We start from the raw sequence: 125,904 nt of genomic DNA, 5'->3' as shown, positions 1-125,904 counted from the left end.
AATGAAAGTCGACACAGTCTTGAAAGGTGAGTGCATCGCATAAATGCGTTTCGAAGCAGATATCGCCCTGAATGCCTCTTCACATTGTACGCTGCACGCAGCCCGAAATATACCGAAGATTCATTGCACCACGTACGTGTTCACGAAGCTCAATGAGCTTGTTGTGGCTTTCCGGAGATTTAACGTAATTTAATTTAACATAAATAACCACTGAGCAACCGGAATACACAGTACACACTGCAAGTGTGCTTGCTTACCTCGCACACGTACGAGCTCCTTGTTGGTTCCCATTCTGCTCTCTTTACTTGCGCGAGCCAAACCTCTTTCCGCTTTTTTGATGCTGGGAAGCGATACAAACGCGCACCTTTGCGAGAGTGATTGACACACTTGGGCACACAGCACCCTGTCATTTTGCTGCACGACGTATCATGCGAGCAACGCGCATTGCAGATGTCCACGCACGCTGGTCTTCGTCCACCAACCGAATGTATTTGCTCAATCAAATAGGAACTGCTCAAACAAGAGCGAACGCTGGTTCGCGACCTAGCTCTTGAGCCGACACATTAATACAAATAATAATAATAATAATCAACGACCTCATACCAACAATACGGAGATGAACTGAGCCCCAGCAGTGGTTCTCAAAGAAATAGAGAAAAGAAAGACGGAGCACTTTCATGCGTAAAGTGCAATGCCAGAGGACTGTGACCCGAACGTGGCACACGCAGAAAAAATGGGACGGAAAACTGGTATTACCCGAGGAAATGACTTGTGGAACGACCGATTTCAGCAATAATACAGGCAGTTCTGACACGCTTGTTGCACGCTGGATTTAAAATTCCGGAGGGATGAGTAGCAATATTTGTTCCCAAAACATACAATGACGCTAAGATACAGAAGAAATGCAATCACTTGCGTGTACATGTGCCGCATGGCCGCTCGAACGCGCAAAATGCACAGCAGGCAATGGGCAGCGCGTAGCAAGTTGGGAGTCAAAATGCGCGATCCGCGCGAGGGTGAGGAGGAAAGGCGGCGTTGGCACGGTTAAAGGGTGTCTCCTCCTCGAAAAGCGGAGAAGCCGCAGCAACCCATGGAGGCTCCCTACCTTTTTCCCTCAGAACCCGCGCACCCGTAGCTCTGTCCCTGTTGAGACGTGTCGTGTGAAAGAAGGAAGGCGGCTCTCCGTTTCCGTTGCAGACTGTGCTTTATCATCGTTGAAGATTTGAAGATATGCCCATTTTGCGCTACAAACACGGAATAAACAAATTCCCCGTGTTTAACATTGTATATATTTGATGTTCACAAGTCCTCCAAGCCCGAAGGACATACACATTTTTAAAGGATAACAAATATAGTTCAACGACGATGTTCATTCCGTTTTCTCGCCGACTAAGTTGTTTTTTTCCTCGCCGCGTCGTGAAAACCGGAATTTCTCGCTCACTCATTGACGTCTACCAGCAAATGCAACTGATGAACAGCTTGGTCACAACGATAGCGGTTCAACTTTCCAGTCCAAAGGAAGGATCAAAGTTGTGAGTCTAGCTAATATCTAGGAATGGACAACTGCTCACCTCTTTGTAACACACCCCAAGCCCAAGCTGAGACTTTCATTTCCTCGTGAAGGCTTCCTTCCAGTTTTTAGCTCTTTAGCAACTTGCACAGCCATCTTATCCCCCCCCCCCCCCATGAACATGAACTCCAAAACGGCCTTTCTCAGATTCAGCGACGCGGGGCATTTTCACCTCCCGTATAAGTAAGCTATAAATGAGCTATGAAATCATCCTGCAACGTTAACCGAATAGGCTTGTCTCCGTCCATCACTGAAGTATTCATAATATGCTTTGAAAAAAAGAAAGAAAAAGCTTCAGTATGCATATGAGAAACAATAAAATATGACAATCGTCGTTTGTTCTAAGCGTGTACAACTTTATTTTCATTTGTATATGAGAGCTACACGAATCAAGCTCTTCATCAGACGCACTCAGATTTTGCAAATTTAGTTCATTTCCAATAACGGGATATATTGATGGAAATAATTGCGCTGGTATGCATGCAAATTCAAGTTTTTTTTTTCTTTAATTTACATATTTTTTAATAAAAAAGCTCCGCGTGCAGCATATATGGCGTTTTTGCAGTTTAGTTCTACGGCCAGACGGACATCCTTCGAAGAAAGTGTGCAACTGCAGGATGATTAATTACTAAACTCCATTAATTAGCTTATTAATTAGGAGATTTCGGGCAAAAGGGAGATGGCAGATCGTCTAGTTGTAAACCATTACACGTTTAACAAATCTTGAAACACGCACATGCGTTAAAATATCCATCCCCCGAATTTTCACATGCAAATGAGCCGAAACCCAAACCGCGGCCACCGAGGACGCGGGGAGTGCCGCTTTCCGGCTCAGATAGACCTCCGTCGGTGAGGGTGATGCACTCCTCAGGCATGCTTTTATGGTTTCGGCTCATTTGCATATCAAAATTCGGGGGATGGATATTTTAACGCACGTGCGTGAAACGAGGAGAGTCTGTGAAGCTGCCATCTCGCTTTTGTCCCAAGTTCCCTAATTAGAGAGTTGATAAAGTTATAAAAACTGTTAAATTTCTGAATATAAAATGCAGTTGGCTGCACGTTCGAACAGCACTGAGACAAACGTTCTCCCCGTTCTTTGGTGAACACTTCTTTGCTGCTGCAAACCGAACCGCCACGTCCGAATCATTATCTTTCCACTCAAGACCTAAGCTGGACCACAACTGAATACTAGGGCTGTGCGAGTACTCGAAATTTCGAGTTCGAGTTCGAGTCGAGTCGATCTCGTACTCGACTCGACAAATGATGACTCGACAACTTTCGAGTACTTGATATCGTTTCGAGCTCGCGTTAGATCCACATTAAAATCCATCACATGTAAGACATAACCTGTCACAACGATTCCACCGTTTGGGAACACGCATTGTGCGCAGCCGTGATTGCTGTCACAGTTCCGCCATCTTGTTTTCAGTATTAGCTATCGATTTATGAAGTTGGCCCTGCACCAAGGAGGCAGTGTGGAGATGTTATCTTGGTTGCGGCATGGCGCTCCCCCGGCAGACCTCTTTCACAAATGCGCAATACTCCCATTTTAAGCATATTCTGATTCGATTTCGTTTATTACAACGCAAATAACGACTCTGAATGCGTTAGACAATCAGATTTTTGTCCTACATGTGTGGGCATATATAACTTGCACTATTGCTGTTCCAAAACTAACCGGGAGGAATGGAAGAGTGATGAAATAGCAATATGTGGTACAACAGGAAAGTTAAGCCTGAAACTAATGTTTTCAGCGGAAATTACGATGTTAATTTCCGTTTTACTCCTTCAATGAACTCTGTTACTCAGTTACATGGACAACATTCAGTGTTCATGTTATTTTTCACAACTCATGAACTTCTTGATCCAGAGGGTTGATATTTTCAGATACTATTTCTGACAGAAGTTGCCACATTCTGTATATTTTAGAACTTGTAGATTGATATTTTTGTTCAAGATACAGGCGTATATTCATAAGGGTTTCTGCTGTTCGCACCAATCTTTTGGTATCCCAAAATCAATTTTGGAAATACATGGATAGCTTGGTTTATGAAACTTACATCATTAGATAGGGCATTGATTTGGCTACATTTTCCCATATAGCAACATATTTTGAAGTGATTCTGTCACCCACAAAAAATACATTTGTAAAACCACCCACAAATGGCTATTTTTGTGGCGGTAAGGAAAGTGTTAAACCGCACGGTTGTAGAAAGACCAGTTTTCAAACCCATAACTTGTAAATGTTTTATGGTTGTAATATTCATTTAGCAATGTTGTCCTTAGGTGGCACATTTGTTTTTTAAAGCTCTTATAATCTTCATTCCTTTCATTTTTTGTTCTCAACTGTAGCACAAAAGAACATTTTTAAGGGGAAGTTGGCCAAAAAGCGGCGCTAAAGCATCTTAAAATTTTCTACCTTCCTGCTTCTACACATTACCTGTCATTTACTGGAACGCCAACTACTCGAACTCGACTCGATACTCGAAACAGTGATTTGGTATTACTCGAACTCGACTCGAACTCGAAAATTTTGCTACTCGCAATACCCCAAATTCTGTTTGACATCCTGAGCATAACCTTTGTTGTTACCACTAATCAGCATATGCAGTATTGCATTGTATAAATGCATCGCAGTATTACCACATAGGAATCACAATTGACTTTATGCAAGAACAATGTTTTCACAATTATATGCACTGATGACACAACTTGCCTAGATGGCACCCGCATTCAAAAACTATCCTATTCTTGCTCGAGACACAATGAATGCAAAATGTGTAGCCAAACAGTTTATTGCACACTTCTTTCCTTGAATATGTAGAATAAAAAAACAAAAAAAAATATATATATATTGCACAACTTCCACTTCCCCAAACAAACAGACACTCACTCTTTGGCATCTAAGTAATACATCTTGAAATGTCCAAGCAGTTTCTCTATCTTTAACTGTTCCTTCATCTGGAGCTCACTTAGCATAGTCGGATCTGTCCCACACAGCCCCACATAGAATTTGTTGAAATGGCGAACCTCGTGTCGAGCGTCCAGCAACTTGCTGGCCCTAGCCGAGTAGTTGTTGCGAATATTCTGGGTGTCCGTCATGTATTTGTAATGCAGCAACTCTTCCTGATGCTGCTGCCAGTACCTCATGTCCCAGGGTGCTGAAGTTGTTCGGTTATGTCCTCCGTAATTAAGGAACATCAGTTGACTGTTCACCTGTTCACGGACACGCTGTATGTTGAGTTCAAGCCAGTGCTGCGCCGCATTGTAGTCCTTGTTTGTCTTCCGTTCCAATTCCTTCAGCTTGAGGTCAAATATATCTGTGTCCAAACGCTTCCGCTTAGCAGCTGGGTTTTCAACGCTGCTACTGGGTGCCTTTCGCTTCTGCCTGCGTGTACGGCCCTTTGTAGGCTGATGCTGCAACTTGCGTTGCTTGTGTTTGTACTGGCTGAGGTTTCGATGTGGGTCGGGAATTCTGGCGTTGTGCCAAACATTCCGCACTGCTTCGTAACGTTCTTCGTCTGTTGACAGCTGCCGAAAATTTTCCCAGCCAGGGTTGGCGTTGTCGTAGTTCTCCTCCGGGTCATCGCTGAAGAATGGAGGACGTGGAGGAACAGACTGCAGTATTTCTGCTGCTCTTTCTGAGGGCTGTGAAGGAGGTTCTGCGGATTCAACTTTCACAGGTATGAGCCCTTCAATTTCCTGGAGGGTATCGGTTAATAAGCACTCTGTTTTCACTGGGGTGTCTCTCTTACTGGCAGCATTCTGATTGGTGTCGAGTGGCAGTTTATCCCTCGTGGCAGTCACCTCCCCGCTCTGGCTGTCGCTTGTCACAGTATTTCTCATTGAGTTAATCTTGTGTCGAAGATCCGTAGATTTTACTGCCTGCTCCACCAGAGTTTCACATAAACATTCTGGCTCAGCTTTCAGTTCCGGCTCTTTCTGGCATTCCTGCATTTGTCTCAAATGATATTCGGGTGGTTTAACAGTGCTCACATCATCAACAGCATCACCTTCAACAACACGAACATCATCCGATTCTAAGGTGACAAGTAATATGTCACCTTCTCCGTCTTGGGTCTTTGGTGGTTTTTCGCTGTTGTTCTTTGCTTGACTTCGTCCTTTCTCCACTTTTACCTTTCGCGTCGTTCTTTCCTGCTCTTTGGAATGGAACAACCAATGCGATGTAGAGTCCTTCTGAGTAGGTTTATGGCGCAAGGGGATTTTACTTCCAGTGCTTTGCTTTTCCTTTCCCACAGGTTCACGATGTCCGACTTTCAACACTGCATCAGATTTTTGTAATATACTCTCGGTGCTTGAATGCATGACTTTGAAACTGGGTTTTTCAGTCCTTCTATCTTGTGGCCAAGCGCCACCAACATCCCTAGTCTCCTCTTCCAAGGCAGATTGAATGGCTTCCGTGCTTGGCTTTCCTTGACTAGCTCGTAAAACATTTGATATCGCATTTTTATTTGGCAATTCAGCGCCCACACCGGTTGACGTATTCACTTTCATGTCCTCACCCTTATCCTCTTTGGTTAGAATGTTTACAACTGACTTGGTTGACCGTGGCTTAACACAAGGTGCAGAAACGCCCACAGAACACTCCTCCGATAAATTGTTGGCATATCTTTCTTCACCGGGCTTCCCAAAAGTGACGTATCGCCTGCCCTTGCCTGGTGGCGGGATACTTCCTGCTACGCCGTTGTCGTACGCCCAGTCAATGTGGATGTTGGAGGTACAATCCCTGTTATTTTCAGGTAGAAAACTCTCGCCTTTAACTAAGTTGTGTGATGACCCACCCGCAGTGGACACGCTGTTGCTGCATGTCAGATCTGTCCCATCCGGTTTCTGTTTAGCTGGTGCAGCACTGGCTACTGCTGGTTTTATTACTGTGTGGGGCTCTTTCCTTTCCGTAGTTGGCATTCTGGAAACGACGCTGTTGCCTGCTGCCCGGTCGACACTGCTGCCCCCCATGTTCAATTCACCAAAAGATTCCTCACAATGTTTAGACACTACTGCAGGAGTTGCCAGAGCAATAGGAGGGATCAGGTTGGGCCCGTCACTGGTGGTCACTTCCGATGCAACACCCTTATCTTCCAGTGGCTCACACGGCCTAGTTAGGTCGCCAGACACAGAATCCGGAATAGCTGCATTGCCCACATCATGTGATACACGGTGCTCGTCTGGAGTTGGAGCTCTGAAGGTATTACAATCTTTTATAAGTGAACAGTCATGTACAGCATCCTCAGCACTGCCAACAGCTGCCGCAGCTGTGTTCGCCTCACCTACCGTACAGGAAGTTTTCGTTCTTTGAGCATGTTTGACCTCCACAACGGAGACATCTCTCGCAACGTTGTCACTCTGCTCTCCCTCCAATACAATGGGTTCCAAACTCGTCGGCAACGAGCGCAAACTGTTGAGCTGACGGACGGGGCTCACCACTGCTATAGGAAGCCTGATGCACAGCCCAGTATCCTGTGCCTGCATAGTATCACCTGTGGCTGCAGCACCAGCACCGTGAGCACACAGCACGGTAGAAGTGTCAGAAGACTGGATTGATTCAATCCCATTGCATGTAACGTTGTCGACCTCTGTGTCTGCATGCCTGTCAGCACTGCAATTGTGATGACCCACTCTGGTCAAATTCTCCCCCGCATTAGGCTGAGCACTTTCACTATCATCGGTACAGTCAACCTCATCCACCACCATGAAGGTATGGTCATCAGCAATGCTCTGAACACACACAACCTCAGGTAAAACACAGTTCTCAACAACCGTGGTGTTTGTCAGCTGTGTAGTCGAGGTTGTTGGACAGGGTGTCTGGCTGTGTCGGACGATGATACTAGCAGAATCAGCAAAGGAAACTCTGTGGTCAGGTCCTGTGGTCACAGTAGGCACAAATGCTTCTGTGTTGATATGAGGTAACTCATTTTCTCTTACAGTGCTTATGCTATTGCCATATTCAGTGGCCGCAGCAGGTCGCAGAGGCACAGCACACCTTTGTGCATTTCCTACCTCAATGTCCCTATGAACGGTTAAACCAAGTTGTTGTGTACCCTTGCTGCAACTCCCTGCAATACTTCCAGCAGGCACAATGTTGTCATCTTCGTCCGCGTGCCCCGCCTCAGTGTTCTCTTCGACAGCATTGTGACCGGTGCTCTCAGAACATTCTCTCACAAAGGACAGTCTGCGTGCTCTTCGTGTCTGTGTAGGAACGTTGGAGGCTGTAGGAAGGACAATTTCATCCTCAGCCTTGGCGAGCCCTATTTTCAATGTTGTATCATCGTACGCTGTCCCTGAATTGTCTGATGAGATTGTGAGTGCGGTGCTGTTGAGAAAATCATCAATCGTCTTCAGGAATGACTCGTTGTCCTCATCAGACTCATCAAAACATTCTATGCAGTGCCCATCAAGCGGAGTGCTGCAGACCTGGAAAGCTCCCCCGTGGCGCTGTGGGGTGCCAAAGAAATTGCTGATGTCTCCAACTTGCATGGTGGAATCCATTTATTCAGCCTTGTACCATCAGCATCTTGTATCTGCAACAACAAAATGTTGAGCTTTCAAGCTGGTTGGAGGGGTTGTGTGCAGCAAAAACAGAGACAGAGAAAATGATAAGATCTCTGAAATAGGAACGAAGAATATGCCAAAGCAGTATAAGAATAATTGGCAATTCGTGGATTTATGACATGACAAAAGCAATACCCCGAACCACACACCAGACAGCTAGAAGCACACATGCACGTTTGGTCTGTATTGGCGTATGAACAGACCCATAGGGCTGCGTTCACGAGGGCCAACTTTCTGAACCAACACACGCGTGCATGTTACAATCAATTTAGATGTGGTGCCGTCTCTGTATTCACACAAACCAACTCAGCAGCTTTCACAAACAACACTACGTCAGTTTATGTTACCAAGAGAGCGGCATTTCCTTAGAAAACTCCTACTGGTATATTGTTGTTAGATATTTTTTTAAGAAATAACATTTATTTTTCAGCTATACCTACACAGTTCATAACCAATGCGACTTATCAATAAGAGGTAGTACAGTATCAACAAAATTGCATCACGATTGGGAGTGGACATTTAATAGTTTGGTCTATGTGATCCGGTCACGTGGCAATGCTGCTCAGTAATAATATTGGCTAGCCTATTAGCTAAGCCTAGAGGATTGCCTATCTTTCGGCCTTTCGAGGAGAGGAGGCCTTCCTGCATCATATGCCAATGATATGCATTGTAGCGCAATTTTTCCTTGTAGTTAGAGAAAAGCTTTTGCAAGAGGGATTGGTATACTTCCACATATTTTGCTGTCCAACGAAAGCTTACATTATTTATTTTCTGGTGCATTAGTAAGTGTGGAGTGTCATGTACTGTTGATCTCGACCGAAACTCATGAATCCTGTCAAAGCAACCTCACACCACATGGCTACCCTAAACCGGGAACTAGAATGTGAAACAAATCAGACGCACTGGCACAATGTAATGAACCACATGTATGAAAGTGTCCCAACCCATTTAAGTGTACTTAGTGCACAGGGTTGGTAAGTAACAGACTAAAAGTATCCGAGCACCTGTTATCTAGATGCTCTCTTGTTCCTTGAGGATATATTTGCATGTACATACTCTATATCTCTAACTAGTTACCTGTTTCGGTAACTTGCATCCTCTTTTCGTGTATTACTATCGCAGTGCAATCACGTTAATTCGAGATCTCGTGTTTCGGACTGAAGCTTGGGTCCTGGTAGAGCCATGTGTTGAAACTTAATTTGATTTAGGTTAAAAGATACTTCTCTGTTGTCTGAGAACGTGTGTCGATGAAGTGAAATAAAGGGGTACAAGCAGGGAATGTTGGTTTCGTGTTGGAACAGCAACTACATGTCAAGCGTGTAGTCTCTACTTAAGGCGTCCTCCAGTTAATAAGATATTGACATGTCATGTGTATTTCAATGAGGGAAAACTCAAGGTAATTCAAACATATGAATGTGCACAACAGTCTATAGAAACAAAATTGGCAACAACTCCTGGCTGTGTACCCGCTCGGAAGCTGCTGCAGGCGTGCTGTTGGCGCATCAGGGACATTTTTACTCATTAAATTACCATTTATAAGTCCATCTCTCACGAAGGCGATACTTATGTCGAGGGGAAAGTGGAGCAAGGAACCAAGTTACTGTAATGGTGTGCGCAAATGTGACTGGCATAAAACGACGCTGCTTACTCGCCGCCAGCAAAGCAATTAAGCTTTCCCGTTTAGGGACCTTGCCAAGGGATCAACACCAGTCAAGAAAAGGAAGCAATTTGATATTTTCTCGAGCTGGGTTGGCGATACTAGTTTTCACAGGGCTCACATATCACAAACACTGATAAAGTCACAGCTAAAGAAATGAACGCAAGCACATATAGGGGTTACTTTCTGCCCTGAGCTGTTTTTTGATGCTTGTCTATAGATAAACATTCTGGAAATAATAGGGGTTTACGTCAGGAGACAACTGAGACCGCGAGTGACATCACAGGTCTGTGGATTGCTTTTGCCCACCTGAGGGTTCTTTAACGTGCGATGAAAGCTCGCCATACGGCACCCCAGATTTAATGTCCCTCACGGAAGACTGCGTGTTTATGCAACTTGTACGTTGCCAGCAAGTGGCTGGCGTCCTCGGCCGGGTTAAAACCCGCAATCTCGAGATCAGAAGGCGAACACGACTGAACCATTGAGGCCATATATAAATATTCTGGAAATAATCAGTCTCTTATATTTCGCCCACTGACAGCGAATGGGCAGCAAAGCCTAGCGAGCCATGACACATCCGAGACGCAGCTAGCATTACAAACACATTGAGACCTAATTTAGAGTTTCTCGTTCTGGTCCAAACTGCAGTCTATTGAAAATACGGCAGCAGCTGAAATTCATCGGTGCTTAAAGGGCAAGGACTTTTGTAAAAGACTGCCGGCGTATTCTGAATGTCATTCTTTAAAACGCTGTTTGTTTGTTGGTCATTTTGGTCTGCAAAAATACAGTCATTCACCAGTAAAGTGCATGTAGAATATTAAGAAAATTGTTATTAATTCATATACAGTCGTGCCTCGTTAATATGGACACTTTTGTCCCCAACCAAAACCATCCTTAAAGAGAACCTCCCGTATCATCGAAAAAAAAAAAAAAAAAAAAAAAGGAAACAACAAAAACAATGAAGATTTATTTTTAAAAAATTCCAAATTGGTGCTTACTTGCAGGTATACTTGGTTGCACACTGATTTATGCTTGGAAAAATGCCAGCAAAACCTATGAGCCTGCAACAACAGCAGCTCATCACCATTGTCCTCAATGAATTGGAGAGCCGTTTGTAGTCGCGCTCGAGCCATAGCAGATGTGACAGCTGGCTTGGCGTTGCTCAAGACATCGACACCAAAGCTTGACAACTTGGCGCCGAGCGACTGCACTGTGTTTAACTAAAGGCACCACAACTCCTTTCATGAGTGCCAATCGCCCGTGGACGTGTTCGGAAGAGTCGTGACGTCATACAGGATTTTCCAGGCCCTTCACGTCCACAAATAACCCCTTTCCTCGTTATGTTCTTGGGGGGACAGCTGCGAGGGAGAGGGCATGGTTCCTCTTCTGCGACGGAATGTGCTACTTTAGAAAGTTCTCCCGCAGAACGTGGGGAGAGGCTGGCCTTCCACGCTCCATACCAATGTCATACATAATAACGAGACGAAAATACATGGACTGCATATTATGGTTTGTGCCTTGTTGGATCGTCCATTATCGGGCAAGCGAGTTTCCATATTAACGAGACGAAAATGCATCGAAAAAGTTTGGTCCTCACAAAAATCCTCCCTAATTCGAGTTGTCCCTATTCGGAAGGAAACTAACAGGCAAAAATGGGAGAAGTCTAGCACTCGCAAGTGAATAAAATAAGTATTTAAAGACATTGAAACATTTATTTTACTGAAAAACAAGCTCCGAAAGCTTGTTTTTCAGTAAAATAAATGTTTCAATCTCTTTAAATACTTATTTTGTCCATATTAACGAGGCATGACTGTACAAGAAAGAAAGACTCTCGATAACATGTTTCATCTTTGGGGATCCTGCTACGCTTCTGCCTGAACCAATCCCACTTTTCGTTCCCGGGGCAGATTTACCATCAGATTGAAGGTTGTCCGATGGGCAGCCCGGTGTCCGTGACCATGGCTAATCTCGTCACGGAATATGTTGAAGAATCTGCCTTACAACGATTTACCCACAACATCAAGTTCTACCAACGGTATGTCGACGACACTTTCGTGATCCTAAATCGCAACCTCCTCGACGAATTCCATTCGACCCTGAACAGCATTGAACCGTCCATTCAGTTCACTTACGAACTCGAACGGGAGAAGCGGCTTCCCTTGCTGGACGTGGCCGTACGCAGGCTCACCACCGGCCTGATTCAAACAACTTCCGTCTACCACAAGCCCTGTGATACTGGTAACTTCCTAAATTTCGAATCCTACCATCCGATTGAACACAAACGCAGTGTAGTGAGAACCCTGCTTCAACGCTGTGAAGATTTCGCCTCTTGCCCGGAACAACGTACGTCCGAGGAGATGACAATCACGGAGTCACTCATGAAACGAGGATACCCGCTACGTTTCTCTGAGAACACACAAAAACGCATACACGAACCAAGGACCCGAAGGAAAGACGATTTCCGACACGGCATCGTCACCATCCCATACGTCAAAGGTGTGTCAGAGTCCATTCGGCGAGCCCTCCTCCCGTTAAAAATCAGTCAAGCCCTGCCTGAAACTTCGTTCACTGATTTCTAAGCCAAAAGACAATGTTCCCCCTGAGTCCCAGACGGGGGTTGTGTATAAAGTACAGGGTCTCGGTTGCGAGGTGCCCTACATTGGAGGGACGGGCCGCAAGCGCAGTGCAAGACTAAAAGAGCATGAACGTGATGTTCGCAACTCAACAAACGCGACGCGATTTAAGACAGAGCTCACCGACCATTGTTGGAAAACAGATCACTCTTTTGACTACGCGAATGCTGCGACCTTAGCGAGGGAACAAAGGTGGGGTCCCAGGAAACTGCTCGAGTCGTGGCACGTGCGAGGAGAACCTTCAGTGTGTAATACCAATCGCGGCGCCCCCTCCCCCAAGTGTTCGCCGACCTGGTTAAGTGATCCTCTGGTTGCGGTCGCCTCTCATTCTGCTTTCACTGATGATGTCCCCCGCGTGGGAGACAAAACGTCCGCATTAAATTGTTATTTGTTGCGTCAAGCCAGTGTGCAACTTTGTTGTTTTCTCATTAAGGTGGAAGAGAGTAACTGCAAAAGTACCGAGTGCTTTTTCAGAAGGTGTATTTCTCTTCCATGAGGCATCTGTAACTGTAACTTAGGAGCTTTTGTACTCACTTACCTGTGGCTATCTAGCTGAGGGAGAGCAGGCAAGTCACACAGAATGGTGCCACCCAAATGTTAATACGTGGCTGGTGGCCGGAGCCGAAGAAGCCAAGCCTGTCAAGAAGCTACGTTGCAAGGAGTGGATCGGCATGTGATATGAATAGTAGTGAAATATCAGTGCACAATACTAGAAGAGATTTGCCTGTGTCCACTGCTTTTACCTTTGGCACAGTTCAATAGCTTATAATCCAGTAAAATTCTGTGTCTTAGCCAGTGTCTAATCCACTATAGACACAGCGGAGCACAATATCTTGATGTAGCTCACCATCAAATAGAGTGAATAAAATGTTGCAGAAACGACTTTGCTAGTGCTCTACGATATGCAAAGCATTGTGTATGAAGACACACGAAATCACGTACATGAAGAGGCCAGATAGCCACATTGCAACTCAGTATGAATACAAGGACGTAATTGCGCAGACACCACTGAAACTTTGACTTGTTGCCGTCTTGTCTTTGCATTGTTGCCGGCCTTGTTACAGTCATGTTTCGGTATTGGGTTGAGGATACGAGTTTCTCTCATTGGCCAGAACAGTGGATTGAAGCAACACACAGACCTGGTCTTGTCCCGTCGTCGTGCGCAGTTTTTTCGTTCGAGGAGGTCCTCTTCTGTGGGTGGCGGCCATTTGCAAGGCCCCATCTCATCTGACACGAGTGCCTTAAGATCGGGTTTCATAAATGGTTTATGATGCAATCATCGATGTCAGTGTCACTGCGGCGCGCCTCTTAGAAATCTGTTTTGATTTGGTGTGGGTGCGAATGTGAACAAGCACGTACTACTGCTCTGTGTACGTACACACACGTATAGCTCCTTGCGCCGCAGGCAATCGGGTGCGATTGTGAAGGAGTGTGTATTGCCACTCCGTTCACATGCGGTGCCTCTATACCTCCTAGTTTAGTTAGGGGGCCGAAACACGTACCACTTTTTCAGTGTTAGTAGCTAAAGAATGCTTCGCGTTAAAAAACAGAAGATGAGTTCATGAATTAGGCTATCCTGAAATTGCAGATGTTATCATTGAAAATGGAGATCTTATGGCCTTCCAGAAGGAATGTGGTGTAAGCAGTCAAAGCTTCCTTGTACATGTGGTCGTGTTCAACTTAAGAAGGGAAAGAAATGTAGTCCGTCAGCTCTCAAAATATTACTGCTCCGCAGATGGGATGGCTGAACACAGAGAGGTCACGCTCTCTCCTGCGCCAGATAATGTAATCCATTGTACTCACTCTGCTTCCGTACTGGGAGACAAAACTGGCCACACAATACAACGTGAGCCCTTCCTGTCACTTCCCTACTGATGGCAAACGGTGACACTGCAGTATTTCTCCTGGCACGCTATTTCGCCCTAGATTTCTCTTCCTTTTTAAGCTGAGCACGATTATAATTAAGCAGCACAAAAACAACGCGAGGACACAGTGCCCGCGTTGAATGCAATAAGGCAAAAATGGGATATATTTCAGATAATAGGGATTCTTGAGGGAGCTTCTTCACTGAGAACTCTCATTTTTTGGAAATCGCTTCATGGACCCTTTGACGGTATAAATCTATGAGAAACAAGTCAATTTTGCTGAAGAATTTGAAATTCTAATTTCCATGCTGTGTGACACTTGATTCCTTGTTGCATCATTTTACAAACGAATTGTCAAAATTTTATTTTTATGTTTATTCCGTCATTATACGAAAGGTTACACGTAATCGGGCGGCCAAAAAGCTGCAAAAAGCCGCTTCACTAGGGTACAAATTGCTTCAGTCAATCACATTTTATGCCACATTTTCCAAGATGTTGTGGACATTACATTTCTGGAAGTGGTGCTGGAAGTGCTCGGTTTTATAGACATAAAACTGATATCCACTAGTGATTTAGCTGCGTACCACCTTTCGTCTGACAACAAGATCAAAGTTCGCATTGGCATAGATGGCTGCTTGTCGTGTCCATCTATCTTAATTTACGATCTGCGTATTGGGAAGCTCTTGTTTTGCTCATGTTCTCTGTGAAGTTGCTTCCACCTCAGCGTTGCGATCGGCTCTTTCTCGAAAACTCAAACTGGCGAAAGACCACATAGGCAGGTAAAAGAAGGGGAAATTCAAGGACAACAGGTTTACAGGACCGACGAAAAAGAAGGGGTGAAAGAGAGCCACGTCAAAGCTCCCACACATTGAGCCGGACAGAGTAAAGAAACTAGGCAAATCTTGCTTGGGGCTCCAGCAGACAACCTGATTGCGGGTAACAGAACATGGAGATTAATGTGTTTCCTGGCATTACTGTGTACACTGAAGTAGTCAGATTGTGCTTCCAACGACCTCGCACTTTCCGAGGAAATTTAAAGTGGCATTCGCTCGCAGCTGTTACTCACACGCAGTCACTGCAGTTGTGCGAAGAGATTTCGAACACCTCAGAAAACAGGAAAAGTTGCTGAAAGTAACGCCACCGCTCGTGCATGTTCTGCGACGTCTTGGCAACGGCAGGAACGCGGTGAAGCGATTCTGCGTTATAATGAATATGCCCCTGTCGGTATTCCGTCGTCGCCTGCAAGAGTCTTTGAAAGTGGTTGCCGAGCACTGCATGAGAAAGTAAAACTGCTGAACTCGAACACTGATACTGTGGTGGACTGGGGTGTTTGCGTAGATGGGACATGGCAGAAGCGGGGCCATTCCTCGTTCATTGGAGCAGTGGCCGCTCTGTCTATTGACAGGCAGAAAGTCCTGGACATTGAGGTTATGTCGTCATATTGCAAGAAATGTCGGCAAATGGAGATGGCCTCAAAGAGCAGCTTGCAGTATTCTCTGCTATGGGACCATGCTTGCACTTGTAACTACAAAGGTTACACTCCAAATATGGCGCGTACCAAATTTTTGAGCGAGTTCCTGACAAGCACGGATCATTTATTTATTTATTTAACATACCTCAAAGGCCCAGGAGGGCATTACATAAGGGGGGGGGGGCACAAGATACGCAACACATAACTGCACTCAATGGTACAGAGTTACGAATAACAGAGAAGAAATAATCTGTGATAAGAAAGGGGAGATAGGCAAGAGGATATGTAAAGGTAGCTAACAAAATACAAATCATATATGCACTCGATACACCGAACTACAAACAATGGGAAAAGAAAATCTGACATGCAAAGAAAAACTACTAAAATGCTACTGAATCGCGTCCCGCCCACATATAATGAATAAACACACTTAGTGAAAATAATCAGTTATAGCGGATCTAAACTGATCAGCGTTGGTTATTTTAACAATAGATGTAGGCAGCTTGTTCCATTCTGAAATCGCATGAGGTATGCTTGACTTTAAAAACGCGGCGGCGGACGGCCTGGTGGACAAGAAGCATTAGAAACCAAATGTTGAATGTGTGTTTTCCAGCTGAGGTCACTAGTGAAGTATACCCCGAGATACTTGAACAGCTCACCTACTGGGAGGCACGAGTCCCCTATGTAATAGGAATGAGTATTTTGTGTTGGTGATCGAGAGAAGGCAAGTTGCATGCATTTGGACCTGTTTAGCTGCATTGACCTAGTGCTACACCACTATTGTAGAGCCCGAAGCTCTGACTGAAGCGCTATGCTGTTGTCATGCGTGGAAATTTTTCTATAAATGACACAGTCATCAGCATATAGTCTTACTGAGGAAGATAGCTGCATTGGGAGGTCGTTGACATAAATTAAAAATAAAAGAGGCCCGAGGACGCTGCCCTGGGGTACCCCAGAGCAGACTTTGGATTGATCAGACCATGATCCATTCACTGCAGTAAACTGAACTCTGTTAGTGAGGAATTGTTCAATCCATTTTAGAACTTTGGGATCAATACTTCACAGTGAAAGTTTGTGGAGCAAAAGCTTGTGAGATACGCGATCAAAAGCTTTTGGAGAAATCGATAAATATGGAATCTGTACTCTTGTTATCATGAAAAGCCAAAAGCAGGTCGTGTGACAAACCCAACAGCTGACTCTCACAAGAATAGCCTTTGCGAAACCAGTGTTGAAATTTGTAGAAATAACCATGGTCTTCCAGATGTGAGCTAAGCTTGGAGTATATGATGTGTTCCAGTATCTTACAACAAATGCATGTGATGGAGATTGGGCGGTAATTGGAACACACGTGATGGTCGCCACTCTTAAAGATAGGAACTACATTTCCTACTCTCCAGGCTGAAGGCAGGAGTCCCGTGGACAAAGACAGAGAGAAAATTTCGGATAAGAGGAAACTACTAATAAACTTCGTGCTTCGTAATATTTTGGTATTCATGTTGTCGACTCCACATGATGATGACAATCTTGGCCTGTCGATGATTTTTACTAAGCCCGCAGGACTGATTTCAATAGGTTCCATCTCAACAAAAGACGTTAGCAGCTCGTTAGCTGCTAGGTCGTCAGCCATTGAATCCCCGCTACAAGTGACTAGTTGTATTTTATTACCATTAGCACTGGGCGATATAGTCCTCCAAAATTTCTGGGGATCGCGGCGTAACAGCGAAGGAAGCGTTTTCCTGGAGTATTTTTCCTTTGCTATTTTTAAGTTTCTCCTGTACGCTTACGAGGACGACTTATAGTGTTCCAAGGCAGTTGCAGTATTCTGTAGCTTCACTTTTTTAAACAGCCTTTTAGTCCTGTTTGATAGGTGTTTAAGATTTTTGTCGTACCAGGGACTCGTGGACTCACACCTAACATGAGAACTTTAGGTATATACAACTCCGCAAGTTCGCATATTTTCTTTTGGAATAAATTCCAGTTAGCGTTTACGGCCCGTTGGTCAAAATGTAACATATAAGCATCGTAGAAAGCTTCTAATTCACGGTTTATAGAGACTCAAAGTCAGCTCTGCCACAGTCTGCAATAATTTTGGATTCCCTAGATGAGCGGTTGGAGCAGGTTAAGAAGGACCCATAAATGGCCTTATGGTCGCTGAGGCCATCGGCCACGCATATATTACTTGCGAAATCAGCGTTATTAATAAGGATAAGATCGAGCACAGAACAGGAACTCCCACATACCCGAGTTGGATCTTGGACAGGCTGCGCGAGGTTAAATGTGTGGCACAGATTAACGAAATCCCGTGTTTGGGAATCGTGTCCTGTTTCAGCGAGGGAAGTGTCCCAGTCAATGTCAGGATAATTGAAATCACCACAAATAATAAATATTGCATTTGGAAACCTGGTGTATATAAGTGTGCCAAAGTATCAAACAATGCGGGCACAAAGGTGGGCGATGGCCCAAGAGGGCGGTAACAAACACAGAGAACAACTGTGACATAACCGAACAGTAACCGCATAAAGAGTATCTCGTGATCATCGCATTTAAGCAGACGGAAGCAGAAGACTGAATGGTGTTATTCACAGCTATTAAAATACCGCCTCCTCTTCCGCTGACTCTATCACGTCTGAACACGCTCATATTTAATTCCACTGGGAATAGCTCATGATCCTCTACATCGGGCCTATATTATGCAACACAGAGTACTATGGAGACGGCGTTAGGGCCCATTCATACGATGTAACTTTTTGCTGCGACTCGGTTCCCGCTACAGTTGCGCGCATCCAAATTTGCACCAAACAGGTCCCTTTCATAAGGCGAGCAACTTGGAATGTCGTAGTGGTCACTGAGCTCCCGAGATCGTGCGTAAAAACATCACTATCATCATTTTAGTCAAATCGTACTGCGACTTCCAGTCGTTTCGACCTCAATCCGTTGCGACTTCCATAATTTTGCATAATTTCTGCAGGTCAGTGATAATTTCATCCTCCTGCATACTGACGCTGCAGTAACTGACACACTGAAGTCTTCCTGATCAGTCGCGCTTGCACGGAGGAGTCGTGTGATTGACGGGTTGCAGCTAGTGTTGCAGGAGAAATCGCTCGTGAAGCGCTCGGCTGTGCAACTCCTGCAATAGGAGTTGCACAACCACAGCGTCACGTTCACACAGTGCAACTTGGTGGCTAAAGTTGCATCATGTGAATCGACCCTTATTCAAAAAGCTACACGAAGGTAAAAGGCCTGTACCATCAAAGACGATAACTAAGATGGAAGGCATGGAGCATGTCCAGAAGCGGGTTGGATGTCGTCTTTGAGAGCTAAAAAAGGCAGTTCCAGGGCTTGCAGGCAAGGGGAGGCTCACAGATGCCTTCACTGGTGCGAGAATGAAGAATGCATTGAACTACCTCAGTGGTGCCTTCGTGATCATTGGTAAATTGCCTTGTCACTGAAGGAAACAAGTGCTGCATTAAAATTTCTGTACATATTGTCTTCCCCTTAGTTCAATGCATGCACAATCTATGTACAAAGCTTGGGACGGAGGTTTCATGTTGATCACAGTTTTCTGAAAATGTCAAATTGTAGCAGTGAAGCCTACCCCAAGAAGATATGTTCCAACATAAACACCACCGTAATGTAATTTTCCACGAATTGTTTTCCTGCAGCTTTTAGCCACTTGTATAAAAAAAAAAAAGAAAAGGGCATCAGTTCACATATATGAATTATGTGAAATTTGAAAGCTTTCGTAGACGTACCATACCATACCATAAAAGAGCAAACATGACCCCTTGTGACAACATGCATACAGAAAATGACCCATCAACTCACGCACAAAAAAAGAGAATGAGATGCATAAAAAAGATGCATGCACGAAAAAAAGATGCACCAGGAAAGTTGTGAGTACCAGTGGCTTTGGGCTGCTTGAGCAAGCTCAGTTTCTTCGATACCCACTAACAAGGTTCAACTGGACATACATGGGAAGTGTTCTGCGTTACGCAGCTTACTAAAATACAGTACAATGTTTATTTCGGCAGAATTGCAAAATGCAACCCAGTGAGAGACAGCTGGGATAAGAGAGGGTTGGGGTAAGCCCCAACTTAATGGCAAGTCTGAAGCACGTTGGAACACAGGGCATAGACACCCCGTTGAGTATAAAAAACATAGGAAGGAATAGGAAAACAACAAGAGGGATAACCCCACATTAAAAAGCAGTACACAGTAGAGCCCTGCACGGGCCGACTTTTCCGGGCGCATCGAAAAATGGCCCGGCCCGACCCGGGCCTTCATATTTTTATGCGGCCCGGCCCGGTGACCCGGCGAGTAGATCCCGGCCTAGTATTTCCAACCGCGACGTATGCGTATCTGGCGATTATCAACCAAACTTATAAGTAAATTTATAAGGAGAGAAGACAAACATACAAGTGATGGCGGTTTAAAACCGTAACCGCACGAGACCAAATTAAATCCAGAACGCACACGGGCATGGGCGTTATCGATACACTGTCAAGATTTTGCGGAGGTAGAGCATGCTGTCGACAAACTGCTTCTCCCAGTCCATACCCCTCTCACCAAGCTTTGCCAAAGTGATTGTGAAATATGTGAGGAGTGAGGAGCAATGTAAAGTGGCTTGTAGAATGTTCTAGAGGGTCGAATCATATGCATAATGCAGTATCCTTTGCTTGTCTTTGCAAAATATGCACAGGAATGACGCAAGCGCATGATGATATGAAGTAATGCATCTCCATTGTGTGGAATTAGCTGCGTGGCCCGGCCGGGCCTGACTCTCGGGAACATATTTGTCGGCCCGGGCCCAGCCCGGCCCGCGGTGGTGGCATATTTTGTCGGGCCGGGAGCACACAGCCAACAACAAGCCCGGCCCGGGTCGGGGGCCCGGGCCCGTGCAGGGCTCTAGTACACAGTATATGGAATTCCCCTCATTTCCGATAACGAGCACACAGGTCAGTCGGGCGGGTGAAAATGTGGAAACATGGTCTAGTACTCAGCCCGTGCCTGGTCACGTGACAGTTCTTACCCGAATGTGGGTGGTCAGAAGCTAGCGGTTTTAGACGCTTGGATCATGCTAGGGGCATCACGGTTGCTTATCGTTCTGTCGTCTGCTATCCCACGTGAACTTCCGACATGCGGGACATGGTGCGGGCTCTGGATGGCTATGGATATGGATGGGGCAGTCTGCTACTCATCTCTATCGAGGCCGAGCAAAAATAGGGCTAGCTGGCAAATTCCTGGTGCTCTGAAAGCACCATGCAAACATGCGAGATTGCTGCACTTTGACCAAGTGAACATCACAACTCAGGATCTGGAACAAAAAAAAAAAAGCCACGACTGACCACCCGAATTCACCAAGCGTATCTTCTGGATGAACGATGATGTTTACCTACCCCCAACGTTCTTCATGTGCTACAATGTCAGGGTTATCTATGCTGATATTAGCGACGTCACGAACCTGGCAAGGTTCGAGTTCGCAAAAGTTCGGAACTTTTGAACTTTTCTCAGAAAAATTCTCGAAAGTTCGACTTCACTGCGCATGCGCTGGCGTAACCTGCCCTGAAACATAAACACTCTAACGTACGCTACTCAAGGCTTAATTAGGCTTAATCACATCAGACAATATGTCTTCCTGTATGGTATGTTCGATAAATCAGTTAGCTTTCCTTCGATTTGTACTTTTCTAGCAACAGAAACTTACCTATGCTTACCTATATATGTATAATAATATGTTGTAGCATGTAGTGCTGTCTTATGTAACGATGAATGTAATTTTTACGTGTAATAATGTTTCCCCACACGTTCATTTTATGCATCACTGATTATTTATAAGGACCGATTTACAGGGCCTGCCCTCTCGGTCCTTTATTTGCTTATATGTACGTTTTTGATGTTTTCAATAAACTATTGAACTACTGAACCTGCGCCTACCACGGTAACATCTAGCATTCCTACATACACCTTTGCAGAGTAGACAGACAGTCTGTAAGAAAAACAAAGCACGCAAGGACAACGGCGCAAAACTGTTAGCAGTTAAATCGTAAATGTACAAACTACGTTTACCACGAAGCCAGAACACTAGTGGGCTCTGGTCTGGGGACGACTTTCGTCTCTTACCTGTCATCCAAGGCCCCACGAAAAAAATCAGCTAAATTCAGTTGCAAACTTTTGCGAACCTTTGCGAAACTGACAAGAAATTCGAAGGTTCGTCGAACCTTGCAAACCACCAGGTTCGCAGTCGAACTGCGGGTTCGCAAAGAGTTTGTGACATCACTAGCTGACATTATCTCCAGTTCACCACCTGTGATCGCAAAGTTCATTTATCTGTTGACTTTATGATGTTTCTTTTGTGTTCTTTAATTCTTGCCTTCATCTGTTCTTCCTAGAGTCACTAAATAAGCTTCGCTTCGGAGTATTGACACCGAGGTCCGAGGGAGAGTAGTAGCATCATCTTGTTTCCGCACAACACTGGTATTATCCCCAGTTGAAGATCAAAGATGGCTAACATAATGCTCGTTGTACAATATAGAAGCGTGTATGATTGTTGTGCAATAATCCATGTATTGTCCACCAGAGCGACCTGCGGATGTCAAGGGCAGCTCAAGGACATCAACCTTAATGAGCTGCTTGCAAGAGAAAGGAACATTTCACCCTTGCACAATACAGTCAAACCTCGCTTTACGAACACCCTTTGTTTCTCAGAAAATCGATCGTAAATCGAGGTATACGTAAATCGAGGTCTGAGGTGTGCAGTGCACAAATACCTCACCAAACCACGGGAAATTGATTTGAAGAAGTTTTATTTTTGAAAATACTGCGTAATTGTGCTTTGCACCATACTTTCTGCAGGGTCTATCCTGTTTAGAAGAGATGACAGAAGTCTGACACTTGACTCATCCACCCGGTCCTCAAAGTACCGTATCGCGCGCGGATGAGACTGCTTCCAATGGCAAATATCACCCTTGTCCCCGGCTGTCAGGACTGAACGCCTTCTCTTGGAACGGCAAGATGTTTCCATCTCGGAGACCTGGTCCAAACTCACAACCGTTCGGCTGTAAACGCCGGAATTATACTTTCAGGAAATGGTGAATCATGTTTGTGGAACGTGGTGGCGTTGGGACATTGTATGTTGGACCTTGACAGCATGTACTGAGGAACTTTCATTATCCTCCGGTCCATTGGCCTGTCCTCTGTACGTTCATAATGCCCGTTCGTATATCGAGGTCAGAATGGCTTGGCTACTTTGGGTCCGTTCCCTAATAATCCGTTCATAGTTCGGATATCGAGGGTTCGTAAAACGAGGTCAAAATACACGGAAAAAGTTTGGTTCCCTGTGGAGCCGTTCGTAAGTTGAGGGAATTCGTATATCGAGGGTTCAGAAAACGAGGTCTGACTGTAGATGGCATCGTGTGCTAAGTGCACCACGTTCTGAAGTGCGCTTGGCTGGCCAGGCGCGTTAACAAGATGGCACATGCGCGCTCTTGGAACCCTGTGTCAACACTCTAGAGCAAAGCTTATTTAGTTACTCTAGTTGTTCCTGTGCTCCTTCCATAGTAACACCAATGGTGGAATGGTAGCAGACAATCTAGGACTTAATGTTAGCCCCTGGGGATGTGTCTTAGACTTTGTCAACATACAGATAAAGCAGAACTTAAGGACAAGACTGGAACCCTGTGGGCTCATTGCAGCTCAAACGTCCAAGGTCGGTGGCTCGACCATCTGGGATTCGACGAAATGTTTTTGTGGTGTTCCAATTCACGTGCACAAGACAAATGCAAAACATATTGGCCCCAAAGCTACCCGCCTCTCCCGCAAGGTGGCTCCAAACTTCAGCGAAATTTGCGAAACCTCGCTCCATTTGTGCGGCTCTTGCGGATCAGGAAAAATTTTAACGGGATGCGCTTGGAGAAGGGTATTTCTATATGCGAGTGGCTTTCTAGCGATTTTGAACCGAAAACAGCAAACAACAACGACTGCCAATGTTATACAAAACCTGCAATATTGATGATTTTTTATGACAGGTTACATATCACAAATGGATTTTTTTTTCATTTAATCCCCACGATGTAGACATTACCTCAAAAAATTTTCAAGCCCCTAAGTGTAGCCTTTTTCTAAATAAAAATCCGAAAGTTCAGTTTTTTTTTTTCTCACAAAAATGCATTTTGCAAATCCACTGAAATAAACATTGTATAGTAGTCATTCCTTCGAGGATGCTGAGGAGCTGCGCAAAGCAGAACACCTCCCATGTATGCGCAACTGAACATTGTATGATCACAGTTTTTTCGAACTGTTATACTAATGAACGGCACATGATATGCACCAAAGAGACCTCTCAGTTACGCCCACTGGAAGAGGCTTACTGGCTCATGACTGACTGGCAAGAAAGACTGCTACGCAGATTACACTGTTGCCATTGTTATAGGAACTATCTGCTGTTCACGTTACATAGGCACAATGCTGTTATAATTTGAAATGTAAAAGCATTGTGTAGGCTAGCAAGTGAGATCAGCACTTGGGTGTAGAAGACAGGTGCATTCTTGGCTCGCACAGCTCTAAAGCATCTTTTGGCATGTACTATACGTTGCCGGTAAAAGCGGCAATAAATGTTCTCCTTGATACAAATTTCTTTAATTCCTTGGTAAGACACAAGACACATTTTTATGGATTGTGCAACATACGCACTTTTTCTACCGGTGATCCCTTCGGTGAGGGAGCAAAGAAGGACTTTGAATCACACCTCAGGATGTTCAAGACACCTTCTCAATGCGAACCAGATTTACGAGGAAAGGATGGATACAGCTAGCAGTATTCACGTCATCAGAAAATAACCCAGCTAGAAGAGGCAAGGACTGTTATTCACGCTGTGGGGCACGACACCCTATGAACTGTAGATTTAAGGTGGACTCACGCCATCTAGTTAACGTTCGCTTCCGGAGAGTGTTTGCTGCACCGTCCCAAAATTGTTTTCTTCGTCTTGCTTTTCTCTAGTAATATAATCGTCGCCAGCGTGCAGAACATGATTACGACAAACGACAGAGCCATTATTTTCATTTGCAGGGATCTGGAAAACTGCAGTAAGCTTGTCGAATTTGTTGACTGCAATCAATTCCCAGACTGCTACTCTAGGGAATGACATCATTTTGCCCCAAATATGAAGGGTGGGTGGGTTGAGAGGAGCGATTTTGTTGCATCTCCCATAGACTCCCATGTATTGAAAAATTGACAAACTTTAATTCCTCAAAAATCAGTGAATCACATCAGGCCTTCAAAAATGTGTCATTCCCTAGATAGACTCGAGCAGAACACGCCTGTACTTGTTTAGTGTGGAGATTTTGCGAGGTTTACGGGAACCCTGCGAACAAAAAATCCCCATAGACTTTCTTAAGTGAGTCCGCCTGGAGAACTACAGACATATAAAGTATACACAGCCATTTATAGGGAGAGTTTGGCCACTCTTTCACCTTTTGCCGCCTCATGGGAGGAGCTTATTTTGATGTCAGAGTCATCGTTGTGCCGCCCAAAAAGCCTGAATCCGAGCGGAATCCGCTTGTCAGACATTTAGTCTGCGCCATATTGATGCTGTCCGCCAGCTGGCAGACACCTTCGTGGTCGCGCTGAATGTAATCTACAGGAATAACCGGTTTATGACCCACTGTGGCCAGTGATAAGGGGGGCTTTGTTACAGAACTGAAAGAGTTCAAGGACGAAAGGCTTTCGAAGCAAGAAGTACGCACATGCCTTCTTTCCTTGGATTGTAAACAACGGTCAGCATCAATATGGCGTCGGCGACCGATTCACGACTGGATAACAATAGAGCACGACGAGGGAGGACGCGCTTTAAAGGAGATCGAAAGCAGCGGTTTGTAAGCTTATTAAAATGCACCATGCGAAGTAATTCTATCAACAGGTGCATAAATATCGCAGAATTCGATTTTGAAAATCGCGACCGTGCGCAACAGTGGCAATACCCGGAACGAGCCGTCAAGCTATATGCCGTCGCCAGCACATCGTGGCATCAGGAGTTGAACATTCGTTGCCTGAGTTACACACCAACATAGCCAAGCAGTGTCATAAAGACCACCACAATTTATGGTCAACTTACCAATCATCGAGCTAAGCGAGAATTGGCCGATGCAGACTACAAATGTGGACGACGCAGACACGCAAGTTTGAGTTCATCCATGTTCGGCACCATTTGTTTTGTCACCATATACGTAGTGCATCAGTTTTATCCACCATATAGTGACCGACAACGCCGGTTAAGTTTGCGTCCGCCGACATATCAGCGTGCACTGAAACAACACGTCGCGCGCGGAAAACTGCCAACAGTAAACTGTGACTAACCCAGCCATAATATTGCAAGCCAACCAACAAGCCGCCCTGCTAAGCCAAATGGCTGCTAAATGTGTCTTTCGTTCACTAAGACGACTTCGACACATATAGAAAACCCCTGAATTTGAGTGGTTAAATAGTGATGTTATGTTCTTAATCGCGACATATCACCTTATGAAGAAGCATTTCCCCTGGTTTTCCTTGTTTCCAGAATATGAATTTCGAGAACGTGGGGTTTCACGACCAGAAATATTGAGCTCCTCCATTATTCATCCCTTCATCCATTCATCCCCAGAAAGCAGGGGGAACGAAAACGGAAAGAAAGAAAAGGAAATCAGTCAGCACTGACCCGGATAGGAGCGCGGTCGCCGCTTTCAACTTTTATTATGTCACCAATGACGTCTTTTTCATTCTCCTCCTCGTTTGACCCGGAGGACCGAGTCGAGTGGGAACACGCGCGGCGACGTTCAAGTGTCTTTTTTTCGACGAAAAACGTCGCGCACAGAGAAAATTTTCCTGTTAATCATCAAGTTAAGTTACCTGCTTCCACAACGCATTCAGAACGAAAATTTTTTTAGATGGCTTTCAGAGCTCCTTTAAGTTAGGCTCCTCCTAATGGCCAAACTCTCACTATAAATGACTCTGAAAGTATACAAAAGGCAAGGCCATCTTGCAGAAACATGTTGACACAATGTACTGTAGTTACTCACATATCACACATATCTCACATATCACACGCTATCGCATAATTTGTGCACCCCTAGTTTAACAGTAAAAATGACAAAAAAACAAAAAATCGCACAATTTGCACTCCCACGTTTTTGCACGACGATAACTGGCACGTGCGTCTCAGCGACTGTGGTGATAGCCTTACACAACGCAGTTATGGCAGCGTTTTTGTTTGATTTGCGCACACTTTCGCATGATGGTCCACTAATGGGATGTGGACGATGTTGTCACTAACGCTGGAAAGAAACGCTGGACAAACACGCTATGACAGCCCAGCTAAAAAAAGGGAATTGGTCCATTTGGAATTTGTAATAGGTACAAATGGGACCCAACAGGTACCATATCAAAACCCGTTGGATCGTTCAGTTCCAACTGGATTGTCCAGTTGGTAGTTGAGCACCAATAGAAGGTCCATTTGGTTTCATGCACTCCAACTCCAACTGGACACTCATGTAGACATTATGAATAGAATTGGTCGTTCTGATAGGGAATTCCAGTTCCGAAGCTATAGATTTTTCGGTATAAGTAGCAGAAAATGCGTAAATTAGGTTTCATAGCCATAGCTGGATAGAATATAACATGATAATAGCAAAGAAAATTTTTGGTTCTACATTGAACGAGCAAAGCTTTCATTGTCTTCGCTTCAGTTTGAAACTTTGATGTTCTCATCGTCGTGTCTCATGCTGCTCAGCATCATCACCCAAGAATCTGTTTGAGCAAGTTTCCGTTGACTCAGATTGCATCGATTGTGCAGCTCCATGAATGAAGTGTTTCGACTGGTTTTCCAAACTGTGTGACAATGTGCACATAACTGTATCTGTGTTGTGAGCCGCTGTGTTATGCGTAGAATCTTCTCTTCGCACCCGTGCACCAGCTTAGTTACGAGAAAGGACAAGCGGCTCGTGTAAGACAGCAGTGAATTTGAACTCTCAAATCCGAACTGAGGCAGGTGATAGTAATTCAACAGATATGTGCCGTAATTTCACGCATATAAGCCGCACTGCAGATAAGCCGCAGGACCCGTCTTTAGGAACGCGTTGAAAATTTTCCGACAGATAGGCCGCACTTGCAGATAAGCTGTGGGCAATACGACGCGACTGACGTGTGCGACAAAGGAGTCCATAGAGAAGGCCATAAACCCTGTGGTCCATACTCCGGGGTTGGCACGGTGTACAACAAAGGAGGTCAGTTCTAGTGTTCTATCATGATCGAGTTGTGCCCTTGTTATGTGTTTTTCATGGATCGACGGGTCAGTGGCCTTCCAGAAGACACGAATCACTGTCAAACACCTTCGTCAGAGTTGCTTGGGGGAAGGCACCGGGGAGGTCAGTCTACGTGGCCCTGCGATGGACGCGCCCCTGTTACGCGTTGTTCGTGCACTGGTTGGGTGGTGCTGTTCCAGAGTCATGTTCATTAAAACCGGCGGATGGAAAAAATAGCGAGGCAAAATAGTCATCAGATAAGCCGCAGAGCGCCCGTGAGAAAAAAATAAATAAAAATTGCGCATAAGCCGCGCCTAACGCGCGTGAAATTACGGTATGTTTATCTGAACCCTCTTATGTTATGTTTTGTGCCAGATAGCTCCTAGCTTTTTAATAAAAAGCTGTTGTATTGTTTTCATTTGAAAAGAACCATTGTACTGTACTTTGTTCCGAGACATTCCAGTCAACAACACTAGTCCGAACATACAATAAACAACAAGTTGTTGCCTCATGCGTATGTTTGTGTGTGACATTCTCTGATGAAACCGTAGCTGTAGCCCACCATGGCACACCCAGCAGGGCTACTTCTTTCCAATTGGAGACCCTACTGAGTATGTACACCAGGACAATTTGATATAACCATTTGAATTGAGGTGGTTAACTAGTATGGGACCAATTGGTAAGCCTAATAAGCTTGTCAATTATTGGTAATCGGGGAACCAATTTGTTCCAAATGGCTTCAGTCCAATGGGCAACAAAAACATAACTGGAATTCCAACTGATCTGAATGGGAAAACGTCCAATCGGGCCAATTCCTTTTTTTTTTTTCGACTGGGAAACCTCATAGCACAACATAGCGTGTTTTCGGTCGTCAAGTGTTAGAAGCGGCGTCTCAATGCATTTCACTGGTATATGAGCAACAGTGAGCCAGCATTTTACCTCCCGACTGTTAGCGGTTGAGCAGTATTTGGGTGCTTCTTTCGTGCTTGTGCAATGCAGTAATAATGTCAATGTCCAGCAGAGCAGAAGTACTCACAAAGTGAAAAAGAGGGTCTTGCATTAATTTTTGCCAGCATGTAAAAATTCCGTAAGTATTTATATGGACAGGAACTTCAAACTGATCACTATCCTATAATATCGCTGCTGGGTCCAAAGCATCACTTGACAGGGATCGCTACAGCAAGGATCTGATGGAGGAGACTGTTACTAGAAGAGTACCACTTCACGATTGGCTACAGAAAAGGAAAGTTTATTGGGACACAATTTCACATCTACCCTTACACGACAGTAGGGGAAGAAAGTAATTTGTTTTCTGAACCTGTCCCAGTTAGCAATCACAAAGTTTAAAAGAGAAACTGAGGAAGATCCAATAGTGCAGAAAGTCATCAAGATGATCACACAGGGATGAGCCAGCAAATTAACTGAGGAAGCTCTGCAGCCGTGGTGGATCAAGAAGGCAGCATTAACAAACGACTAATTCTGCTTTTGGGGGTGCAAGCATAGTACCCCCAAGAGCATGCAAGAGAGAGTATTAAACTTTCTTCACGAACAACATACCAGAGTATCACGAATGAAATGGCTAGAGTATACTAAGGGGGGAATGACTATGAAAGGACTATATTAAGGGGCGAGAAGTGTTGTGTAGGCAACCTGCTGTGTGATACTCAGATTGTCATCGGTAAGAAGTGCTGAAGCACATGGATGTTGAGTTTGCAGGTGTTTTGGGAATAAACCAGCGTTCTTTTGTGGACATCGTTCCACATGGTTTCCATTGTAGGCCTACATCAGCAACGTACTGATTACAACAAATGTAATAGCAATGCTGGGAAGTTTCAGAACATCAATTGTCTCGTGTTCGATCAGAACATTCCATTTACTTCAAAAATAGTTTCTGAAATTACCCAGGTCCACAATGACACAGAGAGTGCAATTACAAAACACACTGTGCACACATACTACAGCTTTGCATAACAACACCAAGGTCCTTCTGACGTTGCATGTGTTGCCACCAGGTACATTGCTGCAGATTTTACGAAAACCTTTCACGCATTCCTCCCAGAAGCTTGAGTGACTGACACGGCGTTACTTCATGAGGCACACTATATCCGTTTTTTCCTATCTCTCTCTCTCGTTCTCCGCGTGACATTCCCTCAATCTTCCGCCACACTCATATCACCACATTACATCACATCAAGCAAATTCTCTGATAGACTCACTAAGGGGGGGCTTCCAGAGTGTGTCTGGATAAAACAGGTCTATCTTGCCCTATAGGGCCATATATAGGAGCTACAACCAAAAGCTCTTGCTGTTGCTCATACAACCCCCAGGAGCCGAAAAAGGAGAGAGTGGGTGCATTCCACGCCTAGTGATCCAGCAATGCTGCTCGACCATCGCAGATTGTCACAAAAAAAGACGAAGTTCACTCTGATGGTAGACATATGGCAAATCCCAAATATCAGCCTCAAACACCATTGCATCTCGTCGCTTGAAGGTTCTGAGGTTTGCACTGCAAGTGAAAACCATAGTCGGGCCGTCGTCGACGACATCTGGGCTCCAAGAGATCGGGATGATGTTGGATGCGTTCTCACATGAACCACGCCTGAAGAAAGAAGTCAGCATTTTGGAATTTTGGAAGAAACAGGAGTCCAGAAGACCCGAGCTCTTCAAATTGGCTAGTGTCGCACTGGCCGTTCCCACAACAAAGTGAGCGTTGAACGCGCCTTCTCTGGCCTGAAATACGTGCTGTCAGCACAACAGGGACTCATGTCGCCCGACGTCCTACGATTTCGTTTCAAGAACAAAGTGGAAGCTAACTAAGTTAAATTAATAAATGCCTGAGAGCAGAAGGGCCGCGCGCTAGAGGAGCACTGTGGTGCGCTTAAGTCTCCGTTGTTTTCATCCCTCTTCTCACTTCTCAATGGCACCTTGAAGCTGTGTTGCTGTCCGCTAAGACTCAGTCAATAAGCTAGTCGCCATGGAACAATCATAAACTGCCCTCATTGTAAGTTATGTTACATAAAGGTTTTGTCCTCTTATTTCCAAGTGTGACTAAAACATCATATTTCAGAACTTCAGTTGTGGAGGTCATACGCGTTCGCGAAGACACTGCAGTAATACTTTGAATATTTTGTGCCACATATGGTTTTTATGATCTGACAACTTTCGAAGCTCTCTTTCACACAAACGCGTTACGCTGGCAAGAGCGTCACAGGAAGAAAAGCGCTTGGTAAAGTGTGTTAGCTCGCGTTAGAACCATGGAAACACTCCGTTCTCAGCAGGGGTTCTATATTCGTTGATGCCTCGGAAAGGTTTTAAAAAAGGTGAGGTTTTGGAAGGATGTAGGGCCGTGAGAGGTGAACATACTCCTTTTGAAGCTCTTCTCTTCAGTGCTCACCCCGACAACACGTATCGTTTTGGGGACGTCCCAAACAGATCCCAACGTCGTTGGCTCGATTGAGGGATCCGTGGGGATGCCTTCAGAACTTATACTTGCTACGTCGAGCAACGAGGTCCGAGAAACGTCCCCATGGGAGCATGTCAGAGACCTCTGTACGAGTGGAGGGGGAACTGATTCACGGCAATGAGAGGAGGAGGGCGAGACTGCTGACTGCGCGGTTCAATTTTCAACGGTCTTCTTGCGATCGCATGTGCTCCAGCGAGGCCTTGTCAATGTTGCTGCCAACTTATGTCAATGAATTGTAAGTATACTTTTGATGTGTTATTCGGAATCGAGAGTGAAGCTTGCTGTTAGTTTTAAAACATGCAAAGCGTTGTAATGCTCAAACGCGTTTTTCTTCGTTTAACTTCGGTTTAGGAACATCGTGAGCTACTCCTCGATCAAAGTGTGTTCATCATGAAACGCAGCAAATGAACATCAAGGCGAACACGTCATCGTCATGTGAGCCAAGCTGTAGCGGGAAGCTTTTGCGTGATAAACTGAAGGAGCATCATATGACTGTCGCAACGATGGTGACGCCGGCAGTGAAACGCGTTCGATGTTTGTGGGCCAGTCAAGCGAACCGCTTTCGATGTTGGTGAACACTCCTAGTGATCATGAGCCACGTCCCGTGTTGGTATATCAATGTCTTGGCGACCACGGGAGCAGTGATGTGGATGAGGCTCGTGACATTGACGGTGCGAACTTGACTGAATCGCGGCCTTCCCACCCGGAGGAAGCACTTCCAAAACTGACTGTAATTTTCGTACCTGAAGCATCATGTGTGCTTCAATATGTGGCTACCTACACTTTTTACGTTTTACAAGTCAGTATTTTTTCACCTTTCACCTTTTTTTTTCACCTTTCATGTGTTGTACAGCTCGAAGCAGAGTTAACTGGAACGCCGCTTCGACCAGCGGAGCAAGGGGGGAGCCACCCTGGCGGCGTCTAGTAGAAATAAAGGGCGAGGAGGTTTTGACATTTCCATTCTTATCGGAGGGGTGTTCGCTGTGGCGTGCCGAAGAGTGCGCAATCAGGTCGGCGTTATCAACGCTGTGCTCGTTGGTTTTGGACGACCCTGTCTGAGGGATTGCGAAGAATCGATGATATACCGATGGCGCGCGCCGGGTTAGCACGTGCGAACCAGTCGTCTCTCACCTCTCCTAAACTTCCAAAATTAAAATTAAGGTGAAGTGACCCAGATGAGGAAAATTTTCAGAAAAAGGATTGATGTGGGAGGGAAAAAAAAATCAAAATGCGATTTACGAAAGGTGGGAGAGGCAAATTTGGGGAACGTGCATTCGATGTAGGGACGAACCTCTGCTGACGGACATTGAAGTGAGGACAAAGGTCATGGTGAATTTGTCTAGCTCTGATCATCATTCACTTCACCAATAATAGAAAACCTTCACGGTGACTCCCTGCACTGTGTGCCAGCATGCACACAAATATTTGTGTGTACTAATTGGCTGTTCTTCCGAGAAGCTCCCGAGGAACGCGAGATGCTACACCATGAAAGCATTGTTTTATTATTATTTAAAAACTCATTACGATGGTTTCGCGATTACCATTGTTGATTATTTCAAGTCTTTTCGCATCCTCTATTCTGAGCACAGTAAATTTTCCGAAAGAGAAGTTGTTATTCATTTCATTCGATCACACAATGAGCGTTTCGGATGACGCGTGGCCATGCGCAAACCTGTTTCCAGGCGCGTGCCATGACATCGATTCTCCGCATTATCTCAGACACAGTCGCCCGCCAAAACACAAACAGGCGCAGCGTTGATAACGCCAGCTTGATTGGGCACTGCTCGGCACACCACAGCGAACACCCCTCCGACTGGAATGGAAATGTCGAAACGCCCTCACCCTTTATTTCCGCTAAAGGCCGCCAGGGTGGCTCCCCTCTTGCTCCACAGGTCGAAGCGGCGTTCCAGTTAACTCTGCTTCGAGCTGTACATGCAGATAAGTGCACAGTGCTTGGAACTTTGATACATTTGAGATTATCTCATTGTCTTATTGGAACCTGCCATCGCCTAAGTACCATCATTTATTTACACTCACACACTGTTGCGAGAAGAACGATACCTGGTCGCCGCATCTCATCAACATGCTCACGCGAAGTCAGTCTTTTTCATTGGAGTTTGTCTTAGTGTTTGAATGCCAGGGTATTATGAAAGGTCGTATTTTCTGTTTGTTTTTACAGATTGTTTTGTGGGTACCTTGTAGTGTGTTGCAGTCTTTAGTGCCATGATGTTTTTATGGTCATTTTTCATTTTTATTCAACACGGATATCACAAAGTTCATGTGACATAGAGAAAGGAACACTCTCTAGCCAGTTCTTTCATAAGGTGATATGCACAGCGATTAATTTTTAGGTGATTAGGTTATGTTTTAAGCTTTCTCTTTTTGCTGTGCTGCATGTTTGATAAACATTTTGGAGCATCTCCCTTCCAGCAGTGCAATCTGTTATTGTAAGGCTGAGTTGAGTAAGGTAAGTTGAGACTTGACTGAGAAAGTACTTGTACAACAAGACAAGACAAAAGTACAACAACAGGAAGGCCACAACAAAGCTGATCTGTGATATACAGTTTATTACTGTGGATTGCTCTTGATGCTGTGATATTGTGATTTACTGTTATGCCAAGTGCTTCAATTCCGCATGCAAATGATGGATGTAGAATTACACTTGCGAGTCTCAATAGTAAGAATAAACTAGTTCTTTTCTGAACTCCCTGCTTCAAATTTTCAATCGTCGTTGTGCAAGCGCATTTAGTATTGAGTGCGCATTTTTTTGTAACGGGGCCAAGCAACGCAGAAAAATAGAGGGGGTAGGAGAGGAGGAGCGCCCTTCGGGCACATCCCATTTGTGTACCATGCTAATCCCAAAGGAAGCCCCATGGGACCTGCCAGATACGTCCCAGAGGCATATCCGGGTGTGCCATTGTTACGTGACAGGGATCATTTGGGGCTGTATTTCGGATGTTATAGGGATATCGTCGTCTTCCCCAAGTGACGTCTTAGAGATGTTTCTCGGACCTGCTTGTGTTGTCGGGGCATGCATCTCTTACAATGACGTTGCATTACCATTGATTGTTGAAATGCAGTAAGGTTTATCAATGGTGAGAAATGTCTGCTGAAACAATTAATGGCTAAGGATATGCCATACATATACTATGTGGTGACACGTTTCAACCCTATAACCCTAGGTGCGTGCGGCTTTAGTAACTGAGAAGGTGCATGTCTAGTTTAGCGGCGCCACTCGATTTCAAACTTCTAATCTACATACCTGGATGGGATTTTGCGTGGTGCATCGTAATCCAAAAAAATCAAGCGGCGGTCGGTTCCACAAATTCCTCAAGAGATCAGTTTCCCCGGGAAAGTTTCGGCAGCGGCGACCATGTCATCTCCATGCGCCCATTGTTTACGTATGACAGCTTACGCACACCTCGCACTCTTCCCAGCATGCATTTCGCCTGTTCCCTCTCGCTCGTTGCCAAGAATGCACAATGAAAGCACTAGATCTCGACGGGTATAATTTGTGGTACTCCTACGCATCAGCCATAGAGCTTGGTTTTCCTCACTAAACGAAGTGTAGTTCCCCTCTAAGTAGGCCCAAGGCACGCACTAACCCCCTACCTCCCAGTCCTTGCTTTGTCATGACAGGTCCGTTTCTGTACACCGCTCATGAAGCCACGGCTGCTTCGCGGTGCTACATGCTGACACGCACTCAAACATTAACTAACAAGAATAATAATAACAGTAAAAAAAAAAAAAAAAAAAAACATTCAAGTAAACTTTAATCGTGCATCTAGTAATACGGCATTGAACTCAACCATGAAACAGAAGCCATACAATGATTGTCTGTGGCAGCTGATTTCACCTCTTCTAGCGAGGCGCCCAAAGGCCAGAAATTCGTAACACCGAACCGGTCCGTGAACCGAAACTGGTTCGAAACCGGTATCAAAAGAAACGGTTTGAGCCCTTATGATTGTCATCTGGAGCCGAACCGGAACTGAAGCCTTACGGTTGAACCCGAACCCGAACCGATAACACTTCCGGTTCGACACTCTGATGAAGACGAGCAAATTCTACTGCACAGGAAAACACTATATAAGAAATTGCGAAGAGGATGAGGAATCACCCGACCCCACCTGCCCCCATTCGCGGTTCAGCAGCTCTCAAGCTCGTCGATAGCTGCTCGGACGTGTTGGATTAAACACTGGATTAAACATTGGAATTTGTATATGAGGTAAGACTCGCATTGTTTACGCGCTCATTTACAAATTCCAATCAATCATAAACGAAGATCCCGGTGTATATACTTTCAACAGTAAGGAATCTGGTCGCCTAGATAGGACATACTTTTTTTTTTCTCTTTTTTTCTTTTCAGCTATGGCCTCAGTACAGCTCACCCTGAGCTGGCTCCCCAAGATGACACCACCACCCCGACTTGACCTTGCGGAATGTTCCAGAATATGACTCACGGACAACTGCCACGTGGCATACTTGCACCGATTATGACGTCACTTACCAAACCTACTTAAGCAATATGCAACCCTTGCACCTCTTTTGTCCTGATGAAGACAGTGCCACCGTCGAAATGTCGACAGTTCTTTCATAATCTATGTGTTAAATTACCCATTAAATAAATTAGTTTTTGTTAACTTTCCTGTAATCTGTCGTCCACGTCTTATTATTTTACTTTTATTCAACTTTGTAGCCATCTGATATATTAACCTCTTTGACTTATTTTATGTATATTTGTTTCTAGTGAGAATGAAGTCAACGTTGCAACAACCTGACAGCAGGAGAAAGATGAAAGAAGAAAGTAGAAAGAAAGATGAAAGTCACTGAAAATGTTAGCCAGCTGTAGGACTCAAACCCACATCTTCTGGATTGCCGGTCCAGGGCTCTACCAATTGAGCTAAGCTAACACACCTTCTCAGCGACTTCCAGGGTGCGTCATCTGAAGGGACAAACCAGTCACTCTCTCTCACTCATCCTCCTTTCACTCTTACATTTTTGCTCACTCATACACACATTCGTACGACAGGGATCGACGCCTCCCTAACCCATGTATGTGCGAAATCTGACCTGTGCCAATGAACTTGTCCGCATGAGTCACACCTAGGCAATCGTGGGGGCTAATCCCCTTTGCAAAGGACATTTTGTGGTGTTTGCAACTCTATCCCACGAGCTCACGATGAACCTACTAAAACCTGTTTGTGTCCTGGACTTGAAGAAATTTTGTCACAAGGAAGTTCACTCCGTATTTTACAGCGTGCTGCAAAATATGGGGCTTTGCGGCATGCTCATCAGCTGGCTGACGAAAATCCTCAATCGGTGAACTTTCGAGCATTGAATGGGTGGCTGGAATGCTTCAAGAAAGGGCACAAGGTGTGACAAGTGTAGATCAGGAAGTGCCAGAGAATGCCGATCTGTTGTGCAACGATTTCTTTGCTTTCCATAGCTCTGCCATTGACGGCATTCCTACAACTGTTATTGAAAACAGGGACGAGGCTCCGCTTGGGTTTGACATCAGCAGGACATTCGACCTCAAAGGAGCAAAGCAAGTGACGCGCAAGACAACTGGAAAAGAGAAGCTAAGATATATGGTCGTTCTGAGTGCTATGGCAGACGGAGCAAAGCTGAAGCTCAGGACCGTATTCGAAGGATTGAAAAAAATGTGCCCAAGTTCGACTTTCTTAAGGAGGTAGTAGTTACTGTCACTCTATGAGGAAGCATGACATCAAAATCGACGTACGTGCATAAACCGAAGGTCTGGGGGTCCCACCCCGAGAGCCTTTTTCAAGCCGAAGACCGTTCTTGAGATGGACAGTGTTTATCAATGATCCCTGGTAGGCTGACACCACTCCTGCAGGCCAGCAGACATGTCACGGAACATGCCCTTTAAAGCGTCTATGAAGGAACTGTGGCTTGAATGGCCCCGAAACGGTGAGATCGAATTCACACGGACGGGAAAACGACGGAGAGCTTCGTACCTGATGGCTGCACTGGGGATGAAAGAAGCCTGGGACAACGTAGTTGAAGATGTAGTGAAACAGCCCTTTGTGAAGTGTGGGCCATCCAGATGAAGCTAGCCTGCACAGCAATCTGTGAGCAACAATGGCACGGTCTTTGCCCAGCGTGAAAAAGGATGATTCCTCAGGGCACACGGACACAGAAGGTGACTCTGAGGACGAAGTAGAGCAACCATGACCTAAGTCATCTGAAAACAAAGTTTTATGCAGTCATGTCTCGCTTATCCGGAGTTCAGATATGCAGAAAACTCATTATCCACACTTCATCACCGGAAACGATCCTGTTACCATTGGATTTTGCCTCGGCTATCCAGAATTAGTTGTCCATGTCCGGACAGCAAGTACGGAGAACAATCTTCCAGGACCTAGGTCATTCTGAGTCCCTTAACCAGAAAAGTGTCAATGTTCTCTGTCACTGGCATGCACCGTGTTCGCATAATTCCGGAAAACTGTCACATCTCACGAAGGCATTCTGTACTGTTTGACTCCCCTCTCTTCTGAGGTCACTCCATTTTGGTGTGTGCGGTCACACGGTATCGATGGAGGACAGTAAGCGGAAGAGGTGCCCTGTATCCACTGGGCACGAGAAATCCATGTGTGAACGCCAATGTCCAGGCCGTCTGAAAGCATCGCCTGTCTTTTGGCCTATGCCAAAGGCATTTGCAAAAAGGACAAAAATATGTGCATGGGACAAGCTTTCCGAGACATTACCCTTCTTTGAACAGCAAGGTGACGCAGGTGGTACCATGGCTGTGAGCAAAATTCTGTCACACGCGTGCATACTAATTTCAAGCAGCTCACTTCGCGTGAATTTTTGAAGTAATGATCTCTTTTCCCTGCTACAAACAATACAGCGCAACAACGAGGACAAGAAGGATCACACAAACACAGATGCTGCTTCTTGTCCTCGTTGTTGTTGCGCTGTATCGTTTTTAGTATGTACCAACTCAGCCAACTCTCCGCATTAACTGACTTTTTTCCCAGTTTTCTTTTCGCGAGCTATAAAGAGGTCTCCCAAATTTTTTGGGTTTCCTCGGAAGTTCATTTGGTCCGGTTATCGGGAAACTCGTTATCCGAACGAAAAGGGACGACTCCCGAGGTGTCCGAATAATTGAAACATGACTGTGTGCGAGGAGCACTAAAAAAAAAAAAAAAAGAGAGAGAAAGACCAAACTTCTCAAACAGTGCGCTCTGCAGAATAGAAAGGGCGCTCGCACACTGTGCACGGCTACCGGTGCTCCTATGCAACGGACTGCTGTTCATTTGAACTCCCTGCGACCGTTAGCTGTCGAGTAATAGTCAGTGGACTACACACACCCCAAAGTCGTTGGTCGCGTTTCTGACTCTTTAGGAATGGAAGAGCTTGAAGAGGAGCGTCCGTGTGTGAAATTCTGTTTCAAGCTTAGCAAGAACTTCACGGAGATCATGAGAGAACTGATGTTCTGAGGCTGGAACACGAGGACAAATACATACAAAGCCTCAAGAGCCTAAGAAACTAACGATGAAAGATGGAAGTGACTGAAAAGGTTAGCCAGCTGTAGGACACAAACCCACATCTTCTGGATTGCCGCTTGCGTCGATCCTGTCATATGATTGTGTGTATAAGTGAGAAAAATGTAAGAGTGAAAGGAGGATGAGTGAGAGAGAGTGGTTGATTTGTCCCTTCAGATGACGCGTCCTTGGAAGTCGCTCGGGAGGTGTGTTAGCTTAGCTCAATTGGTAGAGCCCCGGAACGGTAATCCAGAAGAATGTGGGTTCGAGTCCTACAGCTGCCTAACCTTTTCAGTGACTTCCATCTTGCATCGTTAATTTCTTAGGCAAATTGAGGCTTTGTACGTATTTGTCCTTGTGTTCCAGCCTCAGAACATCAGTTCTCTCATGTTCAACAGTAGCCACTTGCGTCGATCCTGTCGTATGATTGTGTGTATGAGTGAGAAAAATGCAAGAGGGAAAGGAGGATGAGTGGGAGAGAGTGGTTGACTTGTCCCTTCAGATGACATGCCCTTGGAAGTCACTGAGGAGGTGTGTTAGCTTAGCTCAATTGGTAGAGCCCTGGTCCGGTAATCCAGGAGATGTGGGTTAGAGTCCTACAGCTGGCTAATCTTTTCACAGACTTCCATCATTCACGGAGATGTTTCCGTGCCTGACGGACTCATAATTCGGGAGACTGCCACAGGGGAGGGAGGGCTATGGCATTATTTTTTGCATTCGAAATAGCATTGCCACTGTATCGTGATTTCTGTACGCCCTAAGTAGCTGCTATTGGGTGGAGCTGCAATGCACTGTCATTGCTTCCATCAACTGCAATTTCAAAGACGCATCTCTCAGCTCTCCAACATCGCATTTGGCGTGGCCACAACAATTTCACCGACTATGGCAGTGGTCTTTGTCCGTCCACATCTGTAGCGCTTCGCCTCATCACATTTTGGGGACATCTTCCGGAACAGCAGTCACACGTGGTCACTTACCGCTCCGCGGCAGGTGGTGCTCAACCAGAAGGCCTGTGGAAAGGCACTTCGGGGCACTTCTGTTTGGAGAGAGCCATACGAGGAGAGAAAGCTCCTGTAGAAGACCCGAGTGACCACAGGACAACAGCACGTCTTCTCGAGAAACATGGAGACGGTGAAACACGCAATCTGCTGCAACCTCCTGCCACGAATGGTGATGCCACGAAACGCATGTTACGGGCTAATTCTTCAGGAATACGTTTGAGAGGAGAAAACCCCAAGGGCCCAATTTTCGGGGACACTGGGGGTTGCATCCGTACAACCGGGAGAACAAACGAAATTCTGAAGTCTCCGGGTAATCCTGGAGAGTTAGCAGGTTTGAGTTTCAGTTGAGTTTCATGAGCGGAACGCAGTGCCACGATTGGTTTAAACACTTCCAGGAAGGCAGGACATCGGTCACTGAGGCCTGGACGACCTCCACTTCCACGGATGACGAGTGTGCAGAAAATTAAATCCGTGATTCGGGGAAATCGCCTGTTAATGGCGCGAGAGGTCGCTGATAAAGTGGGCATCAGTGTCTGGTCGTGTCATCAAGTTTTGTCAGAAAATCCTCAAATGCGACGGGTCAGTGCAAAACTCATCCCACGCTCGCTAACAGACAATGAAAAGCTTTCTTATATCGATGGTAACGGGAGACGAGACGTGGGCTATGATACAGAAACTAAGGTGCAACCATCGCAGTGGACGGGGAAAGGGTCTCCTCAGCCGAAGAAAGTGCGGATGGGTCGGTCAAAGGTCAAGGTGATGTTGATTGCTTTCTCTCACTGCAATGACATTGTTCATCACAAATTCGTGCAACACGGTCAAATGGTTACCAAGGAGCTTCACAAAGAAGTTTCAGTATGTCTGCGAGATGCTGTGCACAGGAAGAGGCCATTACTGTGGAAGGAACAAACATGGCTCTTGCACCACGACAACGCGCCGGCACATTCCTCACTCTTGGTCCGTAATTATTTGGCCGAACACAGCGTATCAGTCACACCCCACCCTCCCTATTCGCCTGACTTGGCACCAGCAGACATTTCCTCTTCCCCAAACTGAAGACAACGCTGAAAGGACGCCGCTTTCAGACGATACAGGAAGCTCAAGAGATTGTGACCAGGAATCTACATACCATAGCAGAAAGCGCCATTCTTGTCCGTGAAGGCGAAAAAAATCAGACCTGAAGGAAGCAGAAACCCTGACACAGAATGCAAGGTGTGCAAGGTCGAGCAAGGTGTGCAAGGTCGAGAGCTATACAGACAGCAGTAAAACATTACAGTAATGATGTAGCGGATGAGACAATTACAACAATCACTTCACAAGCCTCGTAACACCCACATGGATACTTCAATGGAAAGCAAAAATGGGAAAAGTCTAGCACTCGCAAGTGAATAAGATTAGTATTTAAAAAGACTGAAACATTCTAATAATTTATTTTACTAAGAAACAAGCTTTCAGACGGAGTTCGTCCATCAGGTGCAATACAAAACAGGTTGACGAACATTCTCCAATTATTATGTCAATGAAAGAACGCAGCCCATGACATCCAAATATGGAATTCTTTTGCTTCTAGGGAGCCTCTTTAACACGAAACAATGACATTCAAAGAGCATAATCCGTGGCAGTCTCTCTTTATCCTTGGAACTGTGTCACATCATGTTCTAACGTATAGCAACACTGAATTCTAGGCACTGAAGCTGGGGAGATTTCGCTCTCCTAGCCAAAGACGGACCACACTGAGACAAGCTGCAACTCGCAAGGGAACCAGTTGCAGGAACATCACAATGACCTCACGGAGCAATACAGCACTGAAAACGTAGTGCACGTGAGAAATAGAATATTGAGGGCTTTTGGCACGGTTTGAACCGGCTATCTTGGATTTGACAAGCGAGAATATGTTTAGTATTGACCTCCCCTCTCGATATTAAAAGAAAATTACAGTGTAAGCTTCCCACATTCTAAATGGCTGATGATGCGAGACAGCAAAGTGACGTGTCGCTTTTGTCACCAACACACCGCAGGGCTGGACATGAGGGTGAAAGAGTGCAGCGAATATTCAGTCGGCTTGGAGTCTTTTAAAAACGTTCACCTTCAGCAACGTATCACAATGCATACCAAAAAAGTGTGCCTCGTATACCTGTTTATTGCCCCTAATACTTGGTAGAGATATTTATACTGAGGTTCTGTCGTGGCCACTGTTAACCAATCTCCCGTTTCCGTGGCCTCGCTCCGAATAACACTTACTACCGGAGGACAGTGGAAACAGCAGTGGACCGGTCGACCGTCACTTTGGGGGTGGTTGGTTGCAGGTATGGTACCGTTCATTGACAACGCCGGTAAGCACAACGGCCCAAACACAGTGAAAGAGGCCCAGGAAATCATTCATGCATGACTCAGATAAGCAGTCTTCTTTCACTGAGATTGAGCCATTTTTCTTTTTTTGCATACGTGTAGTCAACAAATGATACTATGCCAGCACCCGGCCCTCCCCAAAATGACAATAGACCGGTCCAATGCTGCTCTCACTGCTCCCCAATAGCCGAGCACTTATCGGAGCGAGGCCATGGAAACGGGAGATTGGTTAACAGTGGCCCCGACAGTACATCAGAGAATGGTGACAAAGAAGGTGGTGAGGAGGAAGTAAAAATTATTGTTAGAGAGGATCGAGGGTGAGAGGACTGAGGGTGCCAAAAAAAGAATAATACAAAAGGCAGTGTACAGCAGGACCGTTACCAGAGACAAAAAAACGTCGAGAGATCTCAGGCGAGCGAATTCGGTTACCGTGTCGAAGCTGACAAGCCCAGTTGAATGAGCACCTGATTTGTTTTGAAGACTTTGTCAAGAAAATGTGCTTCGCTCAGCCTATTGTGTTCTGCCTGTCTCCAAACAGGCCAAGATGGATTTTCAGACTGGCATCAAGGTCTACGCAGTTTCCCCATTGTTACTAACAACGACAGACTAATAGTGTGTGTTGGTTTTGGTGAAACAACAGCTGGGCGAACGCTAGTGCAAACGACAACCAACAGTGCGAGCAGCGAGTCTCTTACCCTTGGAGAGAATGGGTGCATTAAGTAGGTGCACCCCTTTTGGCGGACTCAAATAGGGAGTATATAAGACACGTGGCCACTGAACAGTTGAAGTAACTTTGGAGTACCTCACTGCTCGCCTGCTGATGCCACTTCCTGTTGTCTGCTCATATGGTGCACGGACGGAGGACCCACAGGCTTAGTTTAAACCTATAACAACATTCGAGGATACGACAGCGGTAGCAAAGACTTTTTCCTTGTAACAGCATACAAAATGGAAAAGATGGGACTTGTAATACCCTCGCTACACAGGCAAGAAAAATGACATTAAGTGGGTACTGAGTCAAGTATTACTGTCATTCGTGCAGCGTTCGTGGCATTGGCCAATGGCATTGTCGGAATGACATTTTCCGCGTAATGAGATCGCCGCAACTCTTGCGCACCCTTGCTCCCATTGTCTGACCACAAGGGCAATTTAGGACTTCCACAGAGCTGCTCTGTACTGCGCAATTATTTCATAAATTACACGAAAACAAGCGTGATATTCAGAAAAATCACTTGCAAAATTGCTTCTTTGCATATTTGCTTTTGGCATAGACCTCCATTCTGACAGGCAAAACGACAACGGCTATTGATTATGAAATAAAGCAAGTTTTCTCCTTTTGTGGGCTATCACGGGTACTTCCAATCTCTTTGAATGCTCTGCAAGTATCGCATCTCTTATGTGGCTAATGTGAAACCCGCATTGACATCATAGCCTTTAGTGTCATTCCAACCTGACGTGTAGCACGACTATCGCATTCGGGACCCGATTGACGTTATATGCTATGTCATTTTTTTCTGTCCGTGTCCCACGGGTATTACGGACACCATAGGAGCTGTTTAATGTGAAGATGTCTGCATTACAGCAATGAATTTCCCACAAATAACCCCCGACATCTGCGTGGAAATTGTCCACTACTAAAAAAGTGTGACAACAGTTACTAAGTATATGCAGGGTCTTCGTTTTCAGGTTAAACCAGATTTTTCACGATAGTTCCCCCCAAACAAATTTTACGGAACTCGGGTAAAACCCGATATCTACCAGAAATCCTTGAGGTCCTTTAACTTGTCATTCTTGGTAAACCGTCGGAAAAGTGAATCACAATATCAGCAGAGAGAGCTATTTATGACTATTTATGACATTTATCCTCCTTTTATATTCCCCTCCTGCAGAAGTCAAAGAAGAGCTTTTGTGAGCTCGGACAAACGTTTGAATACCGTGTCATTCACTACCCCAGTTCTGAGGGGAAATATAAAGATTCTTGTTGTTTTGTCCCAGTGTCACAGCAGTGGCTTCTTTCGTATGCCTTTCGCTTCACCCGAAAATTACCCGGTGACATATCAAACAGAGATCATAGCGCCTGATTTCTCCCCGAATTCTCCTGTGTAAATAGCACCCGATTTTTCCCTCCCGAATTTAAAAAGTCACAAAACCCAAAAACGAAGAACCCTAAGTATACATCACGGAAAATCTGAAGCACCCAGACGCTTGTCGTCCGCTTCCATGCGCCCAAATGGAACGGGACTGTGAAAAGCGGCTCACATTCCCATGTGCGCGAGTGGTGCTTGCGTCGCGTTAAGCGAGTGGAGTTTGAAACACTCAGGCCACGGAACACCTACTGAACACATTCAATGAGGTCACCTTTCTTCGGAAAGATTTTGGGGGCAGCCTCAGTAGGGTCAGCTGAAGCTGAATGCTGTATCTGTGCTGTCCGTTCGTGTTGTAAGCCCAAGAAATACCCTGACCTCCCGTTGCTGAGAAACAGTCTGCAACACGCTCTAGCATAGTCAGGAGACATGTCACCTTTTTTGGTACATACTGCAATATGAGATAAACAATTTTGCAGCATATTTTCACACCCATTGAGTACATTAAGTAAACGCTCCTCACAGACTCACAAAGCACCAACCCCCTTAGAGTCCCTTTAAAGGTGTACAGAGGGCCATCCCAAAAATTTTCAGATTAAGACATCCGATGAAAGTGTGTGTGTCATTTTACCGAATCGGGCGAAAAGTTCTGATGTGCGCAATTTGTTTCCCAGAAAAAAAAACTCACATAAACGTAGCTATATGCGTTCACCCTTAACTCGCCACTCCGGGTATAACAAGGAGAAGGTACGATGCCATGTCACCGATGACGTTACAGCGGGAACTCGTTCTGGTTCGCCCGTCAGTGGAACCCAACGCCCAGTCCCTTTGCTGCCGTAAACCAGTTTTGCCAGTTCTCCCGGAGAATTGGGGATAGAAGGAGCTAGCGAATAATGACCGAGCAAGGAGTAACGCTTTTTCGGAACCCCGAACAGGTGAATAGCAGACAACATTTTTCTGGACCAATCAGCGCGAGGTCCCAGGCAGATCACAGGCTGGTACTGCTTTCCACCGCCGTTGCACATGGCTGCTTCTTGCCGCAACTTCTGCGATAATTGTGACTCTGTGGTGCGAATTACTTCGCACGGTGCATCTTACTGGCCTACTCATCAGTTTTAGAGGAAGAAAACACGGTGTTAAAAACAACTTCTGCGCTACTTAAGACTCCCGTGATGTTTCACGTCCGCTTTCATCAAATTACAGCTGGTATAAACTTTTTCCCGTGGCCCCGTTGACCTCGCTGTGACGACGGTCTACTGTAACTATATTTTACATTTGTCCACCACAACTACCGGGAGATTGCAAGAATAATCTGGACCTTACCTACCAGATCCTCTAGATATCAAAGGCATCGGATGTTGTCATTCTATTATCTAGTGTCAACTACATACATGCTTTGCACCCCCTTGGAATCCCTTTGCCCTCCCCTGGAAAAAGTTCTCGGAATGCCCGTGCCTTACTTCTGAAATATGTGCGATTTGTCCTGTGGCCACAGATGTCTGCACAGTGCACTGAGATATAGCCACATGCAAGCAACAGCGGTGTGACATGCACATTACTTGTGCTTTCAGCAGCACGGCACGATGAAATCTCACCTTGCGCACTCGTACCTAATGTCGGGATGTAGCCTTTGGATTGTTCATAAAAATCTTGAGAAGTACCGTTTTGGCAGACGCCAGGACATAGGCACGACCTTGATGCAAGGGGAAGTGCTGCATTGCAAGAGAAAAGGTCAAACATGCAGCAGCATTGGGTGTGACACAAACCGTTGTTTGTACAGTGCTGGACAAAAGTTCATGGAACATGCACTGGCGGATTCCTTCCTCAGAGTGACACGCTAGCAGCGAATGGTACCACACGGACTTTCAAACAGGCGACTGGGTTGCCCAGGCACATGTCTGCAGGTCTGCCCCCATTCGCTGCTAGGGCGTCACTCTGAGGAAGGAATCCGCCAATGCGTGTTCCGTGAACTTCTGCCCAGCACTGTACAGGCGTTGCCATGCTTAACCGTAGCGTGGGAGTGCATGGCCTGCTTGCATCGATGCTGTGCTGGAGACTCCAGGGCCATGGTACATGAGCACCTCCTCTCGACAGGATGAGGTCCGGGGAATCTGAGTAGTAGCCTAGTAGGGTGTACCACCTGCTGTGCAGTGTCACCTAGTGCTCTCGCCCAACAGGCACAACACCGTGTGTGTGCGTTATCTAAATGCAGGGCACATTATGAGGAGGATTACTTTGAGGTGTATCGAAGCACTGTAGGCTCACCCATGTTTCCTCTGAGCATTGTGTTCACTATGACATGTGTTATCACACAAATTTTCATTTGTTTGTTTCATGGTGCTGAGGAAAGATTCGGCAATGTGTTTGTGTTTGATGCAAATACTCCAGAGACACACTGATATTTTTACTGGTATACCAATTTCCTTATTGCTGAAGTGCCTGCAGTGTAGATGACCAAAGAGGTGAGAGTCCCCGTCGAGTGGACGAACTCGTGTACCAGGGCCCCGTAGTCTCCACCCCAGCGCCGACGCAAGGCGGTGCTGGTATGTAAGCACGCTCGCATACTATGGCTAAACGTGGCAAAATCCCATGGAATGGTACTTCTGGTTGTGCATTTGGGTGAGCAAAAACGAGAGTGAAATCCTCTCCCCCAGTGTAAATCTCCCATACAACACCTCTCAAAGTATTTTTCTGGCTATGCCACTGTTCTGCATCAACATTAGTGCATGCATGGTATGCCATGAATGAAGCATTCTCATTCGGTGTCACAGGTGATAGGTCTCTGAGAACATGGTGCAAAATGCAGTATTAAACTTTGTGTTGGTACCATATGGTCGTCGACCTGCTTCAAAAATTTGCCAGCTTTCTACACTCGTGTCAGCTGATGATCATTACTCACATTTATCATTGTTCCGCATATTTTGCGCGGAAGTGTTTATGGCACCTTAATTATCGGGGAACGCGAGCTAGCGAATGCAAAGGCTTGTCGTGCTGTTGAGGTTGTGCTTTGATTTGCACAACGCACAAACCGGAAAGAAGCTTGACGTTCCGAGTCACATCGCGGCGTCAAGCACTACAGGCCGATAGCGGTCAATTCAAACATCAACACATAAAGTATGTCATACTGTCAGGAAACCAAAAAACAATTTTACATATACTACACCTTTGACTAAAACAAGGGCGGTTTTCTAGTACTGTACCTAATTATGAAAATTGACAGGTGAGCCTGCACACGGCATGGCATGCCTTCGGACAGGGTCACACGAACATCTAAGTGCATAATGTATCGGCTTTGAAAGATTTAAACAAAACGAAAAAGAGCACCCCATAGATATTCAAACAGAGGAGGAGGAAGTCAAGAACATATTTTCTGAACTCTTTACATCAACGCCTCTCACACTTAACTGAAATCGAACTTGCGTGGTTGCGCTTCTACCAAAAGTACCGCGGCTACGGTATGAAATGTTCCACCTGGCTTCACAACTTGCCACTTACGTTTAGATTGCTGATGCGTTGCAAGCGAATGGGACACGAGCACAAATAGGCATAAAGTGGTAAGGCAGCTAAGGTGCTAACAACAAGTTGGATGCCGCTTTTCAATCCATGAAGTTCGAACACATCACAGAAACGACAGAAGGCAGAAGGACGACGTAGTGTGAGAGAGAGGGAAATCTCACGTCGGAAGATGAAAGGATGAAAGGTGTCACTCTAGGTGGCACCAGTGTCATCTGCTTCTCGCTCAGGTCCCCCAAGGTCGCCATTTTCCCATGTATTTGTTCCTATCCCGATGCGTGCAATGCCGGAGGCCGCCCTTAGATACCCCATTGTTACCAGACGTTGGCTTGCGTGGATTGTAGCGCGCTAAAGATCCAGTTCAAGCACAGTCCAAGCCAGGCCAAGTCACCGAAGGAGAAATGGACGACTGCAGCGCCTGCGGCGCCTGGTACGACAGGTACGCTATGTGATGCACGCAGCCGTGCACTAGATCCTTCCGATCGCTGAACACGTTTAAAAACGGGGCCAAAAAGTGAAACACGACAGAGAAAGTTGTTATACGCGTCTTATTTGGACATATAAAGACTAGATTCATTCGCAGAAACAACAAAAACATTTTGCCGCTAAACTTAGCGGGCTGAAGTGATCCGGAACGGCAACAGCGGGGTATCTAGTGGCGGCCTTCTTCGTTGCACGCTTTTCCGAGGTGAGTTTGGGGGACCTGTTCTCGCTGTTCTCGCCGCTGCTGCTCTGCTATGTTTGCCCTTTCTTTTCCTTTCTTCCTTCTTTCGGCGATGAGCACCCAGCGACTTTGTCTGCGGCGTGGCGATGTTCACCTCCTGTAGAATGGGTACGGCAAAAAGCGCGATGAGACAGTTAAACGAAACCACGTGGGCCGTGACCTGTACGCGTCTTCTTCCTTTCTCTTTTTTCTGTTTTCCACTTTCCTCTAGCTCCATTGAACGCACAAAACGGAGCACCTGTTGAACCTAGAATAGACAATAGGAATGAAACATGATGTTGTTCTATCAAGATTACGTTCATTCGTACAGGGTGGGTGCTCTAAACGGTCAGTCACATACATTTTCGTGCGTGACGTGATGCTTCCTTGATCAATACCTCGTTGACGCACAGACTTCCGCTGCCTCATAGTAATACATTTATGCGAGAAAAACCTACGAAAAAATTGTGGTAACGAAGCACTGTGTAGCAAAATAAATACGACCACGCAAACTTTAGCCTCAATCCATCGGTACTAGCGCATAGGTAATGCGCGAAGACGAAAGTTTGAGTGGTCGTATTTATTTTTTAGTGATGCATGGCAACCATGATTTTTTCATACATTTCTTTGGCACAAATTATTTACTGTGTGGTGGCGGAACTCTGCCTCTCAAGTACATATAGCGTCACAGGCGAACATAAATATGGCTGACCCTTCATCCTTCGGTGCTCGCCTTTGGAATAGTCTTCCGATTTCCATACGCTCGTTAGGTAGCTTCCAATTATTTAAACGCCATTGTAAAATGTATTTTCGCGACACATAGTACATCCGTCACGGGTCCTGACAATGAGACTAGTCCGGTCTACTGTTCACATTTCCTTGTGTTAATCCTTAGCTGACACTGACATGTTTTCTTTTTTTTCTTTTTTTCCCATTTTTTCTTTTTTTTTTCTTCTTATAACAGCATTGTAATATGTATAATAATATGTTAATAGCATGTAGTGCTGTCTTATGTAACGATGAATGTAATTTTTACGTGTAATAATGTTTCCCCACACGTTCATTTTATGCATCACTGATTATTTATAAGGACCGATTTACAGGGCCTGCCCTCTCGGTCCTTTATTTGCTTATATGTACGTTTTTGATGTTTTCAATAAACTATTGAACTATTGAACTATTGACCCACCCTGTACATGGGTCATTCCACACCAGATGTCCTGAGGGCGTCGCTCCGACCACCTTAGATCTTCATGAAAAAATTAAAATAATAATGAGTGGACTCTCCAGAAATTCTGAAGTCCAATTACTAACGGTCTCGAGTATACAGTCCCCTCAAGTTCCGCTAAATGACGCCAACCCTATTTTACGTATGATTTTTTTTCTGAGCTTCTAACGAAACTCACAAGCCACTGTAAACTGTGAACTCTGGGCAAAGAACAGGTCCATACAACCGTGGCATTCAAATTCACATTTCTTATAATTACGATAGTTTTTCTGATACGCGAATATGACGAAACAACGTGATATTACTTTGGAGTGCTGAGAGTCTCCCTTTAGCCTGACCGTCACAAAAAAAAAAAAAACAATCACATGGTAGTCAATGCATGTGCCAGGGTAAAAAAAAAAGTGCGGTGAATAGACCTCTACCTGTTTGTAAACAAATGACGTCATAATGTTCGACAGCGCCACGAGTTTGGTAGAGTTGAACAACGTTCAAAGCTAGTGGCGAACAAGGTCGCACCAGAAAGTCACGGTCTTGAGGGGATTACAATGGTCCCTGAAGAGGACGCGACCTTCGGTCCAACTTTTCTTTCATTGGGGGGCAGGATACAGTGAGGGATACAGTGCTGGGCACGATGGCGAAAGCGGTGGTGGTACCAGCAGAGACGAGCCCCCGTCTGGGTGGCATCGGGAGGTGTTGGGGCAGCGGGCGAAGGAGGGCGGCGCAATGAGGGTCTCGAAGCAGAACGGCGACGAAGCCTTGGGCGATGGGAAGTAGTAAGGGACTGCAAGGCGTCCGTAAGTTGCTCCAGGCGTTGTTCGAGCCGATCTAATCGCGAGGCTTGGGACGTCGTAGTCGCAGCAAGAGTAGGTGGCTGTTGCTGAGGTGCGGAGTAGTCGGCAATTCGGTCTGCCAACGAAGCCAGCCTGTCCAACGTTAGGTCCTCAGAGCCAGCCAAAACCATTCGCATTGCCTGGGGGAGCCTCTGGAGAAACAGCTCACGCAAAAGAGTCTTCGCTTCAGTTGAGTCGTTGCGGGTACTGAGGTTCAGATGCGCTTCAGTTGAAGAGTCACCGAGAAGTTGTCTCATCCGGTGCAACATTTGCGAAGGCTTCCTGTCGCCCAAGTCCTCCTCGTTAAGCAGCTGTTGGAGTCGCGCGCGTTCAGACACCTCCATTCGCTCCAAGATGGCGGCCTTCAGAACGTCATAGGCGCGTTCAACAAGAACCGTAGCGAGCATGTCATCCAACTCCGCCGCGATTTCCGGAGGGAGGCCAGCAAGGATGTGAAAATATTTTGACTGCTGAGATTGGATATGCCGCAGATGAAACTGGGCCTCCACTTGCCGGAACCAGGAACGAGGGTTTTGTCGCCAAAAGGGAGGGAGGCGGAGGGGCGTAGCAGCCGTCGAGATCACAGGATCCTCTGCGCGCAAGGCACGGTCCCCAGCCGATGGGTCAGTCATGGGAGATGGGGACTGCCCCAGTGGGTGGATCCATTAGCTCAGAAGCGCGTAGGTCCAAACGCGGGTCACCAGAAATGTGGCAAAGGTGCCACGGAAGAAAGAGCCGACAACCAGCTAGTTCTGTGTCAGAACTGAAAGTGATTTTAATTCCAAGCGCTCGCGCTCAGGTCAGCTGAGCGCTCATCGTCGCTCACTCTAGCGAGCTGGGCGCTCGTCGTCTTTAGGCGGCGAAGATGCTACAAACACATCCAGGCGGATAGAGCAGAGAGGTATGCTTGGAGCACCTCGTACAGCGCATAGAGAGAGGTGGAAGAGGCCAAGAAGGCAATATCATCCGCATAAGTCATGATAAGAATGTCTGGCTTCAGAGGCAGGGAGCTCATCAAGATGTTAAACAGCAAAGGGGACAAGACAGATCCCTGAGGGAGACTCCTGAGCTGAGTGTGCGACCAACGCCTCCTTGCGCGTTGGTGCGACGAAGATGTAAAACGGCCATTACAGCAGAAAAACGAACGTCCGGAGAGGAACTTGCTAACCCACAAGATGACATACGGGGGGATGTTGAGGGAAGCCATGCACTGAAGGAGGATGCATTGCTCCACGCTATCGTAGGCCTTGGCAATATCTAGGGCTACCAGAGCGGACAATTCCCCCTTCTCATGTGCAAAGCAAATCTGGCTTTCAAGGTTCGCGTGGGCCATCCAAATTGAACAGCGGTGGCGAAACCCAATCTGGCTGCCATTAAGAGAAGCAGTATTCTCCAATAAAGAAGAAAGACGGCGATGCAGAATGCGCTCGATGGTCTTGCAGAGGACTGAGGTCAGGGCAATTGGACGGATCTTCTTCTTCTTCTTCTTCATCCTCGGGGAAATGGCCGTTATCCACTAAGGGCGATTGGCCAGTACCGGATGAGGATCATAGGCGTGGATTTTCCTGAACGCTAGCTATATATGTGAGGAGGAGGAGGAGGAGGTTGAGGCTTGTCGGACTAACGATAGGTATGGGATTCGCGGAGGATAGCCGTGAAGTTAAGCGCAAGAGAAAAGGTGAGGCGAATTTTCTTAACGATGACCACCTTGGCCACCTTCCAGTCTTCTTCTTCTTCCAGCTCAGATCAATGGCCGTTAGCCACTAAGGGCGATTAGCCAGGGCTAGTCGTGACGTAACACGCGGAGCGCGCTCAGACCAACACCCTAACGAATCCTACCTAAAACGAACTGATCCTACTGTCTACCCTAGCGCGGAGGGCACGATGGGAAGCAGAGTGAGCGGCAGCCAGTATCACACAAAACTATAAGCGATCAGATAGAGTGAGAAAAGCAGCCACATTAGACGCTACGGCCCAGCTCCACCTCCCCAAATGAGAAGCCCCAAATGATAGAATGGAGGTCAGGCGGAGAGGGGCACCTGCTCTGGCCAGAGGGCGAACCAGGTAGTCTTGACGAAGGCGATCGAAGCGGTGGCAGTAGAGAAGGAAGTGCTCCACAGTCTCGTCCTGACCACCGTGCGAGCACGCCGGCTAATTGGAGACTCCAGTTCGGTGTAGATAAAAGTCGAGAGGGAGGGCAAGGCACTGGAGGCGTGTAAGGAGCACCTCGATGTGGCGAGAAGCGCAGCAGTGGGGCTGCCATGAGTAGGAGAGGTGGGCGTATCGGGGGGGGGGGGGGGGAACAAGGCGGAACCCAGTGAGCTGCAAGAACCTCCGATACCTGGCTTTAGCAACGTCAGCCAGAGGGGGGAGAACAGTGAGCATCGGGCCAGAGAGTGACGCCTTGGCTAGGCTGTCTGCCGCCTCGTTGAGCGAGAGACCACGGTGCCCCGGTATCCAGGTGAGCACAATCTCTGAGACGTGAGACGGAGCAAGGGAGGCGAAGAGCTGCTGCTGCGGGCTTGACGGGTTAGAGAGAGAAGAGATAACGGACAAACAGTCAGACAGGACTAGGACAGAAGGGACCAGGGACCATCCTTACCGCAAGGGCAATGGCGAGAAACTCACTTTCGAAGGCTGGGGTGTACTTAGGCAGGCGGACAGGTATTTTGGCGTCAAAGCGAGGGCAGACTATGCCTACGCCAGCCCGCTCCTCCGAAACGGACGCATCGGTTGCAACCGCTAGGTGGTGAGGAAAACGGTTGATATGGCCGGAGAGGAGGGCTTCCAACCTGGCCGGATTGGCGGAGGTGACGACGGGTTGGAAGGCGTCAGCGGAGAGCACCAAAGGGCTCGGCCGGGGGGAACCATGTGAGGAGATATCAGTCAGCGATACCCCTAACGGCGTCAGTAAGCGCTGGGTGAACACTAGCTGCGGGGTGTCTGACTTGCGCCACCGCCTAGTCAGCCACTGTGGCATGTCCCTGAGGGCCGCCTTCCAGTCGTCTGCGAACCATGACTGCTCGAGCGACACTTTATTGTCCTCTTCCTCTCCTGCCCACCACACAAGTTACAAAGAAAAAAAAGAACTTAATTACAGTAACGAGTTACCTTGAACTCTAAGTCTACACTGCGTTGCCGAAAGGGGGCAAGGTACAGACATGCAAATTTGACATCACTTTAAAGCAGGGTGTCGAACCGAACCCGAACCCGAACCGAAAACCGTACCCGAACCGTTATTTTTGCCGGAACCGAACCCGAACCCGAACCGAAATTTTCATGACACTGTTGAACCCGAACCGGAGCAGAACCGTAAAAAATAATAGCGGTAACCGGTTCGCAACAAAACGGTTCGGACATAAAAGAAGTCAGCATAAGAGTTCCTCTCTATCCCCGAACGAAGACACATTGGTATCATCATCACGCGCCTATATCATAAATTTCAGAAATGTTCACCTAGCAGTCAGACGACGACGTATAGTAAGTATACTTTCAGCGTCTTTTTAACATGTTGAAGCGCAGTTGTCCTTGTGAGTGCCGCGGCTAGCGCTCCACGCACGCGGTGCGGCGTCTACTCTTCAGAGACCAGGTGCCACGCGGACGAATGAAACACGAATGGAGTAGGCCAGTTATATAGCTCTACAGGACGAATATGTGATCAAATAAGCGCCCAAGATTTCCCTTTACACGTGAGCTGCACAAATTAAACAAGTCAGAAACATGAGAACTGGAGAAGGAGCGTACGCAGAACGGTGCCTGTTTGATTGGTCGTGCTTTGAAAAGTAAATGTAGTTCTGCTTATTGGTAGCGCAGTTGTGTCGTCGTGACACATTGCCGTTGTGTTGTGGATTAACAAGTACACTGCTGTGAGCTCGGACAGAGTAAGGCTTGCAGGCTTATTTTCGACATGCTTCAGTACGGTTTCAGATCGATTCACGCTATGAAGGCAGTGTGCCGGCAAGTACTGTCGTCTATGTTACGCTGTCCATCTCATTAGGCTTCCTTTAAGTGTATCTTGCTGGCACTGTGCGTGTGAAAAAAGATATTTTGGGAACAGAAAGTAGCAGGACTACACCGCTTCAACAGCGTGAACTCTAGTTGCAATAAGTGTTCATCCATTTCTCATTTCTCTCACTAAAGGGCTAGCTCACCGCTAGAGACGTCAATGCAGACAACAGCAGTATACTATTAGCCACGCATTTCCTGATAAAAGCAGTTTTATGGAACATATATAACAGAAGCGTTGAACCGGTTCGCGAACCGGTTCGGGGCTGCGAACCGGTTTGCGAACCGGTTCGATTTCTGGCCTGGCCGAACCGGAACTGAACCGGAACGAAATCAAAACAACGCGAACCCGAACCCGAACCGAACCCGTATTTTTTGCGGTTCGACACCCTGCTTTAAAGAGCACCCGCCCACCTCCATCCGTTTTTTCGTCCACATGTGGCAAGACTGGATCCCGACGGCCATTCGCACTGCCTTCTATTCTTCCTTCTTTGAGGCCCGGTGTATTCCTAGAGAACTTGCTTCTAATATAAAACGCGTAATTCTCTCGATTTTTTTTTTTTTTGGCTTAAGATGGTTACCATAGCACCGCATACTCGGCACAGTACACGCGATCCATACTGTGTGCTTAGTGTTCATGCCGGAAACGCAAGCCACCGACTCCAAACGTCGCTGAACTTCACGTGAACGGCATTGAGATTCGACGATGGGAAAAACGAGACAGAAAGACTCCAAATAGATTGATAGGATGGGATTTGAGGTAAGTCTGCATCCTGAGCTCTGTCAGTCGAGGCCGGAGACGTCGGCAACAGAGGCAACAGCAGACGCCTTCTGCTGTGACTGATCCCGTTAGGCATGGTTCTCCGGGTCGAGATGTACATCGTGTACTCCGCACTCCACGTTTGTTGCGTGCTATCCCGACTTATGCTGAAAGGGAACCTTCCGTTTTGCGGACACATGTAGGTAATAGCCTGGGCTATAGTATAACTAGAAAATACGATGGAAATCGGAGGTGGGGTTTTCGTGAAACCATAGTCCAAACGAAAAACTCAATTTTGAGAACAAAGCTGTACTCTACAGTCTACACTGCCTTGCCGAAAGGGGGCAATGTACAGACATGTAAATTTGACATCAATTTAAAGAGCACGCTTCGACCTGCGCACCGGTACCTCATATATATCAGTGGATTGTAGAGGAGGAATACTGCGCAAAAACAAATACGACAAAAATGTTTTTTTTTTGCAACTTTGGCGATTTTTAATTGAAGGTCAAAATAGAATTGACCCATGCTGTTTACGCACTGTGAAAGCCATTGTATCTGACATTTTGCGCAAAAAATCTATAGTTTGGGACTGTCCGATGGTGAAGAATAAAATGTTAAAGTCGCTCCGTCAGAAAGCTCCGCCGCCGAAACAATTTCTTTGGGATTTCTTTTTCTTTTTTTTTTCTGGCGGGCCACAACACGTAGACCCAAAATATTTATTGCTCCTGTGTGTATGCGTCTGGCGGTCCAACATATATATTTCCAAAGGAAATCGGTGATGGTGTCCTGACCACACTGCCTGAGTTGAGATCGAATCACGCGGCTATGCCTGATTATTATTATTATTATTATTATTATTATTATTATTATTATTATTATTATTATTATTATTATTATTATTATTATTATTATTATTATTATTATTATTATTATTATTATTATTATTATTATTATTATTATTATTATTATTATTATTATTATTATTATTATTATTATTATTATTATTATTTCAAAGATTGTACGCACTTGCAAATGTACGATATTTTAGTTGGCAAGTTTACAAAATGTTATGATATATCGAAAAGGCGAGTAAGATTCCACAAGCGGAAGGTTGAAAATGCGTGGCTTGATAATAATATTCTTGCTCTAATTAAGCAAAAGGAAATTTTGTGGCATAGGTGTCGTAGGTTTCCCTCAGATCAAGACTTAAAAAATAAATTCAAGGCCATGCGTAATAGGATAACCGCTCTCATTCGATCAGCGAGGAGCGCTTACTACAACAATAAATTCAGTAGTGCGAAGAACAATTCGAAAGAGACGTGGAGTTTAGTAAACCAGTTGCGGGGTGTGCACGCGGAACGTAATCTAGATGAATTTTTGCTGAATAGCTTTGGTAGTGTGGACAACCTTGCTGACAAGTTTAGCGATCATTTTAGGAGTGTCCCAAGGCAGCAGGGTTGTTCTACTTCCTTTGGCTATGAGTTGCCAGTATTTTCCAATAGGGATTCGTGTGGGTTTCCCGAGTTGAATATGGGTGGTCTGTTGTTTATTGTAAACAGCCTCTCTAATACAAGAAGCCCTGGTTGCGATGGCATTCGCTCGATTGACATCAAAAGAAATATTCATGTTATTAAACATATTCTGCTTTCTATTTTAAATGGTATTTTTTCTACGGGTCACATACCTGTTTTACTAAAGCGAGCCGTGATTAGGCCTGTCTTTAAGAAAGGCAAGCGTGACGATGTTAAGAATTATCGTCCAATATCTATTGTCCCGGTTCTTGCACTAATAATGGAAAATTTGTATTCTCGATAATGAATAACTTTGCTGCCCGTTTTAAGCTTTTTTCCGACAACCAGTTCGGTTTCATTGAAGGTCGTGGTACAATAATGCTCTTGGAGAACTTTAGCGATGTACTTTATGGTGCTTTAGAAAAGAGGCAGTTCGCTGTTGGATTATCGTTGGATCTCTCTAGGGCCTTTGACACCATATCCCATGATATTCTTTTGCGTCTTCTCTATGCTTACGGGTTCAGAGGTCGTATATACCCTTGGTTGGTCAATTTTTTAAGTAATCGAACTCAGGTGGTTTTTGTGGGTGGCGCATTTAGTAACGTTGTAGCAGTAGACATTGGTGTTCCACAAGGTTCTGTGTTAGCTCCCTTATTATTTAATTTCTACGTGAATGATTTATTTCGTGTTTTGAAGTTCTGTAGAGTATTTCAGTATGCTGATGACACTTTATTGGTAGCGGTACACGTATCTCAACGTGAGGCCATTCGGTTGCTACAGATTGATGCCACTAATGTTTCTAACTGGTTCTCTAAAAGTGCTATACAGTTGAATATTGACAAAACCCAGCTCATCTGCTTTCGCAATCCTTCTAAGGCCTTTGATGACACATGCTCTATTGTTTTACCTGGCTCACAACCATTGACGTATTCACATACAATCAAGTACCTTGGCTTGTATTTTGATTCGGACATGACATGGAATTCTCAGTTGTCGTATGTTTGTAAGCGTCTGCGGCAAACGTCCTGCGTACTTTTTTCTCTTAGGTATGTAACGCCTTCGAGAGTTCGTAGGTCAGTGCTAGATGCTCTTGGTTACAGTATATTACGATATGGTATAACATTGTTCGCATTGTAGTGAAACTTGGAAAATTAAGGTTAATAACATTCTTAGAAGCTGTCTCAAAAGTGTTGCTTACAAAAATTGCTGCATGGGGAATTCTGGGGACCTTTTTTGTGATCTGTCTTTTGCATCTTTTGATAATCTTTTTAAATCCACCATTGTACTAAATCACTTTTGGGAATCTTCCTTCAAAATACCTGTCACGGCGAACCGTTCAATGAGAACAAAATCATTTAATTTTGTTGTACCATTCTCTTTCACTAGGTATGGGCTGTGTCGCAGAGTATGTTATGTCCCTCGCGTTTTTAATGGTCTTCCTTGTCAGTTTTTAACGATCCAGTCTAAGTCAGATTTGAAAAGGTCACTGCGTCAATTATATTATTGTGCCTAATTAGTGTACTATGTAGTTGTGTTTGGTTTGCTTCTTCTAGCTAAGTTGTGTTAGTTGTCTTGCTGTTGACTGCCTCCAGGCCCAGCGTCACAAGCCCTTCGGCTTAGGCGGGCCTGCTTTGTATCTTGATTTGATTGAAAAGGAATAAAATTATTATTATTATTATATTATTATTATTATTATTATTATTATTATTATCACATTTTTCTTCAATATATAAACGCGGTAATGCACAGCCAATTGCGAATTCGAGCTCCGTGTCTAACGCATCTTATCACCTTCTTTGTATAGCAGTGTCCCACGAGGAGGTCATCGCAGCTATTCGGAAGCTAAAACCAACTTTGACCCCGTCCTCCTTCATGTATTCAACCTGTCTCTACGAGACTCTGTGTTCCCCACCTGTTGGAAAACTTTGGTTGTCGTACCAGTCCACAAGTCCGGCGATCCTTTAAATGTGTCAAACTATCGTCCTGTCAGTCTACTGTGCGCGTTTTCTAAGGTGTTTGAGCAGATAATCTATGATTGCACGTTTTCTTTTCTCAAGTCGCAGATATGTGAGCAACAACATGGTTTTATGCCAGGCATATCCACTGTCACCAATCTTGTATCGTTTATGTCCGTTGTGGCTTCTTGTGTCTCAGCACGAGGACAAATAGATTCAATTTATTTCGACATTTCAAAAGCGTTTGACATGATGGACCATACGTTTTTACTTCACAAACTTCATATGACTGGTCTCGGAAACGCCCTCATTGCTTTCTTCCTTTCGTTTCTGAATAACAGACGCTGTGTCGCAAAGGTGCACGTTGCCTTTTCTTCTCCTTACTTTCCCCCTTCAGGTGTTCCTCAAGGCTCAATTTTGGGGCCGCTCCTTTTCAATGTCTTTAATAATGACTTAGCTGGGCATATTCGTCATTCTCATGTTCTTACGCCGATGATGTGAAGATATTTAAAGTTATCCACGACCCAAATGACGTTCATAAGCTACAAACTGACGTTTCTGCTGTGGTTGAATGGTGCTCTAAAAATGGGATGACTATTAATCCATTGAAGACGAAACATGTGACTTACTAAAAAAAAAAAAAAAACTAACATAATATGCAATACATACATGTGTTCCGATGCCATCACGCGTGTCGATGTACTGAAGGATTTGGGGGTCGTTTTCGACTCCCAGTTGCGTTTTCATGATCATGTCTCTTACGTACGCTCTTCAGCTCTCAAAATTCTTGGCTTGCTCACATATACATGCAAAATCTTTTCCACACACTCTGTATTTCTTCACCTGTATCGTTCCTAAATTCTACCGCGACTGGAATACGCGTCTCCAGTGTGGAACTCTCTTTCCTGCACTGACTCGTCACGGAATGAATCTGTCCAGAAGAAATTTCTACACATTGTACATAGCGCATTTGTAAGAAAAAGCCCTCGCTTTATAATGTATGTCTATAGTGAGACCGTTTTCATGATATTATGCTCTGTTATAACTTATAAGATCTTAACTTATAACTTATAAGATCTCGATACACCATCTTTATTACATCAGCTTCATATCGCCGTACCTGTCAATGTAACCCGACACACGAATATATTGTACTTATCCCACTATATGCCTGCAAATCCGATCGTATACGTATTCAACAAATGACAAACGCAATTCACCCCTCTGTTGATATCTTTAACTCCCATTCAAACGTTTTTAAAACTCTCCTTCTTCTTCTTCTTCTTCTACCAATGAGATAATGGCCGTGAGCCACTAAGGGAGATTGGCCAGGACAGAAGGGTCGTGAGATGTTTGTTTATGTCTGTTGTGTCTCCTCTTGCGTTCACTAAGTAACACGTGAAGTTTTTTTTCTTTTTTTCCTTTTAGTGCTATGTCCTGTATATCTCTAAGTCTGTACTGTACGTATCAGTGTGAATATCTTCCTGTTATGTTCCTCTTCCTGAATATGTTATATTATGTTTCGCCTAATCTGTATGTATATATATATATATATATATAGTTGAAATAAATGGGAGACAGAAGACGAAAGTAGGGGAAGTAACAAAAAAGGGGTTTATTAAAACTTAAAAATCATAAAAGTTAGGGAGGATGTCTACGTTACGGCGGAAGCTCCGCCTTCTTCGGGACAAAAGAGCTAAATTTAGCTCTTTTGTCCCGAAGAAGGCGGAGCTTCCGCCGTAACGTAGACATCCTCCCTAACTTTTATGATTTTTAAGTTTTAATAAACCCCTTTTTTGTTACTTCCCCTACTTTCGTCTTCTGTCTCCCATTTATTTCAACTATAATTACGTAGCCGTCCGATCCAACTCCAACTTTTCAAGATATATATATATATATATATATATATATATAGGTATTCAATAAAGATCAGAAGTGGAGACGGTGCTTCTACAGGACAAGGAATAAAAGGGGAACTTTATTAAAAACTAAGAGGGAGTATTCGACGTTTCGACAGCAGCGCTGTCTTCAACAGGAATGGGATCTTATGGTGACGCAAGACAATTGCAAAGAATGAGAGGGGAATATGTACAAGGGGAGAGGGCAGCACACGTGCTTTGTCAAACAAAGGTAAAAGGGTACAATGAATCACAGGCAGTCATATTCTTCGCCGGAAGGCAATGATTTCATGGGGTGACCAACCGGGGAGTCTGAAAGAGATACAAAAGAGTGTATGTATTTTGAGAGAATCAGGAATTTAGGTTGCGAACTGTTGAGAGGACGCCGGGGTCCTCGTTAATCTGGCTTTTAAATTTGTAGATCAGGAACGATTCTCTTTGTTCTCTAAGGCGTTGGGATGGAAAACCCGATTGCAGAACGAAAATGGCTATGTCGTTAATTGAGTGGCCGGGTTTACTAAAATGTCGAGACACTGGCAGATTAGGTTTCTTTGATACGTCGGACCTGTGGTTGTTGAATCGGATTCTGAAGGATGTAGCTGTTTGACCGATATATTGGGCCTTGCACTCATTGCATTGAAGGAGATAAAGGACGTTAGAAGAGTTACAGTTAAATGGACCATTAATTTTTGTGCGATAGCTGGAATTTGTGCTTTCTACTCTGGTAGTAGTTTGCATTAATTTACAGATCTGGCATCTGCGTCCGTTGCATGGTTGACAACCGTTATGTTCCGACGGCTTGTTTAACTTGGCGTTCACAAGTCTGTCTTGGATGTTCCTTGCTCGACGATAAGTAACGCGGGGTGGTTCCGGGAACACTTGACTCATACGGTCAGATTGGGTGAGGCGTCCTCTCAACAGTTCGCAACCTAAATTCCTGATTCTCTCAAAATACATACACTCTTTTGTATCTCTTTCAGACTCCCCGGTTGGTCACCCCATGAAATCATTGCCCTCCGGCGAAGAATATGACTGCCTGTGATTCATTGTACCCTTTTACCTTTGTTTGACAAAGCACGTGTGCTGCCCTCTCCCCTTGTACATATTCCCCTCTCATTCTTTGCAATTGTCTTGCGTCACCATAAGATCCCATTCCTGTTGAAGACAGCGCTGCTGTCGAAACGTCGAATACTCCCTCTTAGTTTTTAATAAAGTTCCCCTTTTATTCCTTGTCCTGTAGAAGCACCGTCTCCACTTCTGATCTTTATTGAATACCTTTATTTTTCGTGGTCAACCGCATTCGTTTATTTCAACTTATATATATATATATATATATATATATATGAATGTATAACTGAGTACAGATGGACGCGAAAACAAATAGACTACAAGTAATGAAGAGACTTGGGAGGCCGTATAAGGGTTAAAAACACTTGCTACTTTTATTACATTACTAATTAAGGGGGCGCTAGGAATATATTTACAGTTAGGGGTCGACGTTTCGGCAGTCAGCGCTGCCTTCAACAGAACTAAACTTGGAAATAGGTGACAAGGGCTTATATACAAGGGAAAGGGGGAAAATGAGAGGGGAACAGTGCACGTGGAGCGGAGTTGGTGATGTTGCAGGAGCATTGTTGCTAATGGTCCATTGAGCACTTGCAGGAGCGTTGGCTGTCTTCCAGGAGAGTTCTCCTTGGTCGTCTGATAAACCTGAAATGATAACAGAGAGACGGCAGAAAGAACGAAAGAGGGTCGGGGGACTTGATCTAGGAGCTAAGGCTGCGAACTGTAGACAATACGCCGGGGTCTTCGTTTATCGTGGACTGGAATTTGTGGATTAGGAATGATTCACGCTGTTGCCTGCTACGGTCTGAGGGGAAACCAGATTGTAAGATGTACACGTGGATGTCCTTGAATGAGTGGCCGGTTTGATTGAAATGACGCGACACAGGGAGATTTGATTTCTTTGTAATATCGGACTTGTGATTATTAAAACGAATTCGGAATGATGTTGTAGTTTGGCCGATATATTGTGCTTTGCATGCGTTGCATTCCAATAGATATACTACGTTGGATGAGTTGCAGTCAGAAGTAGTTTTGATTTTTACTTGGAAGTTGCTGTTTGTGCTTTGTACCCTGTCTGCAGTCTGCATTACAATACAAATTTGGCATCTTCGTCCGTTGCATGGGTGGCAGCCTTCGGTTGTAGGAGGTGGCTTATTGACTTTTGCGTTGACTAAGTGGTCTTGAAGATTCCTTGCACGACGATATGCTATGCGAGGCGGTTCTGGGAATATTTCTCCAAGGCGCTCCGACTGTGTTAAAATTGGGTGATGACGTTTCAGTATGTTTTTAAGGTTAGGGATCGCGCCATTGAAGGTGACTGTAAGATTAACCCGCTTGGGGCGTTCGGGGCGTGTTGAGTTTTTTAGAAGTTCACTGCGATTAGTACGGCGGGCTCTACATATCGCGTCCTTCACGAGATCTCGTGAAGGACGCGATATGTAGAGCCCGCCGTATTTTAGAGCCCGCCGTAGAGCCCGTGTAGAGTGTTTTTAACCCTTATACGGCCTCCCAAGTCTCTTCATTACTTGTAGTCTATATATATATATATATATATATGTGTGTGTGTGTGTGTGTCTGTGTGTGTGTGTTTGTAAATACTGCATTGTCTGCGTGCGCCAACACCAAGGCTTCGGCTGTTCTTGGGCACATTATTAAATATATTACTATTATTTAACTTCTTAACAGAAATTTGAATTTTAAACGTTCTGTAGTTTTAGATAGACAGCTTTAGACATCTGCCTCATTAGTTATATTTAATTTTAGCTAGTCACATCGCTACTCATGCTTTGGCGCATTATGACCTTTGTTGCCGATGCTTCAAAGAAACAAAAAACAAACTGGAATCGTCATCATTATTATTATGATTAAGCTCAGCTATGGCGGGCTAGAAGGTGCTCGCCAGGTCACCGTAGTTCAGTTGTGGTGAACTTCTTCTTCTTCTTCTCCCCAGGAAGATGGCCGCGATCCGCAAGGGAGAACTAAAAGTGGACTGTGGTGAACTTCTTCTTCTTCTCCCCAAGAAGATGGCCGCGATCCGCAAGGGAGATTGGCCAGGGCTAATTCAGTATGATATGAGTGTGACAGTGACACTAAGGGCTAGAACCGGTTGGAGCCGGCAACGAATGAAATGAGATTATCTGCGATGACAGGATTCCATTTTCCGGTATGGGACGCACCGAACGAGAGTAATGCGCATAATGAGAGGGGCACGCTGAACCTTAGCAGTGGAAGGGTGAGGGACTGTAGGCGAAGGCGGCGGTAGGTACTACAGTCGAGAACAAAATGTTGGAGGGTTTCGTCGTGACCGCATGCAGGACACCCTGGGGAACTGGGGACTGTGGTGAACTAAAAGTCCGTCTAGTTCTTCTTCTTCTTCTTCTTCCACCACTAGGAACAGTGGCCACCAGCCACACAGGGCGATTGGCCAGGGTTTGGTGCGGAGTAATCTCTAGAGGCTCATGAGACCCACGGTGACATGTTAGTAGAAGGAAGCCATAGCAGAGGGGAGGGAGGAAGCGGGAGGTACAAGAGTTCACTATAGTCCAGCTCAGAAAACGCTCTTCTTCTTCCTCAGTCACTGGCCGTTATTTCAGGTACTTTTGCTTGGACGAAGAAGAAGGAGATACTGCGCATGCGAGCGTTCTCAAAGCACTAAAAAGGCACGAGTAGAACCAGAAGAGATATTTCGAGACGTGCTGCCTCATTCCGGTATTCAATCCCAGTTGAAACCATCGCAGCTCAAGGTAAGGATTTCTCTTGTCTTTTGTGTGAGCTTATAGCCTTTTTTTGTTCTGTAAGACATATTGGACATATCGATTATTGGACAGGTGCCGTAATTATTTCGTGCAGCGTTTGTTGAAGGTAGAGGACCTTCCATTCTCTTGGGTCCCATTCCATTAGCTCTTCCTGTACGACTCAATTCGTCGACATATCTCAAGTATGTTTACCGCAAAAAGCGCTCTGTGACAACCACTGCTGGTTGAGGGAAGTCCGCCTTTCCCTGGCATTAGCATGTATCCAAATTATCACAAAAGACCGTACAGCCCCTTCCACTTACAGAGCAGAAAGAATGGAGTTCTGTTAGGCGGCTTGGTTCTGAAGTACATGCTTCTCAAGTTCCATGAGCTGCAAACGAGGTCTACGGACTTGTACAACCCTTGTAAACTGACCTGGAATCCACTGGTCGTATGACCCCTCTTGTTCTCAATCTGATTCGGTACGATCGATCCTGTTCGGCTGGTCCTAAAGGGGTTTGTTCGTTACTGAGCACGTTCTGCACGCGCGCACCCAGGAACGGAATGAGCTTGTCGTTCGCTTGTCTGTTCCAGCACTCTTTCCACTGCGAGCATAGGGGCTTTCCAAGTAAGGAGATTGTGATTGGTCACCTTTACCGCAGATGTGCATGTGTGGGAAGAGCTAAAATAGTCCTGTTGGGGCCATGGGGACTGTCCCTGTTGGCCTGTGTGTGCGGTCTCGCGTACCGTTGTTTGCTCCGTTGGTTTCTCCATTACAGAGAACAATTTGCAGTTTTGTTCTATCGCGCACGACGTGCTATGCGATGAAGTTAGAAGCATAGAACTGACTAGCATACTGAATACTGCACTGGGAACGGGAGGGTCCCATTCCCAGTGCTAACGTTTGTTTTTCCCGTTCTGCTTGTGTATTTTATGCTCTTGATAATGTCGTTAATTGAGCCTCGCTCTTTCCTCGTTGTCATTCAGAATGACTGCATTTTATTGTCCGCTGCTGAACTCCACCACCATAACACGCTGAAGGTCAACCATTGTACATAATACAATGACACTGAAAGCGCGGGTCGTACGCCCTTTTGTATCAAATGCCACAACTGGGGCAAGGTTCGTCTGCCCACCCTTTGAAGGCGAGCTGACGTATCTCTTTTCGTATCTCTTGCAGCAATGGCCACGTATGTGACCGTCATCCTAACGCTGGCGGTTCTCTTCGTGAATGTGAACGGTAAGTGCAACTTGGTAGCCTTCACGCAGCAATGGTCCCAGGGATGTTACCCGAGATATTTCTTCCTCCGAGTGAGGGAGGGGGGGCGGGGCGGGAGACGGTGCTGTGCAATCCTGTGATGGCCCACCCTGGTTTTCTAGATGCACCTCGCGTTATGTTTTAGGATGTTCCAAGCTTTTGTTGAAAAATAAATGCGTTACTCTATATTCATCAGTATTTGACAGCCGTCACTTGGCAAGGCGTGCTCTACGAATGCGTTAAATGCTGGCTCTGCCTTTATCGAGACAAACTGGAAACAGCCACACCTGATCGGGGTCATTACAGCGGTAACCGATGGGTAGTTTCATTTCAAATCGAATAACGTGTGAAAGTCGAAATTCGCCCAGAAATCTCGCTACGTGCGATCCTCGTGACCGACTTTGACGGGGTCTAGCACCGCTAATTTTATCTCTAGGAACTGGAGGTTTTTTGTGATTATAGGCTACACCATTGACACTATCGACTTCCTTCGAATCTTCGATTTCCTTGATTATTTTTGAAAAGGTGGCGTCAAGTCTCTACTTTAGACGCCAAGTGAGACAATATTTTATTTTTGCCTGAGAGACGCGCAGCGATTTTTTTTGTCAGGAAGGGTACACGAGGCTGCGTCCTTGCGCGCCCCACCCACGAGCACGCGACTTTCAACCTCTTCTTTGCTACAGGTGTCCCGCTGACGGAGAAATCAATGACCACACTGCGTGAGCTTGTTGTAGTGTCCCCAGACCATCACTTTACGTTTACCCAATGGCCTTCCAGTTCCGTCAGGCTCATTCAAACCGTGGGAGAGTACATGAGTTGCCTGTGCGCCCTTCGCGAGAAGCCCCAGTTCGACGAACATTCCGACGAAGCAGTGAGAAGAAACGAAGCGCTTCGTAGAGATCTTTATCCAACATCTTGGCTTTTGTCCCTGCAGGTGGTGGCTGTCACCATTAAATTAGCATCATGCGGTAGCCGGCACATGTCCTTTCACATGATATGGGTTCAAGCGCATGGATGCCAGGACTAGTGAAGACCACACCGAGGGTTTAAGGTACCTACGGGTACCGGAAACGAGGGATTTTAGTTGTGCGTTCTGTCGGAAATTTTGATTCCCACGGTGACAGACACATCGGTGAGGGCGAACGTGTTATACTTGAGAGCAGCAACTGCCATCAAAAAGAGAAAAGGTACTTTACCATCAGCGCGACGTACCGGCATAATTCAGCCCCTGTGGAATAAATCGTGAAAAATATTCCAGCTTTTTAGAAATAAGATCGAACATGCAAAATTTTCACATACCACTCGTGGTTTTGCGATACTAGGCGGACAAAGAATGCCCTTGAACCCAGTCACTTTATATCATGTGAAAGGTCATGTCTAAAGCTATCGGATGATGCTAATCCAATGGTGGCAGCCACCACCCGCAGGGGTCTCGCAATGGGCACATTTTACGTTTTTCGAAACTTTCGGTTTTTGTTTTTTACCAATGAAAAGGAAGTGCCTTTCACACTGCCTGAGGGACTGGCGGCAACCTGAAACAAGATCTCTACGAAGCGCTTCGTTTCTTCTGGGCTTCTCGTCAAGGGCGCACAGGCAACTCATGTACTCTCCCACGTTTTGAATGAGCCTGACGGAACTGAGAGCCATTGGGTAAACGTAAAAGGATGCTCCGGGGACACTACAAGAAGCTCACGCAGTGTGGTCATTGATTTCTCCGTCAACGGGACACATGTAGCAAAGAGGTTGAAGGTGGCGTGCTCGTGGGTGGGGCGCGCAAGGCCGCAGCTTCGTGCACCCTGCCTGACAAAAGAAAATCGCTGCGCGTCTCTCAGGCAAAAATTTTTGAGAAAATTGGGATGCAACATTGGCAATTTTCGCCTACCATGTGTCATTCTCAAGCTAATAACACAGAAACAACTGGGCTGAGAAAGCATGCTATACAGCACGAAAGCTTTTTCAACGTCCTATCGAATGGCACTAAGCTCGATGCCCTCAGGCGTTCCGTCATGAAGAAAATTGGTAACAAAGTTTGGACTTTTTGAACGTTTACGCCAAGTTTGGCAACAGAAAATCTGTGGCTCTCTGTGGAGTTCTGTGGGTGGCTGTCGACAGTGTCTATGGTGCAGCCTATAATCACAAATCCTCGAGTTCCTAGACATAAAGTCAGCGGTGCTAGATCCCGTCAAAGTCGGTCCAGAAGACAGCGCACCCAAGCAGCCTCCGACTTCCCCCTCCTACGCGAAAACTACTCCACGCACGAGCGTCGCACGTGGCGCGATTTGCGTCGTTTATATTTTTCGTCGTTTTTTTCTTTTCTTTCTTGTGTGACGCGAATCCAAACTGCCTGAATCTGCGGCAAAAGTCCAGTGTATTCCAAGTATTCCACTTCCTCACCGGACACCAATTCGCCAGGAAGATCAAGAATCGAATCGTCCATGCAGGGTTTCCTCAGAAATTTGGTAGTAATTTAAATACGTGTAAATCTTGACCAAGACGTCGCCAAGACGTCGAAAATAACGTCGAAACGAAAGTAACGAAAGTAACGTCGAAAGTAACGAAAGTAACAGATCGCTTTTATCGCTATTTCGAACTTCAAGTGCGCATTTTTGAAACCAGGGTAAAAGAACTTGATAACAGTTGCGAATACCATTGTACCACCGATAGGACTTGTCCGCATGAGGCGCTGGGGCGCACGTCGCAGCTGCTTGTAGCGCGTGATTCACTGCATCAAAGCAGGTTTGATGTTTCAGTTCACGGGTGCGCATAGCAACCAATCCACCATCCTGTTTCCTTTAAAATGGATTTCCATTTGGTAAAATGGACCCTCACGAGTACTTGGCCGCTCTTACGAAGCGCGATATTCACAGCAATATACTCGGCGTATACTCGTCTCGGGTGTAATAGGTCTAATATCGTTCGCTTCTATTCTATTCTATTCACAATTGGTGAATACTTCTCCTTCATAACCCATGCAGCGTTAATACAAGCGACTTACCGCCATCTAGATAACTACGTCATTTGAGGTATAAACGTTACACCATCCTCAAGGTATACTATACCTCAATGAAGGTATATTATATGCACCACAGGGTATCAACATACAGGGTGTTTCAAAAAACGTGTCATTCGGACTTTATAAAAAAACGGGGCGACGGAAAAATACGGGGTAAATGGCATTTGTGTGGTAACTGAATTTGCCACCTTGAAAAAATATTTTTATTTCATTTTAATTAAAATAAATTGAATTTCTTTAATTGAACTCCAAAATTTCCCAAGTCAACCTAACGTTTTTTTTACAGAATTTGAGAGCCCGTATCGAACTTAGTCAGATCCACCAAGAAATCCACTCGATATTGCAAATAGAACTGCCCAAAAAAAGTCCCGAAGTTGGACGGAAAAATGCGCGGAGGGCAGGACATGCTCCTGCCCCCATGAAGCTAGAACAGTTTATCGCCGGACCGGCGTGCTGCACAAGACGCGCAGATAACAAGGCAGGTGACATTCCACCATACGTTGATAAGCGGCAAACAAAATGATTCCGCCTCTTTTTTCCCGCCCTGTGTTTTTTCGACCTTCTATCTTTCATGGACAGGAGCATGTCCTCCTCTCCACGAATCTTTGCGTCTGATTTGGTGCGCCGTTGAATACCCGAAACTTTGAAGCCTCAATTTCCGGACTTTTTTTGGGGCAGTTCCATTTGCAATATCGAGCGGATTTCTTAGTGGATCTGACAAGTTCGCTACGGGCGCTCTAACTCTGTAAAAAAAACGTTAGGTTGACTTGGGGAAATTTTGGAGTTCAATTTAAGAAATTCAATTTTAATTAAAATGAAATTAAAATATTTTTTCAAGGTGGCAAATTCAGTTGCCACACAAACCGAAAAGTCCGAATGACACGTTTTTTGAAACACCCTGTATACTTACTCGAGGGTATATTTTGAGGACCTTCGGAAGGCGTCAATAGGCGTTCAGGATTTTGTGCGATAGCCACGAATTACTGGTTTGGGTTTGACTGTCCCCGCACGTACGGGTTAACTCACCCACCGTGTTCGCAGAATCTCTCCAGGAATACAGTTGGCAGTTGGTTGTCCTATTGGGACCTAAAAGCAACGGTTTCCTCAAGGCTATACCCTTACAGCCTTTGCCACCCTTCAGCTACTGTAGTCGTGTCTCCGCTGCCCTCGCCATGGAGTCGTTCGCATGGATATCTTATCACCTTTAAAAATCGCATCAGCCAGCCAGCCTCTGAAGGCTCATTAGGAAAGCTTACCTAGGAATGAACCGAGCAGATGGCAGGCAGCAGAGACTGTCTGCCATCTGCTTCCGCGACTTCTAGTGCCGGCGACCTTTTCTTCGGTGATGAAGCGTCCACTGCAGTGGAGCCAATCCAGTACGTTCACGTTTGCCAAGGGGTGACCGAGGGGGAAACCGGCTCAAGGGCTGACAGCTTTCTCCTGCAACCGCAAGGAGGAGACAGCCTGTCCCAGGAAATGGGAAATTTTTGTGGGAAATGTGCTTGTGGGACACTGCATGTTTGCCTCTCTGTTGACGCACTTGCATTTTAGAAACATCTTAGAAATAAAACCATCCATGCCATCGCCCATCGACATTCCATCAACGCCCTTTGCATCCGTCTGTAACAATGCATTGACAATGCAGTATTGCTGACCAGGTACATGCTTTTGCAGCTAAGTGCGATGAGAAGACTGTTCCCAATCTTATGGGGGGCAAGATCCCAGAGGGAAAGGCCGGTGATAAGCCCCAGGAGCTCCAATGCAACAATGGCTTCATGTTGGAAGGGGCACATGAAAAAGTTATCCGATGTGGCCATGATGACAAGTGGGACATTCCTACTGATAAAATCAAGTGCAAGGGTAAGTATTCTGTCTTTGGAAGGCGCGAGACCTGGAGACGGCACACGGAAATTGCTTTCGCTCCTCGCTGAATGCCATAATTCCTCACTCTCATGGCATAGCACGTTGTCCGCCAGCCACCCCCGCGTGGTTGGCGCACGGGTCCAGGAACAAATGCCCCCGGAAAAATTGTTCCCGGAAAAATTGTTCCCGGAAAAATTGTTCCCGGAAAAATTGTTCCCGGAAAAATTGTTCCCGGAAAAATTGTTCCCGGAAAAATTGTTCCCGGAAAAATTGTTCCCGGAAAAATTGTTCCCGGAAAAATTGTCCCCTGGAAGAAATGTCCCCGGAAAAATTGTCCCCTGGAAGAAATGTCCCCGGAAAAAAAGTCCCCTGAGGAAAATTCACTTTTGGTACGCGTGTTCGAATTCCAAATCGAATTGATGTTTCTTCTAAACCGAATATATTTGAATAGTCCCGAAGTTGCACACGTAAGGCCGGCTCATGGAGGGCATAGAACAGAGTGAGCGCTATACTTACGCATAGCGTACATGTTTATATTCCAATATATGCTGTATAGGTATCCAATTACGGTTATTCAACGAGTCTCTTACTTCTTAAATCTTCTCTCCTGATTTGTTGAAACTGGACGGCGTACTACTTTGTGACACTTCACATTTGTGCGAATTAGCAGAGAAAATGTTTTTCCGCGTTAGCGCCGCGAAGCAACTCTTGCTGTACGCGGTGTACAGGCGTGGACAGAGGACAGCAGGGTGACAGGGGGTTAGTATGCGTCCAGGACCGGCTTCAGGGCTAGGTTTGCCGACATTCGTCAGGAAAGGCCGATGGAAAACCCAGGAAAAACCTCGGCGTGAAGGCGATCATCCTAACCGCTACTCCACGCGAGATGGTACAGAAAAATGTACGTCCCGCTTTTAATTCCCTCAAACCTGAAAGGATAGCTGTCATCAGGCCTAAAATGTCGCAAAATCCCGGCGTTCTGATTGCACACGAGTCAGTGTGACGTCATGCAGGATATACTTTTTAGTACGAAGAAAGAAACAAAATAAGAATATCCCAGTGGCACGTGTATAAGTAAGTGTGCACGTTGTATCAACAAACGTGACAATTGATTGCAGTGTATTCTCTACGCGAAATCATGTGGCCCAAGCTTTCAAAGTAAACACTTAAAGGAGTACAGAGGGCCATCCAAAAAAATTTCAGATTAAGACATCTGATGAAAGTGTGTGTGTTATTATACCGAATAGCGCGAAAGGTTTTGATGTGTGCAATTTGTTTCCCAGAAAAAAACTCACATAAACATTGCTCCGCGCCTTCACCCTTAACTCGCCACTCCAGCTATAACGAGGATGAGGAGGTATGATGGCACGTCACCGATGACGGCATAAGGAGACTCGTTCTGGTTTGCCGGTCAGTGGGGGTCAGTGCATTGTCCCTTTGCCGCCGTAAACCTGTTTTGCCAGTTTTCCCGGAGAATTGGGGATATAGAAAGAGCGGCCGAAGCATTAAGCAAGGAGAAAGACTTTATCAGAACCCCGAACAGCCGAGTAGCAGACGACAGCGGAGTAGCAGACAACATTTCTCTAGGCCAATCAGCGAGCGTTCTCCTTATAGCGTCAGCGCGAGGTTCCAGGCAGATCACAGGCTGGTACTGCTCTTCACCACTGTTGCGCACGGTCGCTTTTTGCGGCGTATTTTAAATTCAATTTCTGCGATAATTATGACCCTGTGGTGTAAATTACTTCGCATGGTGCATCTTACTGGCAAACTTAACAGTTTTATAGGAAGAAAACTGGGTGTTAAAAATGACTTCTGTGCTACTTTAATAAGTGGTTAGATATTTTCGTATTTATTTTGAATCCGAGGACTTCAAGGCCGGGAATATTGCAACCGGGGATATCGCAAAAATTCCACGCGTACGGAAAGTGCATGTTTCTTCCGGGAACATTTCTTCCGGGAACATTTCTTCCGGGAACATTTCTTCCGGGAACATTTCTTCCGGGAACATTTCTTCCGGGAACATTTCTTCCGGGAACATTTCTTCCGGGAACATTTCTTCCGGGAACATTTCTTCCGGGAACATTTCTTCCGGGAACATTTCTTCCGGGAACATTTCTTCCGGGAACATTTCTTCGTTGGCGCACAGCGGGCTACGCGGTTTGCAAGCGTGTTTTAACAGTGAGGGCTACACTCCACTTCACCGCATAGCACATCTCTAATGATATCATCTGCCCTGATTTGTTGAAAACGGGAGGCGTACGCCAACCATCATCTGATTTGGTGAAGGCGTACGCCTTTCCTATTCATAAGTGTCACAAAAAACGTACTAAGGCATGATATGATAAGGCGGAGATTTGGACATGGGATACTTGTCTCTATACTGTTTTTACGTCATCATAATACCGTGATGGTTGTCTCGGAGCGTGCTATGCAGTGCTGAGCAGCCATTTCAGTGTAAAATACACTCCGGAGGGCGTCCGCTTTTCATATATCCAATGCCACAAAAAGCAGTGATTGGCGCACAGCGTGCTATGCGGTGAAGTGTAAGCCGCACAACGCACCGCAACAACGTGCACAGCACGCTCCTAGCAAACCATCTCGAGTGGTTTGCTGGAAACAGGAGGCGTAAGTGTCAAGGGTACGCCGACAATGACAGGCTGGGCGCGGTTGGCTAGGAGCGTGCTGTGTGAGAACAGTGTTATCACCACCATCAGCGGTGAATGTAGCTAACATTCAGGACAAAGTGTCTCCGATGCTCCACTTATGCTGCTAGCATACGCCCCCCGTTTTCAACAAATCGTGGAAAGTGTGGCGTGCTAGGCACTGGATGAGCGACACGTTACCTGCCTGTTCACACAAAAAGTGTAATTTCAGGCTGTTTGACCACTGCTACGGCGGCTGACACGTGGAAAGAAGGAGACTTGCCGTACAGTGTGGCACTCGATCCACCACCATCCACAACCGAGGTAGAGAGCGGAGAACATCCGATCAAGTGCGCTCAAGGGACACAGAGGACTCCTAAGCTCAAATGCGGAACCGATGCGAAATGGCAGACTCCCACTGGAGATCCAGTCCCAGCTCACTACTGCCTCGGTGAGCCCCATCGCAGCTGAGTTACCAGATTCTGCCAAGCGTTAATGGAGTTCCTACATTTCGTGGCTTCCCATATGTACACGAAAGAAATAGCTGCATGTGCATGTCGTGCCACCAGTGCGTAACTGCCGTAGCGTATATGTCAACAACTGCGTTACCGTCAATATGCGGACCGACAGGCTCTAATAGCGGCGGATCGAGGGGTGGTTGGGCGATCACCTCTTAACGTCCCCTCCCCCACTACGCGCCCCGACAAAGAAACCGCTCCCCACCCCCTTCTGGACAGCCACTTCTGGATCCGCCCCTGGGCAGGGTCTCCGCAGAGTGTGGTTGCAGCCCCACATTTATGCAGTATGGCGTTCCCTGCTTACCCCATGAACTTCCGGTGATGCGACTTTTATCCGATGAAAAAAAATCTTACTAACCAAACACCACGTAACAAAATAGTCTTAACAATCGTGCATGCCGATATGCAGAAGTCAATATGGCGGTCACGGCACAGTTGCGTGTACCTACCGCTGGGCGTACCAGAGCAGACTTTCCTGCTTGAGTGGAACCCCCATCGGTAGGGCGATGCAACTGCTTTTTCCCATTGCAAATACACGAACCGATTTTACTGCGGATACGCAAGAGTGTGGATACCAGTTTTTGTTCTCGATTTGCACGGCATAAATGCACCGTCGTGCGCCGCCGGAAGTTCGTACAGCATGCGGTGTGCGCGCCCACCCGCCCACCCTGTATATTGCTGTTTACCGCAAACACTGGAATGGTAAATGTGTAAGCCACAAATGCCTGTGTCTCCTCCCAGAGCGTGGATGGGGCCAAAAGGAGATACTGGTTCTGCAGTGCTGGTTCTGATGTCCCTTCACACTAAGGATCGAAGTCCGAAAGGTCTAGAAAGGTCAAAAGAGCCGCAGGGCGTTGGTGGGCTCGATTCAGCAAGGGACCAAGCAATTTCGATATGGAGAAGGGGCGAGATTCGGAGTTCGGGAAGGTTGGCAGTGTGGACCTCCTCCATTTCAATCCGCTTCCGATTTTTCGAGTATTCGGCTATACGATAAGTGAATCGTGAGCTGTAAAAGCCCCTCGCAGCAATAAAAACAGAACCTAGCGACCGCGGTGTTCGTCATTCAGGGCATGAGGCGGTCTGAGCCAGTCTTCACCACAAATTGGGATGGGTCCGCCTCTCTTTGTACACTGCATATGCCCGAACGAGGCGTACATAGGGTTGCCACCAGGCCGGTATTATACCGGCACGGCCGGTTATTTGCTCGCTCAGCCGGTTGCCGGTATTTGTGGCTCAACACCATTCATAGGGGCTTTTACGGGGTTTTCCTTTCAACATTCCACTAGTTTCCACACAGACACAACTCCGTAGTCACCAGTCATTATCATTGTTGTCGTTCTTTCTCTCTCTCTCTCTTCACCCCTCACTTACTTTCCCTTTCCCGCGAACATTTCCCCCTTTCCCTTTATTCTACCTCCTCTCCCTCAGCCGGTATTTTTCACTACGAAAGGTGGCAACCCTAGGCGTACACCCACCAAACTGTTCCAAACAGCAGGAGAATGAACCAGTGCCGGCGTCAGTAAGGCCGCTGGAAGGCAGGAAAACTGGAATATCAGGAATACAGATGGTATGGGGAGTTTCGCACCTGCCCCCCCCCCCCCCTTCCGGAGGCGAAACTGACGGTACAATACCATCGTGATTAAGCAGCACAAGGACGCGGACAAAGGAAGACAGGGGGAAGGAAAGAAAGGGGGGAGCCTGCTCCTAGTAACATGACACCATCGGTTCCCGAGATCTCCGCGGGGGAGAGGCTCAGTGACGGAGCGCTTACGCATTGATCATCGTCGTGTTTTGTAATGAAAAACGCCTCTACTATTTCCCTCGTTAGCTGCTCATTGTGTACTGACAGTACATCTGTTCGCGCGAGGTCTGGTTTGCACCCACAAGACATCTTCCGGTTTGCCCTATATAAACGAAATGGGGCAAACCGGAAATAGGGCAAAATTATCTCGGGAACACGTTGCAGTGTAACCCAATGGTGTCATGTTAATAGGAGCAGGCTCCCCCCCCCCCCTTTCTTTTGTGTATAGTGTTTTGTTTAGTAAAAACTGCCAGTCGAGAGTCAGCAGTCGTCCTGTCTTCCTTCTTTGTCCGCGTCCTTGTGCTGCTTAATCACGATGAATGTACACCAACTACCCCACCTCCACACACTTCTTCGGTACAATACCATTCTGGAGAAAGCGTTTGCACTTCCCTGCACATAGCACGGTGAGCATAGCCGTTGCTGCCGAATTCCAATGGCAGATTCGGAGCGTTCCAATGGGAGCTTCGGAGCGGCATTCGAGCCAAGGTCGCTCGAGGGAGCAACCCAGACTGCTCCGCTAAAATAGGAACTCTACGTGACGTGTCACCTGTCGCTCGTGCTCCCTATTTCCTGTCTCTGCTTCGGCAACGCTTGCCGACGCGTCTTCGCCGTGGTATTTCGCGTCGTACGTCTGTAGCAATTTTGTTTCTTGCATAAGCAGCAGCAGAAAGCAATAAGCCAGACATCACCGGTGCAACGTTAGGGGACCTTGATGTTGCAAAACATGGCGTTGTATCGGAACATTGAGTACAATCTTCTTCTTCCGCTCCGTCTCTGGCCGCCACCCACCAAGGAAGATTGGCCAAGGCTAAACTAAAAGTTGGGCGCAAGTGTTCCTGTCGCAGATTCGGATCACTTGCTCTAGGCCAGATCAAGCCGCTCCACTGCGGAGTGTGCCACTTGCACCGACTCTGCCATTGGAATTCAACATAGAAAGTGCGGAAAGTGCTCCAAAAAGTCACCGTCTGGACAGGGGCGTATCCAGACCCTCGGTTTGGGGTGGGGGTTTCTTTCTCGGAGCGCGTAGTGGGGAGGGGGGAGAGGGAGACGCAGACGCAGTGGCGGATCCAAGGGGGTGGGATCGCCCCGCCCCCCCTTGGATCCGCGTCTGGATGCGGGACCCGGGCTAGGAGCGTGCTATGCTGAGTTTCGATACTGTTTTGGATATGTAGGAAGCAGCAGGCGCGCCTTTATATGGCACGCTCAAATCACCAGTAATTCTGGTTCAGTGCATTTGGAAATACCTACACTGGTCCTTTCTTTCCTTTTTTAGCAAAATGCCAGGATATTCCTAGTGTTCTTGGTGTTCAGGCTCCCGGCACCATTACAGCTCCTTCAGGGGCAGCAGCTGCGGTCGTGAATTGCGAAAGTAACAAGGTGGTGCGTGGGCTTCCCACAGGCGTCATAGAACTTAAATGCGTCCAAGTTGGTGCGGAAAGCTACTGGGATCAAGACACCACTAAAATTAGTTGCCAAGGTGACATTCTCCTCTCTAGCAGGATGGGAAGTTCTCCCAAGATAATAGGTTTAGCTTCAGGAAATTATGAAACTATGGACTTTGCCACAGATTCAGGCATTTGCATTCGCGTCACACGTTAAGCTAATTTTGCTAATTGAACTCGAAAATTAGCCAAGCAAAGCTAATGTTTTTCTTGATGAATTCAGAAGCCAATGGCCATAGCACACTATTCCAACCGAAATCGCAGGTTTTTTCAAGATTTGTTACAAAAATTAACCGCAAAACCGTCCAATGCCTAATGTCTAATGCCCTCGATCGGGTGTGGCTGTTTCACTTCCTCGCAGAGCCAGCATTTACCCAAACGCAAATTTCATGGAGCACGCCTTGCCAAGTGACGGTTTTGCGGCTGTACATTTTTGTACAAATCTTGTTGGCTTCCGAATTCATCAAGAAAAACGTTACCTTTCTTGGGTGATCCAATTAAACAAAATTGGCGTATGCAAACTGCCTGAATTTTCTGAAGTTTCATAATTTTCTGACATTTAATCACCGGACACCCTGCATATTTGTCTCTACGATCGCTGGCAGGGTGTTTCGAAAAAGGTATATTAAATGGCTTGTCCCCTAGTCAACCCTTGCCAGGGAGGTAACATTCCAAATGAGGAATGGAATTCATTCACTCTTAAAAAGAACTGGAAAATCGTAAGGGTGCATGACTTGCGCGCAGAATATCCCCGGAAGACCCGTCGCCCTGAGGTATCGTCCCAGCTATGGCCTGAAACCTAGGGCATGGTTCTAACCGCGAGGACTGCCGACCTAGACACCTATGGAGGTGAAACGCGTTGTCCTATAAGCGACGGCGCAGTCGGGGAGAGGTGGCAGAAGGCATGCATTGCCACCGGGAGGCGTATACACCTCATATACGCCTTCCTCTCAGTCGGAGGGGTAAATGGCATTCCCCCTTATATCCCGCTACCTCCACACTGTTAAAACAGAACTTCACCACATAGCACGCTCCTAGCCAACCATCATTCCGAATGATATCATTCTGTGCACTGATTTGTTGAAAATGGGAGGAGGCGCCTATCTGGGACAGATTATCCAGATAGGCGCCTCCCCCCTGTTTTGAAGAAATCATGACACGGAATGATATCATTCGGTCTGATGGTTGGCTAGGAGCGTGCTATGTGGTAGTTCTGTTTTAACAGTGCACCTTATACGCTCCGCAAGTCCGCGAGTTTAGTGCGCATGACGTCACGGTGACGTTTCTAGGAGGCTCCCGATTGGAACCATGTGCGCGCTTCAAGAAGGTAAACAAAGGCACATTCGATGCACGAAGTGCCCCTGGGAGGGCCAAAACAGCTCTGGTTTCTGTATTAGAGGTCCCACTTTTCGTTGGGAGTGATCTTGGTTTATCAACGAAGGACAAACAAGGTTAACGCAATATATTTGCTGCAGTTTCAACTATTAGTTCGCTCGTGCGAGCATCCTGCAAACATTTCCCCATTTTGATCAAATTACGGCCTCGCGGAGTTGACAGCTATCTAGGGCGAACAGCGGGTGTCCTCGTAGACATGGTAAATTTAGTCACATGGCAGCTACAATGGTTTAAACTACCGTGATCGACAGGACGACGACAACCGTGCCTCAGCACGCGTACGAACTTTCGTCTTCCACTGTGAAGCAACACAAGCACAGACAATGATCATGCTCGTTCCTGGTAAGGTGGGAGACTTCGCCGTTATTAGACGTAACTACTATGAGACCACTCAAAACAGCACATTGAAGTTGTGACTAGTCAACGCACAGTGCACAACACACACGCACACACTTCCGGTCGTAGAATGCCGTTTGAACCCGCCAGCAGCAGCAACAGTTAATCGCGTTCTCCCACCGTCAGCAAATCCGTGTGCGCTTTGGAAATAAATAGTGACACTGCATCCAAGTACAGTCATAAATGCAGCAGGCGTTTAACACCGTATCACTTAGCAAAGCGGAAAATACACAAAACGTATCGTGGGTTCCCTGTTTACCTTTCTCTGGTTCGCACGTGGAGGCTACAGGGGCCCTGGCGAATGGGAGCGCGGCACGCCGCCGCGCACGTCATTTTACACCCTCGCCCTCTTCTGCTGCGCAGAAACGTGCCTGAGGAACCTCGGTAAGGCTGCACTATCTCATACACACCACGCATACATTAATACTTCGCAGCCGCTTCAGGTGGAAACTGTATCTCGACAAACCAATCTCGAATGATATTGCTATGTGCCCTGATTTGTTCAAAGCGGTAGGCGTACGCCTTTTCTGTGACGCTTATGCCGTTCATAATTGCCACAAAAATGGCGTACGCCTCCAGTTTTCAACAAATCAAGGCTGATAACGATATCATTCGAGATGATGGCTGGCAGCGTGCTATGCAGTGAAGGTGCTATATGCATTTCCCTTCCAGATAAATGTACAGCAACGGCACCAAGTGGACTCCCAGGAGTGGACTCCAAGGCATTCGAAAACAAGGCATTAGACGACGTGGTTGATAAGTTCTGCGCTGCGGACAAATTGCCAGTGGGCACATACAAGTGCGAACCATCTGGATGGGTAGGAAAGGGAATCACTGTGTCAGACCAACCCAAATGTTTAGGTGAGTAGTAACGAAGGATCACAGATCACCGTCAACAGTAAAGCCCCTCTATGTAGGACAGGGAAGTTGTCGCTTAGTGGACCTGGAGCTTCGCGCACTCACGTGTCGAAGTACAGTTCAGTATTGAGGGGCGCCGCAATGTCAGGTATCATAGCGCCATAGCAAAACTATGGGCATGGGCATCAGAAATGGGCACAGAATGCGATCAATGGAGGGTCGGAATGGTATCCTCCGACACGCGTGCTACGCGACGGACGAAGTGAACGCTGCAAAGCCGCCGTTTTGAAGCCCACCTTCACTGTGTATCAATGGCACAAGTGCTCAAAAAGCGCGCGCCTCCAGTGCGCACGCTGCGCCGCAGCAAATCAGGCGAGAGAACGATGTCATTCGGGATGATGGTTGGCTAGTGCTGTGGTTGTTGCCAAACCGGAAGCGGTGCAGAAGGGCATGTATATGTGAGAAGCACGAAGGCGCGGTTATGCGCGCAGTCAAACGTGGCTTTGGAACTATGTACGCAGCTACACTGTTAAAAACTTCACCACATAACACGCTCCTAGCCAACCATCATTCCGAATGATATCTTTCTGTGTATTGATTTGTCTCAGATAGGCCGTCTCCTCCCCTTTCCAACAAATCATTATTATTCGGAATATTATTCGGAATGATATTATTCGGAATGATGGTTGGCTAGGAGCATGCTGTGTGGTGAAGTTCTGTTTTAACAGTGTACGAAGCTGTATTGACAGCAAAGACATGGAGCGACTGCTTCGAGTTGGTCCTTGCTTTCGGTATCCTTACGCAAAAAGGCCAACAGGTCAGCATATACGAGCGTCACACAACCACCCTGCGGAATTCATCGTCGCACAGGAAGAGATAGGAGAGGGAGGGAGGGTTACAAGGGGTAGGCTGATTTGCCGGCGGGACAAAACAAATGTGCCACTTGACCACAGCACGCTTCTAGCCAACCATCCCGAATGACATCGTTGTCTCCCCTGATTTGTTGCGGCGCAAGTTTTCCCTGTCCGCAAGCAGTAACCGTTCTTGTAAACTGGCTCACAACACTCACATTGCGTTCCAAAGCCACGTTTGACGGCGCGTATAACGCGCTTTCGTGCTCCTCCGGTTTGTCGCCAAAACGACATCCGGTTTCGCAGCAAACACTGTCTGCGCCCAATCGCTATGGCGACTAATACTGTTATCGCGAGGACCGTATACGCCTTCAATACAAACGAAGGCAACTGAAGGCAAAGCCATTGTGGCCACAAAGGGAAAGCTCCACCGTTCTGCATGGTGGCTGGTTCCGAAGTCGGACGCCCTTGGTCGCGGAAGTCGTCGTGGCACCGAAAGGTCATGCAGCCTTGTCACAATCCGACCTGCGGCGTCACCCATGGCGATGCCACCTCAAGTGGCACAACTGCGGTGGCTGCGGTCGGACGGCACCGATGGGCGGCCAGTGTTCTACACAAAGCCGTACGCCCCCCTCTCTTCGAATCAATCACGGCAATACACTCTTAGAAATGACCTTCACTGCATAGCACGCTCCTAACCAACTATCATCTCGAATGATATCGTTATCTGCCCTGATTTGTTGAAAACGGGGGGCGGACGCCTTTTTGTGACAATTATGAACAGCATAAGTGTCACAAAAAAGGCGTACGCCTCCCGTTTTCAACAAATCAGGGCAGATAACAATATCATTCGAGATGGTGGTTGGCTATGAGCGTGCTATGCGGTGAAGTTCATTTTTAAGAGTGTAGTTGGCGCACAGCGTGCTATGCCGTGTAAAACTCTATAGAACACTGGCGTCTACCGTCCGACCGCGGCTCTACGTCATTCAGCTTAGCCAGGCCAATAGTTCCAGAGAGCAGGGCGTGCCGGGAAATGCTGTGCAAAATTTGCTACAGTCTCCGGTAGTACTGGTGTATGCACCGTCGAGGAGGAGTGTCGTTGGGAGGAACCCGAGAGGTCTGCCTGCCTGATTAGGCGGCATGTTTCTCGGGAAGGGAAAGGTGGTGGAGATGAGGAGAGGAAAGGGGGAAGTGGAAGACCGAGCGGAATCCGCTCGGAGGGAGGATAGCTGCGTCCATGGGCCGACTTCAGGGGAACTGTGCCGGCATACGCCTATTACACATCTGAGGGAAACCCAGGAAAAACCCCAGACGGCACAGCCGGCCCGCGGATTCGAACCGCGGACCTCCCAGTCTCCAAGCGCACGCGTTACCGCTGCGCCACCGGACCGCTGTCGTTTTTCACAGCATTTCGCGACATGGGAATACCAAAGCCGGAGGTCGTAATCTCTCCTGTCGCCACTGTAGGTGGCGCTCGTGCAGGTTGCGCACGTATGTTTTCCTCCCGTGCATCGGAGATGTGATCCTAGAAAACCATGTAAGGAGACGTCGTGGATGACGTCGCCTCCGCGCCTGCTAATACATGAGGACCCAGATGGCGCGGTTCATGGGTGCCGGTGAACGTGGTTGGTTTTGTACCGGGTGTCTCTGTTAAAAATCCCCGGGCCATAGTGTCACGTGCTTACTGTCGCAGCGTATTACATCCACCACATCACGTGGTGAAACCGAATGGCAATACATACGAATGGCATTCGCCCAGCGTCTCGCACGAATTGCGCAACCTCGTCGTCAGGAGAGAAACTATAGAATGGAGAACTACAGAGAACTACAGGGTGTTACCCTATAAGTCTTCCCGCGCCGGCATGCCGTGCTCGCCAATTACTCAATGCAGGCGGTACAATGTGTTGCCTACGTATAAACTCGTAAGGACATTCAATCATGGTAAATATCGAAGTGATTGAGCACCGCAACGCATAGTTATAGCGCAAAACGTGAGGTTCCCGTAATCTAAACAGCCATGATGGCGTCTCTCAGTTAGCAGACATCCCTTTTGGGTAGTCTGCGGAGTATACGTCGGCATTTTTCGTTCCTCACGTTGCTTACTTCTGAGCAAAATACGACAGTTACACGAAAGCAAAATGAAAACTGCAGTTCCATCATGCTGGCAGGATATGCGGCACGTCGTCGTCTGGGGAGCAGAATGTCAAGTGCTCTTCTCAACGCCGCCATCTTGATGTTTTGACTATGGGAATTTCACGTTTTGAGTTCGTGCTGCGCTTTATATAAAGATCGCACAATGTGCCACCTGTATTGAGTAATTGGCGAATACGACATGGCGGCACGGGTAGACTTTTACTTACAGGGTAACACCCTGTACATGTCGCCAACTGTCGTCCGATAAGCTTCTTACTTGGCTTGGCTTGCGATATTTGGCAGCGTCGTCCAAAACGTCGATTTTCGTGAGTCGATTGCTGTATACAAAATCGTATGTGTACCTGTATACAGGACGTTTCACCTAAAATGGACTGCGTATTCGCTGGATTGTGGGACCACCATTGTGGGATTGCCACGATGTTCTGAAGGCTTTTGGAAGCAAAAATATTTTTTCAATCCAACCAAATCCTCCACGGATAACCATAGACCCAACAACTATCAGTAAATGTGCTGTTTTAGCCCCGCCTGCCATGTTGCGGCAAGAGGAGGAAGAGTCCCTGCGTCGACAGTACGAACACTGCACAGACCTAATTTTCAGGCCCGGCTGCTACCGCCCGTACCCGGCCCGGGCCCGACTGTTTCCATGCTCAGGCCCGGTCCCAGCCCGCCTCTGCTGTGTTCGCGAGGAAAAGACTCAGGTAATTGGTGGATAGGGAGAAGGTACAGGCAAGACCCTGCGTGCATGGTGCTTGCGTGCTTGGGAAGGCAGCGCGCAGCGGCGCGTGGGCGATATGTAATGTGTACCTTGCGGTTCAAGAGCGACTCACCGCTGCACCGGTGTTAGTTCGCGAACGAAATCACCTAACCTAACTGACCCTCGTGCCGGACTTTCAGTACGCCCGCCACACCAATCGTCCCAAATTCAGACCCATTACACAAAATAAGCATGATCACACAATCCATACCATAATATCCCATACCCAATGAAAAAAAAAGCAAAAAAAAGCTGTCCAGTCTGTGATATGTTCACGTACATGTCAGATCATGGCCGGCGTTGTCACGCACGTACCCGGGCCGGGCCCGGTGGCTGAAACCCGAGCTCTGCCAAGGCCTGGCCCTGCTCGCGGCCCGGCTCGCAGCCGGGCTCTGGCTTTCAGGTAAGCCCGGGCCCCTGCACTGCTCTGGTATGAAGGCCAAACCAGGATGGGGCGGGCCAAGAGGCGAGGCACGAATGTCGAGGTGCGAATGTTGTTCGCCGTGTGAGAACTCCGTTCAGTTTGGCCGTTTAAGGCAATCCGTGTGAATGTCTGCTTTCTGTTGCTGTGTCACAGATAAATGCCAACTCCCAGACACAACGGCCATCACCCACATCCGTAACAACGACAAGCAGTACGAGAACCAGCCAGAAGGAACCGTAGCTAATATAATCTGCGAGGACAAGTATAGGGCAAATGGACAAATAAAGTGCACTTCTACGGCATGGGCACCTGATGGAGCCGATGCAGGGTGCAAAGGTGAGTGCTGATGTGGCATCGTATCAAATGTTTTGTAGGGGTGGTAGGAGCGGACCACCCGACGTGCCAGATCCGCTAGAAAAGGTGTTTTCCGGTTGGTTTCGCAGAAATACGAATATACAGATCGAATATGCGAATGTATCGAATACGAATATAGATCCAGGCTGTTGGGACCCAGTCCCAACCCGGCTTATCTGACTGATATGCGCCCTTTCTTTAATGATCGCACGGACTAAACAAGCTTCCCATTTTTTCATCACTCCCCATTGCGCAGTAAGCCCAAGAGCAAGAGCTCAATTCATGGGTGGATAAGGCAGTGGAAGAGCGCTTCACCGCTACTAGCCGCGAGAAAAATCCAAGCCAATTACTGCAAGACATCCGCTTCAGTGGCACCTTTTCTCAAAGGTCCCAAAAGGGGTAGCGCCTCGTCCGATAAACGGCAGCGGCGTGTCCACTCATTCACACGGTGCGCAGCCTGTAGGTGATATCGGACAGATACAAGAGCGCGACATTGGCGCACCCCTTCGCGAACTGGATTTCAACTGTATACTTGGATCAATCCAGCGGGTTATCTTACGAGGTGCTCTGTACTACTCCATAAGGCCTTATACCAAGTTTGACATGTGCTGGACGTGATACACCGCGGCTTCGCCCGTTGACGCGCCGCCTTCACCCGAGAAGCTACATCATGTCTCACATGCGGCAATACGCTTCCATCTGTTGGTGCTATTTGGTATTCCATAGTGCAAGTTGCTAGTGACGCTTGTTCTGTTTGTTAATTCACATTGTATTGTCCTGTATTGGAGCCATAAACGTTCCCTACACTATACTATATTATACCATAGCCGATATGCCTTTTTTTCCGCAGCTGTACGCCAGGAAATCCCACAAACGTTACACCGCATAACACTCTACATAGCCATCCAATGCCCATGATGCGCATGATGTACGCGTTTTTTTTTTTTTGTACGCCTCTCTGTACGTAATTTGGGGGGGGGGGGTACTGTGGAGTCACCAGTGCCGTGTATTGTAGTGTCCGCATCCTTCGGGACCCGTCTGGGCACCGTGTGCCACCCGCGGCCCCCCGTTGACGGCCGGGTTTCAACCCGGCAACCCGATGAACCTATTTCCGTTCCGTCCGTTCTGCCGTCAATGATCCGTTACAATGGTTCGCGTGCTATGCGCTAAAGGTATGGCGTAGGGAACACTTCCGGCGGGCACAAGAGCAGTGACCCTCACCATGTCTTACTATTTCAGGTTGTGCCATACCGACGTTTAAAGCTGGAGTCACGTCGGATCCTGCGCTAACCTCCGAAGGCAAAATTGATGACGAGGTAAACGTTAAATGTGACTCCGGCACTATAAACATCAATAAGATCAGGTGCGTCACCGGTCCTGAGCCAAAATGGAAAGCATTCGACAGCTCGGGTGCCATGAAAGAAGTCGGGGATCTTGTATGTGGTAAGACCTGATTGCTGTCATGTGCTGCGATTCTGTTCCTGCCCTTCGCAAGGCGTTGCGCAAGTTTTTCGTAGGGGGCGGTCGGCGCATACAACTGGACGAGAAATGGCGGGGGTGCACGGTGGAGAGCGCCTACGTGAATGAATGATAATGAAAAAGCGCACACATGGAGCTCTGTGGTGATGTACCAATCAACGTGACTTCCCCTGCTTCCATGCTTTGTTCTTCGTACTGGACGGCGCCGGGCACTTCCAAATAGACCCCAGTGTCCATAACCCTGATCCCTTCCATGTCCCTTCCTGATCGTATATCCGCGGAATGTCCTTCTGCGGTATGTATGCCTTAATCATGTCAGATGATTCAGGCAGGCATGTCAGGGCAGGGAGGGTGGAATGGTCGTCTACTGGTCGCGTTCCAGCAAGGAGCACAAAACGTAATCGTCACGCGTTAACGGTAACCGAAAGGCGTATATTGTGGTGCGAACGGGAAGCTCTTCCATTCGCGTGTTTGGCTGACTTCCTCATTATGCTGGGATGCAGAGGGGAGTTCAAATATTGTTCCACACTAGCAACTAGCAACTAGCATCTCGAATGATCATCTCGAATTATGAACAGCATAAGTGTCACAAAAAAGGCGTACGCCTCCCGTTTTCAAGCAGATCAGGGCAGATAACGATATCATTGGGGATGATGGTTGGCTAGGAGCGTGCTATGCAGTGAAGTTCTTTGAACTGCACCGCATAGCACGCTCCTGTCCCTGCTTTGTCACATTGGACATTCAGGTTATTATTTTCCGATGCACCAGCTGCAGGCCAAGCAGGCTGCGCCGCACTTCCAAGTGGGACAGTCCTTGATCCATCAGGAACACCAGCAACGAATACCCCTGATGGCACGAAGCAGAAAATAAAGTGCTCCGAGGCGGACAAGACGCCGGCGTACGGTGAGATCACGTGCACCGCCGGAGTTTGGAAAGGGGACGGCCAGGCAGGCCTAGTGGACGTCCATGATCCAGTATGCATCGGTAAGACTGGTCTCTGGCCGAAGTGAATTGCTTTTCGTTATACCATACCGCGCGATAAATGCGCTGCCTCGGGCGAGCAAAGGAGCCGTGGTTGAGCTGAGAATATTGAGCTAGGATATTGGCGACCGGCCGCGACTGCTTTCGATATAACGCACCGCAGAGCGAAAATATTGCCCTCGTGGGCAGTGTCAGTCTGCGTATCGTGCGTATTTCAATGCGGTATCTGTTGCGTCTGTTGCGTCTGCATGCGTTCCTCATACGTGCTCATATACGGCCACCTTTGCTCATAGTACAGGATGTACGGAAGAGCAGGAAGGTGGGGATCGTTGTTTCCACGATGAGTACCTTTTCCGTCCCCTCAATTACCAATAGGGATCTGAATTACGCAGTTGTGACTGGATTTTGCACACTCTATTGCACTCTTACATATATATATATATACATACACACACACACACACTATGGGCAGCAGGCAGCAGTGGCAGCAGGCAGGTGAGTATCAAAGTGAACCGATGAACACGTATGGCATCGATGCTGCAACATCCGCTTAAAAGGGTCACTAAAAATCCGTCTTCGAACGAAATTCGGACGTTCATCCATTTACTGCAATAGAAGCTGCACACCCTTTTACGAAATTTGCCGTGTAGGTTCACATTCACTGCGTGTAGGTTCACTGCGAAAGTCGATGAATCACCAGACGTAAAGCCAGACTAGCTAGCTAGCGAAGCAATATCTGTAATGCTGTGATCCACGTGTTCGAGGTTCCTGTTTCACACAACAGGAGCTCGGCAAGGTGCACGGTGTCCAGTTTTCAATATATCAATAGCTCTGGCAATGGGAATCCGTCGATTTCAGTAAGAAAAAAAAGCGGCTTTGAGCGAAGGCTAAAGCAGGTGCCGGAAGCTTGCTACGATCAACCAAATGCTGTCTAATCAAACAAACAACGTCAGGGCTCAGGGGATGCATATGCTACCCATGTATTGTAGCCGGACAGTTTTATTTATTTTACTTTGCGGCTGCGATAAAGAAGGCACCTCCAGCAATAAGCCACTTGGTAGCACTTCCCAGTACTGTACGCCTTGTGCAGTATCGACAAAGGTTGCAAAGGTTATTGCTACACTCAGCTACATATCGCTGATCAGTATTTCACTCTCAGTCGCTGCAGCATAATAGACGTACAAAAGGGTTGCACGTAAATAAGAATGCAGGCGTGCAAATAAGTGCAAGCTGCGGGAATCGCTACATGAGGCAGACCAAAGTCTCTGAAATGGGAAACTCGCGATGGCGCGAAAGTGCATATTTTTGCAGCATATTATCGATTATCGCAGCGGCAGGGGTATGCCAAATCCAACATCGACAATTTTCTGCTCTCCCAACTTCGACAACGACCATTAACTCCACAGGCATACTAGAGTAGTGATGTGTCGTTCGCGAATGAACAGTTCGGAATGAACGAATCCCGGGCCCAAACTGAATGAACTCATTATCGTCGATCGTACTCGTTCACCAGTTCACTTAGACGTCCCCGTTTTGTCAGGTTTCGCTGCGTTCGCTTCAGTTTCTCGTTTCTCCACTCTCCTCCAGTCAATGGTGCGCGTTTCGCCATCTACGTTCGCCGCTGTAAAGCAGTGTTCAACGCATGCGCAGTAGTTAGCCAGGCGAAGCGCAGCGCGCGTGGCCCGAATATGATGTGTTCGTGAACATTCGGGACTCGTTCGAAAGATTCGTTTGCGAATCATTGAGTGGGTCATGTGACCCTGATCATTACTCGTTTTCTATGCGGAGCCGCTACCGTAGCCACTGAGGCGGCAAATTCGAAGTAGGCAGGCACCAGGGGACTGGTTTAAGTACTGATCATTACTAAATACGTACATGAAAAACATGTCCGCCATCTCGCATACTAGCCAGAAAGGGCCTTTTCCGGTATACCTGACAAATAACTTGGAAGCGCAGATCACCACCAGCAGTACGTAGAGCGAGCCGATCATAAACAAAAAATCAGAAAATAAATTTTTCCTGATTCTGAATACTTCCACCCATACGATGTCCGCCACAAAGCTCTCTATCGACGCGCCGTAGTGAACCAACGCTAAGATTCCAAAGGAGACCAGCAAGAACAACGCGAGTCGCGGCGTCGAGTACGCAGCGAGTCGCGGAGAACCGAAGAACCCATGAACCAGTGCGCCGTTTGAGAGCAAACGATTCCGTTGCTCTTCGATTCAGCTCGCGAGTGAACGGTTCTCCTGTTCCTTCGATTCAGTTATCTATCGTTCTTCAATCCCCGGCTTTGCGGCTCGCTTCAGTGCTCTCCGATTCATCCCAGATCGTGGGACTTGGCCAATCACAAACCGGAATGCCGACAGATGGCGCCCGCACCGGATTCATTCGAGCGCCGGGAACGGGAACTTAGAACTGCAGCTTTATTTGTTGTTTCTTTCATTCTTTTATTGATCGATTTATTTTTATTTTTATCTTTATTATTCAAGCGGCCGCTGCACAATTATTTCCGCCCACGCAATGAGCAACAGTATTTCCCCGAACCCAAATTCACGTTCGCGAAGCAAGGAAAACCAACGACAACTAGCGACGGGGGAGGGGGATATATTTATTAGACGAAAAAAAAAAAATCAGCCAAACTAAAGCTGAAAATCAGCCAAACGGGACGTCGGCTTGCTATTCCGGAAATACATAAATAAATAACGCGACGGAACAGCACGTTCGTTAGATTATAAGGTTACTAAAAGTTCGGTGTTTGGATTTTCATGCTACATCCACAGACTTAAGAAAGTGTGGGACAGTGGTTCCAATGCCAGCGCAAAGAACGCATGTGTCGCTGATGCCAACGCGGTACCTCACGGGTACTTCTTTGAATAGGGAATAGGGATTGACATTGATTGGTTCATAGACTATATTGGTACAACCACAAAACGAAGGTCGTTAGGGTATGAAGCATGTTCCCTATTTCTCCCTATTTTTTTCGTCAACATCAACATCAATTCTAAGCAAGTTCTAAGCAATGCGCATGTGTGGAGCAACGCGCATATTAATAAAATGTTAGGTGTACAGCATATGTTTTTTTTTTTTTTTGTATCGTCAACAGACAGCACTTTGAAAATAGAAAAAATCTCAATGCTGCGTCTGCATTCCGGCAAGATCTTTGTCGCTGCTTTGTTGTCGCTTTTATCATTGGCTGCCTTCGCGCCATTCGTTGTCGTAAAGCCGTGTTGGTGCATTCTTACTTATGCCCAGTCCGGCTGTGCTGCCAGGACGTTTTGCCTGGGTTTTCCCCGACGATCACATGCCGGTACGGTTTCCTTGGAACTCGGTCTAGGACGCGCGCTGTTGCGTTGGTCGTGACGAGCGGCCCGCCCTCAGCGAGGCCAACTACGTACGGCAAGCAGAATGACACACACGACCAGCAGCTTTTTTACCTAATGCGCTTTTACCTTTTTTACCTAATACTATATTCTTTCGTGAATATTGTCCACTATATTATTTCGTGAATAGTCCACCGTGCGGTTACATCCAACGTGTCTGTACATCCATACCGTGCCGTTATAGCCAACGAGCCGTTGCATCCAATGCGCCGTTAGTCCACCGAGGGATGTAACGTCTCGTTGGACGTAGCGTCCCCAGACCGGTCCGGCTCCTAGGTTAGTTTCCAGGGGTTTTTGACAGTTCACCGTCCACAGTCCATCGCATCTTCCTCATCACATTATAATTGATATTCTGAAATCCTAAGCTGGAAAGGATCGCTTGGTCGAAAGCTGTTCGATCGAAAGCCGTTTGATCGACGCCGTTTGTTCGAAAGACGTTTTTTCGAAGGGAGTTCGAAGCTCGCAGCGTGTCTTTAGCACCTCTTCTGTAACTTTTGATTCGAACATATGGAGCATGAGGCAATCAGTGTCCTCTCCTTTTTTGTTTGTTTCTTGCTTTTTTTTCAGCTTCAGCTTTCAGAGGGGAGACCACTGGTCATTTGCAGAAAGGTTTTATTGGTCATTCACGAACAGCACAGCCTTCTGGCTTTTTACTCTCTCCCATCCGAAACGAAATAAAATACTGAATAAGAATAAGAAAAATAAGAATGAAACAATTGAATTGAATAGAACAATGCGGAAGCATCCCCCGTAGCTGTTGGACACATACCGAAGAAAATGTCTTCAAGTTGGGAGCAGCCAATAGTGCTTCTTCTGGGCACCCTTTTCATTGCTGGGATCCGAAATGGGATAGTGATATGTGCACGAAAGGCAGTCTGTATGCTAAGAAGGAAATTTCGCCATAGTATAAAATACAAATATTGTATTAACAGCCATATAAAACTAGTATGCATCTGATCCAAACGAAGCAATAAAAAAATCAAACGACCGCTGCCGTTTCCATCAGTGTTCGATCAAATGACTTTCGACCAAATGTCCCGCGTTCGATCAAACGGCTTTCGTTCTTGCGGAGACTATTTCTCCGGGGGACATTTTTCCCTGGGGACGGTTCTGCCTGGGGACATTTTTTTTCGGGTAAGAAAATCTGGCATCTCGGGCGAGCTTTGATTCCTTCATTTGGCAACTAGCGCTCATATTCATCTATTTTATAATTGCATCTGTGTTGCCCTTCAAGAATAGTGATTTTCCTAAAATACGCATAAATTTGGCTCACATGGTGTCCAGTTCTTCAGCTTTTCCACGACCGAATTTCACGTTTTCAAGTTACGATTGAATTAACTGAGACCTCAGCATTCAACACAACGAAATCTGGAGTAAAAATTTACGGTTCAGAAATTCTTCTAAAAAGAAGGGAATGCATATATTATCCTGTCCCACATAATAAGGAGGCCGAACTTTTTGCCACACTCAACAAGATACGTTGCTGCGAGGTCTTGCCGCTCGACCTTCCCATATCTTTTTTGGTTCGTTTCCGTGTGTCGACCCGAAGCCTCCTCCTCCTCCTCCTTTGTACGGTTTTGCAACCTGGTACACCAGAAGAAAAGGGGTCCCCTGTCACTGGGGTTGTCGACCGACATTTTTCTGAGCGGGTGAAAGAAAAAGAAGGGAGAACATGGAGGAAAGGAGCCTTTCTGTTACTGAAGTTTTCGGTAATAAGTGTTCTACGACGGAAATTTTCCTATGAGCTCCCCTTCGACAGTTTTTCTTTGGAATCGAAGTACAAACTAAAAGCGCTATACGGTAACTTTATTATAGGATGTAGTACCTTCATATGTTCATATACTGTCAAACTGTATGCCGCTGGCTGCTCCAGGGCGAGTGCTACAAGCCTTTCGGCTTAGACGGGCCTGTTTTATTATATTTGTATTATGTGAGCTAGTGCAAAAAAGAGAAGGGACTACCGTTTCGAGCACTAGATTCTCCAGATTCTGGCATTGTAAGCGCTGTGTGTAGGCCTAATTTATAGCCTAGTTTATAGCCGCTGGTAGATCCAATTGAGAGCCTCCGAGATACCGGCATCCGTACTATCCGATCACACTTGTATGCACCAGCAAAACAATACGAAGAGCAACTAAACATTCCATAATCACTCAGTACAGGCGGTAGTGACTTGTGAAAACAAAATTGTAGCATAAATAAGAACAAAAAAAAAACTCTCATAAAAAAGTACTCATGTAGCAATAGGAGACAAACAAAAAGACGTGAATGTCTCAAATTGGACTGCGGACCTTTCGTGGCAGAGTCCGACACTTTACCACTCGCAACGCAGAGGGCGCGGGCCGCCTTAAACTCGCGAGGTCAACCATGCACAATGGGGATTATTTCGGGAGTCGGAGGCGAACGGCGTGATAAGGACGGCGAGCGTGGCGCCATCTAGAATCGGGAAAATCGTGAATCGGAGTTGCTCCCGGACTGGTATGGCCTCGTAAATACATGCGAGGTCCATGGCGAAAAGAATGGCAAGAGTGTTGCACTGCTCTACTAGTTCAGGGCCGGCGTGCAGGCGAAAAGAATGGACGTGCTACGAAGGGGACCAAAAGTAAAAGTGAATTTGCGTGACCAAAGAAAGCCCTGCCGAGAGGCGGAAGCAAACGGAAAGTGGACTGAAAAAAATGTAAAATGGTAAACTACGAGAGAGCGGCAGAGAGAAGAGTATTTTCTTCATGACATAAACATGCATTCGCTTATAGCAATATGGCCGGCAGGTGACTGTCAGATTTAGCGCGGTGATGTGTTGTATGAACCCCCCCCCCCCCCCCCATCATGGAACACTCTCCCACAAAACAGAATTCTTACTCAGTTACTGTCTACAACCCTGCACATAAGTAGATGCCGGTTCGCCGTTGAGATCGGTCACATGTAATGACGTCACGGAAAGATGAACGAAAGAACGAATATTTTGAACTGTTCAGTGAACCTACGAACCTGTACGAACGAGTTGAACGAAGTGAACTGGATTGCCCATCAGCTATGAGGGTTGTGATGGGAATGAAACTGCGTCGGCAAGGAGGCGAAGAGGAGGAAGTCCCCTACCCCCTCTCCATCTGTGAACTGGTTGATCGTAGGGAGCTCAGGTTACCTGCTTGCGTCCTCTTTTTCACTGAAATCGAAACATGTCATCGGTATAGAATTTCCTAATTGCTGTATCGAGGCAGTTCAAAATATCATGAGAATCGTCAATTTCTTCCTTGCTCGTCGAATGCAACGTAGACATCCACTATGCGTGAGGCGCACGGCTAATAGCGATCCACTAGCCTTGGGTTACGGAAGGATCATGGGAAAGTGCAGAGACCGCAAACTACGAGGTCACCTGTACCAAAATGATCTGCTTTTAGATAGCCATATATAAGGGTACCAGCCCGGTGGATAATATAGCCGGGACAATCAACGACGTGCTTATTGGCCGACGGCGTGCTTGGCTGACTAAATCGTGCCAAGTTGTCTCGTTCGATGCAGTTTCTTCCCGCCATACGTTTGACATGAGACAATTCACCCAAACAGAGCCCAAAACGTGGCGACTTACATTGGTGTTGGACGATGCATGATTGAGGCCATGATACGCCACACGCCAAGAAGTGTCGGTTATCGCAGCAAACTCTTGGCATTTTGCACACGACACCACCAACGTGCACGCGCTTTCAGATATTGCCACGCAAAGTCTGTTTATCCATCAGTCAAAGCGATGCGTCAGAATATAAGTAAATCGCGTTTCCCGTGCCATTTACGCGTTGAGGGACACGTTGACGGGTACCATGACGGGTGGGTTGAAGTACTACAAAAATCGCAAAACTTGCTTTCGTCTTTACCAAAAAAGCAAATCTATTGAAATGAATTACGCTTCTATGATTATGTAAACCGAATGGAATGCTAAGACCACTGCAGCTGGCAGCACAATGACTTGGTCCATTCTCGTTTGTTCTCCCAGTGCAGGGTTCTATGGTAATCACATTACATGAACACTTAAGACACACATGCTTTCATTTTTACAAGAATATGGAATTATGGAATGGAATGGATTACATGACTGCAGATCAGTCGTATAAACCTACGGCCGCATATCTGAATGTGCCGCATGTGTGTCCCCTCATACAATCTCTGTACAGGCTCACAGCATTAGGGAATACATTAACGTACTACAATGCCCCGGCGTGTTTTTATTCAACCAGTAACCCGCGGTATGACACGTCACGTGACCCTGGAACGGCTGCGCTGCAGGTTGGCGAACTGGAAAATTCGCCATCCTGCAGCGCAGCCGTTCCAGGGTCACGCGACGGGTCGGGATGAAATCGGTTGCCGTTAATGGACTGTGTACATGTTTATGTACATGTTTATTACTGTACATGCACGTCGTGGTCAAGCCTGCATTCCTCGAGGGTGTAGTTCCCACTGTGTTCCCGAATGAGTGAAAGCGTGCACTTCTGCAGCAGAACGGCGGTCTTGGTATAGGGTGCTTGGGCCTTGTAGGTAGGAAGCGTTATGTTAGCGCACCTCGTTGAGGTTAGTCTCGCCTGCACCGAACTGTGCCGCCGAAGTGCGCCGCCTCAGGGAACATGGCCGATAGTCCTATCGGTTTCACACCTTTGACATTCATTCTGTACAATTCTATAACTGTCCTCCTGTTTTCATTTCAGAAGTGTGCAAAACGTTGCCGGAAGGAACAGATGCTGATGGTAATGCATTTAATGGCCTACCCGTAGGGAAAGAGCAGGCAATTAAATGCAAGGATAGCAACAAGCAAACTGCCTACAATAAAATCAAATGTACCACTGGAGGCATCTGGAAAGCGCCTGACGACAAGGATCTCCCCAATCAAATATGCAGCGGTAAGTGGAAGCCGTGTACAGGGTGTCCGGCGAGAAAGTGTAAAATCACTAAACTAGCCTAGTTGATCCTAGTCTCATAAAGCAAGACTTGCTTTATGAGACTCCTGAAGGATTTTGCCAGCTTCACCGCATAGCACGGTCCTAGCCCACTATCATCTCGAATGATATATCGTCGTCTGCCCTGATTTGTTGAAAAAGGGATGCCTACGCCATTTTGTGACAATTATGAACAGCATAAGTGTCACAAAAAAGGCGTGCGCCTCCCATTTTCAACAAATCAGGGCTGACAACGATATCATTCGAGATTATGGTTGGCTAGGAGCGGGCTATGCGGTGAAGTGTACTGTAAAATGCGAAGGGAACGTCACGTTTCTGCCAGACCATGTCTGGAATAGCGTACCGCAGTTGGCGCAAGATTTGGCGCAAGCGCGAAAAATTGCTACCCAAAAAGCACCCGCAATTCTATCGAAAGTTGAGCGCTCTTGCGGCCTTCGCTTCGCCGCCCAAGCTCCGCCCAAAGGCCCTCCCTTTGCGAAGAACAAACCTAAACAAACCGAAGCAAACAAAACCGGTGAGTGAACAAAAGAGGAAGAGTGAAACAGACCGCAATCCTATTACAATTGCCGAGAGTCATACGGTTAGATTGCGCTTTGGACACAACCAGTTTTGTAACCTTTTATTCTAAAGGTGCCTGCCTTGTAATTAAAGGTGCCTGCCGTCTTCGCCGATACACTGGCATCTGTAAAATACATGGCAGCATTCTTCAGCTCTTGTGGTGGGATGGTACGGCAGAAGGCGGTTATGTTTTGCTGCAATTCTTCTGGCGTTGTGGACTCCGTTTGGTACACGGCATCCTTGATTCTGCCCCACAAGTCCAGTGGTGTCAGATCTGGGGACCTCGGTGGCCAGGGAACCGTCCCATGACTGCCAATAGGGCGCCATCATGCTGGAACCACATCGCGGCGCGTTTGCTTAAGGGCAACTCTTCTACAAAGTCGAATACTGTATTTCGTGCACATAACGCTCCGCTGTCAGGCCACCGCTGTAGTACACAGGACCGAGTATGCCGCCAATCCAAACACCTGGTGCTCCCGTAACCAGTGAGGGTCCTCCGTGCTCCAATAATGGATGTCCACTTGCGCATCTCGCGTGCTTCGTCCGTCCAGAGCACGTTTTCGCAGAAGTCGCCCCGTCCGCAGTGCATGCTGCGGACCCGCAAAAGTCTAGCCTCTTGGCAAAGTCGTCGTCGTGGAGCTGCTGGTGGAGGCTCACGTGGTACCGGTGGTACTTCGCTTTGTGAAGTGTGTCCCATGCTGTTGAACGAAGGACTCCTGTTGCAACCTTAATCTGCCGCAAAGATGCTTGTGGGTTCTCCGAAACGACGCCGAGTGCCGCGGAGTGACTTGGCCGATGACTCCGTACAGCGGCCGTCTCACTCAGCCGCTCGTACAGACGACGGATCGCCCGTGCGCTTGGGCAACGTTCACTATCATAGCGCTGATCCATGTTGGCGGCGCCGAGAGCCAACATGTTTGTCCGACACATGGAGGAAGGAAACACAGGAGCGGCCCTTCCAACTTTTTGCCATTGGGACGGGCGTGCCAGCTTCGCACTGCATTCTGGGATGCTCCTGTCTACCATGTGACCGCTCACGTGACCCCAAGAGCATGCGCAGGCCAGCTCCCAAAGCAGACGACGGGAGCCGTGGTTGTCTTGCAGTTCAGATATCTGCATTGTGACGAACGCCGCGCGTCCAGCTTTATTTGTATGTGTTCGGAGGTTTACTCTTGGCTTACCCTTCTACTACAAGACCGGTCAGGGTCTGCAGGACAACCACGCAAGACTAGAAACATCATTCGCGGCAGCGATTGTGTGACGACGTGGCCGCGTTTGGTGTGTTTGTTGCTGAAGTGGTAAAGCATGCCAGTAATCAAATTTGTACAACGATGGAGGAAATCAATTGAATCTGCAGCTGTAGCACAGCGCCAGCTTGCAAATGAACGATTCAAGATGACTCTCTCACAGACAGGGGTACGAAACAACCGGTCAAGTACGTGCTTACGAAGGAAACGTTATTCCCGTGACAGAGCTGCTTTCTGTTGAACGACAGCCGCAACCGCGGTAAGAACACGTTAACAAAACGTTGTTTCCGCAGTGGTGCTCACATAAGTAAGTGACTTTGGAAAAGCACGAAAAGCAGCGCGAGCAGCCAAACCGAAGGCCGAAAGAGCGCTTAACTTGCGATAGGACTGCGGGTGCTTTTTGGGTAGCAATTTTCCTCAGCAATTTGCGCAACTAATTCTGCTATAGGCTATTCCAGACATAGCCTTTCCAATTGCGGCAGAAAAACGTGACGTTCCCTTGCCATTTTTCAGAAATGATTAGCAAAATTACACCATTACACTAACGAAATCATTCACACTACAATCACACTACAAACGAAAATCATTACAGTAGGTGGCAAAATCCTTCACGCAAGTCCCATGCTTTTATCACCCCTATAGTTTCTTTTTAGTGACACCCTTTTGACACTTTCTCGCCGGACACCCTGTATGTGAATGTACCACTTCGTGTGATGGTAGATTCCCTACTACATTGGGGTGAATTTGGGGCGAAATCTGGTGCCGTTAATGGTGCCGGTGTGGGCCGGTGTGTCGTTTGTTACTTCCTGTGCAGGCAGTTGCATGCACCTGGTTGTCAAGCCTGCATTCATCGAGAATTCCTCGAGGGTTGTATAGTTCCTACTGAGTGATACTGCATATGCGAGTGCACTTCTACAGCAGGAGAACAGCAGTCTTGTTACACCACATAGCACGCTCATAGCCAACCAGTGATGGCCACTAACTACTTCTACAGTAGTACTAGTAGTTTAGTAGTAGTAGTAGTTCAGGGGAGTAGTTAAAACTACTTCCATGCACTGCAACTGCAATGTAGTTTAACTACATCTATAACTACTTTACGTTGTCCATCAACACCAATCCCTTGTAGTGTTCTTAGACACCTAAATATGAATCACAAGCAATGACAAACTTTGGCTCAAGCCATTGCTACGATCGTCAAACACAAAGCTTGCGGCGAAATTCTTTTTGTGCCTACGCGATAAACTAAATTGCAGAATTATTTCACAGCAAATGAGGCTTCACTAGACAAGCATTATTTATTTATTTATTTACATACCCCAAAGGCCATACCCTGGGGGACACCAGTTGATACGTGACAAAAGGACGAGGAATGGTTGTTCACGAAAGTGGAATGGAGGCGGTCAGTTAAGAATATATTAATCCAGGAGAGAACATGTGCATCAAGGCCTAGTTGTGAGAGTTTAACCATTAATCTAGCGTGCGGTACAGAATCAAAGGCTTTAGCAAAGTCCAGGAACACGGCATCTGTTTGAGTAGAACTGTCCATATTTGAGTGGAGGTCGTGGATAAAACCAGCTATATAGTTGTGCGAAATTTTTACGGAAGCCATGCTGGCAGGGGGAAAAGTAAGCATTTGACTCTAGGAAGTTGATTAACTGCGAATATATAATGTGTTCCATGATTTTGCAGGGGACGCGGGTAATGGAGATTGGTCTATAGTTCAACGGTGAATGAGTGACACCACTTTTATGCACTGGTATTATCATTCCCCGACGCCAGTCTTCTGGCAGAACTGAACTATTAAGTAGGAAGGGAGTTGCCTCAGGAGGGAAGCCGCCGATATTTCGAACAGAGACTGTTCTTTTTCTGGGCACCGTCCTCATCATTGGCAAGGTATATAAAGGGTTAGGTGTGACGTGTTCAAAGGTTCATGCGAATTGTCCCTTTAAATCATGCCAATGATGAGGACGGTGCCCAGAAGAACAGTCTCTGTTCGAAATATCGGCGGCTTCTGTCCTGAGGCAACTCCCTTCCTCCATCTCTACCGGTTCGCTGGATTTCTACCCATCTATGAACTATTAAGTGATTGTTGGAATATTGCAGCAAGAAATCTGCTCGAGTGAGCCTTTGTGTTTTTAAGAATTTTGCTGTTTATTCCATCTAAACCAGCAGAGGAGGAAACCTTGATGGAAGAGATAATCTTTTCAATGCCAGCAGGAGATATCGCTATCGGTGACATGCCATTGAAGATGGATGTGGGAGGCGCGGCAGGGGGAGTTGTGTCTTCGTTGGTGAACACGCTTGCAAATGCGTTATTGAAGATAAGAGAACATTGGTTATCTCTAACAAAATTACCATCAGGATCTTTCAGTTGGATGTTTACCGATGGAGATTTTGGGTTTATAACTTTGTAGAATGCTTTGGGGTTGTGCTTCAAGAGGTTAACGAGGCCCTCGCTATAGAACCTGCGTTTTGAAGAAGTCACCAATGAGATGTATTTCCGGGCGCACTCTTGATATTAGCAGTGATGATGCAGACTTACAGCGCTTAGCAAGCCTGTACAGACGTTTCTTTTTACGGGCGAGCAGTTTGATTTCATGATTGTACCATGGGGCATGACAATGTGTCTTGATGATAATGGAGGGTATATAGGCTTCAATAAGTGCATTAATCTTGGATTTGTATAAACACCAGTTTTCCTCAACTGTCCGTACTTCAAAATTAGCGAGAAAGTTAGCCAAGTAATTGGATAATTCAGAATTTATTTGGTCGTAGTTACCCTTATCGATCTTATGCGTTTGCACGAGGAACGACGGGGCACGCTGGGGACAGGTATTGTAAAATGTAGTACTTTGTGATCACTCAAGGCGCATGAAAATACAGAACCTACTATATCTGGGTCGTTAGTGAGGATTAGGTCTAGGATGTTTGATGAGGTGGGAGTTACGGGTGGGTTCAAGAAGCACCTGATGAAGGTCAAACACATGGCACAAATCAATGAAAGAACGTTCTTCACTGCCAGAGGCTGAGGTGGATCTCCCATTAATTGAGGGGTAGTTGAAATCACCAAGAAGAATAACCTTTGAATTTGGGAATTTGTGAAATATATGATGTAGTGATTTGTGTAATTCTGGGATGAATGCATTGCTTGAGGGAGGTCGATAGCATGCACCAACTACTAATCTACACGTGACGCAGTCAATCAATACCCACGTTACTTCGATAGGAAGTGTACAATGAACAGCATATGATTTAAAGCAGTTTTTAACGGCGAGTCAAACACCACCTTCTCGTCTATTTACGCGATCACAGAGACAGTGCAACAGGGTCACATTCACAGGATTGCAACAAACTACACAAATCCTTACGCTTTGGAATCAAACTGCGGACGTTACAAAAAAACAACAGATAAAGCATGTGCGGTAGTACAGTGGTGGGAAACAGAACAGATCAGCTATGGTGTACGTTCAACAACCTGTTTTAAACATTGTTTTAAAGCAACCTGTTTTAAAGCATTAAAAGTGAAGATTTAGTACACATGCACGACAAAATTGCTCTACACCTCCATTCTCATCAAACAGGTAGCTCAAGGTAAAAGTCGGAAGCACAATCGTGCCGTAAAGGTTACGGCAAAATCGGAAGTAGTTGGCGCCTTCAGTAACCTAACTACTGTAGTTAACTACTTAATAGTAGTTTAACTAGTAGTTGCCACTACATTTCTGCAAGTAGTTGATAACTACTTTTTAACTACAACTAGTAGTTACATGTAGTTAACTACTGGCCATCACTGTAGCCAACCATCATTCCGAATGAAACCATTCTGTGTATTGATTTGGGAGGAGGCGCCTATCTGGGCGCATGTTCCAGGTAGGCTCCTTCCCCCTGTTTGAACAAATCAGGATACAAAATGATATGATTCGGAATGGTTGCCTACACTGCACCGCATAGCACGCTCCGAGCCAACCATCATGCGGTGAAGTTCATTTTTAAGAATGTAGGAGCGCGCGAACAGTGTAGGGTGTTTGGGTAGTTCTAAACACGGAATGTCATCTTCGAAGCAATCAAGCGTAGTCTTTGTTTCGAGGCGTTTTGGTGGCGCTTTCGGGAATATCAAGGCCCTCTCAAATCAAACGCTATGAACACGTAATTCTGTAATATTCTGGAAGCCCCCCCCCTCCCCCATATCGAACTTCATTTCCACAAAACAGCCCCATATTTTGAATAACCCTAAATATTTCGAAACAATCACGGGGCCGCCATTTTTTATGACTGCAGCTGTTATGACGCGGTCTGTACCGCTTCAAGTGCTTCTCGTGTGCTCTACGGAGCATATACGGGAATGTGGACGGGCGATTATGCTTCCGGCCAGCGGCAAACTGGCGAAGAACACAATCGTCACGAACGTCACGTATCGTCAACCGAACTATGCTACGCCTACATAGGAAAGATATTGTAGGTAGGTAGATCATTGCTTATCGTTACGGCTCACCACTGCTGCATCACTTGCTGCTTGCATGCACTTGCGCATATCTCTCTCTCGAATGCCCGGCGTTGACGTTACAGGAACAGTAATCGCACTTCTTGGCATTACACACACATCACGCATCATCTCCGACACGCTCACCATGGTTTTGGCGCTCTATGGCCTTTGTTGCCTTTGTGCCATTAAACACATCAATCAATCAATCAATCTTGGCATTACAATCGGGTGAACGAGATGTGTTTGGCAACGCCATGGTTATCATATACATACAGTAGGTGTATTTGCTTCACTGTCGAGAGACAAAGCACAGGTACAAGAACAAGCAAGATACTTACATGAGGGCATACGTGGCTTATGTAGCACAAAAAGAAAGGAAAAATAAATCCACTGAACAGTACAGGGACACAGTGCAAGTGTAATTATCAGGGATATCTTCGCACCTACTTCGGCTGGTTTACTAGTTGCCGTGCGACCGTGAATAGACCATAATTTTGACTGCCCCGCATAATCCCTCGCAACAGGTAAACAAGTGTACTGCAAGATGGACAGAATACAGGTGGAGTTGAGGTGTTCGTGCAAAATTGTTCGTCATTCCTTCCATGGTTGCAACACCATCCCACATGAACAACCGAGGTGGGAATAGCGTGTACTTGAATAGCGAAAATCAAGCAGCTCCTGTCACACCCCTTAGGGCTATCAGTCGAATTGGCTGGAGCTCTGAGGTCTTTGACATCTGCGCTTTAGTCGGGCACGTGTTCGAGGTCTCATTATGGAGCGCAACGCATGATCCACCCATGATGTAACAAACCACATCTCAACCCCTTCCCTGACACTTCATGTAGTTCAAATGGCTTAAGGAACCTGGAGTACCATTTACTTTGTGCACGGAAGTCTTGTGTCTTGTGCCCGTCCCCTACTTCATGGGGCCAAGCTGCTTCCCAATGTCTTCATGTGCACATCTTGCATGGAGACCAGCGTTTATGAATATGTAAAGCAACGTTATGATCCATGATATCCATGATATGGTATCGTGATATTCATGCATTTCGGAGCACCGGACCACGCGCGATGACTCAGTCAAGCCAGCCCACAGAGTGATAGTAGAAAAAGCATTATCCCAGTCGGACGCGATAAGCCATGCCATTTATGCGATGCCGGGGGTGGGCTGGGTTCCCAACCTTCTGTCGTCGGACTGACAAAGATTGTGCTGAAGAATTCATCGTGCGCTATCCTGTGGGAGCTCCGTAGAGCACGACGTTCGGCTATATTTTCCGATGGAAATTGGATACGCTCTTCACATTGGTGGGGTAAAAAGTCACCTTTACTTGGCAAATTTACATACACTGGGAGGTGGCAAAAACCTAGTAAGAACAAATGCCGTTGACAGCATGACACAATTTCTGGGACACCACAATCTAATTTGTGGTGCAGCACTCAAGCCTGGCACACAGCCTGGCAACAATATGCTACCATGTAGGATATGGGATAGTTCTATGGTTGGGAAAAGGTCGAGCGCAAACAGTGTCTGAAGTTGCTGATTTCAGCTGCTTCCTTGTGCACAAGCTGACTTTTCTAAGCAGCTTCTCTGAGAAACTGCGCGGTTTTACATGTCGTTCACATTGTGTGCAAGCCATAGTGGAAGTTCGTGTGGACGAGTAGTCGTCTGACGAGGCAGGTGCGGCGTCGCTTTTCCGCGACTTTTCCAATCCAAATCGCCAATCCAATCCAATCCAAATCGCCAAGTCAGGTGACCGACCTCGTGACATTCTGATGCAAAACGCTCCGAGCACGCACGACACTCGCATTGTTCTGACCAACTGACTGGCTGGTTTCGTACCACCCAATCACGGAACGAGGAACGAAACACCACCACCCAACTGAGGAACGAAACATCATTGTTATTAGCGTACCTGCTCGTACTGCGAGAAGCACAGCATTCTCACAATGCTGCTCACGCTGCATCAGCCGGAGGAAGAAAAGATGATCAGAATGGTGCCCGTACGTACAGGCGACTCGCTTTCAGCATGACAGTGGCGATTGCTGGCGATTGCGAAGCCAAGAAGAGCCGAAGCGAAAGCTGAGCGTGACGTCAGCGGTTCAAACGGACGATCGCACGGCAAACCAAAAAAGATGCAGTAAATACAGGGTATTCGGTGGCAGTGAGCTTCCTCCGGAGCTGACCTTTAACGCAGACTCTGCACGCTGTGTAGGTCGGAGAGTTTCTTTCAAGGCTTGATCGGTTACATCCCATTTCGCCTAATATTACCGATTATCGGGTAGAGGCGGGAGGGGTGACGGCGAGACTGCCGACAAGTGGGCGTTACTTGCATGCAGTGACGTCTGCAAGCCGTTCGTGCGTGCAGTGCGCTCGTCCGACAACGTTCGTCCTAAACAAGGTCCCTTTACCGCGGTACCACTAATGAAACTAACTTATGAAAGAGACTGGACACGGAAATAGTTCGGAACCGATATTTGTGTCCTCCTGGAGCTGAACCGAAACCGAACCCGAACCGGACCAATGGCAGAGTCGGAGCAAGCGGCACACTCCGCAGTGGAGCGGCTTGATCTGGCCTAGAGCAAGTGATCCGAATCTGCGACTGGAACACTTGCGCCCAACTTGGAGTTTAGCCCTGGCCAATCTTCCTTGGTGGATGGCGGCCAGAGACGGCGGCGGAGACGATACAACGCCATGTTTTGTTTGTTTGTCACCTAACGTTCCCATGGTGATCTCTGGCTTATTGCTAACAAAATTACTAACGTACGACGCGAAATACTAGTCACGGCGAAGACTCGTCGGGAAGCGGCCATGTTGCCGAAGCAGAGACTGGAAATAGGTAGCACGAGCGACACACGTGACACGTCCTATTTTGTCTGCCTATTTTGGCGGAGCGGACTTGCTCTCGGCGGAGCAACAAAACTTGCTCTGCCATTGTGAATCTGCCATTGGAATTCAACATTGGTTTGATGTTCTGCATTTCCCACTAGTTGGCGCAGCAACTCCACCTATGTTTCGCATATGAACCGCAAATGAAATAGGGTTTACACCGTTCCTTCGCAGCACCTGTCCCAGCACCACCTGTCCCAGCACCACCTGTCCCAGCACCACCTGTCCCACCACCACCTGTCCCACCACCACCTGTCCCACCACCACCTGTCCCACCACCACCTGTCCCACCACCACCTGTCCCACCACCACCTGTCCCAGCACCACCTGTCCCACCAGCACCGGGCCCACCAGCAAGCACTTGCGCCACCCTTCCAACGGGCACGATACTGGACCCCGCGAAACCTGGACAGACAGGGACGATGATCCCTGTGAATGAGGAAAGGAAAATAAAGTGCAGCGACAACAAGAAGAAACCGAAGTACGAGGTGGTCAAGTGCACAAGTGCAGGATGGAAAGGGATTGCCGGTGGGGGCATGGCGGATCTCAGTGGATCCATATGCGTCGGTAAGTGTCTTTGCCATTGCAGCCCTCATGACCAACGGCGTTCGCAATTATATACCGGGTGTTTCAGTACCGGGCTAAATAATTCGCGAACGGGTGCACCAATCGACTTTTTACAAGTATCTGCACGATACCACCTGATGCGCACCGTGTGAGGCGCGGGAGGCGTTCATTATTTAAAGTTCAAATTAGTTAGTAAAAAAGCAGCGCGCTGTCGGCACTAAAATGGGTACTACCCCTTTTGGGACCTTCAGTGGAGAAAAATCGAAGCGGGTCATTTGTTGCGGTAATTAATTGGTTTCGGTTTACATATTTTTGTCGCGGCTGGTCGCAGTGACACCAATGAATCACACCAATGAATTACGTCCACTCATTCACACGGTGCGATAGGCGTGGTATTCTCTGGTAGACAATGATCGTATACCTGCACACCTGCAGCTGCCTAGTGAGCTGTGAATAGCGTTGGTGTTCGGCGCACGTGCAATACAAGATTGCGCGTTGCACAGGCGACGCGTAAAGGGACAGCGTACTGTCCTGACAGCTCCTACTCACCACATAGCACGCTCCTAGCCAACCATCATCCCGAATGACGTTCTCGCCCTAGATTTGTTGAAAACGGGAGGAGGAGCCTATTTTGTGCCGTGCATAATGGCACAAAATAGGCTCCTCCCATTTTCAACAAATCAGGGGCGAGAACGTTGTCATTCGGGATGATGGTTGGCTAGGAGCGTGCTATGTGGTAAGTTACGCTAGCTAAGAGTGTACGCTGGAATATTCCTTTTGACTGCAATTGCGTGTAGGAGGGCGTGAATAGTGGTGGGCAAGGCAACACCCCGCGCGTTCCACAAGAGCAGTAGCAGCAACAGCGCATTTCTGCAGGAACGTGATTTTGGTTGCCTTTGTTGAAGGGTGTGTAATCCTGTGGCATCCTGTTCATTTCACAGACGTGTGCAAAAAGTTGCCGGATACGACACAGGCCAACGACGAACTCGAGGGGAAGCAGCTGGAAATTACATGCACGAATGGCAAGCAGCCTGCCTACACGAAAGTCATATGTACCACTGGAGGCACCTGGAAAGGGATTGGCAAAACGGGGGCACAGGAGACTCTCTCCTCTCCAATATGCAGTGGTAAGTGGAAGGAGCCGCATATGCATGTATGTAAACGTAGTTGCCCCAGATAATCGCTGGGAAGGCTCATGGCATAAGGGCGGGGGGGGGGGGGGGGTCTACATCCGATCATCCTTCCTCGCATCATCGCATCGCTAAGCTTGGATCGTACTTTCACCACAGCTTCACCAGATCCACCACATATGGCGCTCTGAAGTCCAACCATTGTATAGAGTGATATCGAAAACAAGGGAGCGGGAGGGAAAATCATTCGAGCTCATGGTTGGCTAGGAGCGTTCTATGTGGTGGAGTTTTGGTGTCTTCTGAAACGTTTCAGGTAACCCACCTTGTTGCCCGTGACGTTCCATTTGCTAATTGAAGACTGTGCGTGTGTATTTTGTCCGTGTGGGGTACTATGTGGTACTGTTGGGGACACGGTTAGCTAAAATCGCCTGTGGGTACTTACAGCAGTGCAATATTGTGTGTATACATGACATTCGCGGGTAACATAAACGCGCCGAAGCGCGTCACGAAGACTTCCGGTCCTTCAGCGACTAAGGATGCTCAGAACCAGCCACCATGGAGAATGATAGCTTTCACTTTCCTGGTTGCCATAAAAAGGCGTATACGGCCCTCTCTCAGAAGCGATAGCAGTATCGGTCGGCATAGCGGTTGGCGCAGACGCGGTTGGTGTTATAACACCATGGCATGGCAACGAAGGTGCAAAAGGCGTGTATAGTGTGCAGTGTTGTGAAGGTGCCGTGTCTCCTACAGTATTATGTATTATATGGTACTATGGTATGCCATCCTATTTTGATCGGTGCCGCATGTGTAGGCTCGGATGCACTCATAGCGAATACACGGCTCGCAGCGCCTCCCTGTGTCGTCGGAGCGCATGTGGTATAGATCCATAACATAACGGAGGAGGTCCCCAGAGGCTCGGATTTTGGATCTGTACCACCGGTATTCCCTACGCTCCCGCCGAGAAAAATACGAGGTGGATGGGCAGGAGATCCTTAGCCATTCTCGGCTATTAGAACGGCTATTCTACGTAAGCGGTGCCGCTCGCGGGAACGAAGCGAAGTGATAAGCGCGTTAAGCGAAGACATGGCTCCAAGTCATATGACGGTGTTTAGATAGCGCCACAACGTACGTCACAGTGGATTCTAAAGCCTACATTATGTCCTCAGCTCATACACTGGAATTAATAATTATGCCCATTCCTTTTGCCTGTGTGTAGGACGGGGAAAAAACGTCCGTGAATAATTTGGGGTTGGTCAATAAACCATCATCTGCCATGATTCGTTGAAAACGGGAGGGGTACGCCTTTTTTACACTCACGCCGTTCATAATTGTCACAAAAAAGGTGCACGCCTCCCGTTCGGGGCAGATAGCGATCCGGCAGGACGCTGCCCTATTTGTGGTCTAAGCACTTGATCCTTACGCAGCTCTTCTCAATTATGTCCTCTACTTCCTAGGTGACGCAGGACAAGATCCTGGAGGTACGTAAAAACCACTCCCAATGCTACACTGTGCGCATAGCATGCTGTGCACCAACCAGTGTAATAGTGTAATAATAGCGCCGTAACGCGTGCCGGTACAGTAGAATTTGAAAAAAAAAAAAAAAAAAACGCATCAGAAGCGATAACCCTGTCATTCGTGGCTCGCAGCGTGCTATGCGGTGTGTGTTCCTTCGGCGGCAATAGGTATGCCGGCTTATTACCACAGGTTACATTAATTATCGAACAAGACTGGTGGTATTCGAACACATACCCTAGCCACACGGCAAACTGCATTAAACAGAATGCCCCTCCCCCCTCCCCTCTCTCCCTTGATTCGTTGCACGGAGAGAAAAGGCGTGCACCGCATGGTTAGTTAATGGGCCCTTTTTTAAGGAACGCTGTGCCGCGCGGTGACGGCAGAGCGGCCAGCGATTGGAGCGCGCCAGACGACAACGGAGGAGTATGGTGGAGTTGGTGGAGTGTGGACACTTTATTGCGCAGTGTGACCTTGCCTTAGAGGTATTGCCCAATGGTCATCACAGCGGCCGTCGAGTGTCGAGCACACGCTCCTGGACAACAATCGTCCCGAATCGTGCTCGTCGTGCGCGCGTGACACGTAATTCGAAGTAGCAGATCCTCGCAGCTGTGACCAACCTCTCCGCGTACACTCTTGACCACAGCACGGTGAACGCAGGAAGCGCTGGGCCATGCCAACGGCCCAACAGTGGCCCGCGTACGCCTCCCGTACGCCTCACAGGGCAGAACGACCATTCATCCTCGATGATGGTTGGCGTGCGCAGCGTGGTAAGTGCGTGTTAGTGCATATCCACGAGACGCAACCTGGACGCAGGGAAACCTTCGCGGAACAGTAAGAAACCAACCGGTATAACAACACATACTAATGAAAAGTATAATCGGTAGAGCTGTACCACCTTTGGTAAGAAATTCTGCCCTACCCTCTCCAACGGGACACACGGAAAGTGACACGCGGAGGAGGCGTGTGTGGATTGGCTCTAAATGGTAGAAGTACGCATCGTTCGTGCACCTTGGGTAGGAAATTTCGTTCTCCCTGCCCTTGCGTCCGTCCTTTGTCAGTCTCTCTGGCTAGCCACACGACGCGAATGATCTTCTGCCTTTTTTGTGCGTTAGGCAGAGGCTGCCCGGAACCAGCACCAATTGAGAACGGCCAGGTGGAGACAAATACCACCATCGCACGATACACCTGCAGTTCGGACTACGACCTGGTTGGCGTCGCCGAAAGGCGATGCCTAGAGGACGGGACCTGGAGCGACGACGATCCTCGCTGTGTGGCGAAGAAGAAAGGCAAGACAATTACTGTTATCAAGGGGGCGACCCCGTGGAAGCGATACCTTTGGGGATAGAGGGAAACGGGAGTGAAATCCTCATCATAGAACGGTTTTCCAGTAGAGTAGAACAATATGGAACATATCTCACTCACGCACACTAGGGCACATAGCAGGGTATAATAAGCGGGTCTCTCTCTTTTGCAGATAGCGGCACTCCGGGACGATCTCTGCACGGCGGCTGGGTTGCACTCGTCGCGGTCGTCCTGGTCATTCACCGCGGCGTACCATACGCTCACTGAAATAATATCTCTATACTATACTATATCGTATCTTATAGTCTATCTTATACGGTATCCCAACCGGTCGTGTAACATCACGACTGCAAACGTTCCCAATGAGAACCCATCCACCCGGCAATGGAAGCACGACGCTTCCGTGTGGGGTTCGCGGTGGTTTCCATCGTGTTCCCCCAAATCGATTGCTAGTGAAATAGGTTGAAAAGAACGCATCACACGCATCTGATCACTACAGCCAGTATCACGTACAGGGGTTCTCACCACCGACACTGTGCCGCTTTCCTATGCTTTCCTATGCTTTATTTGCCGTTCAGCCTTTCCCTTGGACAGGTATTCCATCCTTGTGCTCAATGAGAAGATGGGGGACGGATCTGCAAGAGAAGACACTGCCTGAAGGCAAAATGATAGAAAATAAACTTGTCTTTAACCTTTACTTGTGGCGTAAATGACATCCGTTTCTCTCCCCACTATTTTCCTCCTCTTTGCTCTGCTTCCCGTCTTCTTTTAACTGTGAAAGTAACTGCAAAATGCAACTAGTTACTAGTTACTAACTGTGTCTTCGTTCCTTTTATCCGTAATCCGTATGTGCCTTGGGCTCTTGACCAAGCAGAGAATTCCAGCTTTCCAAACAAATGACCCTCAATGGTCGGAGTTACTCATATGAGTAATAGTGTCACTGCCCTAGCACGGGATCCTGCATTCTGTGGATATGGGCTCACTTGCGTTCCGACCAGTGCAATGGCTAATCCTGCTCCGGTTGCTGCTACCATGAGCTTCCGTGGCCGCTCTATGAAGCAACCTTAGAGTTCAACTAAGCAACCTAAAAAAATCTTGGCGAGTTTCTTGTTCCTCCGTATGTCTCTCTACACGCTACGAAACATGTGCGTGTCACCGTGCTCTTTTTCACCGCGTGCGCCAGGTCGCATGCACATGTCGTATTTTTCCGTGCGGGATAACAGCGTTTTAACAATTGCATCACCCTTATAAAAAGTAACTGCAATGTAACTAAGTTCTCTCTAGTTACTCCATACAAGTAACTATGACTAACGTAGTTCGCGTTTGTCGGAATGCAGTGGGAGTTACAGGAATACGACGGAGCCTTGGTTGTTTGTCACATGACATACGGTTATGCAAGCAAGACTTACACAGAATGACTGCAGTAACGACATTAATATTGCTCAGGAATAAGCCTGGTAATGTCGGGCTGCCCCTGGCAGGGACTGCTATTGTCGACTGGAGCTCAGTGGCTGCAAGATGAAAATTAGTATCAGATAAAAAGTTGGATGTAAATGGAAATAGAGGTGCTATCGGGTTGAAAGAAGCTCGCAGCCAAGGGGTGTGATGAGCGACCTTAGCCTGAATAGACTGACAAAGTTGGCTTTGGCGCTACGTACAGAACAGCTACTACATCAACGTCGGACGGAACTTGTCGAGCGAAATCACCGAGAATCAGACTTACAGTAGCGTCATACCTTTATACAGGACGATGTGAGCGGGTATTTAGATGATATCGTACGTGCAAAGCTACGCTATCTGTCTCAGTCACAGCGTATTCCGGTCCCGATTTACGGTAACTGCTAAGGAACTGTGCTAAGGAGGAATGCAGTGTTGTAAGGCAACAAGCAATGACAAATGACAGTCGTTGATCGGGTATCGGGTACGAGGCGTTCGGACGCCTATAGTTTCTACACATGGAGCAAGAAAAGAGGAGCCCTATTGGTCTGAGAAGTGACATCACCGCTCGCCTTCCGGTTTCGGTTACATACATATCTGAATACATACATATGAAAGTTACATACTTACATCTCGAAGTTACATACATCTGAAATATCTTCGATTAAGGATACGCAATTTGAGCTTCGTTCAAACCGCTGCACATGTATCGGCCATAAGTAGTCGGCTAAACGACCTTGAGGACAGATCCCACTTAGAGACGTGTTCTATGGTATAACAGACTCTGCTACTGAATCTTGGACTCAAAGCGAATCAAAAATAGTTGAACAAGTTAGGCATTCAGTGTACGGTGGATGATTTCGATAGAGTCCACCGCATTGGAAAATTTGCTCTTGATAGACAACGACCAATTATTGCAAAGTTTCGCTCCTTCAAACTAAAGGAAAGCGTTATATCGTCGGGACAAAAACTAAAGGGCCTTAGTGTCGCCAATGACTTCTTGACGGCCACGCGTACAGCACGTCGGCGACTCATTGACTTTGCAAAGGGCCAGAACATGAATTTTAAGGTATACGACACGACAAGCTGTTCATTGGGCCCAAGTCGTATTATTTTGATGCCAGTGCCGATTGTGTAGTTAGATAGGAACACATGCTCAGCCGGGCCAGATGGCATCGATAGCAAACGGTCCAGTACCTCCAGCCTCCTCCTGAGTTGCCTTTATCAATATTCTCTATGTGAAGGTGAATTACCCTTCGACTGATTGCAAGTCAATATTATACCCATGCATAAAAGCGGAATTCCTAGCTCAGTGGACAATTACCGCCCGATCTCTCTCACATCAATCCCATGCAAAATTCTAGAACATATACTGGTTTCTCATATAATGGACCATCTTGATGCTAACGGTATTCTCTTCAAAAACCAACATGGCTTTCGAAAGCATTTCTCGTGCGAGAAACAACTATTTGAATTAGTGACCGAGCTTCACAATTGCCTGCATTCAAATGGTCGAACTGACGCCTTACTGTTGTATTTGCTCATGGCATTTGTAAAATAATTGGAAATAATTGGTCATCTGCTGGACCAGATGGAATTAACTTATTATTAAGAAGATACAACACTAGACTAATAAGTGAAATCCTGTGTTGCATATTCAGGCAGTCTCTTCATGTATCCACTCTGCCGAGTGACTGGAAAACAGCCATGGTCATCCCAGTACACAAGTCAGGTGACACGCAGCTTGCACAAAACTACCGTCCGATTTCGATTACCTGCATACCATGTAAAATTTTTGAGCACATTATATACTCTAACATGATTAAATTTCTTAAAAAAAACAATTTCTTCTACGCTTTGCAACATGGATTCAGGAAAAACTTCTCTTGTGAAACGCAGCTAGCTTGTTTTGTTCATGATATTCTTTCTCATGCAGACGGACTCTAGAACTCTAGAACGGACGCTGCATTCTTAGATTTCCGAAAAGCATTCGACATGGTCCCACATAACAAACTCGGATGGATAGAAGCATTTCTTACAAAACTGTCGCTCTTCGTCTCGTGTAACAATTTCCACTCTCCCGAAATTCCAGTAACATCCGGCATATCGCAGGGCTCTGTTCTCGGACATCTGCTGTTCCTCATCTATATCAATGATTTACCTAGTGGCCTAACATCAATCGTCCGACTCTTTGCAGATGATTGCGTAATTTATCGTAAAATCGCTTCTCTGAACTCTCAACATGGCAGTATGGCAAATGCCCTTAACATCGACAAATGTAACATTGTCTCCTTCTCACGACAACGACCCTGCACGCTTCCCCCATTTTCTTACACAATCGATAACTTCATTCTGCCACGAGCAGTTTCTTACAAATATCTTGGCGTTCATCTTTCAGCAAACATGACATGGAATACACACATTGACTACATAATCTCGAACGCCAATCGTTCACTTGGCTTTATCCGTCGAACATTGAAGCAGGCACATCCTCACTTAAAACATTTAGACACTCTCACACTCCCAAAACTGGAACACGCCTCCGCACTATGGGATCCCGCCCAAAAACCCTCATTGATAATCTTGAACGCATCCAAAACAGGGCAACACGATCCATATTCAACAATTACTGCACCACAACATCAGCATCTGCACTGAGAGCTGAACTTAACCTCTCCACCTTAGCACATCGACGCACCATTTCAAAGTTGTCCCTCTTTCATCGATTCTTCCATACCATTCCCACAGATCAATTCCCAATCGTTCGTGCCGGTATCATATTCCCCGTCTAGACCATACTAATAAAATCACGCGTCTTCACGTCACGAAGTCATTCTTTTGTTCCACCATAGTCGTGTGGAATGATCTCCCAGAACACATAGCTACCACCACGACCACCAGTCATTTTTGAACATTATAGGTCCGCTAAACAGATTTTTGTTTGTTTTTGCTTTTCTCTTTCAGATTACTTGCAAAGTGTATTAAGTATGTTCGTGTTGTTCATTGGTGTACGAACTCTTTTGTATTATGTCCTCTTTTTCTTTTTTCATCATGAAATGTATTTTATCAGTATTTTATTTGTTTATTTATTTATTGATTCATTAAAAAAAACACAAGGCATTGCAGCCAAAGGAAATACTCTGGTACAGGGTCAGTAGCGCATGCTAGTGGAGACTCCTGCGACACACAGTGTAAAACATCGTCGACACACAGTTACAAAACATCCAACGTTGAAGCGGTAACTAAAATACTAAACAATTTTCAAGTATTTTGATGAGGCAAGTATATGCTGTCTCAACTTCGCGGCGAAACAATGACTAGTCTTCACATCAAACGGAAAGGCATTCCACAGTCTCGTACCAAAGCACACAGTCCACGGGTACCATATGCATTCTTTGGCCTATACAAAATGTAATCTTGTAAAGCAACACTTCTATTGCTTCTGTTGCACTTCTATTGTAGGGCACATTTGTCGTTACAATAGAAAAGACAAGCAAAGTACATCTTTCACGAATCAGATCGGGAAAAGGCAAAATGTTCAATTCACTGAACAACCCAACGCATGAGGTTCGACTATTAGAGAATGTTATTATCTGACAGCTCTCTTTTGTAGTTTAAATCAGAGTCGAACCGAACCTGAACCCGAACCGAAAACCGTTATTAACCGTTATTTTTGGCCGAACCGGAACTGAACCGAACCGAAACAGTCGACGCCATCTTGGAGCTGAACCGGAACTAAACCGGTAAAAAAATACCGGTTACCGGTTCAAATAACGGTTCACACGGAATTAAGTGCAGAACTTTGCATGTTGTGCATGAACGTAAAAACTATTTTTTCTCTTTTTTCTTCATTTATTAGCTTCGTAGACTTCCTTTTGCTTGCCGAAAAAGTCGTGCCCTGCAACAATGATCTGGATTTTCTCGAGTCACGAAGTAACAACAACAAAGATAGTAACTGAAACTGTTAGGACTACTAATGTCTAAGACATACACATGAATCTATATATCTTTTTTGTCACAAGTTTTTGTCACAACCTTTTCTGTCACAATTATGCAGGACATAATTGTAACAGAAAAGGCGTACGCCTACTGTTTTCAACAAATCCGGGGAGAGAACGGTGTCATTCGAGACGATGGTTGGTTAGGAGGTGAAGTTACTGTCATTCCGTTTAATGCATTAAGTTTGCCGCGTGACTAGGGTATTAGAAAGTAAAGCGCCAGCCGCCCTCGTGCTGGTCAGAATGAAAAGAACAAGCCAAGCTGGGTTTCTTTGTGGATTTGAAATAAAAGAAGCAAAAACAACCATATTGACATCGTATTTAAAAATCGGCAATGGGTCGAAAATTAGTCGAACCCTCTGTTTGTACTTGCTTTCTCTTTGTTCCACAGACACTTCACTCTAACGGGGTAGCACGGCGGCGGTCAGTGCTGACACAATAACGCGCCTTTTACATAAAGACGCCGAGCTCAGGATCGCACCATTGCAATCCAACTACCATGAAGCGTCGTTTGCTGATTAACGTGTATTCGCGACTCCGACTGGTGATGAATTATTTCTATCACTTAAATTACTTAGGCCAAGGTAGCAGGCTTGGTTGACTGGCGAGATGTTCCTGGCGCCTGTTCCTGGCGAGATTCTGCGAACAACCCGGTGGGTGAGTTAACCCCCGCGACATGAGCTACGTGCGGGGACAGTCAACCCAAGGCGGTAATTCATGGCTATGCTCCTCTTGTAACCACTACTAATATTGTCTTTGATATCGCACAAAGTCTTTCAAAATCCTGAACGACCATTGACGCGTTCCTGTCCACTTCAAGCACTGTACCACACAAACGGAAGTTTGCTTTAACCTGCCTGTTGTGCTTCATTCGCCCCCGTGGCCCCTGAACCGGTTCGTGAACCGAACCGTTTCGAAAGAACCAGTTTGAACCATTATAGTTGCCTTCTGGAGCTGAACCGGAACCGAACCCTTATCGTCGAACCTAAACCCGAACCGAACCGATAAACGTTTCGGTTCGACTCTCTGGTTTAAATAGACGCACAAGGTATGTTGTAAATGCATTGCCCCATGAGGTAACACAGTAAGTCAAGTGACACTGGACCAGAGCAAAGTACAGTTGACGCAGCACATACAGGGGGAAGTACTGTCTAGCAAGGAATAAAGCGTGACAGGACTGCGATATATTTTTTGCGACTTTGTCAATATGTGGCCTCCAAGAAAAAGACACAACACTCCAGCAACACTCCCAAATATTTCATTTCATGCACTTGTTCCACAGCTTGATTCTGAACGGTAATATTAATCTGAGTACTACTGATAGATGATCTAGAGAAGATTACAAACTTCGTCTTACTCGTGTTTAAAGATAAACGATTCGCTTCGAACCACCGAGCGATTTTGTTGGCCTCATAGGACATTGCAGGGCCTGTATCAGAAGTGTTTGAGGAACTATACAAAAAGCATGTATCGTCGGCATACATGTAGGTTGACAAAATATCGGACACCAGTGGAAGGTCATTGATATACAGAAAGAACAAGACGGGGCCCAAAACAGAGCACTGGGGCACGCCAATGTGAATTGGCGCATAGGAACAGAATACTCGCCGTCAATACTCGCATACATAGTGCGTGAAGAAAGATAACTTTTCAAGAAACGCCATACACAACCACGAAAGCCGTAACAATAAAGCTTATAAAGAAGGATATAATGATCAACAGTGTCGAACGCTCTCCGCAGATCGACAAAAAGACCAACAGCCACATGTGAAATATTCAAGGCCTGATGTATCTCATCACTAACAGCCAAGGCTGCAGATGCAGTTGACAAACCAGCTCGAAATCCGTGCTGGGCATCACAAAGTATGTTATATTTCTTCAGATACCGGCTGATCTGTTTACACAACATCTTTTCAAATAACGTATTGATAACACTAAGCACAGATATCGGTCTATAGTTTTCGACCTTTTCCTTATCGCCTGCCTTATATATTGGCACAACGCGAGCAACTTTAAGAGAGTTCGGGTAGACAGCGGCGATACAAGCATGGTTGAAAATGTGGTGCAAAGGCACTGCTAGAACATTCGCACAGGTCTTGAGAACACTTCCTGAGATGCCATCCCAACCGACAGCGACGTTGTTTTTCATCGTACGAATGGTTGTAACGACATCCGGTATAGTAAATGGCGCCATAAAAAAAGAATTGGACACAGTTGGCCCGTTAAAACTAGTTTCAGGGGAAGAAGGGTTTCTTACAACTTTGGAAGCAAGTTGATGCCCTATTGACGTAAAGTACACATTAAAACGCTCACATAAAGCCCTTGTTGACAATTCAACAGAGGGCAAAACGTTCCCTGATCTGGAAGCCTTGGTAATAGAATTGATAATTTGCCATACCTTTCGAGAATCTCGACTGCATTGCAGGATGAGTTGAGCGTAGTATTTTCGCTTTAGTTGACGTGCAAGCGTCGTTGCTCGGTTACGAAACGCTTTATAACGTGATTCAAACGTGGTGTACCAGGACAGCGCTTATACTTCTTGTACCAGTAGTTCTTATCCGCCAATATATTCAGGAGCTCTACACTCATCCAAGGACACATCGGTTTTTCGTAACGTCGACGGGGAAGAACAATAGTTGATGCCTCCACACAGCTCCTAAGAATTCTAAGGAATATGTCAAATTCACGGTTAATGTCCAGTCATACGTGCATAGCAGGGTGCGAAGCATAACATAGTTAGTTTTAATAGAAGTGGCTGCAGTTGGTTTAGTATCTAAGGTGTTTACCAACAACGCTACGATGACAATAAACAGGACAATGATCACTGACGTGCATATCCAAAACACCACAAGTACAAGTTGCACCCTTCTTTGTAATTAAGTGGTCAATCAATGACCTTGATCCGGCTGTGGTTCTTGTGGGCGCGTCAATCATATTCGTCATGCCATAGCATTCAAGCAAAGAGATGTACTCAGAGCTAACTGAACTTGAACACAATAAATCTATATTAAAATACCCTACTATAACGGAGTGTCTGGTGCAGTTTAATTGAGAAAGAGCATCTGAATGTCCTTCTCCAGCCTGAATGTCCTGAATGAGCTGAATGTCCTTCTCCAGCACTCACATGCTTTTGTTGAATACAACTGCAGCGTGAGAAAAGCTGCTTGGGGACGGGGTCCTGCTATCCAGTGCTGACTTTGTCATGCTTGTTATGTGGAGCATGTTCCAAAAAATGCAGCTCCACGTATGGTCTTCAAATTGCAACAGGACTATTTGGAGCTTGAAACAGTTGTGATTTTGTCATTTTGGCCCTCGTGTACCCAGTCTGTGAAACGCAAACAAAAAAGTCTAACACGATATGCTTTTGTAATGAAGATCACTGATGATGAGTAAAGAGAATATACGAGTTCAAGTTTATTCAATATTTTATATCATTCATTATATTATTCAACATTTTATGTCAAGTTCATACAATATCAAGTTTATTCAAGTTCAAGATTTATTTCTTGCACTTATGCGTTTCAGGGTACAATGAACGTGCAGGGAGGTCGCAAAAGACTACATTTATTGTTTTGTGACCTCGCTACAATGGCAATATATATTTTAGGAATGACAATGGTCAGGTACGCTCTGTAAATTTGTAGCACTCAATTTTAGGTTGGAATGAGCAATGAATAGCAACTTCCCTCCTGATATTTTCTCATATATGCTAAATTTTAAATTTAATGTGATCGAATATGTGATAATATAATAATAATATATAAGAATATAATATGTGATAAATGCATGTGATCAACAGTACATGTAAACAACATGAGTAGCCAGAGAAGTGCATTCTCAATAAATAATTTTCTTATAGCATATATGTGCATGCCTATTAACTGAAACAATTATCACAGTTCCCTGACAAGTTTTAATTTCTGAGAGTGTACTGTAGAGGCTGCTTAGATCCATGAAGAAGACCGAGAGACACGGACACAGAAGACGACACACATAGGTTCACCTACGTGTGTCGTCTTCTGTGTCCGTGTCTCTCGGTCTTCTTCATGGATCTATACCAGCTAGCCTGCACCCTTTCCCTTGTTTCTTTACTGCTTAGATCTACAACAGTTCATACAAGGTATTATATACTGTGAATGCCTTTTTTTTTTTTTTGATTGCGTGTTAGCGCCGCGAAGCAACTGTGGCTATGAGCGGCGTACAGATGGGGATAGACGGAGAGAGGACAGCAGGAAGGAGTGGGGGACAGGGGGATTAGTATGCGTCCTGGGCCGACTTCAGGGGGAACTGTGCCGACATTCGTCTGGAAAGTCTTCGGAAAACCCAGGGAAAACCTCAGACAGCACAGCCGGCGGTAGGATTCGAACCCACCACCTCCCAGTCTACAGCACGACCTTGGTTACCACCAACGAGCGGACGCCTTAGCCCACTCGGCCATGCCGCTGGTGTGTGAATGCCTTTAAAAATCCCATGTGACACATATGCCTTTACTTTCTGGAGGTGCTGTGGTAGTCAAAGTTTGTGGGCATTACGCTGGTTCTTGAGTATGTCGAGGCAGCTGTGAAGTAACCTGCATTGACGATGATTATTCCAATTTTTATGGTGCATCGACAACAAAGGAAATAATACGTCAGAACATTGGTTTGGGTGCAACCAGTTAAAAATGAATATTTTGTTTAATAAATGCATTGGACAAATGTTAAAACATCAGTTTAAAACATGGTTTACAATCCCTGTATCTTCTAAAAATTAAAAAGATTAGAAACTATTCTAAAAAGAATATGGGGAACTCTTCTAAAAAGAATTATAATCTCTAATTATTATATTGCTGGGTGAAGGAGCCTAAAGTGTAAAGTGTTTCTGATGTGAACATGTAAGAAAATATGCAAAACTGAGAGAGGCTAACCACAGTGCGTGCACTGAGTTTGTTCCTTCCTGTAAAGTAGAAACCAGTGGATGAGGAACGTGATACTTACCTGTACATCCAGCCGTATCACACTGCACAGATTATTCACTGGGTAGCCCTCATGACGAAACCTGTATTGAGAGACCACTTTTGCCTTAAAAACTGCTTCAAGTAGCACGACACGCTACAAATTATTACTTTTTTTTTTTTATTGCGTGTTAGCACCGCGAAGCAACTGTGGCTATGAGCGGCGTACAGGCGTGGACAGAAGGAGAGAGGACAGCAGGAAGGAGTGGGGGACAGGGGGATTAGTATGCGTCCTGGGCCGACTTCAAGGGGAACTGTGCCGACATTCGTCTGGAAAGTCTTCGGAAAACCCAGGGAAAACCTCAGACAGCACAGCCGGAGGTAGGATTCGAACCCACCACCTCCCAGTCTACAGCACGACCTTGGTTACCGCCAACGAGTGGACAAATTATTACTATCGTAACAAGCTGACGATACAGCTCAGACACAAAGGCGTTATTCAAGTCGCGCCACACCACCGTTACGTAGGATTCTTTGTCACAAATTAAACCAAGGCACAAAACAATACCAATACATGAAAAAAGGTGACAATCGTGGTCTCATTATGACGTAATACCGAACTTGTGCGTGAAAGTAAGTCAAAGAAATGAATATGGCACTTGCTTCCGCAGAGAACACCGTGTACCATGCTAGCAATGCATGCAAAAAAGCGCTCGAGTGCTCGCACATATATTGATGACAACACTACTTGTGTAGTGTAACGTGTTCTTTCAAGCATATTATGCACTCAAACTGTATTTGCGCCGGGTAAAATGCAAGTGTGCTCGATTGAACGTCGGAAGAGCGATTAAGCAACCTGCATCCAGTGCTCGTTTTGGGCAAAAAAACACTTCATAATGGTCAACTAAATATACAGAATGGACGCCTATTTATTCCTCGATAAAGAGTGACTCACCTGTATAAATTTAGGCCCTGTAACCTTGCCAGTACGGTTGGTACGACCGTAATTGCAAGAAGTTGCAATGATCGCTGCGGCGACTGTTGTGGGTACAGTAAGATGGCGGCCGGTTTCTTCACGCTCGCGCTCCCTATCCGCGATCCAGCCTTTTACAATCGAGATCAGTGGGTTTGCCTGGTGCGAACCGTCGCCGCGTCGCTACTTGGGTAGGAAACGCCAGCTGATACTGATAAATGCCTCTTCTCCCTGCGTTTTGACGCAGTGTAGACGCTTCTTCCTGAAGTCCACGTGCATCCTTACTGTGAATAGATTTCGGCTAATCTGGCGTGTCGCTCGCGGGATATGATAATTCGCTTTCCCGTTGCCGACCGATGCCATCGAGCAAGAAAAGTGGAAGCGTTCGATACCTCGGAAAGAGGACTCCCGTTTCAGCTTTCTGTGGACACGTGTGTGTGAAAAGCACTTCGTCAGACCAATTCCTCGTGACACGGGAAGCTCTGAATGGCACCGCAAGCAAAGAGAATGTCTCACTGCGCGACAGGACAAAGCTGCGTCCTGGGGCCGTGCCACGGATTTTCGACGGTTGTCCGCATTCATGTCAGACTAATTCACATAAAAGCGGAATAAAGCAGAAGCCGTGGGACACACAGAAGCTGTACATCCTGCAGAGAAAGTTGGCACAGGCCCGTGCAACGTACAATATGTCACATATACCTCACATGTATGTCACATGCCCGGGTGCTAGCACGGGATGCAGTGCGCACTACATCCATCCATCTTCTTGTGAGATGCCGGCTGCACTTTTGCTGCAAGGGCTGCAGTGACATTGCACCAATATCGCCATGCAATATTGATGTTATGTTGCTAATGACCGCTTTCGTTATGCTGCAACAATGTTATCGAAACATTGCAGAAATGGGACGCTGCAATGCTGGCGTGACACTGTTGAAGATCGGCTTCGTTATTTTGAAGCAATATTACAGCAACAATATTGCAAAAAATGTAATATTGTAATGTTGATGCAACACTGCCAATGACCAATTGCTTTACAGTGTAGCAGGGTTACAAAAGCAACGCCCGAGGAGCACTACAGTCTTGGCTATATACAGGGTGTCCCAGAAAACGTGTAATTGAATTATAATAAGATAACTACACCACCTAGAGTCATGCGGTCAACGGCATTTGTTCTTACTGGGTTTTTGCCACCTCCTCATGTGAATGTCGTGTAACGTATGTTTAATTATGTAAATTTTTGCGAGCTTAAGTCGGAAATTTGCCTAGTAAAGGTCACTTTTTACCCCACCAATGTGAAGAGCGTGTCTAATTTAGTCAAACTAATGTTAATTGACAGGGATATTCAGGAGCTATCCCATCGGAAAAAATAGCCGTATATCATGCTCTACGGAGGTCGCACAGAATAGCGCACGATGAATTTTTCAGCGCAATCTTTGTCAGTCCGACGAAAGGATTCCACGTCAAGAGATCCAACGGGTCAAGAGATCCACCGAGTCAAGAGATCCACCGGTGGATCTCTTGACTCGCTGGATCTCTTGACCCGTTGGATCTCTTGACCCGGTTGGATCTCTTGACCTGTCACATGGTTGATTCTTTCGTCCCCTTTGTGTTACGCCGTTAACTCTAACATGCGCTATGCAGAAAGTATTCGGATCGAAATACGAGGCAGTCGTTTCATGTGCGGTATAAATCAAAATAAAAACTCTGATGGCAAATTCAATATCGCATTTTTATTGATTCAGTTAATTGCTTTGTACAGTGCTTCCCCCTCATTCCCCTCTCATTCTTTGCAATTGTCTTGCGTCACCATAGTATCCCATTCCTGTTGAAGACAGCGCTGCTGTCGAAACGTCGAATACCCCCTCTTAGTTTTTAATAAAGTCCCCCTTTTATTCCTTATCCTGTAGAAGCACCGTCTCCACTTCTGATCTTTATTGAATACCTATATATATATATATATATATATATATATATATATATATATATATGCAACGTGCAGCCAAAGAGCATATGCTATTTTTCTTCATTTAATACTTTACTGGCTTCGCACTGGGCTTTCAGAGGTGAGTCACTCACCCTGACGGGAGGACATCACGTTCCACGTGACCTTCCGACGCCACTCGCTCAAACGTCGCCCACCTACGCATTGCTGATGAAGGCCCAATAAGGCCGAAACAGCTGTCCAATGCTGGTGTGGCGACGTTTGGGACTTATAAACATATGTTCAACGTGCAGCCAAGGAGCGTATGCTATTTTTCTTCATTTAATACTTTACTGGCTTCGCACTGGGCTTTCAGAGGTGAGTCACTCACCCTGACGGGAGGACATCACGTTCCACGTGACCATTATATATATATATATATATATATATATATATATATATATATATAATCAGGATATATGTGCACAGCGTGTCCATCCTAACCACATATATGTTGTCCAACACATGGCGCAGTCAAAGAAAAGCCGACAATCTTTTATGACGCTTGTGTTAGAAACAGGTGGTGCTTCGTAAGATCAACCTGCTTTGTAACACAAACATTATAGGAGTAGGAAGGGAGTTGCCTCAGGACAGAAGCCGCCGATATTTCGAACAGAGACTGTTCTTCTTCTGGGCACCGTCCTCATTATAGGAGAGTTGTCGCTTTCTTTTCACTTTTTTTTTTTTTACAGCGCTTTGTATTGGAGGTTATTTCTGCAGTTAGCGTTGGCTATATACTCACGTTGGGTGGGCCGGCTGCTGTTCCAAACACGTTGATTGCGGCTCTTATCGCAGCAGACTCGTAGTCGAAGAGCCAAGTCGCTGTTGTGGACAGACATCCTACATGGCCGAACCGTCTGATCATGGAGTCTCTAAGGGTGCAAAACATAGCTTCATATGCACGAACGTCAGTTGCCTGCATCAATGTGTATGCAACAGGATGTGATTCACCTTTCACTATCACGTGTATGGTATACAGCTGTCCGGGGCCATGAAATTCTGGGGGGTTGTATTTGAAGTTCCCATCTCCTAGGACGTACTCTGCGTTCACAAGGGCATCCAGGTCTTTCTCTGCATAAAACATCAGCATCCGCCTCCCTTCACTTTGAACTTCAAGTTGAAGAAATTGTTGTGAGTCTTTTGTGACTTGCAGCTCTGGAAGTATCGCGTCAACACTGTTCCCTCTGGGAATATTAGCATGGCGATTGCGCGATAACGCGCGCCTTTTAGATCCGAACCCGTAGTTGGTGCTCATGATGCGTTTGATGTCGTTCTGCAGTCCCTCGCCGTCTTCTTCAAACCTCTCCTGTACGCCAGACAGGGCCTCGTCAAATGCCTCTCGGGGCCTCTTCCTACTCGTCCTGACGTTGGTTCGAACCTCGTACATATAACGTCCTGCTAGAACTGAAGCGGCATCAGCCTCCTCCGCAGGGTTGCAGCTATGTGGGGTTGTCGGGTGGTCCGGATCAGTTGTCATCACGCCATTTTGCAGTGTTAGGTGGGCAACAGAACAGCGTTCGTTAGTCATCTTGACCAACTTGCTCAACCGATAGCAGCTCGTACATCTGGAATTAAGGTTCCATCATCAACGAAATGATAAAGAAAAAACGCTCGCAATGACAACGATAGGAAAACAAAAAGGTAAAGATAACTTATAAAACTACAGCTTGGAGATGACTGCCTTAACATTTCGCTCCTCAGAGAACACAGAGGTGTAGCAACGCAGAAGTGACAGGCCTACTCCGAATTCAAAGCGATCAAGCACGACTCTGTCTCTCGTTCGACTCTACGAACACCTCAAAACATCAGACTACAATAAGAGCTCAATCGGCGATCTGGGGTGGTGCTGTAAATATTGCTGTTGTCGAACGCAGTAATTATAAGAACGAACTAACACTGGAACATGCTCCTGTTGTCCAATGCCAATGAATAAGAAGTAACGCAGAATTAGCAACATATGAGATCAACGAATCAGAATACATACCTGTAGTACTGAATGCTGGAATCGTTCTTGTTTGTGGACTTGAAACCGAACTCTAACACCGCGTTCGGCCAGCGCGTGCTTCTGTACTGGATGACTGGTTTCGACCGATGATTGGAGGGCACAAATGTAGGCGCACCGAAGTTCATGATCATTAAAAAACAGCGAGCCTGGTTTCCCGTTGACTTGCAGCAAAGAAGCGAATCCCAGACGAATCCCAGGACCCTGGCTTGCGCTTTTTATATCCACTTTTCCCTTAATGTTTCCCGCCGATGAAGAAAGGACAAAGGCAAAGTATACTTCGTGCCTGGGTCCAGTATTCTCAGAAACAAGCTTCAGTTCTAGCATAACGCGGGGACGGCTGACGCCAATGGACACAAAAGTACAAAGACAACTCTGAGTCAGCAGTATACCCTGCATTTTGGGGTTGAAGTCAACGAACGCGACAGGTCAACGTTGACTGGAAAGCACGGTCAGACAGTGTTTTCCCGCACGTGTGTCAATAAAAGAATAGAATAACCTGATAAGGGTGGAGGCCAATGAAAGGAACGCGACAACGACAAATTCCCGCAGCTCACGGTTCTTTATAAGTTTAGCTCTGTAGCACCATCGTCACCACGATCATATTCACCTGGCGCGATCATATTCAACTGGCGCGAGCTGCAGAGCCTTCCACCAGATCATATGTCATTAAACCACTTCTCGTTAGCTCTCGCACCATGAAGGTTGTCTTGTCTCCTTCATATTGGTGACCCGGACGTGATCTGACCGAGCCGCAACCATGCTGGACCAGTTTCACACTGGACGCGTTGGCTGACCAGCAACGCACGGACGAGGAATTGGCCAAGCTCCGTGCTGATGCACGATCTGGACTTCGCTTTGAAGACTTGCTCCTCCCCGGCGCGGCAACGGCCGTAGCTTGCGACGTGTCGCTTGGACCACCGCGCCCGTTCGTTCCAGTCGCCCTGCGTCGGCAAGTGTTTGACATGCTCCACACATTGTCCCATCCTGGAATACGGGCCACACAGAAGCTCATCGCTGCCCGCTACGTGTGGCCACGCATGCACGCCCACATCAAGCAATGGACGCGCTGCTGTCTCCAATGTCAACGAGCTAAAATTCATCGTCACACCCACGCGCCCGTGGCCGCCTTCCTCCCGCCTGACTCACGGTTCGACAAGATCCACTTAGACATCGTCGGCCCCCTACCACCCTCTCAAGGTCAACGTTATCTCTTAACAGCCATCGACCGCTTCACCCGGTGGCCGGAGGCAACACCCATCCCGGATATCACCGCTGCCACAGTGGCGGCGGCATTCGTGACCACCTGGATTTCACGTTTCGGGGTACCCTCCACCATAACGACAGACCGAGGAAGGCAATTCGAGTCATCTCTGTTTGCCGCCCTCGCCACGCTCCTCGGCGCGCAACGTATCCGCACGACCGCCTACCATCCGTCATCCAACGGCCTCGTGGAGCGATTCCACCGCCACCTCAAGGCCGCATTGAAGGCCCACGTCAACCCCACCGCCTGGACGGAAGCCTTGCCGGAGATACTCCTTGGACTCCGGTCCGTTTTCAAACCCGACTTGGGTTGCACCTCAGCCCAACTGGTCTATGGAACGACCTTGCGGCTTCCAGGCGAATTCTTCGCACCACATCCCACCGGGACCATTCCCGATCCCACGGACTATGTCTCCCGCCTTCGCGATGCCTTCGCCGGTGTCCGTCCCGCACCCACGCGCCTGGGCTCCGCCACCAAGGTG

The 125,904-nt window shown here is 46.6% G+C and overlaps 3 protein-coding genes across 15 annotated transcripts; 1 reads left to right on the top strand and 2 right to left on the bottom strand.

Moving 5' to 3' along the window:
• Positions 1-4,349: 4,349 nt before the first annotated feature.
• LOC135388358 (uncharacterized) lies at positions 4,350-48,246 on the bottom strand. 12 transcript variants are annotated; one of them, XM_064617867.1, is made up of 4 exons: positions 47,936-48,177; positions 46,036-46,152; positions 44,715-44,891; positions 4,350-8,109 (listed from the first exon to the last, which is right to left on the bottom strand). In XM_064617867.1, exon 4 carries the CDS (start codon positions 8,075-8,077, stop codon positions 4,460-4,462), a length of 3,618 nt encoding a protein of 1,205 aa, XP_064473937.1. In that variant the 5' UTR covers positions 8,078-8,109; positions 44,715-44,891; positions 46,036-46,152; positions 47,936-48,177; the 3' UTR covers positions 4,350-4,459. The 12 variants fall into 12 exon arrangements, 8 of the variants coding, with proteins under 8 accessions (XP_064473937.1, XP_064473939.1, XP_064473934.1 ...); XM_064617869.1 differs by lacking the exon at positions 44,715-44,891 and adding an exon at positions 12,969-13,066; XR_010421334.1 differs by lacking the exon at positions 4,350-8,109 and adding an exon at positions 29,929-30,634 and having other exon boundaries at positions 47,936-48,246.
• A 337-nt stretch (positions 48,247-48,583) lies between these two features.
• LOC135388360 (uncharacterized) lies at positions 48,584-109,532 on the top strand. 2 transcript variants are annotated; one of them, XM_064617872.1, is made up of 16 exons: positions 48,584-48,641; positions 64,506-64,655; positions 65,827-65,886; positions 70,592-70,777; positions 73,652-73,870; positions 77,015-77,218; positions 79,647-79,835; positions 84,169-84,351; positions 85,609-85,812; positions 86,617-86,832; positions 94,901-95,092; positions 104,496-104,888; positions 105,830-106,015; positions 107,473-107,496; positions 108,646-108,819; positions 109,008-109,532. In XM_064617872.1, the coding sequence occupies exons 3-16, from the start codon at positions 65,829-65,831 to the stop codon at positions 109,100-109,102; spliced, it is 2,523 nt and encodes an 840-aa protein (XP_064473942.1). In that variant the 5' UTR covers positions 48,584-48,641; positions 64,506-64,655; positions 65,827-65,828; the 3' UTR covers positions 109,103-109,532. The 2 variants fall into 2 exon arrangements, with proteins under 2 accessions (XP_064473942.1, XP_064473943.1); XM_064617873.1 differs by lacking the exon at positions 77,015-77,218 and having other exon boundaries at positions 48,585-48,641.
• On the bottom strand, positions 50,408-51,346 carry LOC135389252 (uncharacterized). Its single transcript, XM_064619317.1, has one exon. The coding sequence runs from the start codon at positions 51,344-51,346 to the stop codon at positions 50,408-50,410; it is 939 nt and encodes a 312-aa protein (XP_064475387.1).
• Positions 109,533-125,904: the final 16,372 nt, after the last annotated feature.

The sequence above is a fragment of the Ornithodoros turicata genome, chromosome 3, assembly GCF_037126465.1.
Source record: "Ornithodoros turicata isolate Travis chromosome 3, ASM3712646v1, whole genome shotgun sequence".
Lineage (NCBI taxonomy): Eukaryota > Metazoa > Arthropoda > Arachnida > Ixodida > Argasidae > Ornithodoros > Ornithodoros turicata.
Note: the sequence above shows the minus strand (reverse complement) of the source record. Positions and strands in the feature narration are given on the sequence as shown.

Excerpts from the sequence above, each read along its gene's own strand:
- LOC135388358 (XM_064617867.1), bottom strand. The coding sequence starts at position 8,077 with ATGGATTCCACCATGCAAGTTGGAGACATCAGCAATTTCTTTGGCACC.
- LOC135389252 (XM_064619317.1), bottom strand. The coding sequence starts at position 51,346 with ATGACTGACCCATCGGCTGGGGACCGTGCCTTGCGCGCAGAGGATCCT.
- LOC135388360 (XM_064617872.1), top strand. The coding sequence starts at position 65,829 with ATGGCCACGTATGTGACCGTCATCCTAACGCTGGCGGTTCTCTTCGTG. Across the intron at positions 65,887-70,591 it reads TCTCTTCGTGAATGTGAACG|CTAAGTGCGATGAGAAGACT; the intron begins GTAAGTGCAACT and ends ATGCTTTTGCAG. Across the intron at positions 85,813-86,616 it reads AGTCGGGGATCTTGTATGTG|CTGCAGGCCAAGCAGGCTGC; the intron begins GTAAGACCTGAT and ends CCGATGCACCAG.